The sequence below is a fragment of the Ursus arctos genome, unplaced genomic scaffold (genome assembly GCF_023065955.2).
Source record: "Ursus arctos isolate Adak ecotype North America unplaced genomic scaffold, UrsArc2.0 scaffold_9, whole genome shotgun sequence".
Lineage (NCBI taxonomy): Eukaryota > Metazoa > Chordata > Mammalia > Carnivora > Ursidae > Ursus > Ursus arctos.
Genome location: NW_026623111.1, coordinates 49,348,112 through 49,462,388, shown reverse-complemented (window position 1 = coordinate 49,462,388; position 114,277 = coordinate 49,348,112). Strand labels below are relative to the sequence as shown.

At 32.4% G+C, this 114,277-nt stretch overlaps 1 protein-coding gene across 3 annotated transcripts; it reads left to right on the top strand.

Moving 5' to 3' along the window:
* The first annotated feature begins 5,396 nt into the window (after positions 1-5,396).
* Positions 5,397-111,752, top strand: TECRL (trans-2,3-enoyl-CoA reductase like). Of its 3 annotated transcripts, XM_057309782.1 has the most exons (13): positions 5,418-5,750; positions 29,785-29,836; positions 60,790-60,834; positions 67,367-67,470; positions 74,676-74,791; positions 79,002-79,107; positions 80,376-80,448; positions 84,285-84,328; positions 95,327-95,384; positions 101,608-101,693; positions 102,227-102,272; positions 107,509-107,552; positions 109,805-111,752. In XM_057309782.1, exons 1-13 carry the CDS (start codon positions 5,517-5,519, stop codon positions 109,889-109,891), a joined length of 1,095 nt encoding a protein of 364 aa, XP_057165765.1. In that variant the 5' UTR covers positions 5,418-5,516; the 3' UTR covers positions 109,892-111,752. The 3 variants fall into 3 exon arrangements, with proteins under 3 accessions (XP_026364761.1, XP_057165765.1, XP_057165766.1); XM_026508976.4 differs by lacking the exons at positions 107,509-107,552; positions 109,805-111,752 and adding an exon at positions 103,151-103,725 and having other exon boundaries at positions 5,397-5,750; XM_057309783.1 differs by lacking the exon at positions 60,790-60,834 and having other exon boundaries at positions 5,437-5,750.
* Positions 111,753-114,277: the final 2,525 nt, after the last annotated feature.

Below are 114,277 nucleotides of genomic sequence, written 5' to 3'. Positions count from 1 at the left end.
GTCCCTGAAAGAGGGATGAGAAGTAGGCTTGGCCTCAGTTCCCAAAATAAAGGGTAGCTTGTGCCAACACACATCAGCGAACAACTGCACTCTTAAGACAGGCTCTGGGGAAGGGCAGGCCTGAATGATCTGGAAACTCTCCAGGAATGATTCAAAGAATGCAAGAGAGGGCATAGCCAACTACTCTAATAAAAGCACAGTGTGCAATTAAGGGAAATGAAGCAGGCGAAGCTGAATTAGAGACTGAGACTGAATGGTTTGTGATGAGTTTGTAATTTATATAAATGATTCAAAGGAAACATTTTAGTAAATACTCAAATCGAAATTAAAAAAGTAAACACAAGATAAACTGAAATGCATGGTTGGCTTGAAACTATGAAATAAAGTCCTGCCCCTCTTTTTCATTTTCCTCTTCCATGGAAATTTTAATTTTACAAAAAACCTTGAACCTTAGACACACAAGATGAGCCTATGTTTTACTCAATTTTCTTTAAAAAAAGATTAAATCTCAGTCGAATGGATGTGCCTTTCAATAAACCATTAATTTTATCATAGTCTTGGTGAAGAACAGATATTTTCACTCCAGTCTGATTTATTAATCAATAATCATGTCACAGATTTCACAGTACATTTTTACAAACATTACTTAACTGCCCAATAACCTTGTAAAGGAAGGACTATTATGTAGATTTTATTTCTACTTCTTTGTTATGGCTGGTTTTAAACAGGAAACAAACTTTTAAATATTACTTGGCTACAATGTAGTATTAGTTTCAGGTGTAGAATTTTGTGATTCATCACTTACATACTGGAATTTAAATAAAAAACTTTAAAAAAGATAAATTAATATTACTTGGAAATCATAGCTACAGGGCTCATTTAAGATCATGTTGAGAATGTACTCATTTCATGAATGTTATAACTACTATTAAGAGAGGTTACCCAGTTTATCCAATATCACACAGCACACATTGGCAGAATTAGAGTAAGAATCTACATCTCTTTCTTTAATACCAGAGCTCTTTCCCGTATGTTTCAGCTACACTGTCTTTTTGAATAGAGCAACTATTATTTATCTGTAATTTGAAGTGATGCATTTATCATCATTTTTTATTGATAATTGGTTCAGATCAAATATCCTAATCTGTTTATCAAAAATGTAAAATGGAAGCTTCATGATAACAACATCTGCTTTTCTCTTCTGTCCCTTTACTTCTATTAAGAGTGATTTATTTCATGTGACCAAAATAGTTTTTTAGTTATTATGTATATATTTTTTCAATTATTAAGTATTAGTTGAAATGTTAACATCAGTGATTTTAACCACTTAGTAGTTTCAGGACTTCCAGAAGCTTGTATAATAGATCAGGATATAAAATATTATTTTGGGAAAGTTCATATCCTCTGGGGACTCAGAAAATAATTTATTTTTTTATTACTAAGGTTCTTCCTATCTGCTTTTAGCCTGCTGATTCAGAGCCCATTTCATAGTTCATTGGTATCACTAAAATTGGGAAAATTGGAGAAAAAATAAGACCATATAAACTTCACAGGGGAAGAGGATAATATACTTGCTGATCCATAGGGGAGTCAATGGAACTAGGTTAGAACACTGCCTGTCACTGTGCTTATTATGAATAAATTTCACTTTCCTGTGAACTAGTATTATAACTATTCAGGTTTAGAAAGGTAGAGAACAGAAATAATTTGAATTCTTGAGTAGGGTGGTAGAGTGAAGAAAGGCATAGAACTGATCTGGGGAGACATAAATCTGATTTTGGAGACCAACACTGAGAAAGTACATTGTAAGTATATATTGGGAGCGCCTGGCTGGCTCAGTCAGTACAGCACACGACTCTTGTGAGTATATACCGAATGCCTTCTGTTTTTCAGAAACTTCTCCATGTACTTCATATGCATTGTCCTATTTGATTTCATCAAAATTTCATGAAATTTATAATGTTATCAAAATATGAGGATAATGGAAAGCTTGAGATCCTATAACTATTTAATTACAAGTAACTTCTTGAGCCCATACTATTTCCACTAAACAATGTTATTTCCTAGACACATGTTGCTTGTTTATATATTTACCTAGATCCAAGAATGGTGTACCTTGATGTTTGATATTCTGCTCATGTCTTAACTTCTTAAACTCTAATTCTTTGTAACTAATATACAAGATTTTTCCATAAGCATTGACATAAAATGTCCAGAACAAGTGGTTTGTCTTTTGCTTCCTATACTCCTCAGGTTTAGTGTCTTCCAGGACTTACTCAGGTGAGATGTAGCACTGATTAAAAGCATAGTTTTATCATGAGGACCTTCCTACTATCAAAGATGTTCTTAAATTCCAGTGACTACCTTATTGTGATACCATTCTTTAATATACCAGTTTAGAAGGAAAAACTTCACTTATATGATGATTTGTTTATTCAACAAACAATGCTGAGTACTTACTATATGCCAGGAATTATAGTATGCCTTAAAGGTAGAGTGATGGACAAAACCAGGTCTCATCTCTGCCTCATGAACCTTAGGTGGGTGACACAGTTCTTGGTTAAATGTCACAAACATGTATAATGACTACAATTTCCATTGTTTGAGTAGTCTATTGACAACAAATGTTAAATACAGAGAATTGAACTACTCTCTAGAGGAAGGAGTAACAATCATTTATCCACTGATGGGCATAAGACCCTTCCTTTTTTCCATTTTTGCCATTGATTCAGAGCAAAGGTATATCAGTTTTGCAAATTTCCAATCCTATGATCTTATGAGAAAATCCATTGTTAACATGCAGATATTCAAATTTGAAAGACTATGATTTAGAGAATACACAATGCAATTTTGGAAACAAATGGAGCATCTATGATAAAAACTGAACCAAGACACAGAAAATCCAGAAGAGCTCTCACAATACTGAAGAACAAATTTGGGTGACTGACATTACTCAACATCAAGACTTACTATAAAGCTACAGTAATAAAGACAATGTGATATTGGCAAAAGAATAGACAGATCAATGGAATAGAATAGAGAGCCCAGAAATAGACCCACACAAATATAATCTACCAATTGTAGGCAATTCAATGGAGAAAGAGCAGTCTACTCAACAAATGCTACTAGTACAACTAAGCACCCACATGCAAAAAGAATATGAATCTATACGCAGACCTTAAATCTTTCACATAATTATGCTAAGCGAAATAAGTCAGTCAGAGAAAGACAAATAGTATATGTTTTCACTCATATGCAGAATTTAAGAAACAAAACAGATGAACATAAGGGAAGGTAAAAAAGCGAGATAGAGGAAGCAAACCGTAAGAGACTCTTAACTATAGAGAACAAACTGAGGCTTGATGGAGGGAGATGGGCTACATGGGTGATGGGTGTTAAGGAGGGCACTTACTGTGTTGAGCACTGGGTATTATATGTAAGTGATGAATCACTAAGTTCTAGTCCTGAAACCAATATTACATTATATGTTAACTAACTAGAATTTAAATAAAAATTTGAATAAAAAACTGTTGGAACAAATTAAGTTTACAGGCAAAAAAAATTTTTTCACATAAATTAACACAAAATAGATCATAGACCTAAATGTAAAATGCAAAACCATACAATTTCTAGAAGATAATATAGGAGAAAATCTAGGTTATCTTTGGTTTGATGATGACTTTTTAGGTAAAACACCAAAAGCATGATCCGTGAATGGAAAAAAGATAAGTTGATAATGGTTGTCTAAAGGGCAAATTGATGACTGAACAACGTGTAAGTGGATCTCTATTGCATAATGTTTGGTCAAAATTGCAACCCAATACATTACTTCGTTTAATTACAGAAGTACATATTAGGGGTGCCTGGGTGGCTTAGTCGGTTAAGCATCTGCCTTCGGTTCAGGTCATGATCCCAGGGTCCTGGGATTGAGCCCCACATCTGCCTCCCAGCTTAGCAGGGAGCCTGTTTCTTCCTCTCCCTCTGCCCCTTCTCCTGCTTGTGTTCTCTTGTGCTCTCTCTCTCTCTCAAATAAATAAATATCTTAAAAAAAAGAATACCGCAAAAAAATTATTTAAAAAAGTAAATATTAGCCTCATATAGATATATAGATTCACCCCATATTATTATTTTAAATGGGCTCCCAATACGAGGTTTGAACTCATCACCCTGAGATCAAGACCTGAGCTGAGCTCAACTCGGTGGCTTAATGGACTGAGCCACCCAGGTGCCCCACACAGCTCTACAATTTTAGTCATTTTGCTTTTCATGTCATCATTAAAAATAGCATCTCAAATAATTTCCTGTAATATCCCTTTGAATCAGTGACAATATGCTTTGAATATTTTTCAGTTGTGTTTTTTTTTTCTTTTTAAGATTTTGTTTATTTATTTATTTGATACATATAGAGAGAGGGCACAAGCAGGGGGAGCGGCAGGCAGAGGAGAAGCAGAGTCCCTGCCGAGCAAGGAGCAAGGAGCCCAAGGGGCACTCGATCCCAGGACCTGAGCCAAAGGCAGACATTTAACCAACTAAACCACCCAGGCATCCCTCAGTTGTGTTTCTTTACCAGATATACTGGTACCCGGGTACTTGGAGTCTTTTTCACAAACCCCTCTTTCCACGTTGTTTAACATTTTTCATTGCTTATTTTGAGATTATTTCAATTTTCTATAGTTTGGTATTGTGGTAAATGTGGTGTTTAGTACTAATTTTGTACATATATTCAAAGATTTTCCAATAATATGTAATGTTTAGAAATGTTAAAATGAAATTTACTTCTTTCTCCTCAAGTTATAAAATGGCTTTCTACATATTCCAATCTCATGGATGACTTGTCATCTTTCTCTTCCCTGTACAAAGTGAAGAATTCATCCATTTGTATCATATATATATACACATTTCTATATATAATATATAATATTTATATTACATTATATTTTATGTAGCATGTTTGATATTTATATATCAAATATATACTTGTTTATATATTTACATTTATTTACATGTATTTAAAACATGCCACAAATCTTTATCTTAGGCAACATTTATAAACAATTTTGTTAAGTAATAATGCAATAGGTGTTTTTAAATTTATCTATAAGATAGCCATACGCTAATTTTAAATTATGCTAAATGTGAATGTGTGAATAATAATATATGTACTTAAAGATTAGTGCATACAGAATTCAAAGATAATAAAAAGTCTTTCCACTCTTTTCTTGCTTTGGAATTTCAGACACTAGTGACCATATTAAGAAGCAGAGATAAAAGAAGAAAGCAAGAAATAATTGGAACGCTAGTAAAGTAATCCTCTACACTGCCGCAATTTACAATAGCGTGTTATATATAGAAATAGATCAGTCATTGTTTTCAAGCCTGCTAAATAAAACTGAACTCTTGGAAAGGCATGGCACTTGACCTTTCCCGGTTTCACCAGCAGTATTTAAACTGGTGCAAGGCAACACACTTGCAAGTGTCTTCTGTTGACATGACAGATTCTTTTGCTAGTTCACACAATGTTCAAAAGGCACAGGTCCCTTGCTTCGGAACGCAAGAGAGAAATATTTTCCCGGGGAGTTACACGGTCCATGCTGAAGAATGACTTGAGAAACTTTCACTGTTTGTCCCAACTTGTGCTCTCAGCAGGGCCTCTAAAATCAGCTCCAGTAGTGAAACATGCAAAAACTGTGCACTTTGAGATTGAAATACTCGATGCTCAAACAAGAAAGCAGATATGTATTGTGGATAAGGTAAGTTATATTTGCTCATTAAATTTCTCTTACCTGCGCAAAGATTATTGATCACTTGATTTAATGCTGACAAAGTTGTATGAAAATATATTCCTGGCTTTTAATGTTAGTTTTATGAATGGTAAGATAGATACTTCATATATTGTTTCAGTGACAATATTTATTGTGTCTTTCGTAGTCCGTTTAAATGGTAGCTAATAATTATTAGGTTCTGGTTTTTCTTGCTAACTTGACCATTGTCTAGAGGTAAAATTTCCAGTGCTCAACTTCTCAGCCTACATAACAAAATTTCTCTCTCCATGTACTTCATTATATATTCAAATTATCATAGAGTTTTATTAGTGCTCTTAGAAAATAGCAAGCAAAAGTTGCTAAGTTTACTTAAAAATGATATTTAGCATATATGATAAAGTCTAGTCATTTAAAAATTATTTAGAGTTAATTGTCTTGAAAAATGAACATCTCACTTTTTATGAAAAGTTTACTTATTTCAATTTTACAATGTTTAAGTTCCTAAAAAACAGTCTTGCTTATTATGTTACACTTCTATATTCATATCACAGATGTTTCACTCAGGCAAGATAAGATACATACTTACCTAGGTTAGAAAATTAACGCCTAAATATATGTGTACTTTGTGGGTATACATATGTGTATATAATATTTAAAACATACTCAGTTTTTCATAAGTTTGAAAAGTCACTAGTAGTTTAATTTATTGTGAAAGATTGATATTTTTAAAAACATATCTTCATTTACTTTGCTATAAAATGTTAAATAACTTTTTTCTGTTGTTCTAAAAATAAAATTCAAACACTGATTTCATTTAACTATACCTATGATTCTAGGTAAGAGGGAAAGAGACAAAACTGTTTACTGCATTTAATTGCAGATCGTACATACTTTCTTACTTAGTAATTATAACACTATGGCCAACCTATTAGTTGGCTGATATTAACTTTTATTTACAGACTGAAAGAAAAGAAAAAGAACTTTTACAAGTTCATACAGGTCATAAGTGGAATGCAAGAGTTTCAAAACTATTTCTATGCAATTCCAAGTCACATTCTTTTTCTATAGTACAACTAGAATCATATATAAATGATGAAAATGTATTACTAATAACAGAATTTTAACTTATGAATTTCATGCATGTTACAATTTACTTCTATTTTAGTACCTCAATAAAGTTTTTGGATTTTTTTTTATATCATACAAGAATAAGTCAAACAAAACAAAAAATCATCCAGAAGTTGCTGATGTTTGCATTATGTCACTTTTGAAAATTTAAAACTTATAAGAAAAATACAATTAAATGAAAGGAAATAAGGTAATGAATGGAATGGATATTAAACTGGTCAAGGATTCCCAAAGACCAAGATTCTAAAATGGGACTGGTTTTTGTGTCCTTTCTGACATGTATCTTAACCTTGATGCAAAATCCACCTTAAAGTAATGAGAACCTGCTAATGGGCTGCGAATTATTTTTCCCATACATTTAAATTTTGATATTGAGATTGTATTTGAAGGTAAAAGATGGAGGTTTATATTTTCAGTTATTTCTTAAATTGCAATAAATAAGTAAATAAATAAATAAGCATGCAGAAAGCCAGCATTCTTTAGCGATAAGGATTTGCTTAGGAATTTTGGTTCAGAAAATTTTGCTTGCATTTGAATAGTCCTGGTAATTGCATCTCCAGTGGCAAACTTTGGGGAAACTCAGTAGGCCAACTAGGGGATTACTTCTGGATTCCACACCGCCTTTATTGCACAACGACACCGTGTGATGTGTATCTTACAACACAGAAGTGTTTGACTTGTCAGGAGAACTGGATTCTGTTTTGTCTCATTTTTGTTTTGTAATTTGATAAATTGTCTCAACGCAAGACATTTAGAAGAAAAAAAATCTGTATTCATGTAGATTTTTTTGTTCTATGACTCCTAAAAGTTCAAATTTGTAAACATGAGAAAGATTGATTTTGTTTGTTGTTCAAGATGCTGTTTTCCTTTGACAAAGTAACAGCTATTAGCAGCAAGGTCATGTTAAGTGCCTTTCATTGTGCTTGGCACTACTCAGTATACTAACTAAGTGTTGCTTATGACTGAGTCCCTGTCTTTCAGTACGTACTGTGTTATAAAGCAGTAGAAATTACAGGTCGTGTTCTTTGGAACTAAGTATATCTGGACCGAATCCCTGCTCCATCAATCATATTTATCAAGGCTCAGGCAAGTCGCTGAATTGATGATCCCCGTCACCTTATTTAGAAAATAGGGTAATAAAATCTATTTTGTAAGCTTAGACTGAAAAGTAGGATTAATATATGCAACATGCTTAGCATGGTGCCTTGAACACAATAGGGATAAGATATATTTTTCTTAGTTTTAACAATCACTTAGAGAGATAAAATTAACGTGCATAAATATTCAAGAAAAAATAAGTGATGAGCTTTGTGATACTGGCAGAGTTTAAATTTAACTTCTTGATAATTGTCCATTGACATGAATTGTTATAATGCTTCGATTAGATATAAATATTCAAAAACCTTGAGTGGAATGTATGTATTGTAGTAATACATGCTGACCTCTAGTAGAAATTTAGTTTGTATCTAGATACTATAATTTAAATTTCAAAATGGACAAGGTATCTACTAAAGATATTCATGAAACAAAGCACTGAGAGAATTCCTGGGGTTAAAGAAGATATACTGAATCATGTTCTTTTACTTAATGTCATACACACACACACACACACACACACACACACACACACACCCAAAAAGAAACAAGCCAAAACCTGTTGCGTTCACTACCTTCTCCAGCTTCTGCCCCATTTCTCTGATTACTTTCATCCTGTTCACATTGTAATATTGTCTCTTCTCATTCTATCCTAAACCTACACCGTTCAAACATTTACCTCCATAACTTGTCAGAGTTTGAACTTGCCAAGATCGCCAGTGAGGCGGTGGTAGATTCCTTGCTAAATCCAAAGGTCAATTCTCACACTTTATTTTAGTGTATCAGCAACATTTGTTACTGATAAGCATGTCCTCGTTATTAAAACACTTTTTCTATGTGAGTTTCAGAATAATAGACACATATTTTAAAAACTTATTTCGTTGCTTCTCCCTTTCCTCTTGCTGCTGCTTCATCATCTGACTTAACTAGGATGGACTGTCAGTAACTCGGTCATCAGAACTTCTGCCCATCTTTACTCATTCATCTTATTGTGTCCCATAGCTTAGAATATGATCTATCGATGACTTATAAATATGTAACTGCAGCTTCTCCTTTTCTCCTGAACTGCAAATTCATTTATCTATGTACGTATACATCTATGTATGTATCTGTGTATGTATTTACTTATGCATCTATCTATGTATCTATTTATGTGCTACCTATCCATCTATATGGACATTTACTAGGCATCTCAAACTTAGTATATCTAAAACTGAGCACTTGGTCTCACCCCCAGATTTTGTCACAGAGTTTCCCAAGTCAATAAGTGGCAACTACATCCTTCAAATACCTCAAGCCAAACACTTAGAGACATCATAACTCATATCTTAATCTCACACCCCACATACAATCCATCTTCTCAGTGGTACTTTCAAATATATCCAAACTGACAAATTTTCACCACCTCTACTGCTAGCACTCTTAAATCTTTCCTCTAACTTCTGTTCTTAGCACCTTCAGAATATTCCTTACATAGAAACCAGGACTAGTATGTTTTTATACCAAGTCAGATAATACCATTTCCTACATAAAATTAGTCAGTGTCTTCTTTAGATCTATTTAATTGTCACTTTTTCTTTGGGGGCTTTTGTTAACTACTTTTTTTAAACTGTAAAATCTGCAAGTATTCTCTATTACTCTTCCCTGTTCTATTTCTTTACTACTACTTAATACCCTCTAGCATACTGTTTATTTTTCCTTTTTCATTTTGTTTATTATTTGGAGTACTCCTGGTATGCCAGCTTCACAAAATCTGGGATCTGTTTTTTTTTTTTTTCATTCCTGTATATCCAACATTTAGAACAGTGGTTGGCACTAAGACAGTATTTAACAAACACGCACAAAGAAAGGTTTAACCAACATGTATTGAATAAATGATGCCTGTTCAAGAATGTGTAGTTTTGACAATGCACTCATGTTTAGCAGTGATAGTTTTGGGATGAAGGAGTAGGATATTTGAAAGTAGTTTTTGCTATTTTCTAAATCAAATTATTCTTGAAAAAATATATTCACAGAAAAAGACATTTGATTGAACCATTTCCTTAAATGCCGAAATTCTTCCTGGTTTGCTCCCAACAAAGATGTGTAAAATTTAACTTTGTATTAGTGTACAATTTACTCACAGTCATGTTCAGATTATAAAGAGCTAAAAAGTTTTTCATAAGGCAGACAATGAAGATGGGGATATTTATTTAACTAATTTAGTTACGTCCTATATGTGATTAAAATAATATGACTAACCAAGGATGATAAGATGGAGAGCTAACTTAAAATGTAAATATCATTCTTTTTTTTAATTGGAACATAGAAAATATATGAAAAATAATTTTTAAAACTTCAACAATGAGTTATTTTCAGTTGCTCACTATCCCTGTCTCACTTCTATTTTGTAAAATGTCAGAAGCTTATCTAGTGATATATTGATGATTCAAGAGCACAGCAAGAACTCTAAAAGCTAGGATTGATAAATGTTTCCAATATCTTCCCATTCTTTTTTCTTTAATCTTTTCTCCAAGGAACTTGACCTCAAGAGCCCTCTTTCTCCTATTATTTTATTTGCTCTATGTCAAAACTTTAAAAAGCATTTCAAAGACTACTTGTAGGAGCGCACTTACTGTGATGAGCTCTGAGTGATGTATGGAATTGTTGAATCACTCTCTTGTACACCTGACACTGATAAAACATTGCATGTTTAAGAAAGACACTTATAAATAAAAGAAAGCTACTCAGTAATTTTCCAATCCTTCTAATGGTAAAAATATCAGTTTTTACCAGAAAATACTAGAGAGAATTACTGGGTAATCAGACTGAATAAAATTGCACTTTTAATACGTTTGTTAGAAATTTTGAGAATTCTTAATTTCTAATATTGTCATTTAATATTTTACCTTGAGCAGCATGCACCTAAGCATATATATGCCTCAATTTGCTCATTTATAAAATGAGAATGGCATCTGTCTTAAAATATCCTCGTGGCAGTTTTTAGAATTTCATGTGTATACAAATGGCAATATCTTATTTTTCTTCCATTCCTCTCCCTCCTCCTCCTTCTCTTCTTTTTTTTCCTTCCTCTTTTCCTCCTCTATCATTCATCTCTTCCTCCCATCCTTGTCCCCTTTTTCCTTCCTTCCACCTCAGCCCCCTTCCTCTTATTTCTTATTGTGAACATATGAATCTGACTGTTTTTATTTTGTTTGGACATAATCCAATATCTCTGCACTTTATTATTATTTATTGTAAAGAGGATTTAAGTATTACTATTCATCTATTTATAAAGGAAGAACAGTGGCACAGAGACTTGAAATGAAGAAAGTGTGCATTAGAACCAAGCTTTGAACTGGCCAATATATGTTCTGGGCTTTGCTCTTAACTACTACACACTACCACTTAACAGATACTGATGACTAATGACATTAATGATACTAATGATACCAAATTCTTATGTTCTCTTTAATTTCACGATTGGGACAGAACATCTGAATCTGACTCTGACTTCTGATACAGACAATGTGTTTCAGGACAGAGGTGCTATTTTGTTATCTTTTCTTTTCAATTTTCTTTCTTTCTTTCTTTCTTTCTTTCTTTCTTTCTTTCTTTCTTTCTTTCTTTCTTTCTTTCTTTCTTTCTTTCTTTCTTTCTTTCTTTCTTTCTTTCTTTTTCTTCTTTCAATCCCCATCTTCTTTTTTTTCATGTTTTAGTTTATATTTAAATTTATTTAGTCAACATATAGTGTAGTATTTGTTTCAGAAGTGGATTTTGTGACTCAGCACTTACATGTAACACTCAGCGCTCATCACAAGTGCCCTCCTTAATACCTATCACCCATTTGGCCCATCTCCCACAACCTCCCTTCCAGCAACCCTCAGTTTGTTCTCTGTAGTTAAGACTCTCATTTATGGTTTATGATTTGCTTCTCTCTCTTTTCGTCTTTTCTTTCCTATATGTTCACCTGTTTTGTTAGAGGTGCTACTTTTGAAAAATGTCTATTTCCCTTCCATTTGATATGAAAGAAGTTTTCAAAGCTTTGTTTCTATTTTTTATATGCAAACATAAAATAGCATTAATTAACATTCAAACCTAGAAATTAAAAATATCTTTGAAGCATCTTTAATAATAAATTAAGCAACAGATATGCTTAAAATGTTTATATCATTAAAAATTAAGGAACTGAAATGAACGATTCCTCCCCAAAGAGGTAGTTAACATAACCATTTTCTATGAGCCCAGAGGAGCCTCGGTGCCTACTCCTCTTTTTGGATATACTTGGAAATTCCATAATACGACATGAAATTCTAATTTCAAAAGAATCAGTGTACTTTGATCTTAATATATTTTAGTATCATCTGTCCTGACTTAGATTTGTCTCAGAAAAAGTGAACCTACTATATTTAACAAATACATACTGCCGTGAGAGGCAATGTGGTGCAGTTGTTTATACACAGAAGTCAGACATTTGTGTCTGCGTTTGAGCCGTGCAAATTATTAATGTTTTATCATCTTAACATGTTACTTAACTACTCTAATTCTTGTTTTTATAAGTAGGGTAAATACCAAATCAAAGTAAAGTAAATATCTATCTTCTGGGAGAATCTAGGGCTTTTATATTCTTGTAAATATGAAAAATACAGCAATGTGTCCACCACAGCATTGGTTTTCCTTAAACGAATGCTGTATTTTAGATAGTGGCAGTACATCAGTAATATTATTCCACTAATGTGGAAACATAATTAAATTAACATTTCTATTATAACTGTAAGAATTCAGTCATTTTTTATGATAGTCATTATGGTTCCTTTCTGAAATGATTAGGAAGCATTAGAATTAGGAAGTATGGTCACTGGGGCCATGTTTGTAGCATCAGTTTCTAGCATCCTATATCCAACTATCATACCCCAAATAATATGCCCTGGGTACTTATACCATGATATATCATCAAAGATGCCAATGGATATATAAGCACTGGACATCAATATATAGTAAAGAAAAACAAATATCCTCTAGAAAACTATTCATGAATAACATTTATAAAATAAGTATAAACTATTAGGTGTAATCAATTAAATTATGTCTACATTTTTCCATTTTCCAAATATACCACCATGTAAGAATACTGTTTTTGCTTATGGTGAAGCTATTAAGAAGATGTTATTTTATCTCCTGTTGTCTAGTGTTTTATTATATGTTCAAGATAATGCATTAACTGGACCAGATGCAATTCCTATTCTCATAGATACTATTCTTTCCAGTGGAAGCCAAACACTGTATAAGTAATGTTAAGTGCAAAGATACCTACACAGTGAGAGGAAACAAGGTAATCTGAGGTGGTAAACAAAGGGAGATAATCCGTGAAACAGGAGAATCTCTTTGGAGGAATGATGTTTATGTGCGGCTCAGACAGTGAATACAATGGAAGAGAAATAGGAGTATATGACAGACACAGGAGATAGAAAGAACAGAACTTGTTTGCTTGTAAAAAATAAGAGCCAGGGAAGATGCAGGTATGATGTTGAATTGCTATTTGAGCAACTGAGATCCTGAGAATGGTATAATTTACTGAGTCCTTTTTGTTGGCTTTTATTTGTTTGCTGCTTCTTTTTTTCTCTTTTTTGAGTTTTTATTTAAATTCCAGTTAGCTAACATAAGGTGTAATATTAATTTCAGGTGTGAAATTGTTTGCTCTTTTGTTTTTGGTGCAGGCAAGTAGAGAAGCAGGTAGGAAGCAAGAACTCAGTTTTATTCTCTTTAAGTTGGAGGTCTTTGTGAAATACCCAAAAAGAGATAACCTACAGGCATTTGGGTATGAAGATCTAGAACTCAGGAAAGTGGTCATGTTTAAATATGTAGACTTGGGAATTACAAAAGTATAAGTGGTTCTTGCAGCCATTGTAGTATAGAAGATTAAAATTTAGAAAGAACAATATAATGAATAAGGAAAGAACCAGCAATAAAGGCCTAAGGAATTCCAATATGTACAGATCTTAAATAAAGGGGGGATTAAAAAGGAAAATAAGGAGATGTTTCCGGAGAGACAGAAGAAATATGGTAACTCTTTACAGAAACCTAAGAAGAAATATTTGAGTGAGAAGAGAAAGATCAGTAGATGCAGCTAAGAAGCACAAAGAAATACTATAAGTACCCCCTGTATTAAGTGGGGTAGTATTCATTGTTTAGTTTAATCAGACCAAGTTAGGTACAATGATTTGGAGGGAAATCCAGGCTAGAATGGGGATGACAGTATATGGGTAATATGAAATTTGAGTTTCCTAGGAAGCCTTTCTTCTATAAGGCAGCAGAAGTCTTGAAAAACTTCATGGTCTCAAACTCTTCATTCTTCAACTCTATATTGACTCGTAGTCTGATTCACATTGTTTGGTTTATTTTCTACCCTTTCTTTATTATTCCATTTTTAACATTCTATATTACTCACCAGCTCCCCCAAAATACTGTAATTTCGATTCTTTGAGTCTGGGTAAAATTTGATTCCTCTGCCCCGAGTGTTCTGTCACAATCTTCTGTCTAATTCACATCCATTCCTCATGAACAAATTGAGATGACAACTTTGTGTGCCACTTAGGATCCCCGATAAGCAGATATCTTATTTGTCCCAGCAACAATTGGTTGAAATTTCCATTATATAACCTAGTAGTTAGAAATGAGCTTTTGTAAGCTATCTTAACAATTTGAAAGATTAATTTTGTGCTTGTTCAAATAATTTTTAAAAAATAAGAACTATAATTAGTTTATCAGTATTTCACTTTTTCTAACAATTTATTTCATTGTATTTTACAAATGTATGATAGAAGTTCTTAAGGAGTGGTATTTTGTCCTACATAGCTTGGGAAGCATTGAACTGGATGACATGGAAATAACCTAAATGCTATCGTACAATAAATATGTCTTGGATGCAAAATTAGAGCATTGTCATAGCCAGACTCCTCTTGGATTTAATTCTAAAAATTGTATATTCTTGACAGACAAGGTATAATAATAACTTCCAAATATTTGAATTGTAAATATAGAACAAAAATATAGCTGATATAACATGTTTTTAGATCAAAGAAAGTGAATAAACCATGTTTTCCTTGGAAATGTAAAGATAGGGTGAAAAGAGAAATGTTAACCACTAGGGAAGAAAATTATGAGGGGACTATTATACTATTAAAAGAAATCCTGTTTCCTATTAAGTCAAGACTGAATTAAGATAGTTAATTTTAGAAACACATGTTTAAAAATGTATGTAAGACATAGAGAATAGTCTATGTAAAGAACCTAGCAATGAAATTGTGACTACCATTGACCTTTGAGCAATTTGGGGGTATGGGGCACTGACCCCCATGCAGTTGAAAATCCATGTTTAACTTTTAACTCCCCCAAAATTTAAGTACTAATAAACTACTATTGACTGGAAGCCAATAATGTAACAGTTGGTTAACACGTATTTTGAATATTATATGTATTATATATAGCATTTTTACAACAAAATGAGCTAGATAAAAGAAAATATTATTAAGAAAATCACAATGAAAGGAAATACATGTACAGTACTGTACTGCAAAAAAAATCTCTGAACAAGTGGCCCCACATTGTTCAAACATGTGTTATTCAAAGGTCAAATGTATATCCAAGAAAGACATGTTATTCAAATTAGACAAATAATTACTTAATGAGTAGCTATTATACTTTAGATTACTTGAGGTTAAAAATTAAAAATATTTCCTTACCCTGATATACATGAGTCAAATTGAAAAGATACATTACACATTTTAAAACAAATTATAACATAGGAAAGAGCATATGCAAGTTTAACATAAATTATATTATGAAGGCTAGTTAAAGAATACTTTTTCACCTGATAAAGGCATGAGGATGAGAAAAAAGCTAAATTGAGTGGAAGGAGGCACTCAGAAGGATTTTAAAAATATATATGTTACAATTAATTAGCATGGGTGAGTTAGAAAGAACATCCCAGGGGGGCACCTGGCTGGCACAGTTGGTTAAGCCTCTGCTTGGGCTCAGGTGATGATCCAAGGGTCCTGGGATTGAGCCCTGCATCCGGCTCCCTGCTCAGAGGGGAACCTGTTTCACCCTCAGTCCCTCCACCTGCTTATGCATGCATGTGCTTTCTCTCTCTCTCAAATAAATAAATAAAATGAAAGAAAGATAGAAAGAAAGGAAGAAAGAAAGAGAGAAAGAAGAAAAAGAAAGGAAGAGAGAAAGAAAGAACATCCCAGGAAGAATTAACATATTGAAGGTATCACAATCCCAGATTTCTACTACAAAGCTGCAGTAATCAAAACAGTTTGGAAATAAATAAATAAATAAATTAAAAAAAAAAAACCCAGTATGGTATTGGCACAAAAATAAACACATAGATCAATAGAACAGAATAGAGAGCTTAGAGATAAACCTACACTTATGTGGTCAATTAATCAAGGACAAAGGAAACAAGAATATACAACGAAGAAAGGACAGTCTTTTCATAAATAGTTTTGGGAAAACTAGACAGCTATATGCAGATGAACGAAACTGGACCACTTTCTCACACCATACACAAAAACAAACTCAAAATGCATTGAAGACCTCAATGTAGGACCCTAAAACATAAAAGTCTTAGAAGAAAACATAGGCGGTAAACTCTTAGACATTAGCTTATCAATATTTTTCTGAATCTGTCTTCTCAGGCAAGAGAAACAAAAGCAAAAACAAAACAAAATAAAACAAAAACAAAAACAAAACAAAAAACCCAAAAAACAATTAGGATTACAACAAACTAAAAATCTTTTACACTATGAAGAAAACCATCAACAAAACAAAAAGGCTGGGGCACCTGGGTGGCTCAGTTGGTTAAGCATCTGTCTTTCGCTTGGGTCATGATCCCAGAGTCCTGGGATTCGGCTGCGTCTGGGAGCCTGCTTCTCCCTCTCCCTCTGCCACTCTACCTGCTTTTGCTCTGTCTCTCTCTGTCAAATAAACAAATAAAATTTTTAAACAAAACAGAACAAAACAAATACAAAAAAACCCCCAAAAAACAATTAGGACTACATCGAACTAAAAATCTTTTGCACTATGAAAAAGCCATCAACAAAACAAAAAGGCAACTTACTGAATGGAAGAAGATATATGATATATCCAATAAGGGGTTAATATTCAAATACATAAGAACTCATACAACTCAATACAAAAAACCCAAATAATCCAATTAAAAAATGGACAGAAGGCCTGAATTCTTTTTTCCAAAGAATTCTCTTTTCCAAAGAAGATACACAGTCAATAGACACATGAAAAGATGCTCAACATCACTAATCATCGGGGAAATGCAAATCAAAATCACAGTATCACCTCAAACCAGTCAGAATGGCTAATACCAAAAGGACAAGAAATAACAAATTTTGGTAAGGTTGTGGAAAGAGGAAACCCTCATGAATTATTTGTGGGAAATTAAATTGGTGCAACCAGTGTGGAAAATAGAAATACCATATGATCCAATAATTCCACTACCGGGTATTTACCCAAAGGAAACAAAAACATTAATAAAAAAAAATGTATGTACTCCTATGTTTATTGCAGCATTATTTACAATAGTCAAGATCTGAAAGCAGCCTGTGTCCAGGAACAGATGAAGGGATATAGAAGATGTGGTACACACACACACAGACGCAGTGCACAGAAGCACCAGAATATTACTTAGCCATGAAAAAGAATGAAATCTTAGCATTTGTTGCAACATAGTTGAAGCTAGAGGATATTTTGCTGAGTGAAATACATGAGACAAAGAAAATACCATGTTATTTCACTTATGAGTGGAATCTAAAAAACAAAACAAAGAACAGAAACAGACTCATAAATTCAGAGAACAAATGTGGTTGCCAGAGGGTGGGGTGATGAGCAAAATAGGTGAAGGGGATTAAGATGCACAGACTTCTAGTTAGAAAATAAATAAGTCTTAGGGATGAAAAGTACAGCATAGAGAATATAGTTAATAATATTGTAATAACTTTGTATTGTGACAAATAGTATCTACACTTACTGTAGTAAACATTTCATAATGTATATAATTGCCCAATCATTATGTTGTACACCAGAAACTAATATAACGAACAAGTATCCTGGGCTCTGCTTTGGTTTTGAAGATACTCAACCACCTCTCACACTTAGCCAGCTTGGGACATTGGACAATGAATGTCCTTATTTTTTTTCCCCTTAAATTTTACTGAAACAAGCTATGTCACTGGAGTCATCTGAATGAATGCCATCTAGTAGGGATTTCCATAAGGAAATGTCTATGGCCCAGAGCCTTGAATATTGCTAACAAATTAAAATCTAACTTTAATGTAAATGTAAAAATATACAATGTAAAATGTAATGTAAATCTAAAATAATAACTGTAAAAATAATATAAATTTTTCACATCATTTAAATATATTAAAAACGACAAAATGAAGGAAGGTTTAACAAAATTTTCACACTGTAATAAAATGTTCAAGTTAATTGAAGTTAATTTTTTTTTCTTTCTGTATGTCCATATAACCCATATTTGGGGGAGTAAGTAAAAAACAATTTAAATCACGTATAAATCATTGGGCACATCTTTAGGACACACTTGAGCTTTAAAGTAATAAATATATACACATATATTTCTAATTTAATCTTTACTAGACAACACCCTTTATGTAACAAAACGGAATAATTATGTAATAAATATACCGTAGTTCCTATCAAATGTGGTTATGGTCCACATAGTTGAGACAAATGTATATATCCGGGTACGATAGAATAGAATGTGGCATTATAGGTAAAGGGAATATGATATTCCATTACTATTTTATTTCAGTCAGGTTTGGTTTAACAGGGATTTTGCTGTTTGAACTTGTAATGAATCAAGGCTATCTTCTGTATATAAACCTGTTATGAATTTGTCAAATTAACACATACTAAGTGGAGCACACGGTGCCAGATAGTGAGTTGAGGTTTGGCAACGGACCACAAGAGAAATGAAAATAGAGAAGTTTATTACTCACAGGTTCTGGTGGAAGTATCCAGCGGGCTTCAAGGAGCTACATGGGGAGGTGAGAGAAGACAGGGTGCAGATATAGACAGACAGGAGCTGAGGCACATGCCTTTATTAGGGTATGTGAGTGGAGTGCTAGGGGTTCCTGGATTAAGGCTAAGTTAGTCAATTCAAACCAAAAGAAGGGGTTTTGGTAAGCCCCAACGAAGTCTTATCTTAGGGGCACATAAAGAAGAGTCATTGGGAAACAGAGGAGACTGTTAGTCCCAAGGGCTGTTGGAAAAGTCCTATCAGAATGGACATTGACTTGTGACTCTGAGGGCTGCTATCTTGGGCATGTTCTTGTCTGAGGGGCTAGTGTCAGGTGAAGGTCACTGCAGGCTGCTTGGTCAAACAAACAGAAGCCAAAGCAGCAGTATCTTAGCTTAGCTAAACTCTTGACAAAACCTGAAGACGAGCAGAGTGTATTAGGTATCAGAAAGTACATGATGAAGGAGTTTTTAGTTCTTTCATGATCTAACAGTTCAAACAAAAAAAGATTAAAATTTGTGCTTACATAATGTATTTCTGAGAAATAATTTTGTTTTGGTGCTTTTATTTTTCTTTGATTCTTTTTTCAAAATAAATAAAAGAAATTATATTTTAGGCATGTACCTTGTCCAGATTAACATTTTACTGGTACTTTTGGGTAGCCCGATAAAGAGCTATCAAAATCATCACTGAACATGTTGTTGTGAACTTAATGTTACTTAAATACAACATATTTTTTTAAATGTTCCTTTTATAGACCTTAGTGTTCAAAATTATTCAGTAACAACTTTCTTTCCTGTACTATTACTCATAACATTAGTATTTAACAAATGAGGAGTAATTTAAGGCAACATTAAGAAATCAACCTTCCATTTTTTGCTTTTTTTTGTTTTTTATTTAAAGGCTACAGGGCAAGAGGTCTGAAGGTATAATATCGCAGAAAGTGGAAACACATTGATATCACTTAAGAATTAATATCGTCATGATACACATTTGTGCTTCTTAACAACATAGAATATAGCAGTGATGAAATTTGTATTTCTGTTAGAATATGCATAATTATTCATAAATATGAGTGAGCTTAGATTTATGTATGTTTACATTGCATCTTACCATCTGCTGTGAAAACTATGCTATGTGTATGGCTACATGGTAAGAGCTTGAAGGTTTGGAGGCAGTCATTATTTGAAGGTGATATTACCCTTAACGTGTGTTCAAAGAATTATCAAGTTCCTACGAGAATATCTTGCGAGGGCAGAACCCTAGAATATCACCTTTCTCTTCCCTTCCTCCCTCCTTCCTTCTTTCTTGTTTTTCTTTCTTTCTTTTCTTCATATACATTGAAGAATACCAACCTTCCACTGTAATAGACCTGGGAACACCAGTGTGAAAACCAAAGCAAACCAAACAAACAATATACATATATACAACAACCAAACAATATATTTTAAATATATATATATATTCCCTTCTCTTTAGATATTCTCTGTGTTTTGATGATAATCACATGTAAGTAGTCCAACACAAGATAATATGACACAAGCCAGAATAGAGGCATGAACGAGGTGCTGACTGAGTCCAAGTGGATGATTTTCTTTTTCACTGCAGAAATAGAGAGCGGCTTTAGAAACCTCCTCCAGTTATAAACAGTCCCAGCACACTGACGGATCATCCCGAGGATATCTCTAACAGTAAAGGGCAATCTCCTAAAGTAGAAATTATCTCCTCTAAATGCCTTATATCCTCAGCTTTTCAAGCTTTAACTGAAGGCATATAGCTATAGAGACACCTCTGGAGAATTTGGGAAGGAAGGCAAAGATGAATTCTCTACCCACTTAAGAGTTTCAAATGTGCAAACTTTTCAGGCTCTGTAACATTAGTATGTTATATTTTATCAGTGGATTTTTAAACTGACAGTCATCAAATAATTCTCAATCCCTGTTGATCTACTGGGACTCAACTAAGTAACCTGAGCCCACCAGTCTGTCACCATATAAAGGCTATGAATGTCACACTCATTTATTTTCCTATGAGAAGTTAGTTCTCTTTCTAGAGAGATTTATTGTGAACTGCCTATTACATCAACATATTGGATATTTTATTTGAGAATTGATCTTACTCTTAAGTCAAGAATGCTGTACCTCTGCCTTCTTATAAACTAATCATTTTAACATCATTTTGTGAAAAGTGTGAATTAATTATCACCTGTCTTTTTTCTTATTGCAGTTCAAGTTTCCTTATTACACATTTTCACTGCCTCCAAAATAAACATTTAACATTACTTCATGTTTGGGTGTTTCTGACTTTTTAGTTATTGGCTATTTGATTTCTTAAAAATAAAAATGTAATGTACTTGTAATTTCTTTTAACAAAACATTTGATGAATTACTGGCTATATAACTGAATCCTTCATTTGTCAGTACTGGTCTATGTGCCATTGAATATCTATTTATTATCTGTTTCTCATTAACTTCATTTAATAAAATCCATTTGTAATCTGAACTTAATTTAGTAAGGACTTTAACATAGAATCCCTGAGACATTCAGAAGATATGTTACTTCTTTTTTACAGATAGGAAAATTTCAAAGAGCTTTTCACACTAAAGTTCCTGAGAAACTACTTTTGCCTTAAGAGATATTTTATGTAGAATTCTTTTAACTTGACATTATAAGAAGCATACAAACAGCAAGAACAGCCACAAACCCTGAGCTGTTGATGGCTAAAATGAAATCTGCTTCATTTCAAAATGAGAAGAAAAAAAGTCAAGTACATTTTCCTACAAAGATCCATAAATGTACTTATTTGCTTTTACTTTCAATCAGCATTTCTGGCATTGCATAGACATAATGTCTTCTTTTTAAAAATTTTTTATTTGAATTCGGTTTAGTTAACATATACTGTATTATTAGTTTCAGGGGAACATAATGTCTTCTTAGACCTTTGTTGGTAATAGAATTCCTATAACTTAAATTAACGGTCCATGTATGTCATGATTTAAATATGTAAGTACAATTTCACTAAAATACTTAATTTTCAAGCTATTTCTTCTTGCGTCTATACTGTGCTGTAATAGAAAAAAATCTGGACTCACAGCTTAGCTCTGCTTCTGCACACAATGACACCATATCCCCTCTGCCAGATTATGTCTCTTCTAAATACTCACATCATCCACCATCGCATGCATCCTAAAAGGAGGGACCAACATGTGGAGTACTATAATACATAATGCATGTGTGATGGAATGTGCTATTTTTTTCAGATGGGTCCCTGCTGTTGCCTCATGGTTATTCATTTGGGAGGCTGAAGACACTAACACTCAGCAAGTGATTGCAAGATGATCAAAGTGTTTCTATCAGTAGAGAACTCATGTGTGGAGTTAATTCTTTAATGAGCTGACAGAGAAAGTCTCACCTCACCTTAGTTTATCAATCTGCTTCAATTCTCTAGGATTTCTCCCTGTCTGTACTACATTCGATCAATCAGTAAATCATTTTATTCTATGCACAATATATCTCTGAACTTTACCATCCTAGTTCAAATCATTATCACTTCTAACATACCGACTGATCTATGTGGGTCTTCACCAAACACGCATGGTATATGTAGCAAATCAGTAAATATACTATAGTTTGTATTTATAGCTTATACATGTTCCACAGCATCACCAGGTGAAATAGAACTTGGAATTTGTTATTATAAGCGAATACATTTATTATTGCATTATCATTTTAATTTTCACCTAGAGACTGTTCAATTTACAGAAGCCAGATTGATTCTTTTAAATCTTGAGTTATAACACTGCTCTGATGAAAACCCTCCAACAGCTACATAGATCACTCAGAAGAAAATCCAAGCTACTCTCCCATATTCTAGAAGGTTGTCCATTACTTCCCACCTTCATCTCTCTGGTCATGTCTTTAACCACACTGTTCTAACTCACTCTGCTCCGAACACACTGGCTTGCTTGCTATTTCTCAAGTACTCTGGATGTGGTCCCTCAGGGTCTCTGTCCTAGATGTTACCTCTGTCTGGAAGAATCTTCTTCAAGCAATCTGCAAAGTTTGCTTTTAGCTTGGGCTTTTGCTCATATACCTTTTCTTTCCTATCAGAATCATATTTCTTCTTTCCATTATTCTGATCTTTTACCTTCTTTATGTTTTCTTCTTAGAACTTATTATCCTCGCATATATTACAGATATATTTCTTTATTCTGTCTCATTTCTTAAATATTAGTTATAATTGAATATTAGTTCAATGTGTGCCATTATGCCATTGTATTTCAGAAAGTGCTTTCAGGTATAAAACTGCTTGTATTTAAACCAGTTCTGCATCTCATTAGCTATGGGACAGGGCACAGATCTCTTAACATCTAAGTGCATCAATCTCTGCTCTGTCAACTGGGGATAACAGTACCTACCTCTGGGTTGTTAGGAGCTCACATGTTTAGAAAAGTACCTGGTACATATAAGATACTGCGTAAGTGCTGGCTATTATTTTTAAATAAAATGAGAGAGAGAAGAGAAAGAGAGAGAGTTTTTCCTCTCTGACACAGAAAATTTACTGGTACATAGTTGGTGCTCAATTAATACTTTTGAGCTCCATACATATTTACCATATCATTTTAGTGGCTAGCTTGGATCCTCTTATGTTATTAAATACAAATGTTGTTTGCACTTGTATAATGCTTAATGATTGATTTGTATAATAAATATCTAAAATATAATGCTTGGAATAAATATTATGAACAGCAAGACATGACAGTGAATACTTTCTCAAGTGTTTTTTTATCCATATTAATTAAGTTCCTGGTTGTGTAACTTCAGGAGGACATTCATATTTCATGACCACAATTTCTTCATCTTTTAAAAAGTCTCAGTGTCATTTACCTCATAAGGTAGCTTATGATGACCAAGTGCTATCTGTATAGATCTTAAAGCAGTGCTTACAATGATAAACATTCAATACATTTTCCTCCATTCCTCTACCTTCACCTTTTTCACCCCCTCTGCTATGTTGTGTACCACGGTGAAGAATAAGCTTTGAACCAGGCTATTTGCATTCAAAGTCCATTCTTGTAACTTGTTAGCTGTGTCACCCAGATAAATTACTTAACCACTCAGAGTCACAGTTTTCTTGTATGTAAAATGAAGATAATAACGTTATATCTAAAACCATAAAGATGGTATGTGAATTAAATTACTTAAGAAAGGCAAAGGTCTTGGAATTGTGGTGGACTCTTATCAAGCGTTCAGTGATGTTATGACTGCTAGCGGTATTCTTAATTGTTTTCAATGCTAGTTCTCCAATACATATTAATTTAAAACAAAAAGGAGATAAATGCTTTAATTACAACATTAGACTGCTAGCAAACACACTTCAGTAGTGAAACATGATAATCTGTATCAAAGTAATAGATGAAAGAGTAGCAAATAGTATATATCAAGCATTGAACTTGATCTAAGTTCTAGGTTTCAATAACATTCCGTTTCTTTAAGGTCCATAGTAGCTGTTTAGGACACTTTATGTCCAGAAGACAAGTGGTAGAACTCCTTACCTGTATTACACTTTTTAATCCCAGTTTCATGCTGTATTTGATGATAACATTTTGTTTACACTTAAAATTGTCTGCATTGGGATTATAAATGATATGGTTGCCTTTTCTACAACTAAGCCTATGAGAAAAGTGCACTCTAGAAGCCTATGTCCTTCAAAACTATTTTTGAAAGAAATTGATTAAAGCTATTTTTAAGAAATGCTAGCTGTACAACAATGGAGAAAATTATGCTGCCATGGCTTATAGTCGTCACTTTTGTACCATGAGGAACCGAGGCTAAGCTGTCTGCCGTATTCATTGAAAAATAAATTTTGATTATTATTTGCAGTCATGATTTTATGGACACTGTACACTTCTTGACATGCTTGTGATAGAAGTAATTTTATAATTCATGTAAAAAAATACTTGATCTTGTATGGAATTATTGAATCACTATGTTGTACACCTGAAACTAATATAGCACTAACTGGAATTAAAATAAAAACAAAACAAAACAAAAAAGGAATAACAAAAAAATGAAAAAACTGAAAAAAAATAGCTGATCTTATATTTATTTTACATTTGATGATCTGACCATTTTTATTTTTCTCATGTGCCCAAGAAACTAATGTCTTGGTCAGGGATGGAAAGCATACACTTTATGTGAAGGAGGGAAACTGAGTTATATTTCATATCCTATATCCCCATCACCCCACATACTAAAGGAACCCTGTATTTTCCAACTACTATAATACTACAATAATGTTTAAAATATATAACATATAACCTATCTATATATCTATATCTATCCATCAAGAGGATAGATATATAGCTGAGGACATGGTGTATTTTGAAATGTAAGGGATAGAGGGCCAAATATTTGATGATCAGAAGGGTAAACTGGTAAACATTAGTGCTGTTTATTAAGAATTTTTGGCCAGTCCTCACACAGGAGATTGGTAAATTAAACTTTCCTACTTCTTTGAAGTTACTTGTTTTGTGCTGTGAAATGAGGGTGAGAGGCATGCATTTATTTCCTGAGGGAAGCTTTCAGAACCTAATCTAATTTCACCACCTTTTCTTTTTTTAACTTCTTCCTTGGAAGTAAGCAATGTTCCATACGATGTCTGCTTCTTCACTGTAGATCTAGAGTGAGGAAAATGTGCAGTAGGTCCATCAGCCAGTCTGTGATATACATGCAGTGTGTGTGAAAAATAAGCGTGTGTTGTTTGAACCACTTTTTGTGGCACAACCTATTTTGAGAAGTGCATTCAATGAAACTTGAATTAAAATGATTAAAACTTTGTTAAAAAGATAATTTAAATATTAAAAATTATTTCATGATTTTCTCAGTTCTTTACTAAAGATCCTTTGTCATTAGAAAACTTACAACAAAGAGAAAGAGAGAGAACAGTTTTCTATATTATTGACATGGAATATTATTCAGTAATCAGAAAAAGGAAATTCTGTGATTTACAATAACATGGATAAAGCTGGAGAGCATTATGCTAAGTTAAATAAGTCACAGTGAGAAAGACAAATACTGCATGGCATCACTTGTATATGGAATTTAAAAAAAAATGAACTCCTAGAAACAGAGTAGAAAAGTGGTTTCCAGGGGTTGGGGCATGGAGGAAATAAGGAGAGGTTGGTAAATGGTACAAAATTTCAGTTATAAGATGATTAAAGTCAGAGAATCTATTGTATAAACTGATGACTATAGCTGATAGCACTGTGTTGTATGATTGAAATTTGCTAAGAGAGTAGAACTTAAATGTCCTCACCATAGACAAAAAAGGTGAGGTGACAGATGCGTTAATTAACTCAATGGGGGAAATTCTTTAACAAACAATGTATATGTATATCAAATCCTCACATGGCACATTTTAAGTATCTTACCATTTAATTTGTCAATTATACCTCAATAAAGCTGAAAAATATATCATAAAAATATTTTAGTTATGGTCTGAAGATTACTTATTAGTAAAATAATATTTGTGTACTCAGAATACTTCCTATCCATTCCAAGTAAAACATATGCAGTATATGTAAGTACGTATTCCATTTGCTAATGTAAAACTTTCCAATGGAAATTCTTAGAGCAATATTTTTCACTTTCCTGAATTAATCAATCTTAAAATATGGTTCTCCAGGCTAGTACTCTTCCCTGTGTCCCCAAAACCAGGAACAAAAAGCTCATGACAGCAAAACTGCACTAGATATTTTGCCTGTATGTGTGTGTATTTTCATGCCTCTGTATTTATTCATTTCTATTCAATTCATCTTTTATTCTGTTTTTCTGTGTCTTTACTGTTGGACACATTTCTTTTCTAAACGAAGTTTACTGACAATTTTTGGTTTGTGCATTGCAATTACTGTCAAATGAATTTCAAAGAGGTTGTTGTTTTTTCCTTATCCCTTAATTTTCATTTCTTTAAGCAGGATAAGCAGTATTCTAAAGACATCTGTTCATTTCAAGGAGTTCCTGAGAAAGTAGCTAAAATTTAGTTCTAAAATGTAGCAATTTTAATTGTGTAATATTGCATTATCTGCGTAGGTGGCGAATTCAAGCAAATCCTAGATTTCACTTAAATGTGAAAAGCTTTTTCAAAGTCTATCAATTTACATTGTTGGATAAAGTAATAATAACCCAAAACTCAATCATGATCAGTTGGAATTAGAAGTAATTTTTTGATTCAACTAACAAACACCATTTGCCTTGTCTACTTAACGTTTTAAGATTAATTTCCTCTAATGAGAAAGAAACATTAATGAAGAGAATTTCAGGATTTCAGATGTCAGAATACTTATGTCTCCCATCTGCACAATTAATTGTGATTTATAAAAGTGAATAAATTATTGTGATGATAGTTTCTCTTTTTTAAGAGGTATTAAAACTGGCTAAAGAGTAGAAGTTATTATGAATAAACTTCCTGATGAAGCAACAGTGACATCGATTTTAGTAATCAGAACGTCTTATATACTCTGTTAATTATCATCTTTTCCTCTCTGTGCTCTGAGTACAACTGAAGGGCTGAAGGAGTTGATCAAGCACAGTCTTGTGGTTAATTGAGCAATACTGTCTGAATCATTTAATAGTTAATTATTTTTTTTCTTCTGTATTTGACTAAAATTGCTCCAGCTAGGGCAGTTCTTAAAGATTTATTCAAAATCAGCACTTTTCTAACATGTGAAAGTCAAACGTAATTTTTAAAGCAAATTAAAAATTTTGTTAAAAGCTTGCAATAACAACCCATTTCCACATGTAGGTTTCTTTCAGGAGAATATAATCTTAGTTTTGAAAATTAGCAAATTCAAAGAAAAAATGCATATATCAAATTAGAAGACTTTCTTTTAAATTATTCTAGTAAAGTATATAGCTTTTCCACAGAAACCTACTTGAGAAAGACTTTTCATACCAGATTTAAAAACTTGTTTTCACATGACTTTGCACTCACAGCTTTATTTTTTATTTCAACAGAAGTGACTTTAAACATGATTACATGCTATATGGTGCACTAGATGTTGAAACACACTAGATGTGTACACCACCACCAGGTCATTGCCCTCAAGGACTTCAGAGATGTTTGGAAGAACTAGCATGTAAACACAAGATAATATGTCTTCAAGTGATAGCTGAGCAACAGCGAACTTTAAGGAGTTATTGATCATGAAAATTACTTGCTTTTCCAAATTAGATGGCCCTTGAAATGAAGGGTAGACAAATAATTGATACTCTGGAAATAGTATGTGGATTTTAGGCATCCTTATCGGAGAAAGCAACATATAAAATTGTTTTGTGATAAAGTAATGGGTAAGATAAAACCATGAACAATGTTAAAACAAAGCACCATGTTTTAAAAAATATAATTCAAATATAAAAGTTAAATTATCAACATTAAATGAGGTATAATACGTTCAAGTATATAAATATATATTACCCTCTCTAAAAACAGTTTTATAGATATTTTATGACATCTTCCAAACAAGAGCAATGTTATCAAATATTTGAAATTTTCATACAGATTCTTTAAGGTCCTTTTGTTATTTACAGCACTACCCAAATGGGAATTAATATCATCATTTTGTGCTTAAATCTTAGAACTTTTTTATTTAGTAAACCATATGCATAGAAGAAATCAGAAAAAAAAATTTCTATGAATAGCATAGCACACCCTTGGTTTATTAATCAGAGAGTGGAATATGGTAAAATCAATGCACTCATTGTTATACTTTTAACATTTAATTAAACATTAAATATAATATAAATATAATAATGTTAATTAGAACTGCCTGGGGTGTTATTATGTGCCATCCCTTATGCAATTTTATTTTTCACTTCACTCTCCCGAAATAGCTGTAAGATTTTAGTATAGCAATAAAATACATAATGCACACAATATTCTATATGTGTTTAGTGATAGGAAATATATTTTCTTGTATGGTCATGGATATGTCCATCTTGAAGTATTGTTGGGTTTTATCCATAAGCCAGTGAAAAGGACCAGAGGTAAAGAAAAATTTCAGTTTGCAGTTTGATATGAGCAAAGTCAGACAGTCAAAAAATGTTGTGACGGCTTGAGGTGTTTAAATAAAACTCTCATCCTCATACATTTTGCAGTTCTGATGAATCCATACACCTAACATGAATAAATAATAATAATATATCTAGTTTTATATCTAATATATCTAACATGAATTTTGATAGACCTGTAACATTTTGGGATGGGATTATTAATAACATAACTAATGAGGGGGCTTGGATAGGATGTTTTTTCTGATGATATTCTGAAGTAAACATTTCCCTCTTTTGCCCGAATAAATCAACTTCATATACTGAAACTCCTCTGTTACAAACTCTTTTACCTTCTGTCTAACTTGTATATTTATTCATGTTTTAGCTGGTAGTCTCACCAGTTTGGAAACCAGAAATTGAATATTATTGGCAAAGAAGATTCAAAAATATATTTTTGAGATGAACATTTAGATAGGCTCATATAATAACACCATTATTGCTACATACAAAAATAAAACTTTAGAAAAAGGCATACTGATGCAATATTTCAAGGTTGTCAAAGCAGTAATGATTGAAAAGTCAAACAAAATGTACTGGTTATTTCATAATAATTTTATACTTTACTAAATTATGTTTTCTTCTTAAAAATATAGCAAACAAATAAATAATTTTAAAAATAATTCTTTCTACATATTTTCTTTTCCTTTTCAGGTGGTACAAACATCTACTATTCATGATGTTAAACAAAAATTCCACAAAGCATGTAAGTTTTATATATAATTTAGAATTTATGTTACAGTTTTCTCAAATTGGTTCAAATGTATCTGTAAGAATAAGTTCAATATTATGATGGAAAGAGTGTATGGAAACCATATTTTTACATGAAACTCAGAAATAATATGGTATATATGTTTTGACTGTATTTTCATATCTAACTCTAATCCACAGTACTCCTAGTTTTTCACAAAATTGTTTTCTCCTTCACATTTGAACATTTTTTATGATAACAGGAAACATCCTATTTATGAGAGACATTAATTGGGACAAAATACTTACTTATATGTAAGCAAAATATTAAGCAAAAATTTTACTGCATGTATTTATACTGGTCAAATCTCTTTCACATAGGAATTCTTTTACACTAAATTAAAACTATACTATTTAATTTTATTAATAGCTAAATTTATCTCATTAAGATGTCTGTTTGTTATTTACTTAGAAATATTTATATGAGGTTTATTTAAAATAGATTTTTATTTTACAATTTTCCAATAAAGTTTACTCATAACTCAAACAGAAAATGTCTATAATTACTAGGAAGCATTTTTTATAGAGTTTAATTTTAAAGCAGTTTTAGATTCACAGCAAAACTAAGCAGAAAATACACAGAGTTCTTATATACCCTCTGCTCTCACACACGCATAGACTCGCCCACCAACATTTCACATGAGTAGTACATTTGTTACAATTCATGAACCTACATTGACAAATCATTATTTCCCAAGGTCCATAGTTTACATTAGAGTTCATTCTTGGTGTTGTACACTGTATTGCTTTTGCTAGTGAGCAATTTCAATCTCTTGTATTTATAGATTTTTTAAGATTTTATTTATTTATTTGACAGAGAGAGACAGCTAGAGAGGGAACACAAGCAATGGGAGTGTGAGAGGAGAAGCAAGGAGCCCGATGCGGGGGCTCAATCCCAGGACCCTGGGACCATGACCTGAGCCGAAGGCAGACGTTTAAAGGCTGAGCCACCCAGGGCCCCCAATCTCTTGTAATTAGTTGAACCATATTTTTCTGAAAAGATTATGAAAAGATTCTGAAAATATTAAAACTTACTATCTAATGGATCAAACTGTTTAAAAATAACTTAAAGTAGGTAGAATTTTTAATAGGAACAGATAGCATATACAGTAGGGAATAGAATTATCTAAAATATGCTTAGCCTGTTTAAAATTCTTTGGGAAGGTAGGTTCTAATATTTACCACAAAGACAGGATTTGAATATGCAGAAATGAACCAGAAAGGGATTATGGTAAGGAAAAGAGAACAAAACAAGTGCAAAGATTTGTCATGGAATTGATTCTCCAACTTTTAGAATGAAAACAAATTCCTCTGTGTATTTTTGCAAGTACTTTCTAAATTAGGGAAAATGTTTTCAAACTCCAAATTTGTGCCTCATTACATTACCTATGTTAACCATGTTATCCTTTTTTATTTACACAAGTATTTCCAGTTTAATTGCATACTAATGCAGTTGTTTTGAGTTATTCCTATCTTTGCATAAAATATGGTTCTCAAACTAATAATTGAATTGTCATCTTTGGAAAGACTTAGACTAAACTTATTTAATGAGATGGTTTCAGAAAATTTAGATTGTCGTAATAAGTGAGAAGCATTTGAAAATTAATGTTTTTACTATAAAGCTTTACTACAAACTATAAAGTTTCAAGAAAATGATTGTATTTAAATTAATGACAACATAATAAAAATATGATTTCTATTATTGTCTGGAAAAGAGGAAATGAATCAAAGGCTAATGCATGTGTAGAAGAAATGTGCAATTATCTTGATGTGTAAGTCTATGACTGCTTGTATGATAGTTTGTAATATATATAGACATACGTAATAATTACAAGAAATCTTAAAAATTTTTGAGCCAGAAGTTCTATATGCAATCTAGAGCCTATTTCCAAGAATAAGTAAAGTAGTTTACAGAAAATTTTTGAAATGTCCAGTTTCTGAACTGGATAATTAAAAATACGACAGGGGCATTTGGTGGTTCAGTCGGTTGAGCATTGGACTTTGGTTTTGGCCCAGGTCATGATCTCAGGGTTGTGGGATTGAGGCCAGAGCTCGTCTCCGTGCTTAGCGTGGAGCTTACTTGGGAGTCTTTCTCTCCCTCCCTCTCTGCTTTTCATACTCTCTAAATAGATAGATAGATAGATGATAGATAGATAGATGGATAGATAGGTAAAAAATAAATAAAATGTTAAAAAATATATGACAATAATGTGATTCATTTTAATAACTATTTCAAGACAATTTCTTTTTTTTAGACTTAAGGATTTCTTGATAATTATTTTATTTATTTTCCTAGCCACAGTTCTAATCTTTAACAACTATATGTAAATTGTGATCTTTTCATTTTTATAAAATGAATGTTATTAAGAAAAGTATACCCATCACTTGAAAGATAATATTTAGATAATTGTATTTATTATACCATATTTTATATGGCCAACATTAAAAAAAGGCTCAATATCACTAATCATGAAGGAAATGCAAATAAACACCTCAATGAGATATCACCTCACATCTCTCAGAATGGCTATTATCAAAAAGACAAGAAATAAAATGTGTTGGTGAGGATGTGGGGGAAAGGGAATCCTTGTACACTGTTGGTGGAAATGTAAATTGGTACAGCCACTTGGAAAACAGCATGGAGATTCTGTAAAATAATAAAAATAGAACTACCATATGATCCAACAATTCCACTTGTGGGTATTTGACCAAAGAAAATCAAAACACTGATTCAAAAAATAAATGCACCCATTATGTTCATAGAGCATAATTTACAATAACCAAGATATGAAAGCATAAGTGTCCACCTAAATTCCCATCAGTAAATGATGGATAAAAAGATATGGTACACACACACACACGCACTAGAATATTACTCAGCCACAAAATAGAATATCCGTTTGTAACAACATAGATAGAACTAGAGAGTATTATGTAAAGTGAAATAAGGCAAAGAAAGACAAATACCATACATACGACTTTACTTACATATGGACTCTTAAAACCAAAACAAATGAATCAACAAACCAAAACAGAGACTCATAAATACAGAAAACAAACTAATGATTGCCTGAGGGTAGGGGAATAAGGAGATGGATAAAATAGGTGAAAGAGATTAAAAAGTACAATCCTCCATTTATGAAATAAATAACACAAGGGGATATGGTATACAGCATAGGAAATATAGTCAATATAAAAAGATGTACGGTGACAGATGGTAACTTTACTTATTGAGGTGATCATTTCAAATATATAGAGGTGTTGAGTCAGTATGTTGCACACCTGAAAATAATGTATTATGTGTCAATTATACTTTAATAAAAAATAAATATAATATTCAGGCAATTTGCATTCACTGTACTTTATTTCAAAAACTTACTGGTCTTTAATTTTTACAAAGCATAAAAACATTTATTGCTGTATTACATTACATAGAATTATCTGTAAGTCAATTAAATTGGACATTATGTTTAATGTATCTACTAAATAATAAAAGGCAAGCAAAAAAGTGGTGCTAACACTAACAATTTTACAATGGTAAAAATGAAACAAAACAAAATTATGTGTTGTCTTAATATTTTATGTTTAGTGTATTTAAAACCCAGTAACATGGAATACCTTGTTGAATTTCATAAATATATTCAAATAATAATAATCCTTTATGTTTAACTGCAGTTGTTAGTTTTTTACAAACTTACTTCTTTTTTACAAACTTACAATAAATTTTTTATTCTGATACTTCTGATGCTGTTTATTTGTAAGCCCTGCAGTTATAATAGGAATTGTTAATCTTGTAAAGAAAGAAACAAAGTCATCAGAGGACTGGGTTTCCTGGAGGGAGAGTTCTCCTTGTCTTTTATCTCTATTCATTGTTCTCTTAGGTGTTTTGACTGATCTTGATTTCTGGTCTCCCTAATATTTCTCTGACTTTGTGTCAGCTTTACATTTTTCTTAGTTCTATTTCTAAACTTTCATTACTGTCATTTTCTTGCCGTGTAAAATGACTATCTTATTCTCTTCCAGGGTTTATAATTTTTTATTTCATCTTTATTAGAAGAGTCATCTTTTAGATTACCTTGGTGATACCATGGCAGTCAGACTGGTGAAGAAATAGAATGGGAAGGAAACCACAATTAAAATATTAGCTGTTAAAATAAGAGGGAAAGGGCTATGATTTCATGAAAAAGAGATTCTAATAAAATATTAAATTATATGTATGTACATACACTTTCATCTATTTCTCCTCTTCTCATCACCAAAAATTTTGCACATACACTTTCATCTATTTCTCCTCTTCACCAAAAATTTGTGAAATGCCTCAACTGCAATACTCCCTAGTCTTTCTGTACCTTCACACATGTTTTTATTCACACTTGTGACGATTGTTCTTGCTTGTATCTTGAAACCCCTCCTAGAGAGTTTCAGAGACCGTCACGTTTACGGTCCATAGGTCATGCATGCTCTCTTTACTGTCATTTTCTCACAAAGGTTGTGCAGAAGAATTAAACCTTGTTAAAGCTGAGCTGAAAAATTAAGAATTGTAGAAGTCCAGGTGACACTCTGACTAAAACTATGTGAATATGTATTAGGATTTCAAGGTATTAAAAAAAACTCTCCATGTTTAAAAACAAACTCGGGCCACCAGGGTGGCTCAGATGGATAAGCGTCTGCCTTCAGCTCAGGTCATGATCCCAGAGTTCTGAAATCGAGCCCCATATCCAGCTCCCTGCTCAGTGGGAAGTCTGCTTCTCCCTCTACCCCTTCCCCATGCTCCTGATCTATCTCTGTCTTGCTCTCTGTCAAATAAATGAAATCTTAAAAACAAAACAAAACAAAAAACACCTCTATTACATATTCAAACTGAGTAGCATTACCTTATTTCACATTATTCAAATCAACAACTATTCCATGATTTCTTTATTTTAAATTTAATTCTCTTTTAGGGTATAATATGACTTTATTAAAAAAATTGTTAATATTTTTAGAAAATAATAGAACTTATAAAAAGCCACAGACAACTGTGTATATACTAATTTAAATCTGTAATGATATATTACATTTTGTGGATTTAATCAATCAACAATCTAAATATTTGCCCAAATAACAAGTAAATTATAGTGGAAAAATTTTGCCCAAATGTTACAAGTTATTTTGTTATGCTTTATCATATTCAAAAGTATTTAAGTTCCTATAGTCTAGACCTCTCTAGAAGAGGGATGGATGCAATAGTGAGCATGGATAAAATAGAAGGTATATTAAAATAAAAATAATTTAAAGATTTTTTAAAGCAAAGGTCTAGTGAATATATTCTTTCAAAACTCTGTCATTACTTGTCTTGGGAAGGAAGGAAGCCAAGGAATCTACAGCAGGGGTTAGACAATACCATTGCTATAGAAAGTTGTATAAAGGTAGGATTTCATCTAAATAGTTTTAAAAAAACAACTTTTTTTCAAATGTTTAAAAACTTTTACTGGTTTTGTAGCTAAAAGTGATTTGTAATCACAACAAGATAAGGTGCTCTGAATACTATTACAATTTTATGCATAATATCTAAAAAGAACTAGCCATCAACCACTTACTGTGAATGATGACTTCTGTGATTGTTTGGTGGAGGTAAATACCACTTATAATTAAAATGGATGAGAGAAAAACTCTCTAAAGATCTGATATACAAGGGAAGCCATTTTAAATTTCTTTCTAAGTTAACAGGACTGTAAATAAACTTCATTTAAATCAAAAGGCTGATTAATGGCCCACCAAGCATACCTTGTACACTTGCTTTATAAATGAGTAGCCTAAGGAAAACCATCTTGTCCATAAGATATAAATCAATGCTCTTACTGCCTGCATTCCTTAAACTAAAGTTTGTGATTCCTGCCTATATGCTAATCGATAACCCCTTGAGCTTTTACAAGACGTACAAAGTATGTAACCCTATAGAAACTCTTCATTCTCCAGAGCACTTTCTTCCTTGTGAATAGCATGTTTCCCAGGCAGCTATCATAAATTAGGCTCAAATAAAACTATCTTTTAAAAAAATTAATCATTTATAAAGTGCGTGTGTATGTATACATATATATGTGTATATATCTATATTTTTAAATTTTTACTTTAATTCTAGTTAGTAAACATATTGTGCAATATTGACTTCAGAAGTAGAATTCAGTGATTCATCACCTTCATACAACACCCAGTGCTGATCACAAGTGCCCTCTTTAATACCCATCACCCATCTTGCCCAACCCGCACCGACTTCCCTCCATCAACCCACAGTTTGTTCTTTATCATTAAGAGTCTCTTATGGTTTGTTTCCCTCTCTCTGTTCATCAGTTTTGTTTCTTAAATTCCACGTATGAGTGAAATCATTTAGTATTTGTCTTTCTCTGACTGACTTATTTCACTTAGCTTAGCACACCCTTGCTCCATCCACATTGTTGCAAATGGCAAATTTCATTATTTTTAAGGGCTGAGTAATATTCCTGTGTGTGTGTGTGTGTGTGTGTGTGTGTGTGTGTGTGTCTCACATCTTTTTTAGCCCACCTAATGGACATTTGGGCTCTTTCTATAGTTTGGCTTTTTTTGATAATGCTGCTATAAACATCAGGATGCATGTATCCCTTCAAATCTGTATTTTTGTATCCTTTGGGAAATACCTACTGGTGCAATTGCTGAGTCATAGTATAGTTCTTTTTTAGCTTTTTGAAGAACCTCCATAATGTTTTCCAGAGTGCCTGCACCAATTTGCATTCCCACCGACAGTATAATAAGGTTCCCCTTTCTCCACATCCTCCCCAACATCTCTTCTTTCCTGAGTTGTTAATTTTAGTCATTCTGACAGGTGTGAGGTGGTATCTCATCATTGTTTTGATTTGTATTTCCTTGATGATAAGTGATGTTGAGCATCTTTTTATGTGTCTGTTAGCCATCTGGATGTCTTCTTTGGAAAAATGTGTATTCATATCTTCTGCCCATTTCTTAATTGGATTATTATTTTTTTGGGTGTAAAGTCTGGTAAATTCTTTATAGATTTTAGACACTAACTCTTTATCAGATATGCCATTTTTAGATATCTTCTTCCATTCTGTGTGTTGCCTTTTAGTTTTGTTGATTGTTTTCTTTGTTGTGCAGAGCTTTTTATTTTGATGAAGTCCCAATAGTTCATTTTTGCTCTTGTTTCCTTTGCCTCCAGAGACGTATCTTGTAAGAAGTTGCTCCAGCCAAGGTCAAAGAGTTGCTGTCTGTGTTGTCCTCTAGATTTTGATGGTTTCCTGTCTCACATTTAGGTCTTTAATCAATTTTGAATTTATTTTTGTGTAAAGTCCAGTTTCCTTCTTCTGCATGTGGCTGTCCAGTTTTCCCAAAACCATTTGTTGAAGAGACTTTTTCCATTGGGTATTCTTTCCTGATTTGTCGATTAGTTTTGGTATGGATTGCATTAAATATGTAGATTGGTTTGGGTAGGATAGGCAATGTTTTTCCAATCCCTGAGCATGGGATATTTTCCCATTTCTTTGTGTCTTCTCCAATTTCTTTTCTAAGTGTTCTATAGTTTTCAGAGTATAGATCTTTTACCTCTTTGGTTTTTGGTTCAATTCCAAATGGAATCGATTCCTTGATCTTTTTTCTGCTGCTTCATTATTGGTGTATAGAAATGCAACAGATCTGTATATTGATTTTATATCCTATGACTTTCCTGAATTCATGTATTAGTTCTAGCAATTTTTTGGTGGAGTCTTTCAGGTTTTCTATATAGAGTATCATGTCCTCTACAAATAGTGAAAGTTTGACTTCTTCCTTGCTGATTTGGATGTCTTCTATTTCTTTTTGTTTTCTGACCGCTGATGTTCAGACCTCCAGTACTGTGTTAAATATAATGGTGAGAGTGGACATCTCTGTCTTGTTCCTGACCAAAGGGGAAAAGCTCTCTGTTTTTCTCCATTGAGGAAGATATTAGCTGTGGGTCTTTCATATATGGCCTTCATGATATTGAGATATATTCCATATATCCCTACTTTGTTGAAGGTTTTTTTTTTTTTTATCAAGAATGGATGCTGTATTTTGTCAAATGCTTTTCTGCATCTACTGAGATGATCATATGGTTCTTATCCTTTCTTATAGTAATGTGGTATATCATGTCGATTGATTCGTGAACACTGAACCAGCCACGCAGCCCAGGAATATCCCACTTGATCCTGGTCAATAATTATTTCAATGTACTGTTGGATTTGATTTGCTAGTATCTTGTTGAGAATTTTTGCATCCATGTTCATCAGTGGTATTGGACTGTAATTATCCTTTTTAGTGGGGTCTTTGGTTTTGGAATCAAGGTAATGTTAGCCTCATGGAAGGAATTTGGAAGTTTTCCTTCCATTTCTATTTTTTTAAAGATTTTATTTATTTATTTGACAGAGAGAGACAGCCAGAGAGAGAGGGAACACAAACAGGGGGAGTGGGAAAGGAAAAAGCAGGCTTCCCAGTGGAGCAGGGAGCCCGATGCGGGACTCGATCCCAAGACCCTGGGATCACACCTTGGGCCGAAGGCAGACGCTTAACACTGAGCCACCCAGGCACCCCTCCATTTCTATATTTTGGAACAGTTGTAGAATAGGTATTATTTCTTCTTTAAATGTCTGTTAGAATTCCCCTGGGAAGCCATATAACCCAGGACTTTTGTTGTGAGATTTTTGATTATTGATTCCATTTCTTTCTGGTTATGTGTCTGTTCAAATTTTCTATTTCTTCCTGTTTCGTTTTGGTAGTTTGTATGTTTCTAGGAATTTATCCATTTCTTTCAGATTGCCCAATTTGTTGGCATATAATTTTTCATAATATTCTCTTATAATTGTTTGTATTCTGTAGTGTTGGTTGTGATCTATCCTCTTCCATTTGTGATTTTATTTGTTTGGGTCCTTCTCTTTGTGATAAATCTGGCTAAGGGTTTATCAATTTTATTAATTCTTTTAAGAACCAGCTCTTATTTTTGTTGATCTGTTCTACTGTTCTTTGTTTGTTTGTTTCTATATCATTTATTTCTGCTCTAATCTGTATTTAAAACTCTCTTATGTTGGGGTGCCTGGGTGGCTCAGTCATTAAGCATCTGCCTTCGGCTCAAGGCATGATCCCAGAGTCCCGGGATCGAGCCCCACATCAGGCTCCTCTGCTGGGAGCCTGCTTCTTCCTCTCTCACTCCCCCTGCTTGTGTTCCCTCTCTAGCTGGCTATCTCTCTCTCTGTCAAATAAATAAAGAAAATCTTAAAAACAAAACTCTCTTATGTTTAGAGACTAGAAGATATGTTCATCTAGCACTGACAAATCCACAGTTTTAAAGTTGAGTGAGATATAAAATCCAATGAACATTTGAAGAATATTGAATGAGATTCAATCTTTATGTAGTAAGAAATCATATAACATTTGCTAAATGTTTTTAAAGTTACATCAATATTTATATTTTCAAAGCTTATATAAAAGTTTGTACATAATTGACAAGATTAACCATGCAAGGTTTTGATTAATGTGAACATTTGTACCAAACACTTGATGAATAGTTTCTTTTTGGATAATTCATCATAAATATTTTGGATCCTTACTTGACACTAAAGTTCAAATCCTTATTTTTTTTTAGAAAATTATAAGTAGTAAATGCTTTTTAGTGTTTCTAGATCATGTTTCTTTTTAAATTATGAAAATAAATTAGGATGTTATGATGTTTTGATTTATAATAAGAAATGTATATTTGGTTTTTATCCCAGTTTCTGCACAGAGCTCCTAAAAACCTTGGAGTATCCTGAGTAATGACAGCAACAAAGGTGTCTTTTGTATTGTTAATGAGGTAAATTTTGGACTACAGCTAAGAATGGGGGCTTGTTGCCAGGAGGTTTGGAATTTTCAGTCTCACCCTCAAGCCTCTGGGGAGGAGAATGGTATAAAGTTTGAATCAAGTGTCAACAGCCAACAGACTGGAATCTGACAGCTTCTGGAGAACCTGTGGAGATTCAGGGAGTGTGGTTTTTTTCAGACAAAGCATGGAAGCTCTGAGGTATTTCTCCATCCTTGCTGTATTCATCTCTTCCACCTGACTCTTTCTGAGTTATATCCTTTCATAATTAACCGGTCATCTAACAAGTAAAATATTTCTCTGAGTGCTGTTAGCAGCTCTCATGAATTAGCAATACCTGAGGAAGGGGTCATGGGAAGCTTTGTTTTATAAGCGGTTGGTCAAAAGCACAGGTGACAACTTGGACTTGCAACTGGTGTCAGAATTAATGGAAGGGCAGTCTTGTAGGACTGAACTCTTAACCTGTGGAACCTGTTGGTACCTCCAGGTAGATAGTGAGAGAATTTAGTTAAATTGTAGGACACCATGGTGGTGTCCCAAGCATAGGTTGTTATGGAGGAACACCCTCCACCCCCATGTTGAAATTGGGTGCAAAACCCAAACTAGATGTTTTGGGCAAAAAAAGAAAGAAGAAAGAAAGAAAGAAAGAAAGAAAGAAAGAAAGAAAGAAAGAAAGAAAGAAAGAAAGAAAGAAAGAAAGAAAGAAAGAAAGAAAGAAAGAAAGAAAAATAATGCCATCATGAAATTAGAATGGTATTCTATGGAATTTTTCTACTCATCAATTTTTTTATGGACTAGTAACATATTTGTCAAAATTGACAAGCAATTGTGTTTAAGAAAACTAGAGGAAACTATGAAAGGCAAGGAAAATGAAAAGAAAATCTCCTTCCTTGTGATGTTTGTTGTTGTTTTCTCTTCTTTCCTCAAATCTAGGTGTCTCAAATATTAGTATTCTTGTGCTCTTCAAACATTATTCCTCAAAAACATAACTCTCTAAGCTTTCATTACCATCCCTGGGCTGCAGAAATCTATTTTTATTGGAAAAATTTTTTCTAAAACCTATAAGATTTTTCTCCACATAACTATCCCTTGATACTTAAAACCGCTAATTCTCCTTCAAATAAATTTCTTTTTGTTAAATTTCATACTTTCTGCTAATGACTATAGCATCATTTTTTCTTTGTTTCTTGGACTTTTGAATCACTTTTAAAAATTGTTTAATTTAAATTGTCTCTTAGGCAGAGTATCCCAATTCCTCCCCCACCCCATGTTTTCTCATGTCTTTCTCTATTACTTGAGATAATCTGTCTATCTTTACAAAATTCACTAAATTATCAAGATATAAATGCATTTTTATTCTCTATGAGAATCTCTGATTTTCCTTAATTATGCTTTCATTTTTTCAAATTGAAAGATTATAGCTGACATCAAAGTTGAGCTATTGCTATCACATATTGTGCCTTATAATATCTTTGTATGTCCTATTCTAGTTCCCTTGCATTAACATTCATAATAAGGGAAATAAATATAGCTAACTTGTATCAAATAGTCACTCTTTGTTATGAATATCCTAAGATATTTCTGTGTAGCAAATATAAAAATACAACTTTATGATAATTTAGTAGTACTTTAGTTTTCATTTCACAGATAAAATTCTTTGAAAAAGATTAGGTAACTTGCCCAGGGTCACATAGCTAGTAAGTGGCAGAGCTGGATTTCAAACTCAGGGAATATGATTCTGTAATCTGTACTCAAACCACTAATCTCCATTGCCTCTATTTTACTGAGTCACATTTTTTAAATTATTTTTTTTAATTTATTTTTTATTTTTTTTTAAAGATTTTATTATTTATGTGACAGAGAGACAGCCAGCCAGAGAGGGAACACAAGCAGGGGGAGTGGGAGAGGAAGAAGCAGGCTCCCAGCAGAGGAGGCCGATGTGGGACTTGATCCCGGAACGCCGGGATCACGCCCTGAGACGAAGGCAGACACCCAACGACTGCGCTACCCAGGCGCCCCCATTTTTTAAATTATTTTTTAGGCAGAAATTCAAATAATACCTGTGTATTTTACTTCAGAAATGCTATCATTAGTCCTCATTTGCAAATAGAGAACTAACTTGAAAGTCAGTTTTAGAAATTATGTTATGAATAATATTGCCATAAGTCTATGCATAGTTCACAATTGGTTATAAAAATTGAAATCCCTGTCTAATGTCACATAGCACCATATAAGATCAATTGTTAAATTAAAAACAAGAGTTAATATGAATAAGAGGAATGAATGCAAATATGGTTTGAAATTGCCAATGGATTTTTCTCCTATGAAATTGATCTAAGAATTAGTAATATATGAACTGAAGTAAAAAGTGAATGACAATCAATTGAAGTGTAATTCATGCACTCATTCTGTGTCATAAAAGAAGTTTCTGAAAGACAAACCAAGTCATTTTACCCATGACCTATGTGTTATCTATTAGTTAGTAACACCATACAAAGTTTCAGTGATGTTTATAATTTATTGGACTACTTGTCTCTGAGTACACCAGAGAGAGTCTGGGGTGGGAGGAGGGTGAGGGGACGGGGAGAGAGAAGCAAGAAAAGGCAATGAAATTAGCAAACCAATTGCAGCTTCAGACACATAAAAGGATGTATAATTTATTGTGACAGTTGAAATGCATATAATTCTTTGCCAAAAGGCCAGGGGGACATAAACAATGATAAACTTTGAAAGGTTCAAGGAGAGTAACTCAAAACAAAGATAACACAGTAGAAGGATTTATGATATATAGTATAGAATAATGAGTATTCTCTAGGCAATCTGAAAGGAGCCTCCTGGACAAGGCAGTAGAATTCCCTGATCTTTCTATGAAAGAGCTAGAAAAATGATAACTGTAAGGGAAGAAGTGGCAGAATGTTTTTCTTTAAAAAGTTCTCCACTGCTAACTCTAGAAATAGTTAATAGTCTTTCTATAATAGTTTTCTCAGCACAAAAATTATGAGTCTTATCAAGAATTTAGATAAAGATATGGAACAATTTGGCAGGTTATTCAGCCTTGGGTTAACAGTCAAGGTTATATTTTGTGAAAGCTATGGGGATTAAGTGGCTATTTTCCTTCTAGAAATCTAATCACCACAATCCATTAAGACCTTCCACCAGTGGGCAAAAATCTCACCAATTTTTTCATATTACAATTAGATTTCAAGATTGAGATAAGTTAATAAATCCTGTTAATATTGATGTTCTGGTCATTGAAGAAATTCTAATGAATGTGCCAATTGACACACAAAAAAATAGATTATATGGGTCTCCCTGAGCTAGAAACAGCAAAAGAGATCTGTTAACCACATCCTTGATGAACCTCATGCAAAATATTTCAGGAAAAGAGTGAATTTTTATGAATCATATTTAACCCATTTAAAATTTAATAGGATTTTCAAAATATCTCTTCTTCATTAAGCATACTGTATACATCATTTTAACAATTTTATCCCACATATTGTTAAGTTTTCTTCAATAAAGAATCGTTACAATTTGAAGCCAAATAATATTTGGTAATTTAAAAAATTTTGTTTCACAGGAACTGTTTTATAAGTTTCTGATGATTATCTCACAAAATAATAGTTTATTTTTTTTGTATTTTTCAATTTTATCTTAAAAATTTTTTTTTTGCTACTTGAGTAACAAAAATTATTTAATTCAACTTAATTCAACAAATACTCATTAATCAAGTTAAAATATCAGGTACTATGCTGTACTACTAAAGATGAATATTCGTAGTCTAACCATCAAGACTTTGTGGCATACAGAAGCAAATGTGCCTACACCAGCATACACACATACATACAAACTGAATGATTTTTAAGAATTGCTTAATGTTGAATTCATTTGTTAAAAATAATTAAAATTTTATTTTACATTAATGTTAGTAAATGTTACTCTGTGTGGCCACAGATGCTCTATTGATTCTTAAAAGGAGTTGACAAGATATATCCAACTTTCTTTTTCTCAAGTAATTTCAAAATAGTCAACAACTTATATATGTTAATAGAGAGAAATGTCAAATCTTAAAAAAAAAAGTAGTGCTGGAAGATTGCTTCCCCAATCTTTCAAATTTTAGAGAGATTGGTGATTAATTTGCTCAAAAGTGGTAAACTGAAATTTAAAAAAAAAGGAACTAAAGAATGTATCTTCCAGCAACATGATATTAAAAGCTGTGAACGTTTTGAGATAATAATATTTTGAAAAGAAACTACATATCAAATCTATTACATTATGGTATATATAGGTACTGAAATCACACAGTATAATAATATATTGTTCAAAACACATTTTTTCTGATATCTCATTAATGTTTTCTATTATGAAATTTAGCTAATGATATATAGAATAATACAATTTTCTTCTATCTTCTTAACTGACTAAAAGGCCCTTGCTATAAGTACTTCTCTTAACTTTCTTCTTAAGCCAATATTTTCTTTGTGGACTCAGTTCAAATCATAGTATAGACCACTGGCACATATTAATGTACCTGGTATTGAAAATAGACCTCTTCTCACTGTGACTGCTTTAAAATACTGGTCAAATTTACATTGCTGTATACTTAACGGCATCAGAAACTCATATAAGTGTCAAAAATTCAATTTACCTATGTGATGTATTTGCAGAATCTTAGGAGACTAAATTGTTAGGAAGCAATGTCCATTTTGCCAGTCAAGTTTCATGTAATACAACTGTCATAACTAATACGATTCTTAAAGTACATGAGGTATGATCCTGTCTGTAAGTTGTTTTGTCTCTCATTATGGCACATTTAAACCTGTGAATTGCTATGCAATGTCAGGGCTATTCTGATTCATCCTTAATGACATACTGATACTCCCAAAGCCTGATATGAAATAATTTTGTTTTATAATCTCCAAAAGTCAAAATGGTCGGGATAGCAATGTTTGAACTTGAACAAGTGACTTTTTTCATTCTGACTATATTATAGATTCACCAAATATTAGAAGAGATATCCTATCTATAGTGAGTTATTGATTTCAAATTTATATTTGAATATGTGACTGTGTGAGGAAATTTAAATTCAAAGGAAATAGATATCTGGGCAGTGAAATATCTGGACTGGTTATGTTACTGCATAAGGGAATGTTCTCAATTAATACAAAATCAGAAAGCACACAGAGTACTAAAGCCACTGGTACAAAGTGAAAGATTATCTTGTAAACTTTAATGATAAAAGCAATGTTCTTTTCGTTTTTTTTCTTTTCCTTTCTCTGTGTGTTTCTTTTCTTTTTTTTTTTTTTTTTCTTCTTTTGCTACTGTTTTTGGTTAAATTAGCAGGACTAAGGACATAATATTTGGTGAGTAATATAAAAAAGCAAGGGAGCCTATTAAGACATAGTCCTAACAGCATTGGTCCTCTCTTTTCTGAGATTTTGTTCCTTAAGGAAATTTTCAGAAAGACGTAGAATGCATCACAGTGAAAGCCTATGTAAACAATGTAAAAACAAGCAAATGACCTTTTAAAATGCTTTATTAATGATGCTTCATTATTGCAAGAAAATCCCTAAGATGGATTATTTGTGCTTACATATTTTTTTTTTAAAGATTTTATTTATTTATTTGACAGAGACAGCCAGCGAGAGAGGGAACACAAGCAGGGGGAGTGGGAGAGGAAGAAGCAGGCTCACAGCGGAGGAGCCTGATGTGGGGCTCGATCCCATAATGCTAGGATCACGCCCTGAGCCGAAGGCAGATGCTTAACGACTGCGCCACCCAGGCACCCCTGTGCTTACATATTTTGTCTTCTATCTAGTTGATTAAAAATATCTTCCATTTTTCATACTTCATAAAATAGGTCGTATTCAGAGTTACTTGGAGCTTATTACAAATCTTTTGAAAATATTATCTCACTGTTAAATTCAGATGTGTTAAAGTGTATCACAATATTTTCTATAATCTCAAAAGATATTAGTGTGGAAATGTCTTCTTTTCTTTTCTTTTTAAGATTTTATTTATTTATCTGAGATAGAGAGAGAGAGCATGAGTGGGGTGAGAGGAAGAGAGAGAAGCAGACTCTCTGATGAGCAGGGAGCCCTACATGGGGCTTGATCCCAGGACCCTGGGTTCATGACCTGAGCCGATGGCAGACGCTTAACTGACTGAGCCACCCAGGTGCCCCACAAATGTCTCATTTTCATGTATGATTTTTTTGTTTGGTGTGTATGTATTTTGTTGGCAAAGCATCAGATTTAATAAATGAGATTATTTTTTGCAAGATAACAATAGCTTTACTTTATACTATAATAAAATAATGAACATACAAGATAAATTTCCAAAAATATAAAAACTCACAATATTATTAACATCTTTACTAAAGGCTAGAGATACTTCTCTATGACTATATATGCAACTTCACATATCTTACACATTGTTCTCTAATAGCTTTTCCTATCAAAATATTTTCTAGATATATTTTTGTGTAAATATATATTGATCATCACTGGAGATATACATTTGCTTGGATGGTTGATAGACTTTTTTTGAATACACATTCTAATTGTTCTATAATAGAGAATTATTGTGCTTATTTTCTCAACAATGTTTGTTGAATGCTGAAAAATATTTATGGAACATTTAACCTGTACCATGCATCAAGATATTGACCAGAGTAATTCATGTTTGTGAACTTCTTTAGGTGTATTTGTAAAAATAATAACAGAAAAAAAACATGATATTATAAAAAGAGCTCATTTGAAATCCTAACATGTATTGCCAAATTTTCCTTCCTAGTTTATAGACTTAGAAGAGTACTTTAGAGTCTTTCTTTTCTCAATGGCACTGGATATTAACAAGTTAATAAGTTTTGATAATTGATGTGTGGAAAAAATCGATTAGTATTAGATTCCGTTTATTGAATCACTGGGTGAATTAACTTTTTCTTATTTGACATTTTAATTTTTTTTTTTTCTGGAAATTGTCCGTTCATGGTCTTCACCCATATCTATCTTCTTGGATGTTTTTGCTGTCTTAATAAAATGAAGATCTTTATGAGTTAGTGTATAAGACATAGACACTTTTCCCCATTTTTCTTAGAAAAAAACATTTTTATAGATTCAAATTAATCAATTATTTATTTTATGTTTTCTGTTTTTACAGCCTATTTAGAAGTATATTTTCATTCTCTAATCTTTAGAGGTATTGATTTGTGCTTTATTCTCACACTTGTAAGTTATAATTTTATTTTTCACATAACTTTAAAAAATATCTGTAATTTATCCTGGTATAAGAGATGAAGTACCAAATTCTCACCATTTTAATTATATTTTATTTTTGGGATTTTAAATTCTAATCATATATTATTAGTAGTAAATTTATACAGCTATTTTCTCTCTTTCATATTTATTTTTATTATTTTCTTCAGTTTTTTACAAAACAATATCTAAATTCTGGGGAATTATTTCTATGTTGCTTATTTGGTATCATTATTTCTCCATTCTTTCACTGATAATTTTTGTAGATAACTTCTTGATATCTCTTTCATGTATTGTTTAGGGTCCATAAGCTTGAATTACAAACATTTTTAAGGATGTGATATTTTGTATATATTTTAATCCAAACATTTCTATATTACCATTATATTTCATTTTCCACTAATTACCAAATCTGGCCCTGCATAGCACTCTCATCTTTCCACCAGTTACTTTAATGAGTAGTAGTTCTTTATTGAAATGGGTTAGAGTAAAATATTCCTAGAATAAATCCACATTGACAAAGCTTTTAGTCATAGTATCATCTAAGTGATAATAGAGTGATATTATGTGCTATCTACATACCATGTGCATTTTAATATACAGACCTCAGGGTGCATATGTTTGTGTGTTTGTGTGTGTGTGTGCATGTGTGTATGTGTGAGCATATGGTAGGGAATTGTCATAAAATATATATGTAGCTAAAATATTTACCTTTTCTACTATAGAGCTGAGAAAGTATAGAGATGATCTAAAATTTGTTTTCAAAAAATTAACAAATGCATTTATATGAAGAAAGCAGTCTTTTTACTAACATTCTTTAGTGTAGAAAAAACATTTTCAGAAACTTTTTGATTAACATGTTAAAACTCATAGTTTTTTGTTCTTAACAATATATTAGCTTAATACCCTTTTACAGTATTTTTTGAGTCTAAAAACTTAATAATTTCCAAGATGTACCTAAATAATGTGAAAAAGTTAAAGATTTAATGTACAAAGAATATTTTAGACATTTTTAAAGTATCTTTTTGAGGTTGACCAAATGTTTATCAAGTGAAACCTATATATTTTGTCACAATCCACAGTAAATCTTTTACCTAGTCCTAGTTTACTTTCAAAATTTAAGTCATAAAGTTTTCTCTCACAGAAAATCTCCATACTGTAAGATTCATGTCATTCTAGTATATTATTACTCATTCTTCTTTGTTTTGTGCTTATCTTCCCAAACTTTCTCTGCTTTCTTTGAGGGATCTAATAAATTCTGGCTATTAGATTTCCCCTTCATTTTAAGCCCGAGGATTACTTTGAAAATTACATCTAAAATGATAATAATCCAATATGCTAGTCTCAAAACTACTCGTTTTTCATGGAATTTTCACTTCCACTCTGCTTTAGCTGCTTATCTCTTGTCCACACCATGTGATTTGACATTAGTTATAACTGAATTTTAATATTTGAAACTGAACAAATCACTTGTCCATCTACCATTCTAAACATCTCATTCTTTTGTTCTGGTACTTCCATTTTCTGGAACTCTGAGAGATACAGTCTCTAGAACACTACCTTTCTTCTGATTTATCATCAAACTTAAATTCTATTTTGTACTTTATCTAAACTGAGCTCTCAGTGATTGATCCATATTAGTTTCTTTCTAGCTTAAAACTATTCTGTACATTATCTAAACTGCTCTCTTACAGATTAATCCATATCAGACTCTTAGCTCCACTGGGGAATTGTCTCTCCAAATCCTTGGTAGATTTACTTCTTTAAGTCTTTCTTTTTTTCTATATCTTCAAAAGCTTCCTAAAAATTCTTTCATCAAGAATTTCCCAACTTACATTCCACTTATAGCAATACCATCACTCTTCCTTTCTCCATCACTTAGCACTCACTTCAAAACACTTTACTTTGTCAGTATGCCAAAGACCTTTCTACGGTCACTGGCAGTTTCCCTTTTGTTAGGGCAGTGGATCATTTTCAGTCATGTGTAACCTGAACTCTGAATTGCATTTGACTTGGTACACCAGTCTGTTTGACTCTTTCTGTTTTTTTTATTCTAACTCTGTCCACTTGATTCTAAGACAGAGTTTTTTTGTCTTCTCTCTGACCTCTCATTCTCAGACTCTTTGAGGACTTCTTATCATTCTTTGGATTCTTAAAAGGTAGTATTTCCACCTTCTGTCTTCAACATTCCTCCATTTAATTCTACATTCATATTTACACACATTACACAATTAATGAGTTACAATCTTTTTGTATAACTAATACAAAATAAGTTTTTAAAAAAGGTCTTCTCAATAAATAAATTGGTAAAGGACAACTTCAGAGGAGGAAGTACGATGGCTAAAACAGAAATATAGTAATAGAATTAATATATATTAAAATATTTATATTTTATAATATATTTTATATTTATATTTATATATATGTATATATGTATATATATTATATATATATATTATTATATATTATATTATATATATTATATATTATATTATTATATATTATATTATATTATATTATATATATTATATTATATTATTATATATATTATATTATATTATATATATATTATATATATGTATATATATGTATATGTATATATATGTATATATATTTATATAATATATTTTATAATATATTTTATAATATATATTAAAATATATAAAATATAGTAATAGAATTAATATATATTAAAATAATATTGCTCTTTTTGGTCTATTAAACTAATATTTTTCCTGATACATTAAATATATATGTATGTAAGCAGCTTTATTTACATACCATTTACAATTCACCCATTTAAAGAATACAATTCAATGGCTTTTAGTATATTCATAGTGTTGTACAACCAACACCACAACAATATTCTTCAACATGCTTCAACATTCAATTCTACATCCTTTTTCTCTTTTTGTGTGCTCTCAACAATTCCCATGGTTTAGAAATTAACACTAAAGAATGAATAAAAGTAAAACTGTCTCTTTACCAGAACTTCCAACCATATAATAAACTGGCAATGTATCTTCTCAATATATTGCATTTTTTGCAGACACCTCAGCAGATGTATTAGAATTTTGACACAAAAAGCTGAGGGAATAGATTCAATCTGGAACCATTCAAGAATTGAATGTTTCAAGAATTGGTGAAAAATGAAATGAAGTAGCTCTAGGGACAATATATAATGAATTTAGTTCATACTGTATTACTTTGCAATGTAAAAATGCCATTATAATGTCCAGGATTTATTAACACAGAAAATTGTAAACTTCTGAATTGTTTATCTGCCTCTGCTAAAAACTGCTTTTGGATGTCTCAGTATTTGCCACAATTTGATAATGAGAAACCATATTCATCCTAGGCATTCTGTTTATATTTGAAGCTACTGAGTTTGGGAAATGGCAAGTTAATGTAAACTTGCCTAGCCCTAAAATAAATGAAATGTCTCAATTTTAAGAACACCTATGTGTGTATGTGCATATGTATGTGTGTGTAGGTATGTGTACATACAGCCAAATGTATGCACATACATTTATTTATTTAATTAAAGTCCTTGGATTGGGTGTTGAAATATAGTTTTCTGACAGAATTCTCTATTAAATAACTGACTGCTACTAAAGACAAATACCAGTTGTGCAAAAGTGGTATAGTATATCTGAATTTGGCACATTACCTTCTCATAGCCACAGTTCAAATCCAAAATTTTTCATATAGATACCAATAATAGTCTTTTGGATACATTTTCTCACATATTGATTGGCTCTAGTATCTTATCCCTACTTATCCCTCCAGCATCAAGTTCAGGCTCCTCATGGCACATAGTCTTTCACAATTTTCTCATACTTTATATGTATGTATGTATGTGTGTATTTTTCTTGGTGGCAGCAGAGAAGAGTCTATTTAATAGATAATTTGAAGGAAGGGTAGGGAATGTTTTCTTGATATTGTTCCTAGATAACAACGGTATTTTGACTATGAGATTATTCTTATTTGATTATTTACTTACTGTATTTATTTCTGTGACAATAATTAGTTCATATATGATTCATAAATAGGAGAATAATATTAGCCTAACGTGGAATTTACAATTATTCTTACACATTTTTTTTCTGGTCATGATATCATTTTGAAGGAGCAAGGAACAGTAGTTATATGCAGAGTACATAGCATGAACACATTACTTTGCAGATGAATAGATACTCTATCACAATATCTATTTCTTACCTGGCTCAATTTGCTTATGCGCTCTGCCTTGGAAGTGTGGATTGTCTATTTGCCCCTTATTATTGTTATTCAGTTGCTGCAAATATTTCTTACACACAATTCCATCAACCTTTCTTTTACTTTATTAAAACAAGGGAAAGCCTCATATTTTCTGTCATTTATTGTTTTTTCATTTATTTAAAACACCTTTTCAACTGTACTCGTATTTTAATTATAATTATTACTGGTTTCTCTTAGTGATACAATACAGAGTTGTACAGATTTTATAACTATGCCCCTAATTACTTTTCATAATCCATTATTTTCAGCATATGATTTTGCAGAATATGTGTTCCAAGAATGCATATATTTGCAGGAAATCTTATATCTATACAAATGATTAAAAGGTTTTATGTTGCTTTGATTTAAAATTAAAGTTAATAACACATTTTAAATTAGTTCTTAGTAGTTTTGCATACTTTGTAAAGAGTATCTCATTTAACACTCACAACATCCCTAATAGTCAGATACCTTTGTTACAGTTTTTAAAAATTTTTTGCTTAACAGAAAAGTAAGATTCACAGAAGTGGCTTGCCTAAAATAAATAAGACAGCTAGTTGATTACAGTACCAGGAGTTAAGTACAGACTGTGAATGTCTACAGACTTTGCAGTTAACTAGCAAAGTAACTGACTTTTTATGTAGAGAAAAGGATTTATTATGTAATAACTAATTTCACATTATATATATATATACATATATATATAAAACTTCTACCAATTCTTCTTCAATAAGAGGCCATATATTTATTCAAATCTTATAAAATCACATTCCTCTGTGCCAGGCAATCTTCTAATCATTGCATATACAATGGTAATAAAAATGAGCATGTCTGCCTGTTCTCATGGAGATTGTACAACAATAAAGAAAAATGTATACTAAGCGTCTTTAAAAGTGCATAAAATAATTTTAGATAGGAAGATCAAAAACAGGGTAATGAAAAAAAGTAACTGGGAAATAATACTGGGATTAGATAGCATCACAGAGATTCTCTCTCTATAGGAGTCATCTAGAAACTCAAATTTTGATACAGAAAATTGAATAGTCAAATAAAACAGTGTTTAGTGTTTTCCAGATAGTGAGACAGAGAGAAAGTAGTGGAAAGTAGTTAATCGTTGGTTAGGGTGTGTGATTGCAGCTATAGACCCTAGAATTGAGCCTAGAGAGGAATGAACATGTGTGAAATTTAATAACAATAGTATGATAATTGTTGGAAAATACTTGAAGAATCAAAAAATATTTTAGTTAGAAATAGTAGCTTAAGTAAGTAGGAAGGAGAGATGGTTGTGATGAGAAAGTAAGGTGTTTGAAATTTGTTTTTAGGAGTGGTAAGTGTAAGATTCTGGGAAAGAGTGAGACAGTAGATAGAAAATCTGGATTTGAGTAGATTGAAGAACTAAAGGACAGGAAATTAAAATTATATTAAAATCATTAACAATGATAAAAGAGCAGTGGTGGAGAGCATGTTCTGAGCTAAAGTCATGAATATTTTAAGTGGAAAGACCAGTCCACCAGAGATGGCAACAAGAAGAAATAAAATTAGGTAGAAAAGTTTGATGATATGAAATCCACAAGGAGAATGGAGGAAAATGTTTTGGAAACAGCATTTAGTAGCAATGAAGATTCCTACATATTTTCATGTCCATAATTGGAAGGGTTTAATGTGAAGAATAAATACTTAGTTGAAAATCATGCAAAGTTTTCTATTAAAGGAAGAAGATGGAGAGACTTTTTTTGAATGGAAATTGATCATTTAGAAGTTTTTGCTGTTGACAGATTAAAAATACCTTCAACTGCATTGGGGGGATATTAGAAGGCATGGAGAGGTGGACAATCAGATCTGATTAGTGGTTGTGCAAGGCAAAATTGGGAGAAGTATCATTGTACTGATAGATACCCTGGGAGACTTGACAGCTAATGGTGTCCAATGTAAATGGGAATATAGGCATGATGATCAATGCTGGTAATTTCTTAGAAGTATGGTGGGTAATTTGGTGAACAAACTGGTTATAAATTCGAGCCAATGAGGATAAAGAAATAATCTGGTTATACTCTGTGTGCTCTTCTCCCTGCCCCACATTATTCTAGCTTTATGCTTTGTATTTACTGTGAAATTGGCTTGTTACTTTATGCTTCTTGCTTTCATGCTCTCTTTTATAATTCTGAATATTTTTTATGCAGCTTTTAAATTTTCCATTTTTAGAACCATGTCTGTTTTCTTGCAGAAGCCTTGCTTTGTGATTGCTGATTATACAGTGTGATAGCACTCTGTCTTTCTTATTTGAGCACTTCATAATAGCAAATTCTTTAGCAGATGCATTTTCTTTTCAAGGTCAGCAAAATTATATACATTGGTTGGTACTGGCTTTAGTGTTAAAACTCTTTGTTGTTGTTGGGATGAGATAGGAAATAGTTCTTTTATTTTTCGGATATATAGACATATCACACATATCATTTCTTACTGGCTTCTTTGATTCTGTTTTAGCTTGATCACTTAATTATGTCGGTGGCATTTATAAGACTGCAAATAAATGTTTTACAAGGAAGATAATGGTCCATTTAGTTCTAGTGAAGTACTGTACTGAATGAATCATTTGTAACAAATAAAACAACTGATTCAACAATATTAAATCAACAGCCAGTATTTTAGTACATCAGGAGTTTTGCATAATATGTTTGGTGTTTATTTCTTATAAAAAAGGAAACAGAATTCACTTGTCTGCCCTTTTGCTCAGGCTTACTTATAGGATTCTAGTGTTCAGAAAGACTATAGCAGTACTAATTAATAAAGCAATAAAACTAAAGAGATAATGCAAAGTACACAGGACATTCTGTCATGACATGTTTCTTACTTAGCATTCTATTACTTGTTTGGTACCTCCTGTACTTTAATTTCATCTTGTACATATAAGAACTTTGCAATCAGAGCACATCTTTTGCCTGAAAGGAAAAGAGAGTTGAATACTCTGGATATTAGAACAAGGAATATATGTGGAAGTTATTAAGAAAGAATTTGGCTTAACAGAAATATGTTTACCAATAAACTGTTCAAAATTTTTAAAAAATACATCTTTTGGGGAGCCTGGGTGGCTCAGTCAGTTCAGTGTCTGATTCATGATGTTGACTTATGTCATGATCTCAAGGTCATAAGTTCGAGCCCCATGTCAGGCTCTGCTCTGGGTCTGGAACCTGCCTAAGATTCTCTCTTTTAAAATAATAAAGTAATAAAATAATAAAATAATAAAAAAATCTTTTTATCAAAATCTGAAATTGATCAATGTTTCTACATTCTTCTTAAATAATCCAAGGTAGTTAGAATGCTTTAAGTCCAAAGAGTGCTTTCCATTTTTTTTTAGTGTTTTCCATTTTGTATGTTATTGTCATCCCGTATTTTGTTTCTGTATATGCATATACATTATTACTGTTATCTATATTATTTTATATAAATGAATTATATAGATATTCTGTTATTTTTATATAGAAGTATCCACATATATGCCAGTTTCTTTGCTCAATATTGTTTAGTTTACCTTATCTCTTAGTCCTGGAATTAAGTTATTTTTCTAAAAGTTGATCCTTTAAATGTTCATCTACTAACTGACAGAAGGGGTCTATGGAGTGTGAGATTTCTCACTCCAGTAATGTCCTTATGTTTTCTTTAAAAGATATTCTATTTAGAAGCAATTTGTTCAATACCTTTTATTGTTCCCATTTAGAAATCTGCTATCAGTTTAATTGCCATCCATGAAAATTTGAAAAATGTGAAAATATGTAAGGATTATAACAGACTCTGGATGAAGTTATCTGCCTCCAGAGATTATTTCCTTTTGCTTTCATGGGCAGGAGAGCTGGACTGTGGAGATCACAGATCAGTTGAATACAAACAGGAATTGAGATGACTCAAAATTCAGCTTCATTTCCTGTAGGAATTGGTTTATTTCTGATTTGCCCTTATTTTACAATATCAATTGGAATATTGGGCTTTTACCAGGGCTTCTGCTTCTCAACTGGGGATGTAGTCTGATCTTTTGTTCCCTTAGGCTTGTGAGTCTGTAGAAAGTCCTGCTCAGCTGTTTCTTCTAATACTAGCCAATATCCCTAAGGGAACACGGCTCCAGTGGCCGGACTCAGCTTTCTGGGCTTTCTGTCCTCTCAGAGCTTGGCTTGATAATTCTTCATTTTTCTAATTACTTTGTGGAGAATTTGAGAAAATATTTTGCCATACTTTTCTCGTTGTCCTCAATAGGATATATGGGGAGGAATATATAGTTTACCATTGTAATTAATAAAATTTTTTCTTATGCTTACATATGCCTAATATATTATTCACTTTTAGCCCCTATTTCTTTTAAGCTGCTTTTGTATTCTCTTAATCCTTCATGTTTTCACTTTCTGAGTAATTTCCTCTGGTCCATCTTCCAAATAGCTAATTCACTCTTCTGCCTGGTCTAATCATCTATACTATCATCCTGTTATTTTTTTATTACTAAAAATAAGTTGGGGCGCCTGGGTGGCACAGCGGTTAGGTGTCTGTCTTCGGCTCAGGGTGTGATCCCAGCGTTATGGGATCGAGCCCCACATCAGGCTCCTCCGCTATGAGCCTGCTTCTTCCTCTCCCACTCGCCCTGCTTGTGTTCCCTCTCTCGCTGGCTGTCTCTATCTCTGTCAAATAAATAAATAAAAAATCTTTAAAAAAAAATAAATAAAATAAAAATAAGTTGATGATATATTTGATTTCTATAAATTTTATTCAGTCTTTTGTGAAATGAGCCTCTGTGTATATAAACAAAGATAAATTATACAAATATAAATAATATTGTATATTATATTACATACTATATAATTACATACACATAAAATTTACTTTTTCTTTTGAATGGTTATTAGAAATAACAGTTGATACACTTTAATTTATAATGCTATGTTTTCTTGGAGTGGCTGGCTGCCTCAGTTGGTACAACATGTGACTCTTGATCTCAGGGTTGTGAGTTCAAGCCCAACATTGAGCATAAAGATTATTTTTAAAAAATGCTACATTTTCTTGAGGCTTATTATCTAAAGGGTTTTTTTTTTTTTTGATAGGTGTCGTTAATTTTCAGAAGAGTTAGAATCTATTTCCTACCTTGTATATATCAATTATTTGGAAAATAAACCTTCATGGTTTCTAACTCTCTGGAACTATCATTGCCAAGATTAGCTTTGATTGCCACATTGTATCTAATGGCAGTTCACAGTGAACAGGCCAGACAAATTTGCTTATTTTCGTCTACATGAAGTTTTGGAATATTGAGGAATTAAACTGAGCCATGTAGAAGCTTGTAGAACTTCATCTTTCTTCCATTATACTCTTGAACAGAGACAGCTCTGCATAGCATACTTCTTAGGTCTATATTCTATTTATTCTTTATCTCATCTCACAACACCAGCCACAAAGAATCCAAGATGTAAACAACAAAAATGGATCACCATTTCATTTATCCCCAGAAGTCTCTATGGTTCAATATGGAGGTTCCATCACATTTATTAACATTTTTTAATCCTTAACTGCTCTCAGAACTTATCGTTCCTACTGGGATTGGCGAAGTCAAGAAAAAGGTAGGAGTAAAGGCCAAGTTTTACTGAGGGTCATAAATGAGGGCACAAGTGTTCTAAGATTCATGGATTTCAAAACTTTTTGACTGTGATTCAGAATAAGAAATTATTATTGGTCTTATAAAAATAAAATGTACTTATACAATTTAAAATATTGAACAAAAGTTCAAGAAACAATACTTAACCTGTCTGGAATTTATTGCAATACATTGCATCCAGGGTCTTGACGACCCATCTCTACTTATTCTACTTTATTCTATTCTATTCCTTTAATGCTAAAAATAATACACATATTCTGTTTTTCAATTTATTAATGGCTCACAACCAACAGTTTGGAAAATACTACCTTATTAAAAATATATATATATTTGAATTATATATTGAAGTACATGTATATCGAATATATTATCCATTTAGGATGTTATCCCTTGGGGCGCCTGGGTAGTTCAGTTGGTTAAGCATCTGCCTTCAGCTCAGGTCATGATCTCAGGGTCCTGGGATCAAGCTCTATGTCAGACTCCCTGCTCAGCAAGGAGTCGTCTTCTCCCTCTGCCTCTGTCCCTGCTCATGCTCTCTGTCTCAGATAAATAAATAAAACTAAACTAAACTATAAAATAAAATAAATAAAATAATAAAAAAGAGTTTCATTCCTTAGTGATATAAACACTTTCAATTATTAAGAAAAGAAGTTGTGTTTAGAATATGAAAAAAGTTACACAAATCAAGTTCAATATCTTGATAATTTTGGAGACTGGCAGAAACATTAGATCTCCTACATAGTTATAATTCATCTGTAAGCCAGTTGTCTAACTTCAATGTACTCCACAACATAATCTTTTAGACTACTCATCCATGCTAAAAATCTTTATGCAACATATGGTCTTTATTATTTATACTGTCTTTTTTTTTCTGCCATTTTTCAAACCTATTCCACCTCCCCACAACAAGCACAGAATATTTCAGCAAATTCTTTGCTCTTTGAGCAGTGACTGAAACTAATCTACAGGCTTATATAGGCAGTTAATAACTGTTTTTCACTAGGACACAGTGTTAAAAGGTCACAACCCATAAATGCCAAGTTTATTCCATAAGTAGATTTATAGTTTAGACATGTTGACAGAGTTAGAAGGACATGGATTTCCCAAAAAGTGTTTGGAGCTTCTAATTTCTCTGATATATCATTGTGGGTTTAGCCAGTATTCAGTCATCTAGTTCATAGACAGAGCTATGGGCTTAGAATGATAGTTTTTCATTTCCACCATAGGAGGCATCACAAAATGCTGTTGAAAGCAGTATCTCATGTGAATATTATTTAAATGGACAGAAATTGGCAGCTTTTATGTACACCCATCATAGGTGCTCAATGACTATATGTTCAATATAAATGGATTCCCATTATGTTTGTATTTTCTCCAATACCCATATTTGAAACTCAATTAAAACTATAGAAGACTCTGTTGTATGCATTTGCATGATATCTTCTTTGGCAGCAGATTTTCACTATGAGTAATACAAGTAATTATTTTAAAATATCTTTCAGCAAATAATATACATTCCAGAACAACCAATGGCTATATAAGAAAAATTTTATTAGTAAATACAAAAACAAAACAAAAAAGTATCTTTACCTGCATTTTTCTCTAATTAAAAAAATCAAATATCAAAGTTAAATTTTGTGTCTGCTCATTTGTCATGCTATTACTAAATTTTGTTTATATATAATCCTAAATAGCTTTAAACTTGTGATTACAATTTTTGACTTATGAGTTATTTGTCCGTGATAATATCCATATATGTTTTTTTGCAATAAATTGAGAGAGAATTTATTGCAGTAGTCTAGTTATATCTTATTATCATCATTCTTATTACCACTTTAAAAAGTAATGTTTTGAAAACAAAAAAGCAATACAGAATGTTCCTTTGACAGTACTTTTCTTTTAATTTATTATAAATCAAGTTAATTTGCTTAATATTGCATATCAAAGTTAAGAATTAAATTTTCAATAGAAACTTTAAAATAATAACATAGAATTCATTTTAAGAGAAAATAATTATATTCTGGTAATTGCAAACCAATTTTTCTATTATGGCTGTATATGGTAAATGTAGTTTGAATTCCTTATCCATGTAGAATTCTTTAGTAAACTATGTATTTATTCCTAACGGTAGTATAAGGAAAAGATACTAAAGTGATGGTCTGCTATGATCAATAGGCTTATAACTATTAAAAGTCAATAATACATATTATTCCAGTAGTGTGCTTTACTCCTGGTAAAGAAACGATCCACTTTCAGGTGCCAATATAAAAAAAAATTAATGAGATCAATGTTCCTTGGTTTTAAATGAAGTTGTTTAAGCACCGTATCGAAGAATAACTTACATAAAGTGCACAAGTCCTATGTCATATACCTTGGTACAGGTCCACAGATTGAACACATCTATGTAACCAGTCCCCAGATTGAAAAACAGAAAATTATCACCCTAAAGTTCTCATCATAACTAACCACAACTGCTCATCAGCACCCTGCAAGATCTATCTCCATTTATGACACTAGATAACTACTTTATGCACTTCCTAAGATTGAATCTGTCTTCCAACAGAAACTATTAGATTTCTTAGGGTGGGGAGGGAAATGTCTATTCATGTATTCTGCCCATTTTTAAATTGGATTATTCATTTGTTTTATTTAAATTCCAATTAGTTAACATGCAGTGTAATATTGGTTTTAGGTGTATAATGTAGTGATTCAATGCTTACATACAACACCTGATGCTCATCACAAGTGAACTCCTTAATCTCCATCACCTATTTAACCAATCCCTCCACCCACCACCCCTTTGGTAACCATCAATTTATTCTCTATAGTTTAGAGTCTTTTTCTTGGTTTGCCTCTTTCTCTTTTTCCCCTATGATCATTTGTTTTGTTTCTTAAATTCTACATAGGAGTGAAATTATATGGCATTCGTCTGTCTCTGACTATTTCACTTATGTGATACTCTTTAGCTCCAACCACATTATTGCAAATGGCAAGATTTCATTCTTTTTTGTGGCTGAGTAATATTCCATTGTACATATATACTACTTCTTCTTTATTTATTCATCATTTGAAGGCACTCTGGCTGTTTCCATAATTTGGCTATTGTAGATAATGCTGCTATAAACATTGGGGTGCATGTATTCCTTTGAATTAGTATTTTTGTATTCTCTGGGTAAATACCTAGTGGTGCAATTACTGGATTATACGGTTAAAGACCTAAATGTGAGATTTGAAACTGTAAAAATCCTAGAGGAGAATACAGATTTAACCTCTCTGATATTGGCCATAGTAACTTTTTACTAGATATGTGTCCTGAGGCAAGGGAAACAAAAGCAAAAATGAGCTGTTGGGACTTCATCAAGATAAGAAGTTCTGCACAGCAAAGGAAACAATCAACAAAACTAAAAGGCAGTCTTCAGAATAGGAGAAGATATTTGCAAATGATAATTTCCAATAAAGGGTTAGTATCTAAAATATAAAAAGAACTTACAAAACTCAACACCCAAAAAAGGAATAATCCAATTAAAAAATGAGCAGAAAACATGAATAGACATCTTTCCAAAGAAGACACCCAGATGGCCCACAAACACATGAAAAGATGCTCAACATCACTCATCATCAAGGAAATACAAATCAAAACTACAACGTGATGTCACCTGACACCAGTCAGAATGGCTAAAATTACCAAGACAAGAAACAACAGGTGTTGGTGAGGATGCAGAGAAAGGGGAACGCTCTTACACTGTTGGGAATGAAAAGTTGTGCAGCCAGTCTGGAAAACAGTGTGGAGGCTCTTCAAAAGGTTTAAAATAGAATTACCTTAAGATCCAGCAACTGCACTACTAGGGATCTACCCAAAGAAACTATTAGGTTTTAAAATGTGTATACACTTGTGCTGACAATTAAATGCTTTATTTTTCATGGGATAGGTCCAAAGTGGTATCCTTCCCGAGTTGGCCTACAACTAGAACGAGGTAAGAATAAATTTTCACTGATGTATTTATTTAATTTGGAATCCCTTTTCTGTCATCAATAGCTAATATTTATCACTTAATAAATGGCAGGCATTGTAGTAAGTGCTCTGAATCAGTTATGTCAATTGACTCTCCCCATAAGCTAGTGCTTCACTTTTTGCATGAGGAATTTACATCAGAAACCAGGGATGTACTGTATGGTGACTAACACAACATAATATAATGAAAAAACATTTAAAAAAAAGAAGATAATTTTCACACATCCACTGTCATGTGCATTGGATGCAGGATTTGAACTAATACCTTTCTGTTTTGAAAAGATTTACTGCTTTATTCTCTCATTCTATTATCACCTAATATGTTTGCAGGCATATTGCTCAATAATTTCTTCCTTCCTTCTCCCCTTCCTTCCTTCCTTCCTTCCTTCCTTCCTTCCTTCCTTCCTTCCTTCCCCCTTTCCTCCTTCCTTCCTTCCCCCTTCCCTCCTTTCTTCCTTCCTTTCTTCCTTCCTTCCTTCCTTCTTTCTTTCTTTCTTTCTTTCTTTCTTTCTTTCTTTCTTTCTTTCTTTCTTTCTTTCTTTCTTTCTTTCTAAAGCAGAATAAATGAGCTAAGGAGGAGCAGAAATGAACGAATTCTAGGGAAAATATCATATCCAGTATTAAGCCTCAAGTTTCTCAAACTGTCAAATCCTATTCTCCATTCAAAAAAATTATAAATAGATATAGTTAAAAGTTACTCCTGCTAAGAATGATTGTCCCTGATATTACATCAACTTGACCTTTATTTAGACTTGTTAAATAAGAGCTGTGGGTAGAATATAACTTTTGGAAGAATACTTACTTGAGGTCAATAATAGTAAATCTACAAAAGACATCTATTAAGGAATTTCAGTCTCTAAATTTTTCCATACAGAGGTGAACTGTCTTTTTTTTTTTTTCTGGTACTTTTGCTAATTATAATACTCAGGCCATCCTTTCTCAGACATTACCTTTACTTGAGGACAAATGATGATTTCTTTGCATCTCTCTAAGGTGTTTTGTTTGTTTTCAATGTTTCTTAGACATTCCAGGTTTCTCTGAGAACTCTATGCTGAAAAAATAATAATCCATGATAGTCTTGGAAGTCATACTTTCTTGATGATCTCAAATTCTTCCAAGCTCAAATGTTAAAGACAAGTTCCTATCTGGCTAGAGTTTAAAAGAGAAAACTCATCATCTAGCTTATTTTTGCCTCCATAGGGCCTAGTATATGCCAACCATATAAATGCCTTTCAACACACGGATGCTCAAATAACAAAATTATATCGTGGTATTGTTTTTGGAACTTGACTCTTATATAATGAAGACTCTAGAATGCCACAGGCATCAGTATAAAATATAATTCAATTTCAAGAACACCAGAAGAAACTGGGAATTTCTGTTAGTTTCAACCTTCCTGGTGCATGTGACTTTTTACTTTCTCCTCATGTATATGTATTTGGTTTCCCTTCACATACATTTACAGGTATGACCTGAATGAAATATAGCCATTAAGTGTCCTTGAATAAGAATGTGATAACATAATTGGAAAAAAAAGAGTTAATTATTTTAGTGAGCTAAGCAGGATGTGGTACAAAGAGGTTGTTTGGAGTAATGCAGAATTTTAAAACCTGACTCTTCTACTTATCTACCTATAGGGTCTTCTTTCATAAAGTGGAGCTAATAAAGAACCTAACCAATGGTTTGGTTTTTATTTTAGAAGTGTTAAATAAGATCCTGTTTATAAAACACTATAATGATTGGCACACGGTAACTGATGTTATAATTATTAATATTAAGGAAAGAAAACTTAACATTGAAACAAAGCAAGGCCTAAATATTTACATGTATTTCCTGCCATAATATACTTGCCAGAATGCTTATACTATGAGCAATGACATCATGCAGATTTAGTCTTTTACAGTTTCCTCACACAAAAGATCAGTAACACATAAAGGAAATAGCAAACATTGATTTTCATGGGCAAATTAACAAACTTTTTTTTTTTTTAACTCAGTGGCTGTGCGCATTGAGCTGGACTTAGCCTTACTTGGGCGGGTCCACTTAAGCAGCTGCAGTCAGCTGGTGGGTTCTTGGTGACTGGCTGGTCTAGGATGGCCGTGACTAGAGCTAGTCCTCTCTACTCTATGTGGTTTCTCATGCTTCAGCAGAATATTTGGGGCTTGTTCTCATGGTGCATTCAGGAGTACAAACAAATGAGCACAAGCACTGAAGAATTCTTAAGTCCCAGGCTTGGAAGTATAATATCCCTTGCCCTACATTCTGTTAGCTAAAGTGAGTGACTAGGCTAACCCATATGCAAGGGAGTGGGGAAATGAGCACCAACTCTTATAGGAGGTACGAAAAGTCACATTGTAAATGGGGTGGATATGGGAATGGTAAAGAACTACAGTCACAATTTTCATACCTCTGTCATAGAAACTGGTAACTAAAATGTGTTCTCTCTTCCTACCTTGATTAATATACTTAATAATGTTCTGGAAGCACAGAGTTGAATTTCTTTTTTTTTTTTTTAATGGTTTTTTATTATATTATGTTAGTCACCATACAGTACATCCCCGGTTTCCGATGTAAGGCTTGATGATTCATTAGTTGCGTATAACACCCAGTGTACCATGCAGTTGAATTTCTAATGCTTAAAATCATTGGATTTCTACAATAGAAAGGTGAAGCATGGGTAGACTTGGTCCTTTCCTCCCAGCCCTGGCTCTAATCATCCATACCACTTATAAAAGAGACTAGACAAACCTCTAGGTAATACCTTAGTACCTGGCCCATTTTGGGGAAGAAATGTCCAAGAATGAGGATTTGTTTAAATTAATTTGGGTAGAAAATTCAGGGGCCTTAAGTGGCTGAAGCCTGATACCCATGGCATTGGTTCTTGTTTTAGAAATATTTTTTTGGCCCTACCCATTCCTCTCCCTTTGGAAAAGGACATAGACATAGAAGGCCAAGGCCAAGGTTCCCTGATTACTGAGTCTGAGTGGTATGATTAATGACATTCCTGGATTCTCTCAGGTCCTTCTATGCAAATGTCATATTGATGGGACCGCATTTTAAAAATATGCCAATGGTCTGTTCCTTGAAGTCATCAAGAGTGATAGAGGAGTAGAAACTAATCCCCTTCCCAAAGGTGTCAAGAGATGTATGTTGGAAAGATGTTTTCAGCACTTTCAAGCAGTACAAAGATCTCAGGTTGTTTTGTCTTTATTAACATTTCTTGTTGTTATACATGATTGTCAAAATGACATTGGCCATTTGTATATCAAAGTCTTTACCTTGATCCATGTTGCGTTAACTTCCTATTGCTGTGTAAAAAATTACCACAAACCGGGCTTAACATAACACTCATTTATTAGCTTGAAGACACAGTGCAGTTGGATTCTTTGCCCAGAGTACCACAAAGCTGGAATCAAGGTGTTGGCTGAGCTAAAATCTCATCTCAAGATTTTGAGAAAATTCTATCTCTGACTTCATTCTTATTGTCCAAAGTTGTGTGTGTGCGTGTGTGTGTGTGTGTATGTGTGTTTGCTTGTGTGTGTGTTTATTTTTGTGGCTGTATGACAGGTTCCTATTTCCTTGCTACTTGTCACAGCCTAAGGGCCGATTCCATTCCTGGAGGCTATTTGCATTTTGCCATGTGGCTCTCTCCATCTTCATCCCAGCAATCTTTCTCATACTGTAGTACCAGTATTCCAGTACTCTGAATCTCAATTCCTCCCGCTTACACATATTCATGCAGATTTAAATAAGGCATGATTAGCTCAGACCCACCTGAATAATCTCTCTTATAAAGCCATGACTTAACTTAATCAAGGGAATGATAGCCTACCATACTCATATTGGCTTTATCAAATACCATCTTCAAAATTAATATATAAAAATTGCACATTTTTATTTTACTTTAAAATACCTGTAATTGTAAATCAATGTATTGGAATCTGAATATCATCTAAAAATAGTCACAAATTAACACTTAATGTGTCTTGGAAAAATAGAAAATGAAAGGCACCTAGGTGGCTTAGTCGGTTAAGCATCTGCCTTCAGCTCAGGTCATGATCCCAGTGTCCTGGAAGGGTCCCCACTTCAGCTTTGGGTTCCCTGCTCAGTGCGGATCCTGCTTCACCCTCTCCTTCCCCTCTCCCCCATGCTGTCTCTCTTTTGCTCTCTCTCTCTCTCTCAAATAAATAAATTAAATCTTTAAAAAAATAGAGAATGAAATGACAGTTTTTTGACTAGGGATAAAGATAAATCACAGATAGATTAGCATAAGGAAGAATATAAATACAAACAACTACAATGACAATAATAGTAGCGTTATACTTGTGAGATTCATTTAGCCCTAGTCCACTTGTTTTTCTTTCTGTATGGTATGTCTTTGTTTGGATAAAACAATTTATATTTACCGTTATCTCATTTATGAAGATTAAAGTTTTTACAATTGTTTTGCAATTATAAATAATGTGAAAAAGAACATCTTTGTACATATCTTTTAGTCCACACATGTCAGGCTTATCTAGTGTTTATTATTAAGAATGGAACATTTTCTTTGCATGTCTTCTAAGACATCAGTTTATTCTTCTCCGATTTCATGAGAAACTCCTTTTCAGTAATCTTTCTGTATGTTTCTCTTATTACTTTGAAAGCCTGTAGTGCTAGAGACCTGTCTCAATTTCCATTTTCTTTTCAAACTGAACACTTAAATAATTTCATCACACAGCATGGCTTTAAATGTTAATGACTTTCAAATATCTACAGACACAACTACCCAACTGCCTATTTGACAGCTCCTACTTGAATGTCTAATAAATTTCACACACTTAACATGCCTTAACTTAAATCTTAATTTCTACCCCCAAATTCTGCTCCTTCCCCAGTCTTCTTCCTGCCAATAATGAAATTACAAGGTTCCTAATTGCCCAGGCCAAAAATCTAAGAACTGTCTTTATTTCACTGAAATACTTTCTTCTCAAGTTGAACTTGCTCTATGTTCAAAACATATCTGAAATTGATGAACTTTTTATTTTATTTTATTTTTTTTTTTTATTTTATGTTAGTCACCATACAGTACATCCCTGGTTTCCGATGCAAAGTTCGACGATTCATTAGTTGCGCATAACACCCAGTGCACCTTGCAATACATGCCCTCCTTACTACCCATCACCAGTCTATCCCATTCCCCTATCCCCCTCCCCTCTGAAGCCCTCAGTTTGTTTCTCAGAGTCCATAGTCTCCCATGCTTCACTCCCCCTTCTGATTACCCCCCTTTCTTTATCCCTTTCTTCCCCTACCGATCTTCCTAGTTCTTATGTTCCATAGATGAGAGAAATCATATGATAATTGTCTTTCTCTGCTTGACTTATTTCACTTAGCATTATCTCCTCCAGTGCCATCCATGTTGCAGCAAATGTTGAGAACTTGTTCTTTCTGATAGCTGAGTAATATTCCATTGTATATATGGACCACAACTTCTTAATCCAGTCATCTGTTGAAGGGCATCTCGGTTCCTTCCACGATTTAGCTATTGTGGACAATGCTGCTATGAACATTGGGGTGCATATGGCCCTTCTCTTCACTACGTCTGTATCTTTGGGGTAAATACGCAGTAGTGCAATGGCTGGGTCATAGGGTAGCTCAATTTTTAACTTTTTAAGGGACCTCCACACTGTTTTCCAGAGTGGCTGTACTAACTTGCATTCCAACAATGTAGGAGGAATCCCCTTTTGAAATTGATGAACTTTTAACATTTCTACCAGTGCCATCTTAATTGAAAAAAACCCTGTTTGATGAATTTTGAGTTCCTCCTAAGTAATCTTTCTTCCCTTCCTCCCAATTTCTACACAGCATCCATAGAGATCTTTTAAAACTTACATCAAGTCACTCTGCTGATACTTTCAATGACCACTAAAATTTATTCACCCTAATTTATCATATAATAAAAGAATTTAGAGAACAGTTGACATTTATGTTTACTGACACCCCAAATTATCCTTTTTTTAAAGATTTTTTTTTTACTTATTAGAGAGAGAGAAAGAGAACAAGCAGGGAGGAGGGGCAGAGGGAGAGGGAGAAGCAGACTCCCCACTGGGCAGGAAACCCAATGTGGGATTTGATCCCAAGACCCTGCCTGAGATCATGACCTGAGCTGAAGGCAGATGCTCAACCAACTGAGCCATCCAGGCACCCCCCCCCCCCGCAATTATACTTTAAAAATACCTGGTATCATATTTGATTATGATATTATCTAATATTACATTTTCTCAGAACACAACAGGATAGTAGCTAGTCGTAGTCTGCAGTTTGTTTAGGTAGAGGTGGGAAACTACTGTCCATTTGAAAAATTGCTAGACATTTTTTATTTTACTTTAAATATTTATTATACATCGTAATTTCTATGTATGATTTAGCATTCACAATTTTTCACATTAAAAATTGTTTGTTATAAATCACTATGCCTTGAAATTGTATTAAAATGCTTTTCCTTATTATTTAAGGTGGGCCTTTTTTGAAGGACTACATAACTGTTCAAAGCATTGCAGCTTCCTCCATTGTCACTCTCTATTTTACAGACCTAGGTCAACAGGTCAGTTGGACTACAGTAAGTATCAGTTTGAAATGCAATATACATGTCCCACATTTTGATAGGAATAATTGGTTGACAGAAGGACAATTTTTATCAAATAAATTCATAATGACACAAAATACTATACTGAATGGCATTTTAAGTTTTCCATTCTTACTAGTAACCATGGCCAAAATTTCATTCAAGAATTAGAGCCATGGAAATACACAGTTGGAAGAAGGAGAATAAATTCTTTTTTTAAAATGTCAATCTATCCTATGACTGTTGACCCTGTTTCTGCTTCCTCCATGCCTTGTTAGTTAAATCGTTTTTCTTCAGCTTTTCCTTCTAGGAACCTGGAGATATGAAGACTCTTTTGACATTGGAAAAAGAGGAGATAAAATAATCAATAAAAAATATTCTAAGGCAAAGGGAGGGCATTTTGGAAAATAAGAATGAAGTAGTGAGACTTCTTTGAGTTAGGTAGTTGTGGAATACTTTTGGCTTTTCTTGAAGGAGGAGCTTTCAAAGTTGCGGCAACTGAATCCAATGGCATTAGAAGAATGAAGACTGCATTAAAAGACACGGAGGACTAAGATACAGAGAACATACTTGACACTAGTTCAAGCATGCATTGAACTATTCATGAGTTATGGAATAGATAGATGGAATAGCTTTAAGAGCAAGATGAAATACTACGTGATATTTTATGACAAAGAGTTAATTTGATAAATAATTTTGACACTGATATACAAAGAATAGTGCATTCTATTTTCAATTCAATTATTTTATTTATATTTTCTAGAATTTTAAAGTTTTTCCAATTACATTCTATTGCACTTTTAATATTTTCTATATTAAGATAGCTTTCCTTTTTGCCATCATTAACAATCAACATTATCAGACACAGTGCTTTAAGTTTTCCCTGTAAACACTCAATTTTTAAAATAAGGCAAGCACAGGACTATTTATTCATTATTATTTAATTCTCAAACAGAGAAACTCAGGTTCACATTTACTAAAATGTCATATCTTTTACTTTTCTGACAATCTTTAATATATATTATCTTCCTATGTTTAGTTCATTATTTATATTTTAGTGTTATTGGTTAAATAGTTGCCTTAGTTTTTGAAGTTCCTTGGTTGAGCTTTTGAGTACTAATTTGTTGCACAAAAAAACTGAGGTTAGAATATTCTGAATTCTTGTGAAATATAATATTTATAAAACAGCCTATTAATGCATGCATTATGTAAGCAAAGGGTTTAATACTTAAATGTGATATCAACAGACCTTTACTAAAGAAGATTTTAGACAAGCACATTCTGATCTTCAAAGGTTAAAATATTCATAGTCTTTGTCCACATTTATGATGAAAAGGGAATTCTGTCTACAGAAGTTTTGTCATGACGAGTGGCATTAATGGTGAGTTCATTAGAAATTCCAGCTGCATCATCTGGATAAGCACTGAGCAGAGAAAGTGCTAAGGTGGAATTCTAGGACAATTGTACTACAAAATTATAGCTTTTTTTGAAAGGAAAGTCATTTAGGTGACAAAGAGAACTCTGGAAAAAGGGTGAATATTTTTAAATCAACCCCATGGTTCACACAATCTTTTGCTCCAAATGAGTCAGTCCTATTAAATGCTAAAAATATACACATTACAGTGCAATCACACCCACTTTATATCTGCTAAATTATACAAAAAAAGCAATATTTACCACTCGTAACATTCTTGTACATTTATAAAATATTAAAATGTGTTTCTATAATAAAAGCAGTATCATAGGGTTGGGTTTTTTGTTTGTTTTTTGTTTTTATAGAGACAATCTCTTTAGCAAAGTCAAAAATAATATTTTAATAATATTTTTCACCAAATAAGAGTGTGCTGTCACAGAATATTGAGAAAATATTTGCCTCATTGAACTTACTGAAAGACAGGATAGAGGGTTAATATAATAATCCTCATTATATAGATCCTATTAATTAAAGATTTGGTTCACTTTTCACCACTTTTATGTTCATTCCTGTGTGTCCTATAGTTCTATGCAATTTATCCCTTGCAAAGATTCAGGTACTTACCACTGCAATCAGATACAGAATTGTTCCATTCGCACAAAGGAACTCTCTCATATTAATCTCTATATTTATACACTCCTTTCCTTATCCTGGGGCAACCACCAATCTGTTCTTGATTTCTATATTTTTGTCATGTGGCAAACGCTATAAACAGAATTAGACAGGTTTTTTTTCATGGTTTTTTCTTTCTTTTTTTTTTTTTTTTGAGATTGATGTTTAATTTTCTCTAAGTACAGTGCCTTTGGGATTCATCCTGGTTGTTGCATGTATCAATACTCAGTTCCTTTTATTGGTGAGTAGTATTTGGTTATATGAAAGTAGTAGTTTGTTTATCCATTCGCCCCCCTGACAGGCATTTGGGTTCCTTTCAGTATTTCACAATAAATAAAGCTGTTATCAATCTGTGTGTAGGTATTTGTATGAACATAAGGTTTTATTTATCTGGTACACACTGTTGAGTTTTAAGAGTACCTTTTATATTCTTGATAAAGAGTTTTGTCTGATAAGTGGTTTGCAAATATTTCCTCTCAGTTTTAGCTTGTCTTTTCATTCTCTTAATGAGATTTGTGGTTTTCTTTTTTTGTGTGTGTGCAAAAAGTTTTCAATTTTAATGCAGTTTAAGTTGCCAATGTTTTAAGGATTTTTGTCTTTGCTGTCATATGTAAGAATCCTTTGCCTTGCTGTGTAAATCTGGGAGTTTTCTCCTATGTTTTCTTCTAATAATTTGACAGTTTTTTATGTTTTACATTTTAATCGTAGTCTATTTTTATTGTAAAGAAATATCTAATTTTATCACCAGGCTTAGTATTTTCTTTCAATTTGTTTCCTGTGGTCTACAATTCTTTTGTTTTGTTTCTATTTTCTTTCCCCATTTGGAATTAATTGTCATATTTTATTTTCTATTAGCCTCTTGGTTATTTTGGCTAGAATATCTTCTTTTTTACCAACTCTCCTGGTTACTGAAGAGATTATGTGCATCTTTAAAATATTGAACACTAAAAGAAATTGTTTAATTTAGGTTTACTGATGTGAAGATACTTCATAGATAATTGAATGACTTTATGATATTTAATCTCTTCCTGACTAATCTTCTATTGTGCTATATTTTAATTTTCTAGGTACTGTTAAGTAAAAATCCACTAGTATAATTTTATATGGCTAATATTTATTTAGATTTATCATTTTCACTCTAATTTAGTTATTTCTTTTAATGCTGAGCTTATATCTGTGATCATTATCATTCTTCCTGAAGAACATCTTTGGTGATTTATTCTAGTTCTGCCATTGATGAATTTCTCAACTCAGTCAGTTCATCCTAAAATATATTTAACTATTTCGGAAGAATTTTTTTGTGGAAAAAAATAATTCCATATTGGCAGTTATTTTTGTCTTCACTTTACAAAATTTCATTATTTTGATTTTTGACTCCCATGTTTCTGTTGAAAAGTCCACTATGCTCTTTTGAAATAATGTGTCTTTTCTCTGGCTTATATTAAATTTGTCTTTTGTTTGATTATCACTGTTTGAATATGATGCACACAGTTACAATTATGTTTCTATTTATCCTGCTTTGGGTTTAGAGTGTTATCTGAGTCTACTGCTTGGTATAAATATTTAATTTCAAAAATTTTCATAATCTCTTTAACATTTGGTTTTCCTTTATTCTCTTTGTATTCTCCTCCTGGGATTCATATTACATTTCCATATTTTTCTTCAGAGAGGTTTCAAATACCTGCTGAAATACTCAACCTTGTTTTTTATTTCTTTGAATATATACAAGATCATTTTTTAAATGTATGTGTCTGATAATTCTACTATGTGGATCTTTTGTTTATCTCTTTTGAATGTCTGCTATTTCTTTTGGATTTGATTACAATATCTTTACTCCTGTTATACATTTATATTTCTGACCTAGTACAGGAAAATACATATGAACAACTTGTAAAGATAACATGAGGCCTAGGATCATGTTATCTCTTTTCAAACTGATTTATCATCCTGTAGATGGACTAATGATGTTATTTGGCCCAGGTCATCTTAATTCAATTGATGACTGAAATGATTTCAGACTGAACTTTGGTACCTGTAAAGACAGATCTAATTCTGCTTCATCATGGCTCTAGATCTTAACCCAAATCCTGCAGATTTTATAAGGCCATTTCTGTCTTTAAAAGATGTGAACCAACAATTTTGTCCCTCCATTCTCAGGCACCCTCAAAAGATTTAGTTTTCTTCTCAGGATGCTCTCAGACTTCAAATCCTAGAGTCAATCACTATTCTAGAGTCCTGTCCTAAAAATCCTGACTTTCCAATTCTCAATGACTCAGTAGCTCTTTGAATCCTAAAAAGCATTTTGATCAATTTTTCTTGCTGATCTCATTACAATGGTTTGAATAACCTAGAATAAAATTCTCCATTATATGTTATTCATATAATTGTTAAATAAAAATAAAACAAAAATTTTTTAGTATTATATTAGCTTTAATAGTTCTCATTCAGTACAAAGTAATATACTATTGAGAAATGTTCTCATAATTTTAATAGCTCTCCCATCATTAGAAGATTAAGGATGGTACTACTTTATTTTGTTGGTATTTTCAACAATTGTGAAATATGCAATTTATTTTGTTTTCAACTGTCAATTGCAATTTTAAAAAAGAAGTAAAGCCAACACCATCCCAATAATAATAGCACTAAAAAGTTTTCTTTTTTTCGAGAAAGGATGAAATGCATTAAGCACAGTCTAAGCACAAGATTCTAACCAGTTCCCAACAATTGCAGCAGTGTGTTTCAATTTATATTTCTAAAACTTCTTATTGTCTTCTTCCTTTTTCAATTTAGACATATCCCAAGTTGAATAGTCCCCAAAAGTTTCAAAAAAAATCTCAGTTACCCAGGATGCCTAGTATCCTATACCTAGTATCAGTTTAAATTTAACATTTAAAGCAGCACATTAGTTTAATACAGTGAACATTCTATAAAGGAAAAGTGTGAAAATAATTTCATATTGGACATAAGTTTGAATTTTAAAGTAGTATATATATTTTATATATATATATGCACACACAGACACATATACATATATATCTTCAAAGTAAGAAAATAATATATCTTCTTATTTTGAATATATAATTTCTACTAAACTTTTGGTTTATAATGGACTTCTTAGTTTTTGCAAATTCATCTGATTTACTAGGGCTTATAACCGGCATATTTGTTTGTTTACTTGGCTTTGGTTTTGGATTTGTTCCTTTTTAGTAGAAGAAAAATTCCTTTTTCAGAAGTGTGTCTTACTACTATTTGTCTGTCTGGTCCTTGTTTTTATTTATTCTAAAACTATTTTCTGATTACTTTCTAGGTTTAATAAATCATTTCTCTCCCTTTTTTTTCTATTTGCACCCAAATAGACTTTTTTTTTTGAAAGATGCATTGTCCAAAAGTTATTTCTTATCATTCTTTACTGTTTTCAGGTCAGGATATAGCCTTCTTACCTTAGTACTGTTTTAACCCCCATGTTTCAGCATAAACAATATTTGTGATAAAATATTGGGCCTTGAACATATTACTGGAAGCCAACAGGTTCTCCTGACTTATTTTTAGGATATGATGGAGATAAGACTGTAGTTTAATTTCCTGATCCAAAGAAACTTCATATCTATGATAGCATTTTTATTAACTTAATAAAGAGTGACATGTGGTCAAGGTTAACTATTGTTCATAACATTTTTCATTACTGATATATTACTAGAGAATTTGCTCAAAATTAACTTGACTAGATTAGATGGCATAGAAATAAATATTTTAAACTTTTTGTGGTAATAAAATAATTATTCTGGAATATTAACTAAAGTCTGTTATCAGACATTCAAAAGTGGTAAACACTTTTTTCTTTACATGTGAATAATCAGGCATGTTGTATGCCATAAATTAATATAGTTTAGCAGTAAAAAAGTTGCTTTACATGACTTTACCAGATGTTGCATATTTGCCCTCATATAAAAGTCTTTTATGGCTAATGGGATGATCAATACTGTTAAATGGAAAAAGTATACCTTAAGAAACCTACATGTATAAAAGTTCATACATGCATGTATATATACACACACTGATATAATTATATTTATAAAACATGCATATATATCATATATTCTAACCATGTAGTTATATAAAGTTCTCATGAGAAATAAGAACATAATTTCTAATCAATGTGCACACCTGCATATATGAGTAAAACATGTGCAACTTTAAGTTTTCTTTCTTAGAAAATGATGAAATTGGCCAAGACCAAAGCAAAGCAGTAATGGCAGTTGAGTTTTTCATTGTCATGTCTGTATTCTTTCTCTCTGAACACTCAGAGGTAAATTATTTCCCTTTCTCTGTTTGAATTCTAGAGTGACTTTAACCTGGTTTTAGCATCAAAACAAAACTAAATAACGGACAGTCATAAGATTTAGAAAACAATCAGAAAGCCAGTCAGCTAGTGAATAATCAATCAAACAGCACTGTTTCCAATTATCTTTCCAAATCTTATGATCATATCTCTATAGATCAGATATCTTTCCCCATATATGGTTGACTCCCAGCTCCAGAATTCAGAAGGCAATCCTTTTAACTACCTACTCAGACTCACAAGAGTTAAAGTCTAAAATTTCCAGAAGAGAGAAATAAATTATTTCAGTTTGAATCAGTGTCAAATCAAGATGACCCGGCCATGTAAATTAAAAAAAAAAAAGAAAAAAGAAAAAAGTCACTGTAGCCCAATTCCATTCAGTGGTAGGAACAGTTCACATTATAGCTGGAGGGTGTATGGGGCTGGGGAGACACAAAGAAATGCGTTTATAATAGTTTGGTTAGATAAATACAAACTCCTGTGTACTATTTATAAGAAATCATTACATTAGTTTCCATATTTATTTTTATTTTAAATTCACCATTTATAATTGTCTTTTCCTTAAGTCTTGGCTAGTTCTTGCAAGGAAGACTTCTTGTGAATTCTATTAGCACTCAGTGTAATTCATTTTAAAGACGAGATAATGCTATGTGTCCATTTTACCAGTTCATTCAGTAGGCTAAGTCTGTAGACATGCTTATTATGTTTGTATGTAAATCTTAATAATATCTACAAAAATTTATTTTTTGATTTAAATCACCTTCTTATTTTCAGGTATTTTTGGTTGAATACACAGGACCTCTGCTGATATATCTCCTCTTTTATTTGAGGATCCCATACATATATGACATAAAAGAGAGTTCTAGAAGATTACGCCACCCAGTGGTACAGTAAGTAATACATATAGTACCTATAGATTAAGGAGGAGATAAACTCGAACAAAGATATAATTTTAAATTTTGTTTATAAACCAAATTAAAGTGAATTACATTTAAGAAAATATATTTTAAGTAACTTTAAATAATGTATACACACCAACTTGCAAATTTACATATAAGGAACTATTAAGTGTACCTTAAAGTCGAGTAATATAAGTTCATAATGTTTTGTTCATAATGCTTTGTAGGAGCAAAAAGAAAGCTAGTATGGCAGAAGCAGAGCGAGGCAAGGGGAAACTGGTTCTTAGGGATGATGGGCAAGTTGTTCAGGGCCTAGTAGAACATTGCTATTTTTCTCTCTAGTGAGAGAATAAGGAAATGACCAATTTGTTTAGAAAGTCTGGGGTAAAGTGTTCGTAAAGACAATGTAATTGTACTCATATTTAAGACCAGCATACAACAGGTACTAGATATATAACACAGCATGAAAAAAAAAAGGGCACTTTTTTTTTCCTAGTGTAATTCTAAGGGAATTGACTGACAGTTGGTTACTATTCTTAAACACAAACGCAGCATGTTTGATAACATCTAAGTGTAAAAGTTTGCACCACGATGTTCCAAAATAGCAAATATGTTAAGTTTGTATGAAATCATTTCAGAGCAGATACACACAAACACACAAACTGCTTGTGAAATTTGAGTGTCTAGCAGAGATCTATAAAATAATCATACGGCTTCCAAGGCAACCCAATTTTAGGATGGGTGGTTACCATTTCTCAAAGTTAAGAAGATAACATTTCAAATGCGATGTCCAGTTGCCCCATACTCTAATGTTAATTCTCCAAAATGGTTTTGAATCATTTCACAGAATCAAAAGTATTTTTCTGCTGGCTTAGATCTATATGTGACTCAACTACCACAAAATTCTTTGGATCTCTTAGGAAACTCTGCACACTGGAACTAAGGCGGTATTCCCTACATTACCTCCATCCCCATCAAGTAGTGAAAGGGGGTCCACAGCTTCCTGAAACCAATCGAGTTCAATCACTGAACTTTATTCAATCAACAGTAGTTCAGAGGATACATACTCAAAAGTGTCAAGGTCTCTCCCGTCATAGGAATCAAGTGAACCACTTGCACTGAGGCTGAGGCCACCTCCCTAAGGACTTCTAACTGCATCATCAGGGATGGAAAAGCAGTCCTAGAAACCTTTCCTACACACAGTGCACACAGTTGGACTACCTGCCTTGAATGAAAGAAGATAACATCTATTTGGACACTTACATCCCTGTTTAGGTGCCCCACATCATTAACTCCATACTTTCAAGCCATCCTTCTTCTCTCATACACCTCAATAAACTCCACAGTCCTCTATATTGCTTTCATTGAGTCCTTCCCAATTCCTGAAATTCTTCTATGTGCCCTCTGCAATTCAAAGTCCGTTATTAGCAAAACCTCTTATAGCTTCAGCATTTTATCTGAACATTGCCTTCATATTCTTCCACAACAAAAACCTGGAATTGAGACTGTATTTTCTTTTTCTTTCTTTCTTTTCTCTTCTTTCTTTCTTTCTTTCTCTCTTTCTTTCTTTCTTTCTTTCTTTCTTTCTTTCTTTCTTTCTTTCTCTCTCTCTCTCTCTCTTTCTTTCTTTCTTTCCCTTTCTTTCTCTCCCTTTCTTTTTTAAATATTTTATTTATTTGAGAGAGAGAGCATGAGCTGGGGGGGAGGGGTAGACATAGAGGGAGAAGCAGACTCCCCGCTGAGCAAGGAGCCCCCTGGGCTCAAACCCAGGACTCTGAGACCATGACCTGATTGGAAGGCAAATACTTAACCAACTGAGCCACCCAGGCACCCCAAGACTGTGTTTTATTCCATAGTCCTCCTATCTTGAAACATATGTGATAAGGGATATTTTTTAATATTATGATTGGAAAAAAGAATTGGACCTAAACCTACTTATGGATGTTCAATTAGTTTAACACTGCACAGAGAAGAAGTTGATATTTGAAGGGAAGTCAACCATAATTAAATAGAAATACTTTGGAATAAAATCAAACATGGTAAGTGAGTTACCAATACTGTGCAAAGTGACATATATCCAAATAGTAAGATACGGTTGTATGTACTAAGCTCGTATAACATCAGAAAAATAAGTGAACTAATTTAATCATAGCATGAACTAAAATTTCTCATTTAGTGCTCTGTTATATAGCTGGGCATAACTTTACTTTATGTTTTCTTACAAAGTGGAAAATTTTGTCACCCAAGTATATACTCCTACAAAGATCCGACAGGGTAGGAGAGATACTGATTCCCTTATCAGTCCTTTAAACCTACAAGGCTTAAACCTTCTCCTAAGTCAGAACCTTTCCTTTTGCTTGTCTTAGTATCTAGAAAGCTCTGCTCCTGGATATCCACACTTTATTCTCCCATTTCTCACAGAATTTGTCTATTATTTAGACACACATAGAATATGTCTTTCCCCTAATACGTGCACGCTTACATTTTTTATGAATTAATGAATAATAATAAGTTCCCTGATGACTTAGGCAGACTGGTTTGTGTTTGTTTTCCCTAAAGTCACTATTATTATTAACCAGAAATCATTAATTCATTTTGTTAAAATAAATTCCTATAGAGACTCAATGTTTGATTGTACATAGACTATATGATATACTGATTTTTATGTTCAAACTTCATTGGCTTAATGTGCAATTTTTGATCCATATTGGTTTTTCTGAATAGCAACCACAGTTTTTGAAATTTTGTATTTTTAACAAAATCAGTACAGATTTTACTTTTTTATTTTATTATTTTTTAAAGATTTTATTTATTTATTTATTTGACAGAGAGAGAGACAGCTAGCAAGAGAGGGAACACAAGCAGGGGGAGTGGGAGAGGAAGAAGCAGGCTGCCAGCAGGGCAGGGAGCCCAATGTGGGGCTCGATCCCAGGACCCTGGGATCATGCCTAGCCTGAGGCAGACGCTTAACGACTGAGCCACCCAGGTGCCCCTCAGTACAGATTTTAACAGAAATGTATTTTAAGAACAAGCAAGAAAATGTACTTCTATAAATCATATCTGAAACAAATATATTTTAAGCAAAATCAAGAAAATAAACTTCTGTAAATAATGTCTGACATTTACTTTTAAAACAATAGTTTTGTAAATGGCAACAGGAGTTGCTCAATTAGAAAAACAGAACCAGAAACAAACACACAAAGAGACAAACAAAACATTACAATTTGTTAGGCAGGCAAAACCCAAACATAAAACAAACTAAACAAAACAGAAGCTGTACTGACTCCATAAATAATGAAATTCAAACCATTTCAATGTATGGTTCTTGCTACAGGACAGTTATTCTGAATACTATAAAATGTCAAATGAATTCTAACTTGATTTTGGGTATTTTTAAAACTTGTAAATTTTCCCCTCTGGCATCACTCAGTTTGTTCTCTGTATTTATAGGTCTGGTTCTGTTTCTTTGTGTGTTTCTTCTTTTTTTTTTAGATTCCGCATGTGTGAAATCATATGGCATTTGTCTTTCTCAATCTGACTTATTTCACTTAGCATAATACCCTCTAGGTCCATCCATGTTGTCTCCAATGGCAGAGAGGAGAAGAGTGAGGGATCAGGCAAAGTGGGTAAAAGGGAATGGGAGATACAGGCTTCCAGCTATGGAATAAATACATTACAGGAGTAAAAGGCATGGCATAAAGAATACAGTCAATGATATTTAAATAGCACTGTGTGATGATAGATGACAGGTACAGTTGTGGGGAACATAGGATAATGTAAAACTTGTTAAATCACCATGTTATGCACATGAAATTAATGTAACATTGTGTATCAGTATACAAAAGAAAAAAACTTGTGCATTTTCTGCTTCGTTCATGAGCCATTTTGATATGGCTACATTTATAATTATTATGTATTCCTGGGGTAGGTGTGACCATATAGATTATGACTGGTATTGTAAAATATTTTAATTGTCATCAGAAGTAAATTTATAGACTGTTGTGACAGTACTGTTACTGTGAAATAAATTTAGAAAATTTCTAGAATAAAAATTTTAAAATAAGCATTAGTGTTTTGATTATTGGAAACATTTCCTAATAAATATAGTATTGTAGTAAACTAACAAAAAATGTCTTACATGTAAGGCAAGCCAGACCTTTGGAAGGGAACTTAATATGTTCATGTTTTATTTTCTTTCTAGCTTGGCTTGCTTCTGTCATTGTATACACTATATCCGCTATCTCTTGGAAACCTTATTTGTTCATAAAGTTTCTGCAGGACATACACCTTTGAAAAATTTGCTAAAGGTGGGGATTGATATGTTTTATAATTTTAATTATTATTGAGAAATTTTGTGTATTGGGTCATCCATAAAATGATGCAATCATGTTTATTTTCCTCATGCTTAGATTTTTCTGTTCAACTTTGTCAGCCAAACATGGGCTCCTGAAATGCCACTTCCTGAGTGACCTATTTCACTGGAATTGTGTTCAACCAATAACCCTATAGAAAAGATTTCCAATGTCCTTTTCTTACAAGCCTTGTATGCTCTGGCACCTTTAATTTTGGAAATACTTAGCATTGAATTCAGATTCTTTAAGTGTTGCTTGAGGAGGAGGGATGTCATATATGAACCCTCCTGTAGAAATACATCTGTGTGATAACAATGATGAAATTACACCCTGTATTTATGACAGTTGTCAGTGTGATGACTGTCTTTGCTCTTCCAAAAAATGGTGAATTCAGAAGTTAATAACCATCCCATCAAATAGCTGTCAAGAAAATGGGAAGTTTTATGAAATATTGAAGTGGAAAGTTACATTGGATAATATGCTGCAATTCAGTTTTCCAATTCTGATTCCAATTTATTTTAATTTCCAATTTAAAATTTACTTTCTATAGGAAATATTTCCTTATTAAAAATTTCCTGTCTTTTTTGGCAAATATCTGTTTTGTAAAAATTTCAACAAGCCTTTCTATTGTTGTCATTGTAATAAAACCATAAACTCCAAAATTCTTAGAAACCTCAAAAATCATTTAGACTAACTTCTATTCTGGAGGAAGATATTAAAATTTATCATATCTGTAAAAGATCAGTATTATAGCCTAGGACTTTCGAACTAGGACATTTACCTTTATAATATATCAAGATATGTTTTACTAAAGATTAAATAATTCATTATTTTATTCACTTACTGTTAGAAAATGAATATTAGTATATTTTATGTAATACATTTATTATTTTATTACTTCATTCATATTTATTACTTGATCGTCAAAGACCACTCTTGAAAATTATTTCTAAAATATATTGTTACATTTGCCTTATATCCTAAGTACCCATTTATATTAATAAGGGTTGAACAAAGTAATGCCTTTCCTTAGTGATATCAAATAGGTACTTGTAAAATTCTACTTTATTGGGTGAGGAGGCCTTTCATTTATCTTGCTTAGGACATACCATTTTTCATACAAAAAAAAAACTGCAGTGTGGCATATAAGTGTCTGGGATGATTTCAAATGACGTGATAGATTTTACATATATTTGCTAACTTTTATTGTGTTTTATTTGTAGGGTTGTGCCTTTTATTGGGGATTTACTTCTTGGATTGCCTACTACATTAATCACCCACGGTATACACCACCATGTATGTAGGATTTCTTTCTAATTAAACACATACTAAATTGCCAGCATCAAAACTCTCTTCAAACTACACAGAAATGATGAACAACCTGGCACACTTAAAAAAAGCAAAAAATGAAAAAAATGTCAATTTTAAATAGCTTCCATATCAGACTCCATTAAACCTTTATGTAGACTTAAAAGACCAAATTTGGCGGACATAGTTTGATTTATTTTCTCTCCATAGGAACTCTAGCAAAAATATGAATTGATTGTAAACATTCAAAATGACAGGTAGTAAAATGAAATGATGAAGATTAAAAAGAAAAATTCCTTATAGTCACACAATCACATAAAATCAGCTATCAGCATTCTTAAAATAAACAATAAATATGTAATTATTATATTAAATATAATTCAATAAGAAAAAAATGGAAGCAGTTTGTTTCTGTAACATACTATTTTCTGTTTATAACTTTATTAAATGTCTTGACCATTGGCTCAGATGAAGCAATTTGGTGGAAAGCACAATGTACCAAACCTAAATCCTCAGTTCCTAAATGTGGAGAAAAATAGCTGTCCTCATCAAAGAATTCCATTTCATTTATTTGCTGTGGACTTTTCTCTCCTCACACCCTTTACTGCAGCCCTCAAGGCTCTAGTGCTACAAGGGTTGAGGTTTCACATTTAATTAACAATTATTTTTTGTAGTCTACTTCTGGTGTTTATAAAATTTGAAATGGAAATGAATGGAGTAGTCAAGCTTTATTTTAGATTTTATAAAATGTTAAGCCATCTTAATATCTGTGCTTGAAATACCAACAACAGAATCTTTATTAAGATCAGCAAAACTAGTTGAGCATGCTAAAAGTAAATCATTACAATGTTCAATAAATACTAAAAATTAACTATGAATATTGAAGGGGAAAATTTCTTAATATCATATAACTCATTTTTTAAAAAATATTTTATCAAAAGATATACCTACTAATATTAAAGCATTAACAGACAGATATTTTTGCTCCACAGTATATTTAAGAGGAGCCTTTGAAAAATTCATACACCGGATACAAAATAATAGAAGCTGATTGTTATTAACATATGCAAAATATTTATGGAAAACTTAATGCTTGTCAATAATTGTAAAATTTATATTTCTTATGTAATAAGAAACATTATTATGTAAGTGTTAATATTCCCAATTAGAGATTGGGAAAACGAGGCCCTGCAAGTCTAATTTTACTGTGTGCAAGACTCTTAAATGCATAAGATAGAAGTAGGATCCAATTCTGTGAAAACATATTTCAGATTACAATACTGATTCCAACAAGAAAGTGAATAAATATAATGTAGAGTCCTATTCTCCACAGATTTGACTGCATAAAATTAATAGCATCTGTACATTCACACACATTAATTTGAAAAAAAAACAAAGTATTATTACTATGTATTTCTACCACATAGACCATTAAGGACGTCATTTTTCATAGTTCTTGAAAATATTTAAAAGTACATAGGAAACAATTATCGTAATTGAAAACTGCCCAATGGCAGGAATATTCTGTTAACTGCAAACTGGCATGCATATGTTCAGAAAACTTAACACATAAATGTTAGTATCAGCAGCAATCAAAGAAAAACAACTTTTTTTCTTGCCAAATGTGAAATATTATAAAAATTATAAAAGTACTACAGAATACTACAGAAAGTTTTGGGACACCTGGGTGGCTCAGTTGGTTGAGCCTCTGCCTTCGGCTCAGGTCATGATCCCAGGGTCCTGGGATCAAGTCCCGTATCCCCGTATCCGGTTCCTTGCTTAGCGAGGATCCTGCTTCTCTCTCTGCCCCTCCCTCCCCCTGCTTGTGCTCTTTGTCTTTCTCTCTCTGACAAATAAATAAATATAATCTTTTAAAAAAATTACAGAAAGTTTTAATGATGGCTAAAATTTTTTTCTGGAAAGTTTGTTTCAAATTACACTCTCTGTGACATTACTTTTTGGAAATAAACACTAAAAATATTTTAAAAATTATACTCTTTGTCCCTGTACCTGTTTTTATCACATCATTATTTATTTTCATTAAAAAGTGAAAGCAAGGTATATCTTTACTGTCCTGCTACATGAAATGTTCTGAACCCCTCTCTTGTCTATGTTAATATCTATTCATTTTAGAAATCAGATTTCAACCATGTACTCAGTACTGCCTGATCTCCCTGATAAATCCTTCATTTTAGATCTTACATTAAATACTATATAGGTCTTTCTTAGTAACACTTATCAGGGTTTCAGACTTCCCTTTGTTATCTTGTGATTATTATTTGTTTCCTTGTCAGACAGTAATTTTTATTAAGATAAGAGTTACTTCTAGCTTAGTTTATAATTGATTTTATCACAAGCACACAGTACAGTGCCTGTCTCATTCCTAATAGCTATTGTTGAATGAATGAAGTTTTGTCTAGTAGGCATAAATAAAAAATATATATATTTTGTTTTAGCTAAAGAATATTTAATTATATGGCAAATATAGTATTAAGGAATAAGTGTTTATAAAAGTATTCTATCAGATACTGTAAAAAGTGTATAACAAATATGTATATTTCCAAAGGAAAATCTGAGTTGTAACTGATTTACCATGGATAATGGGATTTTAATGTATTTTATTTCCCTTTACATTTTTATCTTTTTTTCAAATTTTCTCCATTAATGTATTAATGTATTTCATTTCATATTTAGAAATATGCACTTCATAAAAACAAAACTTCCAATACTGCTACATATTTTATATATATATGTGCGTGCGCTCTCTCTCTCTCTCTCTATATATATATCTCCATATATCCATGCATAGATACTTATATAACTTTTGACTAAATTATCCTTTAAATTTCTGGCCCATGGAACTGGAACTTCAATAAAAGACTTATAAAGAAAGATGTTTGAAGCAATATTACTTAACATACATAAAATTAAAGTAGCACTAATTACACAGCAATTAGATAATATTTAATGTTTTTAGAGCTAACTACATTATACATTATGATGTAGATGTTGTCATAGTTTTTATAATGAATGTTTAATAATATTAGAAAAACCTTTAAAATATTCTTATAAAATATGCAAGATTTAAAGTGAGACATTATAATTTTGTATGTGTTTACATAAATACAATTTATATGTGCACACACATAAAAGTGGAAAAAAGAAATGCAACTCTTAGTACAGATGATAAGCTTGTCAGAAAAATTTATTTTTTGTACTTTTGTATATCCCACCTTCTCTACCATGAAAAAGGTAACATTAGGACAGTGTCTTAAATTCTATTTTATTCCTTATTCTATATTATTTGGGAACTTATGTAACCTATATTTTTCTTTACTTTAAGATGAGAACATTAATACTTACCTCATATACTTGTTTTAAGATGAAAAATAAAAAAAACACTTAAAATATTACCTATTAGAAAATATCAATTAAAAAATAGTTTTTTTTATTAGCATGTTTCTTTTGTTGTTAAACATTAAAAAACAAGAGCTATCATTTGGTGCCATCATATATTATGCCATATGATGTGCTGTTAAGGTGACAAATGAAAGATTAAATCTGCCTTCAAAGAGTTAATAATACAAATTAAAAATAGATTCCTTCTGTATTCTAAATATAATTAGGTGACTAGAAAATTTGAAAGCAAAAATATTTTCATCCCTTTAGATCGCAAATGTACTATCCCAAAGGGTCAATTACATACACCATCGTGCTTTGGATCAGAGGATAGTAATATCCAATAAACATTGCTTCAAATATGTTTATAGTGTGGCAATCCAAAATATGAATGTTTGCATTACATCTTATTTCCTATTTTTCAGCATTTGGAAACCGGCAAGTCACAGTATCTGCTATCAATTTTTTGGTATGTATTATTTATATTACTTGCTATTCATGCTCTAATTGTAGTGCTACTAAGAATGCAAAACAAATTATATTTGAGGATTTCACAGGTAGAAAATATGATCTATTTTTATATTATATACTTAATGATATTAAGTGGAGTAAGTCTAACAATTACCCCAAATCAAGCCATTAGCTCTCTAATTTTTTTTTTAGCTTTCTAATTTTTTTTTTTTTTTGCTCTCTAAATCTTTTAATCAAAATGTTCTACTCATCTATGAAGGATGATTGGAATAATTTGAAATTTAGCAAAATTTGAAAAAAAATCATACTTAGTAATTTTTCCTATTGTCTATACACTTACAAACCCCTAAGAGCAAAAAGTTTTATGAGTCTAATAGATGAACATCTAAAAAAACCTTTTGGTGTAATTGTTAATTTAACTTATTCTGAATGAAAACAGTCTGTTTTTCTGAATGAAAGACAGGTCTTTTCTAAGTGTTTTTAATCCAGTTATTTAGATTATTCTATTTAACTTTACCTATGCATTGTTTGAATTAGGTACACATCAATCTGAATACAACAGAGTATTTATTATTTCTGAAATGCATTATTTCATTAAACGCATATTTTGCTTCATACACCATATAATTCTACCGTATATAACCCTTGCTTCTGGGGCGCCTGGGTGGCTCAGTTGTTAAGCACCTGCCTTCAGCTCAGGGCGTGATCCCAGAGTTCTGGGATCGAGCCCCGCATCAGGCTCCTCCACTGGGAGCCTGCTTCCTCCTCTCCCACTCCCCCTGCTTGTGTTCCCTCTCTTACTGGCTGTCTCTTTCTCTGCCAAATAAATAAATCAAATCTTCAAAAAAAAAAAAATAACCCTTGCTTCTATTCTTTATTCATATTCTTCCTCATTCTTGTCCTTGATAGATTAACTACCATGATTCCTGTCCCTGATGTATTGATAAGTTTCCTTGATTCATATTTAAGTCTATATCCTTTGTGAAGTTGGTATTGAATAACTTATACCCCACCATTTCATACAAGGCACAAATAACACACTTTGTCAGGAGCTCTCATGCGAACCCGTGTGTGTGTGTGTGGGGGGGGATTTTAATTAATACGTTAGTTAATAACATCCTCTACTTGTTAGCTGTGGCAGGAGCAAGTCCTGCTTTAATATTTTAAGCACCTAGTTTTGTGCATATAGAAACATTCCTGGGGCGCCTGGGTGGCACAGCGGTTGAGCGTTTGCCTTTAGCTCAGGGCGTGATCCCGGTGTTGTGGGATCGAGCCCCACATCGGGCTCCTCTGCTGGAAGCCTGCTTCTTCCTCTCCCACTCCCCCTGCTTGTGTTCCCTCCCTCGCTGGCTGTCTCTATCTCTGTCAAATAAGTAAAATCTTTAAAAAAAAAAAAAAAGAAATATTCCTTGCTTGAATGAATAACAAAAATCATTTATTTATTCATAATTTCTTAAGCAAATATATTGTCGATATATCACCACCTTTTAACTTTCCACATGTGCATATTACTCATAAATAGCAAGGCTTCCATTTATTCATTTTGATGCCTTTATTGTTAACCCATGTTGTACCAAGTCAAATGATCTCTGTATATTAACTACTCGGTAAATTTGAGCAGCTGCAAGAATTAATTAGTGGATAAACAAAACAATAACCGCGTATTTGGTTTTTATTTTTATATATTTTAGATTTATATCTGATTTCTCTTATTTTTCTCCTCCTTATGATGTTAGCCACTATACATTTTTGCAGCTTGTTTTCTGTTATTTTTGTGTAAATATTTACACATCTCCTATTTAATATTCTTGATTTCTTTCCTTTTCTCTAATGTAGTATAGCTGTGAATCCATGGCTCTAGTATAAAAGAAAACTTTTAAGAAAAGTTGTAGTTTTTAAAATTTTTTAAAAAGATTTATTTATTTATTTATTTGAGGTGGGGGAGCAGAGGGAGAGGGAGAGAGAGTCTTAAGCTGACTCTGCCCTGAGCACAGAGCCTGACGTGGGGCTCGATTTTATGATATTGAGATCACAATCTGGAGATCATGATCCCGAGACCACAACCTGAGCTGAAACCAAGAATGGATGCTTAACTGACTGTGCCACCCAGGCACTCTAAGAAAAGTTATTGCTTTTTAAAACACTGTCATAGCAGTTATAATATTTTTTAAGTGAAAAAGAGGCATAATTAAAAACAAGCAAAATTCTAATGGTTTGCAATATATATGAAAAATGACTTTTAAAGATGTTGCCTCCTAATTAAGTTACTAGTATTTAATCTTCACACATGATTTATTAATCAATGCTTTTTTATACATTTCAAGTGGGGAAAAAATAAGAAGGAGGAGAATTAGGCAAGTCATAAAATTTTATCACAGTTGCTGGCTTGTAAGGGCCAAGGTATCAAAATAAACAAATAGTGATAAATAGTAGCATTGACTAAATCCAATACAGACAAGAAGTAAGTGTGGTAACTTTAATTCCACATTTCTAAGCACATAACAAACATTGACTGTTCCAATCATAGACTTAAATTAAGATAAAAGGAAAAACCTGTGCTTTTAATTATGGATAGTATTGAGTATATGAAATAATCTTATGTAAAAGTCAAAATTTTGAATGTAATTCTGTTGCACATAGAAATTAAGAAATGAGACAGAAGGGTCCTAAAATTATAAATTGTGATGACAAATTAAAAAGTCCTGCTAGCCCTGAACTTCTTAATAATGTTCCAGGTAGGCAAAACACATTTAATTTTCACAAATAAAATATGATATTAAGATGTAAATTTTAGGAAACTGATTCTAATACAGGATGTAACAACAAATGATTTGAGTTTGCACATGTATTACCTAAACTGAAGATGCCTACTGTATCATTGTGAACATAAAATTCTATATTTCAAGGTTAAATTCCTTTTTCATTCACAATAACTGAATGCTTAAGTGTGTGCCTTTCACATTTATCACAAGAAACGTATATGCAAATGGTTTGGAAAGAAAAGCACCTATGTTTAAGTCAAGTGCTTTTAAAATTATTTTATATTAAGATTATCTGCATATAATATAATCACTTATTATTATGTAGAGGGAAAAGAGGGGAAATTCATAGGCCAATCTTGTATAATATAAAGTTTAATCAGAAAATGCCTATCTTAATTGAAAGTGCTAATTTTTTTTGCTAATGTTTGCAAAACTTCCTGTTCTTCATTTTGTTGATATATGTACCCTCTTAACATAAGAAAAAAAGCATTATCCATTTAAAGTTAATTTTGCTTCTGCTGTTGTGTAGAGCCAAATTATCACCTGGTTAGGAGATAATATATGACAATGTGTGAAATATGGTCATAGTTAATTCTTAATTACTCATGCATGAATCATCCATTTTGTGGACTAACCATTAGCAATTATAATTTTCTCTTCTGCTCCCTCCTCTTGTTTGTTTGTTTTTTTTTCCTATTGCAATTCTAAGCTTTCTAATATACTAAGCAAAATCTATTGTAAGCAAAACAACACACTTTACAATGCACACCTAACATATTCAAAAGTGAGGTATAATTCCTTGTGGAAAATCTTTGATTTTGGTGAATTTTGTCATGTAGATACTATATTCTGAGAAGTATTTAATCACCTCCCCCGCTGTAAGTTCTTTCTGACTTTCAACATGACTTTGTTCCCTCAAGTATGTTCTGATATCACAAAATCTACAAGGGAAAAAATCAAAGGAGTAGAATCAAATATAGGCACATTTGTAAAGACATCAGAGTATCTTTCACCACAACTTTTAGATCTTAATTTTTCTGCTAGAAATATTGTGGTGATATACAATAATCCAGTCTCTTCATATTTCTATGATCTCTCCTCATTCTCTGAACCCAAGTCCACCCACAAAGGAATGAAAGCACTATTGCAAAACAAAATACAGTCTATAATTTTTAATATTTTGTTATTTAACAAATAACAATCCTGTTTTCTTTATCCACTCTTCCTGTTTATTTTTACTCCCCAGAAACAGTTTATGATTTGTGAATTCTTTATACATTGATCACTTCACCAGAAAAGAAATATTTTCCTCGCATTTCTTACTTCCTCAATAATATAGAAAATGAGAGAAATAAATAATAACATATAAGACATGGTTTGCAAAGTACTGAAAATCACTCTTCTCCCTGGTTTTGCCTCTGTGGCTTCAGTCTCACCATTAGTTATCCACTCATTTAAAGTTTTTTTTTATTAAAATGCAAATATTCTTGGAGAAGTAATAAATTATGCTCTTATCAAGCAGTCACACCTTCTCTTGTAACATTGAACCCAGAAGGACCTTGGGCACAGAACAGTCATTTTTGATTAGGGGGAGGATGCTGGGAACAATATATCACAGCTTTTAACAAGGGTGGAGGAGAGTGGGGCCATGCTAAGGAAACCGAAGTAAGGCCAGGAAACTGCTCAAATGTTGGGTATTTGTGGAGGAGATAAATGAGGGAAGAAAAGTGTGCCAAAGGTAAGTGCTTTCATTCTCAGGCAGCATGCTCAGGTTTGGTTGTGAGAGTTTTTTCTGATATTTTGCCTACTGTTGATAGACACCAATAAAATGATTGACAGTACTTTTTATTGAAGACTTAAAACAAAGTTTAGCACTCTACGTTTTCTTATCATTTGCCAATTTGGTTTCCTCTCATTTCCCCTCGAGTATCTAAGATAAATAATAACATAGGTAGGAACCAACTTTTATACCTAAATTTGGTTGGAGTACTGCTTCTTCAGTAATTTGTTTAGAAGACTAGTCTTAAAAATAATAATATAAAATTATTTTTAAAGATTTTATTTATTTATTTGCCAGAGAGAGAGAGCGAGCGCAAGCACAAGCAGTGGGAGCAGCAGGCAGAGGGAGAAGCAGGCTCCCTGTTGAGCAAGGAGCCCAATGTGGGACTTGATCCCAGGGCCCTGAGACCATGACCTGAGCTGAAGGCAGATGCTTAACTGGCAGAGCCACCCAGGAGTCCCTAACAATATAAAATTAATGCAAATTTATTTTATTATAATTTTTTCTAATTTTCATTATTTTTCAGCTAATACTCCTAAAAATAGTAATAATTTAAATTAAAATCAGCCATTACTATATAATGATAAAAATTATCATTGCTGGGGCGCCTGGGTGGCACAGCGGTTAAGCGTCTGCCTTCAGCTCAGGGCGTGATCCCGGCGTTCTGGGATCGAGCCCCACATCAGGCTCCTCCGCTATGAGCCTGCTTCTTCCTCTCCCACTTCCCCTGCTTGTGTTCCCTCTCTCGCTGGCTGTCTCTCTCTCTGTCGAATAAATAAATAAAATCTTAAAAAAAAATTATCATTGCTAAAATATATAGTATGAAAGCTAATAAAAAATAATTTCTCAAAAAATCATCATAAGTGTGTTTTTAACAATAATTTAAAATAGTCAGTATTAATGAAGTATCTTTATCTTTAAAATTTTACTGTATGGTGCTATATTTTAGACTATAGTCTTGCACTGTATGTGCACATTCTTGTGTTATATGATATTTCATGAAAGCTCTATGGATTAGAAAAAAATAAATTAGGTATACCTAGAATTACGGTAATCAAATGGGCTACAGAAATAAAATAGACTATTTTTAAACACTAAATCAATTTCAAGATCAAATACTTTGAGTTACAATTTATTGAGTGAAAATATCATCTCCTATAGCAAGTATAACAAGTTTATACAATAAAATATTAGTTTCATGCAATAAATTCATAAAATAACTACTAAAATTTATTTTTCATATCCTGCAATCATATAAATGTAATAGCTGAATTTTATTTAGAACCCTATAGTTACTCATTTTCAAAAGTGACATGTATTGGTTAGAGCAAAGACAATACAATAGAGCAAATAAATCATAATAAATGGTACTGGAGCAACTAGATATATACATAAAAAAAAATGAATCTAGACATAGAACTTATACCTTTCACAAGAATTAACTCAAGATGGATCACAGACCAAAGCACAAAATGCAAAACCGTAAAACTCTTAGATGATGACATAAGAGAAAACCTACATGACTTACGTACCACAATGACTTTTAAGATAAAATACTAAATAATGATCCATGAAGGATATAATTGATAAGCTGGACTTCATTCATCTTAAAAACTTCTGGTCCACAAGGAACGATGTCAGAGAATAAGAAGGAAAGCATAGACTAGGAAAAACATTTGCAAAGACACATCTGATAAAAGAACATTTTCTGAAATATACAATGTGTTCTTAAAATGCAAGAATAAGAAAACAAACAGCTCAATTAAAAAATGGGCAAAAGACCTTAACTGACACCTTACCAAAGAAGATACACAGCTAGCAAATAAGCATATTAAAAGCTGCTCCAAATCATATCCTATCGGGGAAATGCAAATTGAAATAAGATAGCACTACAAACCTATTAGAATGGCCAAGAATCTAGCACACTGACAACACCAAATGAAGATAAGGATGTAGAACAGCAGGAATTCTCATTCATTGCTGTGGGGGGGGGGTGCAAAATGATCTAGTCACTTTCGGAAACGTTTGGCAGTTTCTTACAAACCTAAATACACCTTTACCATATTATCCAGCAATTGTGCTTCTGGGTATTGCCCAAAGGAATTAGAAACTTATATTTACATAGAACCCTACAAATGGATGTTTACAACAATTTTATTTATAATTGCCAAAACTTGGGAGCAACTAAGATGTTGCAAAGTAGATGAATAAACTATGATACATCCAGATAATGAAATATTACTCAGTGCTAAAAAGTAATGAGCTATCAAGCCATGAGAAGACATGGGGAAAGCTTAAAGGAATATTACTCAGGAAAAGAAACCCTTCTGAAAAGTCTAAATACTGTATGATTCCAACTATATGACAGTCTGAAAAAAACAAAATTGTGGAAACAGTAAGAAGATCAGTGATTGGCAAGGGTTGGGGAGAGAGGAATGAACAAGAGGAGTACGGAGGATTTTTAGGCAGTGAAATACTCTGTATGATACCGTAATGGATAATGGATATGAGACATTATACATTTGTCCAAACTCAGAATGTACAACACCAAGAGTGAACTCTAATGTAAACTGGGGACTTTGGGTGATTATAATCTGTCAATGTAGGTTCATCAGCTATGACAAATGTACCAGTCTGGTGGAGGACATGGATAATGGGAAAAGTTATGCATGTTCAGGAGCAGGGGATATATGAAAAATCTCTGGAACTTTCCCTTGATTTTACTGTAAACTACTCTTAAAAAAAAGTCTTAAAGAAAAAAGTATTGGTTAGTATATATATTTTCTGATAAACCCATAATTAACATATTGGACATATTTATTCTGGAACACAATGCACGTTATCCATTTTTTATTGAAATGTATATAAATGGCTTTCCTAATTAAAAAAAATAGAGATAAGGAATTAGAATAAACTTTTATAATGCTTTCATAGTGATATATCATCATAAGTTATAAAACTTATGATGCTAAAAGAGTGTAATATTGGCCTATATTATCAAATAGCATGTCTATGCACGTGTGTTTTATCCTTTAGAGTACAGACTAACTTCTCAAGAAGTTAGTTGATACATATCACAATGAAACTTTCCATAATTATATAATGATCTAAGATTTTCCTTATTCTTGAAATAGTAAGACAAAATAAATAAGGCATGACTTATAATAATAATTATTATCATCTGAAATAGAGAAAATTAAAATAGCTGAAATTCAAAACAAACCTGATTATCAGTGTTAGAAACATTTAAGCAGATTCAATTTTTTAAATTATATTAATGAAATGGTCATTACATTGCTCAAATTATAAACTAATATCTGCCAATAATTAATAATAATAGTAACATATATAAATATTTGGGGAGAACAGATACATACAGAAATAATATAGATAATTTTCATTCCTGTAAAAATACTATTAGATCACAGAATAAATGTTACTTATTTTTACTGTGGAAACCGAAAGATTTTTACTAAGACAAAGTGACAGAGCCTGACTATTTGATGGCTACAAATTCTGTATTAGGGTGTTTAGATTTTATTATTATTTTTTTAAAGATTTATTTTACTTATTTAAGAGAGGGAGTGCAAGAGAGAGAGAGCATGGACAGGGGGCAGGGGGAGAGGGAGAAGAAGACTCCCCACTGAGCAGGGAGCTGGATGCAGGACTCAATCCCAGGATCCTGGGTTCATGATGTGAGCCGAAGACAACTTAACTGAGCCACCCAAGAGCCGCTAGATTTTATTCTATAGACACATTGTTTTCACTTATGTAAGTAGAGAATGTTCACTTCTTGAAGCTTGCAAGAATGATCATTAGAAAAATTATATAAAAGTAGATCTCTGCAAGTTGGGTCTCTTCTAGACATCTGTATATTTTACTATGTAAGATAATTTAACATTTAAGTAATGTAAAAATCAAACCTAATGATAGCAACTTCCTCAAACTTTATTTATGAAATTGTTGTGTTTACATTTAACGTGCCAGATGAAGATATCTGATTTAGAGAAGAATCAACCCAGTAGAAATGTGTAAGTCATACTGGAAAATGTTACAGTGTTTCACATTTAATGTGCTTCTGAAATTTTATTCAGTGATAAAACCATATATTGAGTTTTATAGCACTGACTGAATTTTCTAATCTTACTCAGCTCTGACCCAAGAGGAAATTATATCAACCACTTTTATCTAGGTCAATTAACCTATATTGGACACATTCATTCTTCAGAGTTTTAAAGCCAGTGCTTAAGGTGAAAGTTGAAAATACTCACAAATGCTCTTTAAAATCCATTATAGATTTGCTAACTCGATGATAAACTAAGTATTTCTAAGCATACAGATAGATATAGCTGATTTTTTTTTTCTCTCAACCCCTAGAATGTATAGAGATATGCATTTCATCTGTAGATAACAAGATAGAAAAGTTGGATTATTCACCACTTTTTTAAATCCTGTTCTCTCATATTTCTTATTTCAGTATGTTATATGCTTTATTTGGGGGTCGGGGGGAAGGGGCACCTAATGATAAATTATGGCATTAGTATACAGCTAGTAGTCCAACTGAAGCCTAAATGCTCATTTTCCATGGCCTATACTTTGGGTAGAAGATTGATGTTTTCATATTTAGTTGTGTTGTGAAAGTAGGAAGGAGAAAATATTTTGATGGTTGAATGAGTTTAAAATATTGATAATCATAAAATGAATATGTTTTACCAGAAGAAAAACCATAATTTCTAAAATATAATTTGTTCACAAAAACTTGGTAAGTTAATTTGCTTATTAATAAGTATTTTTATCATATATTCCATTTTGCATTTGGCACTGTGAGTGATGAAAAAAAAGTATGACATGCCATTTGACTGAAAGATGAGCAAAAGATGGAAGACCAAACAAATATGACAAATTATTAATTTAGTAATTACATGTTTTGTAGTGTTGCCATTGTGTGAGATAGGAATTTAGAGACGTATGATTAATCAATGTACGGTAATTCTCTGAAGAAGTTCTTAATTGATGACATTGGTAACTAAAATTATCACAGTTTTATTGGGTAACTCATATGTCAGACAGTTGATTTCATTTAATAATCCTAAAATAACCATCATGAGACAGAAAGTAAAATTAGCATTTAGGTGAAGAAATGGGATTTCAGATGTCTTAATCATGTAATCTCTAAAAGGTAAAAGATGAGGCATTTGAGCACAAATTCATCCAACAATGGCTCACACTCTTAGCCACATTCACCTATAAATAAGTTCAACTATAAAATTATTATCTGAAAATGTAAAATTCAGCTTTTATTCCTAATGATAACTTGAGAAACTAGGAAACTTCTACAATTACAAAACTATTATATGTGAAGAAATCCATACAGACATTGTTGAAAAGAACAAAATCAGGTATACGTTAAGAGATTAATAGCATTAAAGACACTAAGTTAAAAACATGCTCAATTTATGGGATATATTATAGTGAAAATTTGGATGACTCTAAACAATAATGATTTTGGATAACAATCTGTTATTAATAACAAAGTATTCAAATTTTGAATACATACCTTGTGTTAATCAGGCATATATATGAGAAAGGAAAGGATACTAACTTCTGAGGACACATGTTGCAAATTTGGAACATTATTTTTTTTTATTTTATTTTATTTATTAGAGAGAGAGAGAGATCATGAGAATGGGGGAGGGGGTAGAGGAAGAAGCAGACTCCCCACTGAGCAGGGATCCCGAGCGGGACTCGATCCCAGGACCTCAGGATCACAACCTGAACTGAAGTCAGACACCCGACCCATTGAGCCACCCAGGCGCCTGCAAATTGGGAATATCATTAACCCCACTCCTGGAGATGTTAGTAAGACTTGAGCTTCTTAGATGGTTATAGTGGCCTCTTGACTGGGATGGCTAGTGGAGTGTACATGATCAAGGGGCCAGATGACAGACAAGCAGCAAATGTCTTTGTGGGACAGTACTGCTTACACTAGGTTTTCTAAACTGAGCTGAAACCAGCTGGGCATCACACTACTATCCTTGCAGTAGCAGGGTTGCTACTGTGCTAATGAATTTAGAACATGCATACCTACACCAAGTCTATCTTCGCTGACCTGACTTGTCTCTCCATGCCATGGAAACTTACCTACTAAACAAATACAAAGTGTATAATCAGCACAACCTGATTTTTAACAAGGGAATTTGAACCTAGTTATCAAAAGGGATCAATAATATCTCCAAAGTTTCTATCTCAATGTGACTCATTATGTTAATTCAATATATATCTACAACAGCTTCTTTCATTGTTATGATACAAGCTTCCTTCTTACAATTAGAGTAATAATATATTTCTTGGATCTTTAGGATTACTATATTACATGGATATTGGTGAATCTATAGAATATGATTTTTAAAGAGGAGCATGTAGATCACACTGAAAAGTATAAAATGTTTTACAGATTTGTGAAGCTGGAAATCATTTCATCAATGTAATCTTGGCTCATCCCAATCATACAGGTCAGTCTCTTTTTCTTTATCTTCTCTAAACAATGTTAATTTTTATTTTTAAAAGACTTCAGTAAACAATTTTTTAAAACAATAGTTGGAAACATTTAAGACAATATGTCCCAATTCTATTCTCTGTATGCCTAAATTTTTCAAATATTTGAACTAAATCATATTTTCTAATAATGTTTTCTCTAAAATGAAATGCCCCCCACATCAATGACAATCTCACTTAAATATGTGAAAAATAAACAGATAACTAAGAATTAAGGAAGTATAAAATCTAGTGATAAATGCCAATTTCTTAGCTTAACTCTCAATCTTGATCTAATTTGCATAGTAATTGATATAATCCCACTGTATTTCCGGTGACTTAAACTTTTTTCTAAAAAAAGTGATCTTTGTTTGGCAAAGATCAGTAGCTCTGTAATAGCAGTGCCTGGGAGGACATTTTGAATTTAGTAGTTAGTCAAAGTATTTCACAAAATTCACAGTGTTTACATAAAGATATTCTTAGTAAATGAATCTTCTCATTCACACTTAATTATAGGTATGGATTCATACTGCTTTTTGTACATGATACATCATTTAATCATAATTTTAAATGGCAATGGTCAACATTTGGATTTCATGTCGTTATCAGTCTAGCTGCAAATATAAAGGTATATTTGCCTCAAGTGTGTTTTAACATCTACCTGAATGTCTTATTTTCTTACCTTGCACATTTCCAGCAGGCTGGTGAAACACTTTTCAAAATATTTTTTTCATATAATATGTAGAGTTACAAAGGAAATTTATTATGTTACAACATTTGTGAATATATACAACAGGTGTAATATATAACATGTTTTATTATAAAATTATATAATACTGTGATAACTAGTCAATTTTTTGACTGTTGATGACTATATATAGAGATAGATATTCATATATAGATATCTAAAATAACTACAATACGATTTGAAAATATTTGTACTTTCTCTTGCTGAAATATATTAACAAATTAATGCCAATGCTATTGTGGTTTATTGTCTGCTTTTGCATTAAAGAAGAGCCTACATTTTATTAAGTGGTTGGATGCCATTTTTATCTGATCCAAATTCATAGATTTACTGAGTTCTCTTTGGATGCATTTGAAGCCCAATTGAAGAACGTCTGATTTCTTTTTGGTGTAGAAACACAATACAACCCTGTAAAAATACTAATACTGCCAAAGTTATGAGTATCACTAATTTAGTCTTAACTATGAACCTTTAACAAGGTCACCTTGCTCAAGTTTCTTCATCTATTTGGATTATGGTATCACAATTTGAAAATTTTAAATCATCATGTTTCTGAAGTCAAATATGATTTTGGAATTGTTCATGTGAAAAAGACTTTTTTTTTTTTTTAAGATTTTATTTATTTATTCGACAGAGAGAGAGACAGCCAGCAAAAGAGGGAACACAAGCAGGGGGAGTGGGAGAGGAAGAAGCAGGCTCATAGCAGAGGAGCCTGATGTGGGGCTCGATCCCGTAATGCCGGGATCACGCCCTGAGCCGAAGGCAGACGCTTAACCGCTGTGCCACCCAGGCGCCCCTGAAAAAGACTTTTTTCTTCAGTGTTTGCTCCACCCTTTATCTTGCTTGTACGTTGCTCTTGGGAAATCAAGACGCCAATCTAATCTTCTCTTCTTTGTTAATTGACTTGGTCCTTTTGCCTTGAGACTCAAAAGACTTTTTCTTTACCACTAAGTCTATTAATTTTGTAGGTTATGTTTTAGAGTTCATAATTTCAGGTTACTTTTCCCAGAAACATGATGTAATCTTCCAGTAGGTTGATTCATGTCTTTTTTGTTGTTGTCATTTTTTAGTTCTAGAAAGTTTTCTCATAGTTTAAAATTTGTTTTGTTGCATTGTGGACTTTATCAGGGGAGTAAATTATATATAAGTTATATCTTTATATTTTAATATCTATCTCGTTCAATTTTTAGCTTTTTGTTTTTGTCTGTATTTGTTCATCTACATAATATCCCCTATTCTATTGAACATTCCATTCTTAGACAAATTGAAATGTCTATATTACTGAGACGAATTTTTTACTTTTTCTACAGTTTCTTTCTTGAGTACAATCACCTTTCATCTTTTTTTCTTCCAGTTTGGGCCATATTTATTTTGAGTTTGGGAATTAATGGTTATGTTCTCTGGTATCTGCAAATGCTTCTGTGTAGGCATGTCCTGTTAAAATTTTTCAATTTTATTTTTTTGGGGTATTTTTATCAGCATGGAAAAAGGAACTTCCTATTTATTGACACAGAAGACTTATATGAATGCCGATCAATTTATGTTCATTTTTAAGTGTTTGGATTGTCCTAAAAGAGAAATAACATGTTTTTTTACAGATGGGGTGCTTGAAGTGGAGTCCCTAAAGTGTGTTCTGGAAAGGAGGGGGGTTGCTTTATTGTGTCTGGATTCTTTAAACACTCCTTTTTTCTAAATCCCACAATTCCAAGGACTGTTTCCTTCTTTTCTTTCTCCTCTAAGCCTCCAAGCAATGTCTTCCCCATGAACTGCTCTCCAATACTGCTTTTCATGGAAGCAGTGCTTTCTAAGATGAAAACCTTCTGGTTTCACTACTTTCAAATCATTTCATCTCATTTCGGTTCTTCATATCCAGTGTTCTGATCTATCAGGTATCAGACCTTTTCTCAGGGTAGACCTTCTTTTTCTTATCATGAATTCTAGATTTCTATACATACAGTACATTCTTTTTTTTTTTTCTTACATAAGCTCCTTTTTAAAATGTCAGTTCTTTTGATGGCTTTGAAGAAGTTTCTACTGTTCCTGAATTTTTATTCCCCATTGCATACTAATTGAACTTTGTAGTAATATCTCTTTCTTAGATGTGCGTTAGTCAGAAATTATGTGTAGGGGTACCATTTAATATTTATTATTTAAACAAGGTGTCCCAAAATGTGTTCCCCAGGAGACATAATCTGATATAGAATAAGTTTAAAAAGAAATTTATTACAAAGTATGGAAAAGAGGGAAGGAAGGAGAATTTTGCTAAGTGGGAAATTGATGCTGTCTCCTCAGTGGCTTCGGTCAATTCTATAGGGGTGTCTGAAGCTAGGATAACTTTTTTGTTTGTCTTATGCTGGAATGACTAGAAAAAAGGTAATTTAGGTGTGGATATCTCTGAGCAATGTGAATGATCAAGGATAAGGCAGTTCTCTTTAGTCAAGACCATCCTCTCAGAGGGTCTGATAGTTGAAAGCTTTCTACTACCACCACTCCCAGCAGTTATGGAAGAAGTCCATCATACCTGTTGGGGATCTTAGCAGTGTATCACAGCACCCAGCACAGTCTCTTCCTTTTGTTTCACAGATCCACTTCTTTGTATATTTTCTGCTAGTAGCCCCATCAGGATGCCAGTAGGCCTCTCTTTCTGGGGGAAATTTAAAAGAGACATGCTAGTCGGTGAGTGCACAGCCTTCACCACGGTATATGATCTTGGTTAACAACTGATTTGCGGTAATTTCCTCCTCCACAAACTGCTAGATTCCTTTTACCCTCAACATGTACTTTTAATTTCTTAGGGATTACTTATTGCCTTGACCTAGATCCTCTTTTTTTTTTTTTTTTTAGAAAAGGATGGGGGAGGTGTGGAGGGAGAGGGAGAGAGAGAATCTTAAGCAGGCTCCATACCCATCGTGCAGCCCAACATGGGGCTCAGTCTCACAACCCTGAGATCATGACCTGAGCTGAAATCAAGAGATGCTTAACTGACTGAACCAGCCACCCAGGGGCCCCTACCTAGATCCTCATCTTGAGGTTAAAATTTTCATGGATCCTTGTTTTGGTGTTGCAGGGTCTTCTTTCCTGAGGTCCCAGTTTGTTCTTCCACCAATGAGTTTAGTGTCTTACAACTGGTTAAAGTCCAAAAACTGGGAAAGGAATTTTATAAGTCAGCTGCCCCAAATCTTTGGACTATCCATCTCTTATTTTACCTACATTCAGAAATAATACTGTTTGGTAAACATCAACTAGCCTCTAGGAACATTGTGTTATTTTAACTAGCCATAATGTTTTGTGGATCAAGCTTCTTCTGAATTTACTACAGGTTCTGCCTTATGACAGCTAAGTGCTGCAACTAGAAGTGCCTTTGACTTCAGAGAAGGGGAAGGAAGGATCCTTAAATCCCAATCACTACTAGTCCAATCTAGTTCTCAGATAGCATCACTTACACTCAGCCTGGAACTGCAGAGAGACAACACTAATCTTAGTGCTGTAGGTGCCCCTTTCACTAAAACATTCCTTATAGCTTTGAAAATGTTGTATCCTATAAGTTCTATGGAACATGGGAAAGAACATGGGAATACCAGCAACCATATGTTCGGGACCTACCATCAGTGATGGAGTGCTTATTGCAGGCTTTTCAGTAGGTCATTCCACTCAAAAATGCCATTCCATTATCTGCTTTTTGGGCCATTCCTGGTAACAGCTACTGTTGGTTCAGTTTTTGGGGATGCAGATGCTGAAGTGGAGGTTAGCATTCAGGAGGTCAGTTAGAGAGTGACTTTATGAATGGGAAAAAATGTCATGTTTGGGGAGGAAATTGAGAATGATACAGTTTCAGATTAACCTATAGGGCATTCTACAGCTGGGATAAACAATCAATGTTATTCTGAGTTGAGTCCTCAATTTACCATATTGAGCAAATATTGGATTAAGGCTACACCAAAGAATGAGTGTGACCTTGGGTAACGTTGCTCCCTTCTGCCAGACAATGTTCATAGAGTGTGCTGAGAGTTGAAAGTTTTCTGCCAGCAAGCAGTTATCCCTGAAGCTGTGGAATAAACTCTTATACCTGAAGAAGAATCTGGGTGGTGCAGGATTGCAATATAAAACATTTCTGACTTTTATTTAATAGAAGTTCTATTATAAATAGTAACTATAGCTTGGGAAAACATTTCATGGGAATATATTAAATTAGTAACATCTAAACTTACATCTTAAAATTAACAGTAAATAGATACACAAGACAGTAACTATATACATATGTTTTTCTGGGTCCCAAGACATATTGGTTACTAATATGTGTATTTGTGGATCCCTGAACATTTCCACTACCACTAGAGGCTGAACAGTCATAAACTAGGTTTAACCCAGATTATCTTGTGTACATCTTCCACCTCTGAAATTCAGTTTCTATAACATGGATAGTAGGTTCCTCAATCACTTTTCTTTTGATGAATATATGAACATTACACAAAGGCACTTGCATGTACATTATCAAAAGAATCTGTAATATTAAATGGTATATGTATTTATCCTTATCTTGAAATGAGCAGTACATGAAATCTGCACTGTACCTAATATATTTTTACTTTGATATTTTAACAATAGTTACAATTCTGAAAACAACATACTGACATTTCATTACGACTTTAGAATTATACTAAAAGAGATTAGTTGATGTGTTATCTGATTAATCTTGCTATGGAGAATAAACAGTAATTTTATAATTCATATTTACTTTTACAAATGTCATTGCTCAAAGTTCAACTTGAAATCATTATAAATTTATTATCTAAAATATTTCTTAAAAGAAATTGAAAGGCAAAAAAATCACAAAAATCAAATGACAATATGTTAAGTATAATGAAAACTGTAAATAACAATCCTGATTGCTGAGCAGAAATAATTTATGTGGTATTTTTGAATATTAACTATGCTGATATTCACTGTAATCCTCTTATGAGAGATTTTCACACTTTCCTAATATAAATGACATCCTTATAAAATTCCCTTTGGATTTTCACTAATTAAATAGAAAGGGAGGTTTGAAGTATTTAATAATCTCAACCAAAAACATCTTCTTTGACACTAAAAGAGAAGAAGCATGCAATTGTTAAAGCACATTTACTGATTTCAGTATGCAATTCAGCTGCATCTATTATGCAAAATAACATTTATATATTGAATTTTAAAGAACTGATTATCATGCTGTATTCTGTAATTTTATAGCAATATAGCTATAGACATAGGAAATGGCAGTTATTCTGTTTGAGGCAAAAGGTCATAACATTTGAAACTGGGATTCTTCTGAGTAATTTGGGAAATAGGTTTCTATAAATACATGATGACATTTTATGTAGTATAAGTTATTCTAGGGAATCTAGAATTAAATAAGACATATATGATTAAATTTGCAATATGTAGCATCATTGATATTTTACTCTTCTTTCTAAAAGGAATTAATGCCTGTTTTCCAAGTCCAAATTATAACCCCTTCACATGGATGTTTTTCCTCGTTTCATGTCCTAACTACACCTACGAGGTATGCTATTTATGTATGTAAATAAGTAACTTTATTCTATGAGATACTAAATGCATATGTTTATGTATTTACATATATTAAAGTTTAATATATATGGTTATACACAGGTTTTATCTGTAGATTTGGCACAGAGATATAAATTATGATATATTATTTCAATTCAAGTTATAGGCATAAGAAATTGGAACATTTAGCTACAATTTTCGCTGCAAAAAAATGAATATTTTCACATATATTTATTTTTAAAGAAAACTTTACAATCTTCAAATAAAATGCCTTGAGATGTTTCAGGATTCTTTTTTTATCATCAAAGTTTTTGGAACAATATCTTTCATTTTGTTTTATAAATATGATGCTGTTTATGGGGATTGTGACGATCGTATTTAACAACAAAATTATTTTTGAGGGAAATTTATTTCTACCTATAGTTTTTCTACTGTGTTTAAGCTTTCACATTACCTACATAATATCATAAATGAAAAAAATACTAGATTAATCATAGGTATTTATTAATTTATGTTTTAATCTAACAGATTGGATCATGGATTAGTTTCACAGTCATGACACAAACGCTGCCAGGTAAGACCTAGGTTATTTGACATTGAAGTAAATGCACCTTTAGGAGAAGTGGTTTCTGAGAACAAGTTTTTATAGTGCTAAAGTTTGGCATTTTTGCAAAAGGATTTTATGCTTCCATTTTTATTTTTATCTTGGATATTTTTATCAGTATTAAAACATAATGAAACACAAATCTCTAGGTAATTGTGGCTTAATCCAACCTGGAAAATGTAACCCAAACATATTTATTAAGCAGCAAGGATTTGTTAATAGGACTGGTGGTAATAATGCACTTCACTTGAAACTCTCTCTTATGCATGAACACAGACAGACATGCGTATGTGCTGTGTCCTTCAAGTGTCCGTGATGTCTCTGAAGGGAAGGCTGGGAGCATAAGTGTGTAATCTTAAATGCTGGGCATTTTAATACACATAAGAAAGTTAAATTGAAATGAACTGCATGTATTGGAAAGTGTATGTATTACATCCTTTTCATCCACTATTTGTAACACTGTATAAAATTTTTGAATCATAAGTAATGCGGTTTGCCATATGCATGTGTGTGTTTGTAGATGTATATTATATACATACAGAAAACTGCTATTGAAAAATTCAGAGATAAAAATTCCTTATTTGGAAATACTTTGTGGCAGTGGGATATAAAAAATGTGGATTTATTTTGACCTCTGCTAAGTACTTTCTATATTTATTCAACCATGCAATAAAAATGGTTGACATGTATTATGCTAGGCAATTAATATGAGTAAAGAAAATTGATACAGAAGTATACAACACTTGAGAAATATTTTAAGAGCTAAATATGATAGTTTTTTTCTAATACAACTTCCTGTATCTATCATAGAAATAAGAAAGGCTTTCTTTCTTTTTTTTTTTTTCTAGTTGGGATTTTTACACTTCTGATGAGTATCCAGATGTCTCTGTGGGCACGAAAGAAACACAAGATTTATTTGAAGAAATTCAATTCTTATATGCATAGAAAGTCAGCGATGATTCCATTCATACTGTAGGAAAAATGTATAGAAGAATAGTATATAAGATCAATAAGTCAGACTTGGACAATTGTTGACTATAATGTAACAGAATTTCAAAAACTACAGTGCTTTTACTGAGTATAAATATTAAATGGTAGACTCTAGCTAAATTTAGAGGAGTAATCCTGAGGCAAATAAAAAGTAGAAACCATAAATATGACTAATAAAAAATAGTATCTGATATATTTTCAAAAGATTGATCCTTAAACAAGATTTTCTTACTTCATTAAATATTTCTTAATACTATTTGCTTAAGACAATTAAAACACCTGAATTCTAAAGTAAAAAATTGTGACATTTAGGTCACTTGAATTTTACACATTTTGATAGTAATTTATTATTTTCTTTATTGTTCAATATGTTATTGAGAAGTATATTTCAATTTCTTGTGAAAATTCTACCTACATTAAAAGTGAAACATAATTTCTCGTGTTGTATTCATTTATTCATACATACATTGTATGTTGTCATTCTGAAACTATAACAATTAAAATATTTTCTAGACATTATTTACTAAATCATTTGAATATATGCTGCATATTAAAATATATATTTATATTTACATATAAATCATGTTTATATATAAATATATATATAAATATATATTTCAAATTGATTATATGTGATCACAGAGTACATGGGAGATTTTTCGAGATTAAGAGTGGAAATATTTCTTATGTCCTCTCAAAGCTTGTTTGCATATATGTGAGTTTATATGTAAATATACATATATATTTTGACAGGGAGATGACTGGTATTATAAAAATCAAGTACACATTAATTAAATATTTTTTTTTAATTTGAGTTTCTTCATTTTTAAATTGGGATTCTTTAGATTGGTTAATTTCTAGAGCCTTCAAATTTCTACATATATATAAAAATATCCTCATTAAAGCTGTTAGATTATATATATATTTGACAAAATATCCTCGGTAAATGTAGGTAGGTATGCATTCTGTCGGTAGCTATCATTAATATATGTGTCAAATTATTCAAAAAAATAACAAAAGCACCCTTTTAAAAGCTTTGTTATCATTCCCAAATGTATAGCATTAAAATATCTCAGAGGAAGACAACAAACTTTAACTCCCTAATACCTATTCAGCAAAGTAGGATGGAATCATGCAAAAGTCTTAAAAGGAGGTACTAATGCATTAAACCACATACACCTAATACATCTATGTAATCAACTACCTGTGATAATTATCTTGGTTGAAAAACAAAGAATATTTTATGCATTCTTAACTAGATTCTGACTGATGCCAATCCAGGAAGTTTGCACATCCTTACAGGACTAGAAACTCTTTGATGCAGCAAGGAAGGATGAGATACATATGGGACAGACATTTCTCTTCCCATGGTGCTACATTCCCTCATATCTATCTCATACCAATTATTTCCTTACAGTTGGGAATCACACCTTGGTTAATGAGTTATGAACTGCTTTTTGAAATTAATTACTTTCTCATTCTTCTTTCCTGGAGGAATCGTTGCCTCAAAAGACAGAATCTGATAAATTTACACCATTTTGTTATCAACATTAATTCTGCAAATATAACCAATAATCACACTATCACGTATTTACCCAAAGAATATAAGGACACTAATTCATCCCTATGTTTACAGCAGCATTATCTACACTAGCCAAGATCTGGAAGCAACCCAAGTGTCCAGCAATTGATGAATGAATAAAATGGATAAAGAATATAGGTATAGGTGTACACACACACACACACACACACACACACACACACACACAAACACCCAATGACATACTATTCAGTCATAAAAAAGAATGAAATCTTGCCATTTGTTATGACATGGATAGAGCTAAAGAGTATCATGCTAAGTGAAAAGATTCAGAGAAAGACAAATACCATAGGATTTCATTCCTATGTGGAATTTAAGAAACAAAGCAGACAAGCAAAGGGAAAGATAACCATCTGATGGTTACAGGGGCTGGGATGGGTTAAACAGGCGATGGGGATTAAGGAATGCACTTGTCACGATGAGTATATGGAACTGTTGAAGTACTATATTGTGCTCCCGAAACTAATATAACACTGTATGTTAACTAACTGGGATTAAATAAAAACTTAAATAAAACTAAACAAAACAAAATACTTGGGCTTCCCTTTTTATTATCCTAGGATTTCAAAGCAGGCTTTGGGATCTGTCATTAAAGGACAAGAATAATAATTATTCTAAGTGAATCAGTAACTCCACAGTCACATTGTTGTTCCTAAAATCTTCTTACAGGTGAGTGGATATGATGCCTCAGCAAAAAGGATACTGTACAAATGAGATGTTCAAACATCTAAGTTTACTTGGAGAAAAACTGAATAGAAAAAACCTTTTGTAGGCGCACAGTGTCTGTGCCTTTTATTTCTATATTTAGCAAATGGAAACATGTAAAATCAGTATTTCTTCTCCATTAACTGACTTACCAATATAGAACGACCTACCAGCCCTTCATGGTTAATAAAAACAACATAAAAATAGCCTGCTGGTTGTATTTTCATGAACATTCCAAAGTAATATATAAGTTCTCCAAATATCATCTGCTTTCTGATTTTAAACATCTAAAGACATTATTAAGTTTTCTTTACGTTTTTGTTCTTTTATTCACTGGGCTGCATGGATAAAAAGGAATGGACATTACCTCAAGCTGTAAACGCCTGTTCAAATTATGGAACTGGGAATCTGATCCACATGCTCAATCTTCTCTCAGGCCTTTGTCTGCTTATAATGTCTTTAAATTGCTCTTCATTTCTATATCCTTTGCAGAACATACCATTTATAAAAACAAAACCAAACCAAACCCCTAAAGTCTGAAATATAAATATATATATATATATATATATATATATATATATATATATATATCATTAGTGGTTATAGATCTATAAATTCATGTCCAATGATATCTTCACAGATTGAGTTATTTTTTGATTTACCTCATGTTTTATAACTCCCTTCTACACATTTAGAGATGAATCAGTTTAAGGGTCTTTAGGAGGGTCTTTTACTTTTATCAAAGTAAAAAGGACCAGGTTGGGAAGTGAGTTTCACACAACCTGTCCCTCCATTAACATAGAACTTACTATGTCTTCACACTAAAGGCCCCATTCCCAACAAAGGCTGGAAATAAACTTAGGCAGGAGTACAAAAATATAATTACAGATTTCAGCCTCTGTCATCCAAATCATTCAACGCAATAATTATTATGAACCCTGACAAGCTATAGCTTTGCACCTTCCATTTGGAGTTTTTAAGAATGATAGCCAAGAACATATTTCAATTTTATGAATGTAAGTAATCATATGAGAGTAAACAAATTAACATCAGAATTTTCTGATTGATACTAGATTTGAGATTACATATAATATTAAAAAATTGTAGTTCATTTAATCTAATAATTATCCTAATAGTTATTTTTTTGAATCATTGTCTGGAAAAATACCTTCTCTAATCCCAAATAAAAATTTGCAAGCAATGTTTTTAAAATAACACATCTTCATCTCTCACACATTTCTTATAAAAAGTAGCTGGAGAAAGAAAATAATCAAAAGAAAAACAACAAAAGTTAAGTCAGCTGCTATGCCACCCCAAATTATCACAGCATACTGCTTCTGCTCTCCACCCCTTCATCATGTCTGCCTCAAGCTGCTATTTTATAGGTGTTTTCGGTTTGTTTGCATGTGTTTTTAAAAGAATGTTTGCCTCTAATTTTGAATAAAAATAGACCTGTAGTGCATTTTGCCTTTTAGTAAGTTTTGTGGAAACAAAAGTTATTCTCTGACTCATACACAGGCACACACAGGCACATACACAGCAACTTTAAGGACTAACATTTCTTAGGAGGAAAAAATATGTTGGGTCAAATAATTTTTAAATAAATGAAGCATATTCTTATTTTTCTAAATGTGCATGTTTTGTCTTCTCTATAGAAACGTTATGTCTAATATCAAAGCATAATCAAATCAGAAAATTCAACATTATAGCTGAATATCTTATATATTGACTTTTAATCTTTAGTAATTAAACATATTTTCAAGGTATTTTATGTTCAATTTTAAGTAACTGGCATTCGGCACATGTTATGTTTTAGCAGTTGATGTATTTCAATTAGAACATTTGTTCTCATAAGATAAAATAAAATGACCTGTGAATCAATAATAAGCGTTCTTTCTACTTTTATTTTAGTGAGAAAGAAAAGAAAACCTTTATGTTGCTCCTGGATATTAGAGGTGATTATAGCAAATGTTACTTTATAAGCTCAATTAAGGGCATTTATGCAGCTTTTGCATAATGATAATAATTAAAAACCGTTTATTTTAAAGGCTGCTTAAAAGTTAATTTTCACCCAGGTGCATATTGAAGCCTATAATTAGCCTTCCTTCAGAGAAGGTTTGGTTGAGGAAATGCATAAAAGCATTTCCAGAGGCAGAAGTTTCCTGCTAAAATGAGATTTTGGTTTTTAACTTTAGCTTGATAATGGTACTTAAAATATGTGAGAAAAATGCTCAGAAATATTTAAAAAATGAATCTATAATCATCCCAGATTGTTTTATTGAGAAGACATAAAGAAGACATATTTACATACACTTTGTTTGAGAAATGAAGTCCTATAAGACTGGTACCTGGAAAATGTTATTATTTACAACAAATAAAAGAATTGCTCAAAACAGGGATGCCTGGGTGGCTCAGTGGGTTAAGCATCTGCCTTCGGCTCAGGTCATGATCCCAGGGTTCTGGGATCAAGTGCCGCATAAGGCTCCTTGCTCAGTGGGGAGTCTGCTTTTCCCTCTGCCTGCTGCTCTCCCTGCTTGTGTGCGCTCTCTCTCTCTTTAACAAATAAATAAAATCTTTAAAAAAAAAATGGCTCAAAACAATCACAAAGCATAATGTCCCGTGTATCTTGTCATTCTACTGGCCTGGATCAATGTTATTCCTATGATAAATTCTTATAGTTCATTCTTCATCTACTGATGATTTCCTACTTACTAACCATTCACCAGATGGTTTATTTTCCAGAAGCTCTTTCATACTTCCTGACAGAATCTCTGAGTAGAGGAAACCATTACACTTTATTTATTGTTCAGAAGAGAATACAATAGGATATATAATCCTAATAAGGATTTTTTAAAAAAATCTAAGTACCGTTACTCTAACAAGTTTATAGAAGTAAATAAGTCACTTAGGAATTATTATGAAATATCTGATGCTAGCTGAAGTTTGTTTCCCTGTTTAGATATGAGTTTTCCTATCTATAAGTTAGATGTTTGATGTAAGTAACCTATAATAATCTTTCCTAATTTTCCTGTAGAAAATTGTTGTTGATTCAAATCATTGTCAATTCTCACTGCTCTCCAAAATCATATATCATAAAATCCATGTTTGAATTATATGGTCAATGTTTACTTTTTATATAGCATAATTTCTACTAATTTGTTAAATATATTTATTAGCATGTGGTATCTAAAAAAGCAGGTCTAAGCTTTCCTAAACAAATTAAACAAGATTTCTTCTTTCTGGAGCTTTCTATATGAGGTACAAAATTGGAATATAACAATTAAATAAATGAGTGACAAACTGATTTAGACTGTGATCAATGGTATAAGAAAGTGCTCTGAGAAAGTAAAATAGCAATATAAGGGATAAGATGAGGCAGATAGTGTGATCAATAATTTACTCTGTAAGGGGATGACCTTTTAGAAGACATTCAGAGTATTTAGCAAGCTGAAGGATTGCAGAAAGAATAGTTTAGACAAATGAAATTGACATATATAAAGCACTGAGACAGGAAAAACCTGGTATGCTTGAAGGTCAGTAAACCATGCAGTATAAATGGAATATACTAAGTAAGAGAATGAGTCATGCACACTGAGTTTGGAGAAATACTGAAGACACATGTCACACATGGCCCATAGGTCAGTCTAAATTTCACATTACTTGATGTATTATTGTAGAAAATTCAATTCTGCTATAGAATATAAGAATACATATGTTTTAGAGGGGACACATAAAGAAATTGCATCAAGGTAATTTCCAAGATGATAATATTTGGGTTTTTTTAAGATTGTATTTATTTATTTTAGAGAGAGAGAGGATGGGAGAGCATGGGCCTGAGCAGAGGAGGAACCAAGGGGCAGGGAGAAGGTGGGGAAAGAATCTCGAGTAGACTCTGCACTGACATGGGGCTCCAAGTCATGACCCTGTGATCATGACTTGAATCAAAACCAAGAGTCGGATGCTTAACCAACAGAGCCACCCAGGTGCCCCAATATTTAGATTTTATTCTAACTGAAAGAAATAAGTGCAGAGCAATAAATAATATAATGTGATGTGATATACTTTTAAAAATAAATTGTTTCTTATGTGCAAAACACTATGAGTAAAAAGATGACACAGGAGAACATTTAGAAGAATCTAGTAATATCCAAAGGGAGAAATGTTTAGCTGCTAACGAATGCTCTGGGTTTTGCTTTTTGTTTTACAGACAAGAAAATTCAGAAGAGCCCTACCTCCAGCTAGGAGACATTCTAGATTCCAGGGAAGAGTTGAAGTGAAGGCTAAGTGGACCTAGATTTTGAATCTCAAAGAAGTCCTTTTATTGGCCTGAGTAAACAGAACTAAAACCATTCCAGTGTCAATAAGTCAATCTCCTGTAAAAGTAAGAGCTTCCCATACCCCCTAACATGCTTGTGTTTGCCAAACATGTCCCTGAATGACATTCTGTTAGAATATGCAGAACTTCATCAAAGCCTATGAGGCTGCACAAATTCATCTTTCTGAAAAGACTGGAAGGACACAAAAACTCATTTTTCTGGATACATAAACTGTCCCTGAAGAAGATACCACTCTAGAAAATTCTGAAGGGTCCCATATACAAACAATTTCATATGTATTGACCAGTACAAACAGTGCAACCATGAATACAAACTGTTTTGGAACAACTAGCCATATAATATTGCTATACAAAAAGCTGGACATAGTAAGGACAAAAAGTGCTATAGGAGCTTCATAGGTGAAATAAATTCAGCCAAATTAATTAAATCTTAGTTATTGATTTTAGGTCCAAAGAAACCTCCAGTCATTTTCCCACCAAAATCAATCAAGCTATTACATCCTAAAATTATGATATATATACAAACTCAGCACTGTGCATCAAATAATATTTCAATCTCAAGAATTCTATCTGGAAAGTATTGATATAGGCATAGTAATATATATGCATATGTATGATAATACATAAGCAGACATTAAATGTGGACAAAATGGGTAATGGATCTGACAAATCAGGTCATGCTCTAAATCATGGAGTACTATGTAGCTTTAAAATATATATTCTATGAATTTTAATTGGCATAATTAAATCCTCATATGAAAGATTAAATAAGTAAAACAGAGTGTAAAGCTGGATAAACACTTCATCTAAACCTGTAGGCATTTTACAACACTAAAGTAAAAAAATAGAATTACCAAAGATGATAAGATCAAACTTATTCATATACTAAGTAATGATATAAAAGCAAGAATACCACAAAAAGAGGTATCAAAATATTAAGAATTGTTTTGGATTAGGAGGATTAAACTTTTTTTTTCCTATTGTTCTATGCTTTTGAGATTTTTTTCAATGTACAAGTATGGTCTATTTCACTATAAATTAAAAAAAGAATAATCTCTACTAAACTTCATGGGCTGGTTCCTACATTTTTTTTCTCTAGCGTCATTTCCAAATATATTTGCTCATATTTTATATGCTCAAATAATCACTGATCAACTTAACATGTATTGAAATTTTCATGTGATTTTATATGGCTAAGTTTCTGCATACATTATTCTACAATATGAAGTCCTTTAAATTAAATGGTTTTTAAAAATTTTATACTGAAATTTACATACATATATATATATACACACACACACATACACATATATGCCAAAAATTATACATTATTCTAATAAATGAATTTTTCAAATTAAGTGTACTTAGAATGTTGCAGAAACAGAATATTACCAGCCACCCTGATTTCCCCTACCCACTGCCCATCTTGTAGTCACTATCCATTCTAAAAGGAAAACTATGTGACTTCTAATAGCACAAATTAATTTTGCAAGTTTTGTGACTTACTCCTATGTGTTTTTGATTCAAATCATACAAGGTTAATAAACATCGTTGCATGTATTTTTACATATTTTTCTTCTAATTATGTTTGTGATACCTTCATCCTTTTTGATATTGTTTATCAGTTTTAATTTTCATTTGAGTATATTCCAGTTTTAGGTTAACACAAATAGTTCAGCTATGAACATATTAATACTTTTTTTGGATAAACATTTATACACAGGCCTATTGAGTATGTATCTAACAGCCGAATTGCTATGTAATGGTTGTGCTTATTTTTCAGCTTTAATAAATACTGTCACACAGTCAGTTCTTCCAACATGTGGTATTTTCCATTTTGCATTTGGTTGGGTGTGTACTGATATATTACTGTATTTAATTTGCATCTTTCTGATAGCTAATGAAGTCAAGCACCTTTTTACATGCTGAATAGTCATATGGGTATCCTCTTTTTGAATTGCTATTTGTCTTTTACCTAAAAAGCTATTGAATTTTCTTTCTTACTGATATGCAGGATATCTTCAGTATTTAAATTGTGAGTTCCTTGTTTTATATCCATCTATCTATTCTCTTGTCTCTTTATTTCTCCACAGATCTATGAACCTAATAAATATGTTCTTTTGTTCTGTGAGTCGCTTCTCTAGTTCCTCAAAGCATATTTTAAGAGTAACTTTAACATTAATACAGTCTAATCATTTTCCTTGTATAGTTATTGCTTTTTGTGTCTTTTTCAAATGCTCTTTGCCTCTTGAAGGTCACAAACACGCTCAACTATGTTTTTGCTAAAAGCCTTAATATTTTATCTTACACAGTTGATCTCTAATCTATCTGGAAAGGATGCTTTTGAGTTTAGAGTAAGATGGAGGACAAAATACATTTTTAGTGTACAGATAGCTAATGTACTAAAACTATGTATAAAGAAAAAAAAATTGTCCATTGCCTTATACCTGCTGGAAATGGTCAGCACTCCCTGTACCCACAGAAGAAAGATTACTCTAAACTTTGCTGTGAAAGAGATGAGAAGGCAGGGGTCAGCGCTCAGAGAGGAAGACCCTTTGTTCTTTGCTCCCGCCTTTATTGGTCCTTCAGGATAATCATAAATCTTTATCACTGTTTCTCAAACATGTGATGTGTGCCAGGGAGTCTTACTGGAAGTACGAGGATCTGTTTACAGGAAGGATATGATATGCTAATCCGCGTGTTCTATGATATGCTAATCTGCGTGCCTTGCATTCTGCTAAACAGCCTAGGGGACAACGCATACGTCTCTAAGATCACAGGGCTGCTGTTTGTTCTAGGAAAGCTTCAGGGAATGCAACTCCCTGGGGCATTCCAGGGCAGATCGGTCAGCTAGGCCTCAGTATTCCAAAGGCCTATGACATTCTCTGAAAACTTACCTGCCGCCAGCGGCTTCAGTATTATATTTTAGCAAGCCAGGCATTATGACTGATTTCATGCTCCACATTAACCCCCAACATTTACCTTTATAAACTGAGTGTCTATATATGTAAGTCTATTTTAGGGGTTCACAATTTTATCCCATTGGTCAGACTTACACTTTTTTTTTTTTGGCTTTGGGTTTAACCTTGCACTGATCTTACCTTATCTTCATTAATCATCTTTCCAGGCGACATATGTCCTAACTCCACTTTTCTTCCTCTTCTTAAAGACTGTTTTGGTTATATTTGGGCCATTATATTTTTATTTGAATTTTAGAACCACTTCGTAAATTAGAAAATCTCCTGGGATTTAAATGGGAATTATATTGAATCTATAGATTAATTCAAGGAAAATTACCTTTGCAATATTGGGTTGTATAATTCACAATCTCTCAATTTATTTAGATGGTCTTTACTTTCTATCAAAAAATTGTTTCCATGTAGACATCTTTACAAATTTCATTAGATTTATTTTAACAGATATTTCTATCACTATTTTAAATTATATCTTTTCTTTTTAATCTTCCACTTGTCAGTTTAAAAAATAATAATACCTTTAAGAATTTGGATTATTATTATTGTTGTTGTTATTTGCTGCATTATTTCTAATGGTTTTCTGGAGAGAATTTGGATTATCTAGGCATATAGTCATGCTATGCGCAAATATATACATTCTCAGTACAATATGTTATAAAATGAGAGATAATTTTCATTTTTACTTAGAAACATTTCCAGTGTTTTTTTTTTTAAAGATTTTATTTATTTGTTTGACAGAGAGAGAAGCCAGCGAGAGAGGGAACACAAGCAGGGGGAGTGGGAGAGGAAGAAGAAGGCTCCTAGCGGAGAAGCCTGACGTGGGGCTCGATCCCATCTTGGGACTGCCTGCCTTTGGCCCCTACATGATGGAGTATTGAGTTTTCTCAAATGATTTCTTCATCTATTGTAACGATCACATATTTTTTTTCTTCTATTTTCTTTAGGGTATTTTTTGCTGTTCTTTTTTTCTAGTTTCCTCAGAATGGTGCTCAAATAATTTTTAACATTTTAAATTTTATAATAAATGTTCCATTAACCACAGCTTTTGATGTGTCAACAAAGTTTTGATATGTCATGCATTTGGTATTTTACATTTTAGTAAAAATGCATTCTAATTTATGTTTTTCTATTTGACTCATGGATTATTTAAGAGTAACCTTTCAGTCTCTAAGAATTTGGGCTTCTTTTCCAGATGTTTTGTTTAATCTAGCTTAATTCCATGTGGTCAGAAAACATACTCTAAATGATTGAGTTCTTTTTGTGTTTTATTTTTGAAATTTGTTGAGACTTCGTTACAACACATATGGTCTAATTTGGTAAATTCTTGAACACTTGAAAAAATGTGAATGTTGCAATGTGTGCACATTTT

Bases quoted from the DNA above. Each gene is read 5' to 3' on its own strand.
- TECRL (XM_057309782.1), top strand. From the start codon at position 5,517: ATGTTCAAAAGGCACAGGTCCCTTGCTTCGGAACGCAAGAGAGAAATA. The intron at 95,385-101,607 runs GTCAGTCTCTTT...TCTTTCTAAAAG, and splicing joins GGCTCATCCCAATCATACAG to GAATTAATGCCTGTTTTCCA. The intron at 102,273-107,508 runs GTAAGACCTAGG...CTTTTATTTTAG, and splicing joins CATGACACAAACGCTGCCAG to TGAGAAAGAAAAGAAAACCT.